General features: G+C 40.9%; 2 protein-coding genes across 6 annotated transcripts in view; one reads left to right on the top strand and one right to left on the bottom strand.

The window, feature by feature from the left end:
• The window catches only part of SHH (sonic hedgehog signaling molecule), a 14,511-nt gene extending 7,384 nt beyond the window's left edge, over nt 1-7,127 (top strand). The window contains exon 3 of the mRNA XM_033068966.1: nt 1,570-7,127. Coding sequence (XP_032924857.1) covers nt 1,570-2,270 — 701 coding nt within the window. The 3' untranslated portion in view covers nt 2,271-7,127. The remainder of the gene's footprint in view (nt 1-1,569) is intronic.
• A 19,156-nt stretch (nt 7,128-26,283) lies between these two features.
• On the bottom strand, nt 26,284-127,426 carry RBM33 (RNA binding motif protein 33). 5 transcript variants are annotated; one of them, XM_033068502.2, is made up of 19 exons: nt 127,349-127,426; nt 116,327-116,405; nt 111,925-111,973; nt 109,135-109,211; nt 106,408-106,708; nt 105,218-105,328; nt 98,487-98,658; nt 93,521-93,729; nt 91,389-91,695; nt 86,191-86,249; nt 70,510-70,669; nt 69,303-69,634; nt 68,446-68,688; nt 67,371-67,658; nt 59,429-60,067; nt 46,037-46,237; nt 44,456-44,644; nt 33,185-33,273; nt 26,284-33,003 (listed from the first exon to the last, which is right to left on the bottom strand). In XM_033068502.2, the coding sequence occupies exons 1-19, from the start codon at nt 127,374-127,376 to the stop codon at nt 32,955-32,957; spliced, it is 3,582 nt and encodes a 1,193-aa protein (XP_032924393.1). In that variant the 5' UTR covers nt 127,377-127,426; the 3' UTR covers nt 26,284-32,954. The 5 variants fall into 5 exon arrangements, with proteins under 5 accessions (XP_032924393.1, XP_032924480.1, XP_032924570.1 ...); XM_033068589.2 differs by having other exon boundaries at nt 46,037-46,234; XM_033068679.2 differs by having other exon boundaries at nt 91,389-91,545.
• Between the last annotated feature and the right edge of the window lie 16,753 nt (nt 127,427-144,179).

The following is a 144,179-nucleotide window of genomic DNA, read 5'->3' as shown; positions in this document are numbered from 1 at the left end:
CACTGGCATGTTTGTAGAGCTGCTACACTACTACATCTATTCATCAAGTCCCTGAATATGCAAACAAAGCTCTGGCCAGACCTTTACCGCCAGCTTGTAGGAAGGTGTAGTTTGCTAGCAGAGGCCTCCACATAAAGCACATAGCTTGTTTGTTGCCATGTCCTCCCTGAAGAGGCAGGCCTTGGAGATCTTGCTGCTTCGTTTCTGAAGGAGGAGCGATAAAGTCATTAGCAAATCAATAACGGTCTAATTTTCACCCTTCCTTTCCTTCCTGAGAAAGTCATTAGGAGACACTCCTAGGATTTGTTTAAATCATTTCAGTAACAGCCACAGAGGCAAAATATAAAATCTGGCCATCTTTAGGAGCTAAATCATCAGGTCTCTTAAATAGTACATGGAGTAACTGGGAAGAAGCAGGGAAATGCAAGGGAGGGAGGAGGAATCCCAACAGCTGTAGCAAAGACACTTGCTACCATGACATACTACAGGTATTACCCAATATTAAAAAACCAAAGTGGTCAGGAACACTGCAGGCCTCTCTGTTAAGACAGAGATCATCCTGGAACACAGCAGACTTGTTTTCCCACTGCCCCACTGGCTGAGCATCCAAAAAGTGATTTGCAAGAGAGACAGAGTTTCATTGCTACTTTTTCTTTCTTGAAGTCTGAGATTGTTTCTCTCAGTAGCACTAGAAAGCAGCAACCGCTGATCTAAACTTTGAGTAACTCCCAAGAGCTGGAGGAGGAGGCATTTGCTTGGGCTTGGCACAGGTGTTGGGCTGCTCTCACGCTCTGAGACAGGGAAGAGCATCCTTTTTCTAGGAGGGAGAGACAGGTTGCGTTCTTTTTTTGAAAGAGGATTGAAGCAGAGTGCTGGAGATGCCAGGCAGGGGTGCTGTGAGGATGGATGTGCCCCAGTAGCCACCAGGCTGAGCAGGAAGGCTGGAGGCAGCATGGGGGCATGTGCAGCACGACGGGGGGATTTGGGAAACTTGGGTTGTTGCTTTGCAGGGGCAAAATTTGAGTGCACCTTGGGGCAAAGTTTCCTCCTGTTCTCTGCTGTTTGCTGCCCTAGATGTGCTCGAGTAAGAGCTGAGTGGGGACCCCAAGCACTGAGAGCACAGGCACTTGCTTAGAGAAGAAACTTTATGCCAGCAAAACCACTCAGCTTTGAAAGCCTGCAAATTATCTGGCATCAGGTGTCTGTGTAGGGTAAACAGTGGTCAAATGGGAAGTTCTTCCAGAAGAGATTTTGTTCTGGAACAGTTTTCTCAGTGGAAATGTTTTGGCTCATTTCCTTTATCAGACAAATCACTTTTGTAACTCCTAACCCAGAAGAGATTTTGCAGTGGCTCAAATTTGGCAGGAAGGGATTCTCACTTGACCCATGGAGTGCAAATGGGGTGTGTTCATAGACGAGGGTGGGGGAATTTCAGAAGGGAGTCTGGCTGTGTCCTGTACTTTCTTGGTGGGTTGGGGTGGCTGGGGAAGCGATAAGTTCCTGCATGCCCCCATACCCCAGCCTGCCACACACCTCCTCTAACCCTGCTGTGCCTCTCTCCTTGCGCAGAAAACTCAGTGGCGGCCAAATCTGGGGGTTGCTTCCCTGGCTCGGCCACGGTGCACCTGGAGCAAGGCGGGACCAAGCTGGTGAAGGACCTGAGGCCTGGCGACAGGGTGCTGGTGGCCGACACGGAAGGCCGTCTGCTCTACAGCGACTTCCTCACCTTCCTGGACCGCGAGGACGGCTCGCACAAGCTCTTCTACGTCATCGAGACTCGGCAGCCCCGCGCCCGGCTGCTGCTGACGGCCGCCCACCTGCTCTTCGTGGCCCCCCAGCAGAACCAGAACCAGTCGCAGGCGGGCACGGCCAGCAGCCGGGCGCTGTTCGCCAGCCGCGTGCGGCCGGGCCAGCGGATCTTCGTGCTGGGCGAGGGCGGGCGGCAGCTGCTGCCGGCGGCCGTGCACCGCGTGTCGCTGCGGGAGGAGGCGTCGGGCGCCTACGCCCCGCTGACGGCGCAGGGCACCATCCTCATCGACCGCGTGCTGGCCTCGTGCTACGCCGTCATCGAGGAGCACAGCTGGGCGCACTGGGCCTTCGCTCCCTTCCGCCTGCTCCAGGGCGTGCTGGCCGCCCTCTGCCCCTCGCCCGGGGCAGAGCCCGCGGCCCCCGGCATCCACTGGTACTCTCGGCTCCTCTACCGCATCGGCAGCTGGGTGCTGGATAGTGACTCTCTGCACCCGCTGGGCATGGTGGTGTCGTCCAGCTGAGGGATCCGCCCGCCGACAGACAGACAGACGCACGGAGGCAGAGAGAGAGAGAGAGAGAGAAAGGAGAGAAAAAAAATAGGAAAAAAAGAAAAAGAAAAGAAAAACCATAAAGAAAAAAAAAAAAGAAAAAATTACATATTTTTAAAAGAGAGCACGGATTAAGACTTAAAAATAATAATAATAAAATAATAATAATTAAGTAGGACAGTCCAAAGTAGACTTAAAGGGAAACAAAGACCCCTGGAAGTTCTGTTCTGTTTAGTTTATAAATATATATATATTTTTATTTGTTCTTTTGTTTTGTTTGTTGTTTGTTTTTTGTTTTATTTTTTTTTCTTCCTCTCCTGGATATTTATTTCTTTGGTATTTTGAATAGATGTTTTAAATGATATGAACCGGACCTTCAAGAGCCTTAAATAGTTTCTTTGATAATTTATTATCATGTGAACTGTACTCACAGGGGAAAAAATTATTTTGTGAGGCCAAGCAAAACTGCGCAGAGTCTATTTTTCTACATGTCACGTGTGTCCTGACTTTCAGAAAGCAAAATTCTGTACTTTCCCATCTCTCCATTACATTGCTCCTTCATTTCAGCAAGTCTAAAAAACAAGCAAACAAACAAACACACACAAAAAAGACAAACTTCATGGGGGTCCGTAAATTATATTTTTATACACAGAATTGTAAATTAGATTTTTTTGAGAGATCAATACTTAACTGAATCACATTTCGTTTTTTGAAATAGTGTAAAATATGAGAATATATTATTTTAATTTAAATAGTTTCAAATGTAACATCATTTCCTGTATTGTTTTCCATGTTTTGCTTTGTAAAAACATCATTTGGCCACGTTCATGGAAGTCAAGACTGTTACACAAACTTTTTATTTGCAAAAATCGTAAGAAACTTTGTTATTTTTAACTTCAGAAAAAGTTTATTAGAAAATAATATTTTTTAAAAAGCGCACATGGCGGCAATTCTGTGACGATGGAGATGGTAGTTTGTACAGAGGGGGGAAAAGGATGTTTTGCATTAATAAATTGAGAAATAACTGCTGTAAATTTACTAAAATGTATTTTTGAATATTTTGTAATAGTTTTAATAGTTTTATAGAAATAAAATGTGCCATGCACAGTTTGGTTAGTATATAATAACTAAGAGTTCCTGGTGCATCCCATTTTTTTTTTCCTTTTTGCTTATTGGTTTAGGAAACATGATGCCGAAATGAATGCCCATTATTTTATTTAGATGTGTTGCTTATAACATTTAATTTTGGTACTTTAATTGAGGAAACGAATCCATCACATCTGTGCATAACCTGGAATCTCTTGTACTGTCAGTAGAACCTCACTTATTGGCACGAGTGACTGGCAGACGGGTTTCCCCTTGCCAGAGCCCTGGCTCCCCATCCCTGCTCAGGCGATGCTCCTCTCTTCCAGCTCCAGCCCCGAATCCGTGTCCACTTCCCACTCTGGTCTAGAGACTGTGGATGGCTCTTAAAATTGATTTCTGAGGATGCCAAATCAAGTTTTCCCTTTGAAGGCATTAACCTTGTGGCAACACTGGGATTTCAGTGGGCTTCAATCTGGGAGAAGATGGAAATCTGAGGGAGAGACATTGGCTTTGGTGAGTCAGAGGCATTCATGTGGCTGGTGCTGGAAGAAGGAGATGGCCACCAGATTTCACTGGCCACTCTGAGTAACAGCACAGAGAACAGAGTAAAACACCCTTTGCTAAACAAACAAAAGGATAAAGATTTGTTCCTTTATCCTGAGAGACATTCCTAAGCTGTAATGCAGGAGTCTGTCCCGAGCCACCCACGGGTGAATGTGCTGGAGATGTTTTAGGAGCTGAGTGTGGGGCCAGCACTGAGTCCCCTGCCTGGCCCCAGCCCCAGCCCTGAGGGATCATCCTTGACAGGTGCTGATCAGTGAGGTTCTGCTGCACCACGTGCTCCTCCACGGAGGGTTTCCAGGACCCCTTTAAAAATGTTGCAAAACATTGTGTGTGCATGTGTGTGCGCGTCTGCGACGGGACCGTGCCGGCAGGGAGCTTGCCTTGAATGTCTTCTCACCTGTTCTTTGGTTTCCATTACTCGCCAGTCTAGGGTGTTGATCCACCAGGCCTTTTGCTCCAGAGACACAGCCAAGTTCTCTGCTGGGATGGATGGCAGCTCCACAGCCTCCCAGAATGTCCCTGCCTGGGCCATCTCCAGAGTGCAGACCATGCTGTTCCACGCTGAAATCCTGGGAGCTTCTGGAGCGCTGTCAGAGCTGGTGGCATGAGCACTGCTGTGTGAAGCCCCAACAGATGGATGTGGTCTCTCCTTCCTCTCAACCTCTAGTCCAGCCCCACTTCCAACCTCCAAAGCTCAGACATGGCCGGGGTGATGAGACTTTGGAGTGACCACCAGGAGAGGAACCAAGGCACCCTCCAGCCTACCCAACGAGAGGCATCACAGGGGCTGTGGACTGCCTGGTGGGTGTGAGGACCTGCTGCCCGCCCCAGCTTGGACTCTGCCACCTCCCTGTCTTTGGGGTGTGCTGAGGGCTGCAAACCCAGATGATTTTGGGGCATGTGAGAATGTGATCGTGGAACAAATGGGTCTCTGCTGTAAGAGTCTGGCCTTAGTATGGCACTGCCTGGGTGTCTGAGCTCTCTTACCCTGTCTCTGAGAGGTGGTTGGCATTTTTAAGGCCTCCACACTCAAATAAATGACCGTGTTGGAAGGTGCCTTCTCCAGAGGTCGGGTGGTGGAGCTGTTTAGGGTGTCAGTGATCAAACTCAAGGCCACTGTCTGGAAGGCTTCAATCTGAATCACAACTGAGATGTTAAAGACCCATGAGACCAGAGCCCACACTTGTGCCAGGACAGGGCACGTGGCTGGATGGGACCACACCAGACATTGCCTCCTTTAATCGTCACCCAAAGGCCGAGACAAGTTCAGAGCTTTGTGGTGTGAGAGAAGCTGAGAGGCTCTTACACCAGATCAGCCTGTTTCACTGAGCAGAGAAACGCTGTGCCACCTTCTCCATCACTCCTATCCAAGCAGCTTTGTCTTCCTCTCACCGTGTCTGAGTCCCACCTCTCCCTCCGGCGCCTCCCACCAGGATCACCCCTCCGTGGTGTGCTAGAAGTGCTTCCTTAGATGGGCCAGCCCAACCCACAGCTACAGCTCTTGTATGAAGGATGTACTGTCATAACCTTGTGCAAAACATCTAGGAGATGTCACTGTCCATTTTCAGGGTCCGAGTATGGCAATAGTTTGTATAAAATGTACACATAGTGGTGGCTACAGAATAGTTTATGACTAAATACATATCTATTACTGTCAAAATAATGTATAAGAATGTACTTGAAGCTATTATCCTTGTGCTCTGTTGTCTGAATAATTAAAGAAATTACAGAGACTTCCTGAAATGTCTGATATGTGATGGCATTCCTATTGCACACTCTCTGAGGATTTTACCCTGATTTTACTGAAATGCAGAGTGGGGATCCTGTGGGATTTGGTGTTGGACTCTTCAAACTCACCAGGAATTGTGCCTGTGTGGCTTCATGTGATGGTCACAACCTCCTTCTCCTCCCACCTACAGCCACACAGACAGTCTGTCATTTACCTGTGAAATATTGTGTGTCTCTGCCAAGCCAACTCATTTGGAAGGGTTCTGTGGGGAGGCAGAGGTGCCCTGAAGGGCAGCCCACCAGCAGCTGCCTGTCCCCTCCACCTCCCCCACCTGAGCCAACGTGAGAAATGACCCTAATGAGACTGGGATTGGTTTGTGTTCGCTTGACCAATGGTTCAAGCAGTGCCCTGGTGCTCAGACACCAGTTAAACCCTCCAAAGGGAAGCTTGGATGTGCCAGTAAAAGAGGATCACGTCCACAGTGCAACTAAAATCCAAGGCAAGCACTGGGGTAAACCAGGTGTTTCCCAGCCAGGTGCCTGTGCTGTGCCTCAGCCAGCAGCTCCTTGTGCCCTTGTGTGGGAAAGTTTGCCTGGCTGGATCTTTGCAGATACATGCACATGTATGTGTACATATGTAATATTATTATCCTGATATTAGGAGCTCAGCACGTCCCACCAGGATATAAATATGTTTACACTGGCCCTCCTGAGCATTTCACACCATGCTGAGGCTGAGCAGGAGATGTAAATCAGCCTGGTTGGGTGATAATTGGGCAGCAGTTTTGCAGCCCCAGTACAGCATCTATTTCAATTACAGGGGGAAGGAAACCAGAAAGAGCATTTATCTTACTCATTACTGCAAGCCATAAGGGACCACTAGATTTTTAAAGCTTTTGAAATTCTCTCTTCAGCAGTTTCTGCCTTAAAACTAGTTCAAACTTAACTGAAAAAAAGGTCAATTTTCCATGTACAGAGCTCTTCAGAGCTTTCAAAGGAGCAGTGTTAATATGATCCTTGGCCTACGCAGACTGAAAGGGAAAAAAAAATCATCTTTAAAAATGCATCTTTACAAGCAACAAGACTGTCTCAGATCTGATAGGAGCCCCACAGCCACTGTTTGTGCCAAGATTGTTAAATATAATTTTTAATGCTTTGCATTTGGGGTGTTTAGGCTTATGTATTTAAATAATTTTGGTTTTCAGGGCTGAAAAGAAGAGAACAAATCCAGGAAATAGGAGTTTAATGATCTTGTCCTGGTTCCAGTGAAATCAAGAGTGGTATCCAGAGGTGATTTGGGTGCACAGGCAATTGTGCACCTTAAAGCAGAGTGCAGGACCCTTTTCCTTTCATTTTTAACTTCTTTTCCTTTCATTTTTAACTGAGAGCAAGACATCTCTTCAGACAAATATTACTGCAAATCAGGACTGAAACCACAAGGCCAGGAAATCTGTTTGGCGTAAAAATATTTGTTTTGATGTCCTGTGACCTAAATGTGAAATAAATATTAGATTTGCTCAGTTTGGTGTGAACAGATGTCCGTTTGTATTCCTGAGGAGGAGAGCTGATGAGGGAGGGATGCTCTGTGTGGCCATGGAGGGATCCTTGGCCACCAAACTCACAATGTGGCTGCTGCCCAAGGGGTTGGGCATGGACAGGGGAGCAGGGATGCTCTGAGAACACCGTGTGCTCCACACTGCTCTGCCCAGCTCTCTGGACTCTGGGAATGGCACAGAGATCCCTTCTTCCTCAGCCCATCTCTGGGGCAGAGCTCGCCTGGACCAGACCTCTGGGACACCAGGATGTGTCCCTTGGAAAGGGGATGTGCTCACAGGGAGACCATACTTGGGAATGCTGTATCATTCCAAGTTTTGAGACTTTTGATGGAATTCTCTGTGAGGGAGTGGATGATCCATCTGTGTGCAATTACAGCAGCTTCCTCTTGGTCTGATGACAGACAGACACTGTGTCACAGACCTGTCCCAGCCTTTCACTGCATGGAGGAAGCTGATTTACGAGCAGGATACAGATCAGGCTTTGGCTAGTTTGGAGCATTAAAGCATTTAATGGGGTTTTGTTTTTTGTGAGCAGTTTAGGCTGTAAGCAGCCTCTGGTGGTCCCAGGTCTCATCTCAGCCCATGCTGGGTCCACTTAGAACGAGCTGCTGGAGGCCACCCTCTGTCAGGTCCCACACATCTGCAAGGATGGAGGGGCTCCATCCCTCTGAGCAACTGTTAAATAAGCCAACAGTTTTCCTAAATGCAGCACCTTGCTTCCCATCTATCAAGAATCTTCCTTGGTTTTCTCCTTGCATTTATTCCGAGAGGAAGGAGACCAGAGAGTTAAAACAAGATTAGTTTTAAGAAATCCCAGGCTCAGAATCTGGGACATTCAGAGCTCTGCCAAGCTCTGCTGCTGCTCCTGCAGCCTGCCCTGAGCAGAGAGCTGAAACCTCACTCACCCAGCTCACCTCTTCCTTGTTAGTCACCCCATTCTGTTTTCTACAGCTGTAAGAACTGGTTTTAATTATTAGACAGTGATGAATGCAAATAAATATTAGTCTCAGGATTGCTCATGAACAATTCTCTTGGAATAGTCACTGGTTTGGTGAAAGCTTTGTTGGCTTTTCCAAATGATGCCCTTTCTACTCAGCAAAGCTTTTCTGGAATCAGGAGTGTAATAAATGTACAGTATCAAACAAGTCTGTTCTGGCACAGTATTTGTGTGAATAACCATTTTGTGCTAACACCAGTGGAAGCTGAGGGGTTCACAGGCATCAGAAAGTCCAACTGCCATTCAAATATTTGCAAATAATGAATATGTGATCCCACAAATAACAACAAACCAACCTGGTTTCTTTCATTGAGGAAAATTATTATGAATCACTGTGTACTGTGGGCTCAATCCAGCAACCACCAGCGTCAGAAGAAGCTTTTCCACAACTTCAAACAGGCAGGGAGCTGAGCTGTGTTTGCTCAGCTTTACCTGGTGTATCCATTGCTCTCATATTGCACCATGAAATAATAGAATTTATCAGGCAAGGCAGAATTTCCTAGAGCAGCCAAGAGTGGGCACATGTCACCTCCTGACTGCAGATGTGCAGCTCCCACTGATGTCAGCAGGGTTATGTATGGGCAAAATGAGGTCAGACTGTGTTGTCCTACTTTACGTGCCCTGTGGTATTACACTCAATTAAGTTTTGTCTCCCAGGACACAGCCTCTCTCCCACTTAAGTCACCAGGAACTTTGTCACTGCACAACAGTGCAGGAGGAGAAATATCAGTCTTTGATCCAGAGTGCAGTAAGTTTTAACCCATGTATTGAGGAACTTTCAGCTGCACCTTGAAAAGGGGGGGTTGAATTCAGCAAAAAATAAATATATCCATGAAAATTCAACATGGGGCATCTTCAGAAGGCAACAGCTTTGCAAACTCACCCAGAGCCTTGCAGAGTGTAGCAGACTCAGCAAGAGCTTCTTCCCCAGGCAGCAGGGCATCTTTCTTGCCCTCTGCCAACAGCTCCCCACTGATCCTTGCAGAGAGATCCTGAACATCAGGGGCAACACTTCTTCCCCAGCACAGCAGGATCAGTCACATCTTCTGTGTGGGCGACCACATGCTTGACCACTTTGAAAATACTAACCACTGGTTATGAACTGAAACTATAAATAGATGTAGGAAGGAGAAAACAGTAAAAACATTCCTTATTGCAGACAAACAAATTGCCAGAAAAATGCTGGGCTTTGAGTGAACCAGGTTTGTTCCTTGCCCCTTTAATGGGGTTTCTTCTGATTTTGAGCAAGTGGCTTTTTGTCTCCTTGGCTTTACCAGAGATGGGCAGAAAAACATCTCTGAGGGTGCTTTTCCACTCTATGGAGTCAACAGGATGAGAAACATGGTGGATCAGATATCATCTCATGTGTCCCTCTGAGGGATCTTCTCTGCAGGCACATGGTGAAATGCAGGGACTATCCAAAACCTCTGCTGACAAATAGACTTAATTTATACATTGGTGAAAAATCCATTTTTAGATGTCTCACAGCTGCCAGTATTAGGCATCCTTATACATAACATAAGCATCCTGCTGGATTTTTAAGTCCATTCTAAATATCTTTGGAAAAGAGGACAGGTGGTCTTTTAGCATGATGTTAAACTCCGCATTATACACATAAGGGAGGGTCCACAAGGCTTTAGCCAGATCAAGGCTGAGAAATTGTTTTGGTTTCTGCTTGTGTCTGCATGTTCCTCCATGGAGAGGAGATCCCTGCTGGCTGGAGGAGTCTGGCTGGACAAGATTTCTATGGACTAATGAGTGAGCTGAGACACCAAGAGCTCACAGAGACAAACATGTCAATGTAGGTGTCCCGACTTTACTTCTGAATCCTGCCTAAAATGTCATGTCAGCTTTCTGCAGAGACTCCCCATGAGGTCCCAGGCTACATTTGGAGCATCTTTGTCTCATCCAGTGGTCCTGGTGTGGGGTGCACACAGCCTTTCCTTAGCTCTGCAGAGTGACCAAGCTCAGACATTCACCCCTCTCTCTGTTCTGTGCTGGGTAATCCCAGTGCAGTCCAAACCCAGAGCTTTCTCTGGAGCTGGCTCTCCACTGTGGGATTAGGACTTCAGAGAGGCCACAAACCCCAGTGCCTCTCTTTCCAAGAGCAAGGCACACTTGTTCAGCCTTGCCTGTGTAGGTATAAACACTGTGCACATACAGTGTAGTTAATTAAAACTATTCCCACTCAATTTTCCCCTGGGGGAAGGAAGGGAGAAAATAGATGTTCATGGGAGGGGTGCTCACCACATTGCTTAATGTGATCTAGAGTGGGACAGGCAGTGCTGTGGGGATAAAAAGCTGTGGGGGGCAGAGGGAGCACCATGGAGAAGCTGTCCCTGGAAAGAAATTTCCCTTAATGTGTGCAGTGTGAAGGGAAGATAACAGGAGACCAAGACCATCTGGTCCCCAGGGCAAGGAGGCATGGATGGAGGCTTGCCCCAACATTCACCCAGTGTAGGCTTCCTGCCTTTTGGGGATCTTGGAATCTCCCATCTTCCAAAGCTCAGATTTTGAGCAGCTCATGGGAAGGACAGGAGCAGTCCCCAGTGCCTGGGTACGACACAGCTGAGTCTGTGCACTGAGTGACTCAGCACTGACACCAGGAGCTGTCCTGGGCATCAGACACAGAACAGCCACAGCTCTCCCACCCTCTGCTAACAAGTCACTCATGGACACTCCAGGGAGTCACTCATGGACACTCTGGGGAGTCACTCATGGACACTCCAGGGAGTCACTCATGGACACTCCAGGGAGTCACTCATGGACACTCTGGGGAGTCACTCATGGACACTCCAGGGAGTCACTCATGGGCACTCCAGGGAATCACTCATGGACATTTCAGGGAGTCACTCATGGACACTCTGGGGAGTCACTCATGGGCACACCAGGGAGTCACTCATGGACATTTCAGGGAGTCACTCATGGACACACCAGGGAGTCACTCATGGACACACCAGGGAGTCACTCATGGACACTCTGGGGAGTCACTCATGGACACCAGGGAATCACTCAGGCCTGCCTTTGCTGTGTGTGGATGTGAAAGGGTTTTTTCACAGGGAGCAGGTGCCCTGGACTCTGCAAGCAGCACAGTGACAAGGCAGCACCAAGGGTGCTGTCCTTGGCTCCTCTGCACTGAGCACAGGACAAGCCCTTCTGAAACATTTTCATTTCAAGCCAGCTCTGGTGTCTTTGTCAGTGCTGAGCTGGTGGTGCCACATGTAAGGGATGCAGCTGGTACCCCCAGTGCATGGGTGATGCAGATGCCTCATGTGCTCTGATGCCTTCCAGCAGGGGCTGAACAACACCAGGTGCAGAAGAAAAGGTGAAGCTTTGTGTGATCTGCTGATTGCAGCCAAAGCTATGTGCAGCTAGAAGGACCTAAACATCACCAAGGTTCTGGGCATGCCAAGTGTTTATGCCTTTCCCAAAACAGGATTAAACCAACTGCATTTGGAAACAGGCAGGATGCTGCCACTCCTCAGGGCTGGGGGTATCTCTGTGCCCCATCAGGGACTCAGCACAGATACCTGTTCAGCAGTGATGCCATTCCTGAGGGAGATGTGCCGTGGGGTCCTCCCTGGGGCTCAGGCACTTGTGAACCTGTGACAAAAGAAGCTTGTAGGGTAGGACCAAAGTGTCCCAAAAGTCCAAAATGAAACAAAGGTCAGATTTCATCCTATAGATCCCCAAGGTGGGACCGAATTGTCACTTTACAAATGTAAAAAAATATCCAGGTTTGGACTCCCCTTGGAGCTGCTCTTTGCACTAGGGAAGTGGTTTTATTTCACAAGGTGTTCCTTTTCAGGGGTGTTTTTTTCTCTTAACAAAGAAATGTCTGTACTTTGTTTATCCACTGAAGTAAGGAATGAAATACACCTAAATGTTACTTCTCCTTTAGGTGTAACTGAATATGCAGAAAAAATGGAATATCTTCTAGTAGATTATACACTGGAGTTATTTTTTTCTTATTTTTAATATGGATCCTGACAGGACAGAACTATTTATTGAGAGTTAAATAATGACATCTGCTATCAGGAATATCAAATCCAGTAGAAGATGTTTCATATTAAAATAGAAACTCATGGCCAAATTTCCTCTTGATGAACATAGACACAGCTTTATAAACTTCTTCAAAGTTTCACTCTTTACACCAGAATAAAATTCAGCCCAAGGAGCTTCTATTAACAAGTCTTATCCACATGTGCAAAAAGAGTCTGCTTTTAAAAAGTGGCTCACAACAACAACAAAAAAGGCAGAAGCAAACCCCCAGACCTTTCAGGCTTAGTTGCATTAGGTGGAATCAAAGTGACCTCTAGTGATTCCCTGTTAACCGTGCAGCTCAGCCTGCACCGAGCTCAGGGGTGAGAGGGGATGTGTGCTGCTCTCTCAGCTGGTAAAAATGCAATCAATACCTGATTAATGCAAAATTACAGCAAGGAGCAGCCTTTACAATAGCAATTAATATAATTCAAGTGTAGAATATTTTCCCAAACTCGACCATTTTTTTTCAGGCAAGCTGTGCACTGTTAAAAGGAGTGTTTTTATCAGTCTGTTAAAAATCAGCAACACAATGAATTTATTAGTAACTTATCATCCATGTGTCTTCTGGCATTGCTGACGTGCTGTTCTTTGGGAATGACAGGATAGGAAGTGCACTAGATTTGTGATTTAACTCATTTGTTCCTATTTTTTGGAACAGTCACAGGCTGATCACAAAATTATTACCACTTGTGTAGGGAGTGTGGAGTGTTGCTGTGGGGCTAAGTCTTACCCATCCCCAGGTTCAACCAGAGAGAGATTATCACCTCTACAAGGTCATCTTTCCTCTCCCAGACTATTAAGTTTTTTTTTAAAAAAGAGCATAGAGAGAGAGAGGATGTTACAATTCATCAGCGGTGGGGGAAATGAAAATTGTGTATCAGCCAAATTATGTCGGTTTACCATGAAAATCAATACCAAAGGGGGTTAGAAATGGGATGTCATCATTCAGAGGCAATGCAGGAGAAGATCTGTCAGCAGCAAGATGGCTGTGTGCTCTCTCCCAGTATTCCCCAGGGATATTTCAGGGATGGGGAAGGCAGAAAAAAATCATTGATCCCTCTGGCACAGGAGATTGGGATGGGCACGAAGGAGATGCTCAGGAGATCCTGAGGTCTGCTGAGACTCAGAATGTAGATATTTGAAAAACAAGTCCTTCACAGGTTAGATGTGTCAGTTTGTGAATCAGAGCTGGGTGAAAATCAGGACCTTATTTAAACCAGAAGAAAACCCAGCTGCTTTGGTTTCATTCATGTTTTGAAGAATTAATCTCTGACCTCTGATTCTTTCCTGCCCTATCTCTACGTCCATTAAAGAGGTTTGACATCTGCAGGAAGAAGGACAAGAACATGGCTTCTGTCTTGCTCTCTTTCCCTGCTGTCCACAATGCCCACGCTGAGAGCAAATTGCTCCTTGAATCATTTCCAGGGCTGATTTTGCATTCCCTGCAATTTTCACAGAGGCTGTAATGGAACGAGCTCCCTTGTTGTGGTCAGTGCCAGGCTGATCACCCACTTGCAATAAAGATCCTTTTTTTCCCCCTGGATTTGTCAGCACCTTCCACTCCCACCAGCCAGTACTGTTGGGCACATTCCTAGGACACACTTCAGAAGGATTTCACGTGGAAGGGAGCAGTTCTGCAGTGGGTGTTGCCCCTCTCACTGTCTCAGCCTGACCTTCTGCCTGCCCCACCAGCCCTGCCAGGGACCCTCCTGCCTCTCTGGGGTGTGAAACCGGGCTGTATTCCTAAGGACCTCTGCTCTCTACCCCCAAAATGCCCAGGAGGGACCTGAGTGTTGGGCTGTAGTAGTCAGTGTGTGATTTCACCTGCCACTGCTCAGGAGCATCTTTTGAGTTCAGCCTCCTCCATCCCGAGGCATGAAGAAACTTGAAGAAGTAAAATGATGCATGTGCTTGTCCAGGGCTAGAAATCAGCCAGAGAAAACCTATTTGTCTGCCAGTAATGAATCCAGCCACCAGAGAGCCCCAGCCCAGGCTCTGCTCTGCCTGGGTAAACCTTCTACAGAGCTGTGACTGGGGCCAAGCAACAGGTCCCATCCACACTTCTGTGTGAAGGCAAACGTGACTCAATCTCTGTTTGCTTTTAAGGCTTAGAGACTGAAGGGAAACATTTTTATTTGTTGTGAGCAGCAAAACCAATAAAAGCAGGTGGGTAAGAAAAGCAGGGGGCTCAGCACTGGATGATCTGGTGCTAAATGTGAATTATCTTTTAGGCTGAGGTGTCTTTATTGGTGTTAAACCAAACCAGAATCCTTCTGTGCTTCAGTTGATTTCTTTCACAAAGACACATGAACATTTTATTAAGCTCCTTATAAATTTCATTTTCATTTTGGATTAAATGATATCATTTTAATGAAAGGCAGCAGCTAGAAAAATGCATTTTGTCCTGAAGGAATCACTTTCTGGTAAAGAACCATTTCCTATTTTTAAAGCCAAGACTGTGATAATCCAAATCCAAATCCATAGCCTTTGGTTACCAACACTGAAATCTGTAAAAATATAATTTATTTTACTCATGCATGCTGTGGGTTTATTTTTCCAGCAAAGGAATGAGAGAATACAGAAGCTAGTTTCACTTCTGTGGTCTAATAGGTCAGTGCAGATTTACCATTTTAAACATGTGCAGCCATAAATACAAAACAAAACAAATTGTTGCTGCTGCTGTGATCCAAACCTCAAATTAAAAACAAATACAAATTAGAAATCCCCTTTAGAAATCTCATCTGTCTAAAGCTGCTGAAATATTGTCTTGATGACAGAACTTCTCACATAACAACACTGCATAATAGGTTGACCATTTAGAGTATTTTCACTAAACTTTTGTTTGTTTTGAATGTCCTCAGAGGCATTTTTAAATTTGACTCTGTGAGCATGTGTTTGCATGTCAATTCCAGATTGTGTAAAGTCTGCATAGTTGAAATTGGGATCAGGAGTTGATTCAAAAGTAGCAGAGTGGAACACAGAAATTCTTTGATGCTGGCAACTCTAGAAGAGTGTAAACCAGCCAGGTGGGTACCCACAAGTGTGTCACCCACCCCAGTCCTACATGGGCACTTGCTTGAAGGTGAAAGAGAGAGGTGTTGAATATTTTATAAAAGGTTCACTGCTGTCTGAATGAAAGTTTTCCTAAGGGAAGGAGCTGGACAATCTGTTCTTGTAATTTCACAATTACAAGCCGCACCTGATTATAAGCCACACGTTACAATACAGAGTGTGATAAAAGGTATCTATTCTATCACCATCTGTTGAGGGTGGGGCAGTGATCCTTATCTCTGTGGGAGATATTCTGCTAATGGCCCATCCATTGGAACCAGGCAGGGCAGTGTTCTTTATCTTTTCACAACCCATCCTTCCTCCAGCCAGTCATTTTCTGCTAATGGCCATTGAGTCCCACTGTGGGACTGATAAAATTACTGCATCCCACTGGGAGTTGCTCCAGCCAGGGGGAAGAGCCCAACATTTCTTACCAAGATAAAAACAGAGGTTTTGGGACACTAAGGGAGCCCCTTTCTCCACTGGACTCCAGAGGAAAACCGGATTTCTCCACATCACCACTGGAGCTCCGGAGGAAAACTGCACCTTGTACAGGAGCACTGCTCCAGCTGAGCCACATCTGTCACTGCAGGAGGATGCAGCCACCATGGAATGGGACTGCTGCCAACACCCTGCCTGACAGGGTGTCAGGTTGTACTCTGACTTTGTCAGGGTTTGGGGTTTGTTTCTTTGTATTTTAATTTCCCTAGAAAAGAACTGATATTCCTAATTTCCATATCTCTGCCTGAGAGCCCCTTGATTTCAAAATTATAATAATTTGGAGGGAGGAGGTTTACATTCTCCATTTCAAAGAGAAGTTCCTGCCTTTCTCAGCAGACACCTGTCCTCCTAAAACAGCAACTTTTCGTTCTTTGTCCATATACAAGCCGCACCTGATTATAAGCCGCACTTCGGGTTCGGACCAAAATTTTAGTCAAAATGGTGCGGCTTATAATCATGAAATTGCTGTACCTTGCTGAATTCCTGGGGACTGGAAGCAGTGGTGGGGTGCAGGAACAGAGACTGCCCAAAGAGCCTGGAGAAATCAGTGCTGCACAACGTGCTCCTGGAGATTCCTCACAACCATCTGTGGGCATCTGGGGTTCCTGCCTTGGTATCCAAGAGTGGATTTAGAAATGTCAAAGGAAGAAGCAAGAGAGGAAGGGCAAACACTGGGGCTGAGGAGTCCCTCCAGAGGGGAGTGAGTAAAAAAAATTATAGTAACTCAAGGTTCCCTGATCCTGGTGGGGCTGCACAAGCTGCCAGCTGCCAGGCACATCTTGGGTCCAAAAGCAAAAAAAAAAAAATGTGTTTACCAACAAAAGCTAACACTAATGGAAAGGACAGTTCATGAAAGCACAGTGAAGCCTTTTGAAGGTGTTGAGATGAATGGTTCTTCTCCCTGTGTCTTCCTAGACTGTGTCTGTGGCTCAGCCAATTTTGTGATAGCCAAAAAGTGTTGAAAATTCATTTCCAGTCCTCTTCAGGCACCCTTGCACAAGGCAGAACCAGACACATAACTGCAGGCAGACCTCACTCCTGGAGACCAGCTGGCAAACCTCTGAGCAGCCAAAAGTCAATATTTTTGGAGGTTCATGAGGAAAATTCCTATAAACCATATTTTGTAGCTCAGGTTTTGCATAGGAATAACCTAAAGGTTGTTGGAGTGTCCAGGTAAAGATGAAGGGACAGCAGGGAGAGCTTCATTCACCCTGCAGAGAGAAGAAAAAGATAACTGAAGCACAGCTTGAAAAGCACCTTGCTGTGGTTTCCAGGACAATGCTGGTACTGGACATGGGAGGAAGAGAGAAATGGCTCATGGATACATATGGAAAATTACTGGATCCACCATAGAAATTCAATTTGTCCCTGCAAGCCTTAACCAAGAAGCCTTGCTGCTCTCCACCCAGGAGCAGACAGGAGCCAGGCTCTGAGATGACACATCCAGAGGATGATGCTGCACAGGTCCATCAAATCAGCTCTGTTGGCAGGGCAGCTGTGACAGCAGAAACTCTAATTTGTGGTAGGGAGGAGAGTGCCTGAGCAAGCACAAGCCAAATGTCTTGACCCCAGTACTGCACAAAAAACAGAGCAGATTTTAGATGAAAAAAGGATCAAAGATTGAGTCAAACAGAGAATGGGATTTATAGTACCAGACTGGGTCAGTTAATGTAGAATGGTTCTTTGATAAAGTCAGCGATTTTATTTTATTTTTAGAGAGAACAATTGATCTAAGGTGAATTTGCAATGGTGTTACATTAGTAGGTGCTACCTCAGCCCCAGAGGGTGGAATGGAAACAAGCAGGGCTGATGTGCAAGCTGAAGGCTTGGCAATGAGGGGCTGCGAGGAGCTCACTGTGAAAATGGAAGGAAGACACAAATGGATTTCCTCACACATTGATTGTTTCACTTATCTAATGCCCTGGCAGAAATTTAGGATTTAGTGTAATGGTGGGTGACAAGAGGAAAGCTGACACAGCCAATAAATGTGACCAAAATACTCGCCAGGAAGCAGGAGACAACCTTGACCAAATAACAGAAATTACAAGAAAATTATAAGCAGAGGTTCTCCTTGGGAATAAAAACAGTTATTCCTGTTAGAAATGGGAGGCAAGAAAGGAGCACAGAGTCCTACAGGCATTAACCACATCCACATAATCATCAGCTTGCCTGTGCAAAAATCCAACATGATGCTAAGAGGTCTCATGTGAGGCATTTCCACCAGAGTTTGGGGGAAAGCTTTGGGAAGAAGCACTTAGGAACAGGAAAAGAGAGCTTTTGAAGATGAATTTTTTTGCTTTGAGTCTGATGATGGTGGAGATATAGGAAGAAGTCAGGGGGTTGTGTACCCTGAAAGAGGGAGGGTTAGAGATGGGCTCTCTGCTGCTCATCCTTTATGTACATTTACTCTGCTCAGTCACACCACCCATGGAATAACAAACATTCAGCAACACACCACGCCTCTTTTGCCTGACCAAACCCTGAAGCCCACCCTGCCACTCAGATTTTCCCTTGTCCAGTTTGGTGCTCAATTTCTCACAGTAAGTTTCCTTTGGTTCAAGAATCTGCTCTTTAATATATCCATAGTTATTACTGAACTAAAACCTTCCCTTTTCCAGCTTCATTCCAGGTAAAGAAACTGACAATTAACCTGATTTGGTTGTGAGTTAATTCATTTAATCTCCAGGTGCCCTTAATCTCGAAATTAATACCCCTAAAACATGGCTAAGTAGCATTCAACTCTCTTCCTTTAATTACGTGTATAATGAAGCTCATTTAGAAATCAGTCAGCAGTATGGAGACCACACTGCAGGTGTTGCCCCTCTTTTCCCTCTGATCCAAATCCCCTTTTCCAGGTTAGTATGACAGTCAGGAATTCATTCAGCACCAACTGACAACATTGCTCCTAAAATGTCTCACATGGCACAAGGGTCTGGTAATTCTTGGCTCTGTGAAATACAAAGAAACAACCTGAGTGGACCCAGCTTGTGGTGTGTTGTGGTTTTTTCCTGCCCTCTGCCAGCAGGTAGAGAAGTTTCAGTGGCAGCAGTCACCTCTCATTCCTCCCACCTCTCCCTGCATTAATCTGCTCTGCCCCACAGGACCCAGGCTCTGGCATCCCTCAAACACTGCAAGTGAGAAAAAACTCGAGTTAAACTATTGTCTTCTGCCTGATCTCCTGAATCTGGAGGAAGGGAGGCTCAGGACAGACCTTATCACTCTCTACACCCACCTGAAGGGGGGTCACAGCCAGGTGGGGTCAGGCTCTTCTCTCAAGGAACAAGTGGCAGGACAAGGGGAAGCAGCCTCCAGTTCCACCAGGGGAGTTTCTGTTGGATTTAAGAAGGAATTGCTTCACAGAGAGGGTTGTCAAGCACTGGCACAGGCTGCCCATGGCAGGGGTGGAGTCCCCATCCCTGGAGGTATTTATGAGACATTTAGATGTGGCACTCAGGGACACGGTTTGGTGATGGGATTGGCAGTGCTGGGTTAACACCTGGACTTGCCATCTTAGGGGTCTTTTCCAACCTAAGCCATTCTGTGGCACTTTGATTTGCCACCAGGAGGAAGGCTGGCATGGAATGTGAGCGTGGCAGGAGTTGTGTCCTGCAAGGATTGCCCTTCCCAGCACCCCAGAGTGCAGCAGGCTGCATTTCCAGAGCTGCCTGCTCCCTGCCTGCTCATTATGCTTCTGTCTAAAGACTGTTGGGGATGCCAGGAGGAAAAAAATAAAAAACCCTTACCAAAACACTGGTAATTAGTTCCTGTAAATGGGTTTCAGTCTGGTTACGTCTCTGGCTCAGTCTGATGTAAGATTTTTTTCACGCCCTTCCCAAAATCACATGTTAAAACTGGTTCTCTGAGAATATTCTGGGACATTTGGTGTAAACAATTCTGATGTAAAACTACAACAAGGGTGTTGGGTTTTTTTTGTTTCTCTAGGGTGTTTCAAATCATGGCAGCAGAACCATATTCCTGTGGGAAACACATCCTGCTCTCCCTACCCAGGTTTGTCAGTGCCCAGCTCAGCTCATCCACCCTCTGCACCCCTCCTGGCACTTCTGGGCTTGGCATGAGCAGGCAAAACTCCAGCACAGCCAACAGTGGCTCCCATCACTCCTCCCTTTGTGCCCACCCCATCACTCCATGCACGTCCACATCCCTCCAGCATCAAATCTCCTGCAGACAGAGGAGGAAGGGAAGGTAAGCACTGCAAATGGATCTCTAACCCATAAAAAGGGATCAGAGATGGGCACAGGCCCTTCCTGGGATGGGGGGATCCCTCTGAGGTGGGACAAGGCTCCCCCATCCCAGTGGCTGTGCCAGAAGAGGCAGCACAGATCGGGTAAAGGGTTTGGGAGGGGAGTGAGGGGGCCTGGGGGAGGAATTTCTCAGGGAATTTCATCATGGATTGCTGGCCTGGGGATGGGCAAAGGTGTGGCTGAAGCATGTATACCAGGTTTATTTAATTTTATGAGGCTGAGAAAGAAGAAAAGCCCTTGTACCTTCATGCCCAGCATGAGTTCTTGCAACCAGGGCCAAAAATATCACAGAGCTGGCAAAAGTCATTCACTGTGTCTCACACTGGCACATCCTCCTCAACAGTCACTCACCAACATAAGAAAAACCTAAAAAATCTGAGTACTTCTGTGACACTTGGCTTTCATGTATCTTGTCATGGGTAGCTTCACACCTCCACTCAGGAAGCAACCCCAAATATCTCATAAATAAACATCCCCTTCATGGAGAAGGTGCCCATCCATCGTGTTGCCCACTCTGCACTTTTAAATAAATCCCAGGAGATTTGAGTAGAATGTGCTGGCATTTTTTTCATTTGCTTTGATGTTTTTGATGTTTCAAAAGCGTTTGCCTTCAACACCTTGACTCCATGACCTCCTCACCTTCTCTCCTCCTGATCTTTGGGGTGAGCATCACCTTCACCAAGGCCTCCCTCACCCCCTCCCAGCCCCTGTGGGTGGAGATTTGGGGTCTGCTTTGGCTGCTCCATGGAAAAGGACCAGCCACAGAAACTGAATGCTCCCAACTCCATGGGACCTGGTGGGATGCATCCTGAAGGAGATGTTATGGCAGGTCCCCTCTCCTACCAACAGTCCTGGCAGTCTGGGGAAGGTTCCTCCTGATGGGAGCTACTCAGTACAAAAAACTGTGAGGGAAGACCAGGGAACTACACACTCTTAGTACAACGTCAGTTCCTGGGAAAATTACAGTGATTATACTGAGTACTACTGAAAGGCATTTTAGGAATGATGCAATCATCAGGCACCATCTCTGTGGGTTCAAAGGGGAAAGTCCTGTCCTGTGCTCATGTTTCAGAAGACTCATGAAGCTGGGAGAGCTGCTGGGCCACACTGTGACCAGGAGCTTGAGGAACTGATGGTGGTGGGAAGACAGAGGCTTTCCTGGCTGGTTTCATTTGATGGCTTGGCTGCTTTTGTCTGTGGGATTTTTGGGTTCTTTTAGGGTACTTTTAGGCTTTTGGGGGTATTTATTGACACTGTTTTGATAATACAAGTACTTCTGTGCTCAGTAATTCACCTGCTTCATTTAAGTGCCATGAGAGGAGGGGGGAAGTGAGGATGGAGCAGCTGCCAGGTGGGGGATGCTCAGAGGATGCTCAGAGGATGCCTAGAAGATGCTCAGAGGATGCCCAGAGGATGCCTAGAAGATGCTCAGAGGATTTTCAGAGGATGCTCAGAGGATGCCTAGAAGATGCTCAGAGGATGCTCAGAGGATGCCTAGAAGATGCTCAGAGGATTTTCAGAGGATGCTCAGAGGATGCTGCCTCTGGGGCTCAGCTATCTCCCACATGCTGCCTTGAGTGCCCGCCCCATCTCCTTCCCAGGCCAGACCAAGGGACAGAACTCAAGAAGCCAGCAGCTCTCGGCAGGAGGAGGCCAAACTGGTGACACTGCATTAACCAGCCTGTTACACCCCACAGGACACTTCACAGGTAAAATTCTCTTCTGCAAATGCAGAGTCTCAGCAGAAACAGCCACATAAAAGAGGAGCAATGAAACAGAGACTGATGCAGAGCCTGGCTGAGCTGTTCCCTCCCTGCTGGCACCTCGGTGGCTCACGGCAGCCATCTGGTGACCACAGCCATCACCTTCTACAGAAACAGGTGAGAGATGGCAGTGACAGAGCTGCCAAGCTGCCAACAGAGCCTCCTCCCACCCCCTGAGCTGCCCTGAGATGGTTTTCCCTTGGGCAGCACACAGCATGAGGCTGGATGGGCTCTTGCACAGTAATAATTAATTAGACATCAGATACATAATTTTCAATGTATCCAAAGTGTTTGCACTGCCATCAAATCACTGACAGAGCTAATAAAGCCAGGGAAACACAGACACATTCAAGTCATTGCCATCATGCTTTTGTGTTTGACTTCATGTTTCTTGCATACTCAAAATATTTAGGGCTTGATTTACGTGGGTTTTGTTTTGAAAGGCTCGAGCATGATCTGTGAGGATGCAGGTTTAAGGCTGAAATGCCTCAAATTTCCTTTCCTTTTTCCTTCTTCCTTTCCTTTCCCTTCCCTTCCCTTCCTTTTCCCTCTTTGTATTTGCTCCCTGCAATTGATTGGACAAGAAGAAAAAAAGCCAGGTGCTTTTAGATCCTAATGCACATCTTTGCAATAGGCAACACGAGGGCTCTTGCTTTGAAATAAAACAGGCTAGGAGACACTTGCCATTTGAAATCAATAATGCAGGGAGTGTCTTGGCTCTGGGCTCATCCCAGAGATGTTGTGTCAGGGTTTGGAAGCTCCCTGGGAGCAGAAGGGCAGCAGGGCTGTGCTGAGTCACTGAAGGACATCACCCCTGCAGGAAAACCTCGGTGCAGGATGTTGGCAGGGGGTTCAAGCTGCCAAGATGTGGCATAAAAAGTGTCGGGAAGGATCCTGCCTGCTCCAGGACAGCCCCTTCATCAGCAGCATTCACAGTGTGAGGACCCATTTCACCTCCCTGAGAGGGGTAATTATTTCTTGTCACTTAGACTCAATCACTGAACTCCACACAGCTGGTGGCACAGAACCATTTAGCCTCATTTACCACCCTGATAGCCTTTTAGCTCTTCCACATTTCACACGGTCTCTGCCATTTCGCCCATAAATTCTTCTTAGGAAAAAAAAAAATCATAAAAATTTATGAGGGGGGGTGGAAAAAAGGCATAAAATGGAGGCTGCTAGAAAAGGTACTAAAATTTTCAAATGAAGATGAGGTTATGTACCCCCAGCTGTTTCAAGTGCAGTGATTGAGGGTCTTGCTGATGAGGGATGATTGCATTCCTGCTGCCCCTCACCCCATTAAAAGCAGTGTGCATCCTCCCTCTGGATAGGGCTGATTAACAGCAGCACAGGGAACACTTGGAAACAACCTCATCTTCCCCGTCTGGATGCAATCCTTGAATTTTCCTGACTCAAGTAGATGAATGCAAGCCCTGTGCAGTAAGCCAGCACTTTTAAACAGTCTGAAAGGTTTAAAGCAGTAGGAACTGTGGGCATCACTTTGCAGAGAGACCCTTTTGTGGCAGTATTTAAGATGGAGAATATACAGAGCAATTATTTTCTCATCAGTTAACTGGGATTTGGCTTCCAGCACTGTTTTTGCCACACAGAAGTCCAGGCTAGAAACAGAAAAGGACATATTTACAATGCCAGGGTTCTCAAACTGTTTCCAGTCCCTGTGACTCAGATTTTGCATCCAGCTACTGTCTGCCAATTTCAGTAATAAGGTTAATAATGATAGCAATAACTATTTTTTTTTAAATAAGCAAATTTTAAAAAGTGATGAAGAATTGACTGAGGGCTGTAAGAGCAGCCAGCCATCCCAAACCCCTGAATACTTTTTGAGTTTTATCAAAACAAACCAAAGAGCTGCCTTACACTTTTTTTCTTTGAAGCTTTTAGCTATTTCCCCATTTCTCAAGTCCTGCTGTGGGGTCCAGGTTAATCAAGGCTCTGTAAGGCACTCACTGCATAGAAATGTAGGAAAAAGTCTCCCAAACCCCTCTCCCTCTGCTCTTACTGGCCTTGCTGCAAGTAAAGACTCTGCTGCTCTACAGGAACATCACAGTTTCAGAAGGCACAACCTAATTTATTTGAGATCCAGGAAACAGGACTGGAAAAAGCTGTGGGGTTACTCAGTCCATCCTCATGCTGCCTTAAAATCCTTCTTATGAAAGGAGAATCCTCTCATCAGTAATTTAATGAAGAAGTTGTTAATTAGGTAACAATCAGTGGCATACAGGACTGGAAGAAGCAGAAACACTGAACTCCCAATTCTCCCCACAGCATCCCCAATGCCAACAGCATCTCCACAGAACAATTTTCCTGGTCAGCATCTTTAATTTTTCACCAGTTGAAGGCACACATTCCCCTGGGATCTTTTCAGAACAGCACAGATGGGTGAAAACATTTAATGTATATTCAGCAGTTACCAGAACTGACATCTGAAACCAAGGAGCAGTGGCACTGTGTGAGCAGTCAATTCTCATTGAACCCAACTAAAGATGTTTTCTCTAGCTTAAGCCCTGGTCTTTGAAAGGCTGAATGTGTAGAGTAAAAGTAGAGGAAATCTTTGATAGATGAACCATTCAAAAAAGCTTCCCAAAATAAATATTCACAGGGTATTTCTACTTAGGGCAGTAGGGAGGTGGTTGATTGGGTTGCAATTTTTGAAGTCCAGCACTAAATCTTTGTACCACACATCCACATGCTAATAACTCAATTCAGGAAGTGCCTGATGCATCCAGCCTCAAAAGGCAGTGCTCTTTTTCCTCACAGATCACCCCATTGATAGATCAGGTATCTGCAATTAATTCACTGCTCTTCCTCTTTTCCCAGTGACTCTTACAGCAAAAATCCTTATTTATTAATACCAGAGTGCATAGCCTTACACTTTGCAAGATTAAATTTAATCTCACCTCTTATTATTCTAACTCTCTAGTTCATCCAATTCCTCCGATCCTCCTCCTCATCTGAGCTCTCATCTGTCTCCCAACACGCTTGATGAGCACACTAACTCTTCCTGCCCAAATCATTACAAATTAATTAAGGTCAATCAAGACCAATTTTCAAAGCACACCACTAGGCATCTCAAGATTTAATTTTAAACGTTTGTTTGCCCCTCCCTTGGTCACTCCCTTTCCATCCCCTCAGTAACCATTTTCCAGGCACACTGATTCCATCCCTCTCTGGTTGTCAGCCTTCCAGTTCTCACAGCACATCCCCACATGAATCCTGCCATCTTACAAAATTACAAATTCATCAGCAGAACATTTTAACTTCTGAAGACCAACAGACTTTTATGCCCAATCCTCACCTGCCCTCTTGAAAAGGGAGCTCGTTCGTCCCTTGTGCTGTGATCAATCCATCCAGTTTATGGCAGGAGTGGAAGGGAGCTCATGCTCAGTGGTGCCTCAACTTCACTAAAACACAAAATCCTGCCCCATGACTACAGACTGACAGGGGCAGGGAAAGGTGATACAAGGAAGCAAGGAAATAGGACTCATTAAGTTCAGGTTCTGAGGGATTTTGGTGGAGTTTGCTTTGGTTTGGAGCCCTCTCTGGAGGATGAGATGTGCAAGATGTGATGCTGCAGTCAGGTATTCACAGTGTGCTCCTACTATTAACACATGACAAAATCACAGGTTGAAAACAAAGCTGGAACTTGGATCACCAAGATGGCTTATGCCAAGATTCTTATGTGGTTCCCTATTTAAACAACTGAATGAGAGGCAGTTTTTACACTCTGATGAGCGTTCTAAGGTCACTGTGCTGCTGGTTGCTGTGTGTCCATCAGGCAGAACAACCAACCTGGGTGTCATTAGTCTGCCCCACTAACAATGTTCTCTTGAGATCTACCCCAGTGATTGTGTGACAATGCTTCCCTGGAAATGGATACCCTGGATAACAGGTGCCAGGATTTTTACATTTAACTTTGTGAATAATGTTAACAAACTACTAAAAAACCCTATGAAGTGTGAGACAGCTCATTCTGACTTCTTTTCTCAATCTACAACAGGCCAGTGGAATTAGCCTCCATTTATGCTGATATAATTGTGTTCAGGAAATAACTGAGCTTGCCAAGAGCCCCTCTTTATGTCATGAATTAAGAAAAGCAGTATTTGAAAGTAGAGATCTGTTATTAGGCATGTCAGTATAGCTAAAAAGCCTTAACACTCAGAAGCTTTCCTCCTGTATGTGTGTTATCTCCTTTTTTATCTTCCAGACCCTTTGAATCAGCACAAGTTCCTTCCACCCTCAGTCACTTTTGTTTCCGTCTGGGACACCTTTGCACAGCTGGGAAAGAACCCTGTGCTATACTGCTGATGTAAAAGTAAGCCCAGAGATGATACCATAATAAAAATGGTAAAATAATCTGGTGTGTGAAGTTTTTTTTTGACATGTTTGAAGTACATCAAACAACAACGCAGGAAATTATAAAGATCAGGTTTTATTGACATATTTTAGGTACAATAAATATATTTACATGTTCACATTTCAAACATGGAATTACATGTAAAAAAACTTGTACATGAGATCATCTTTGTGTTTCCACTTTTACAGTCACTTAAATAGGTACGACAAAAATCTCTTATGCACGTGGAGGGTTTGGTATAGTCCAGAATTACACTCAAGCAATCAGCAGTGCACACCCTGTGCAGATGATGCTGTAGAAAACATGAGGCAGATGCACTCCCAGTGCAGTCAGTATGATACAGTCGGCTGCTGAATTTATATCCTGAACTGCTAATGAACAAACTCTGCAATCCAGATTAGAGCAGTACATTTGAAATGATTCTCAAAACACCCAAATATAGATATATGTATATATAGATATACACACTGCTTAGGACTTTACAGGTTAGGAAGGATCACATTCAGTAATAGTAATAGGAGGTAGAATCGTGTCGACAGTGTTGGTATTTCTAGGTGGCAATAACAAAAAGTGCTATTACTATCACTGAATTCAAGAACAGAGCTCCTGAAAAAGTGAAAAGGATAAAATAGTTGTTAATCCTGTTTAGCCTGGCTAAATGCTCAAGCATGTAAAGGAAATGTCTACATTCCCAGCATGGGTCAAACTGCAAAGCAAAAGTGTTAAAAGTGATGCTTCTCCAGTGCTGTGGGACTCAGCATCGCCCAAGGGGTGATACCTGCACCAAAGCAACCTCAGCTTCAGGCACCAGAGTCTGCAAAGAGAAGTACAGCATGGTGGGGTTCAGGGCAGGACATCTAGGGTTCAAGCACCCTCAAAAGAGTTGGAAGAACAGAAAACAGAGGAAAAGATTGAATGCAATGCATTCAGAAAAAAAAAAAAAAAACCAGAGAAATTAACAGGGAGTGAAAAGGGCAGGAATATAACAAGGATACAAATATCCTTGTGGAAATGGAAAAATGGGGGCAAATGAGGTGGGGATGAGAAAAAGCATAGCAGAGAGGCAAGGGGTTACCACAGGAAAAAGAAAGCTGACTTAATCCAAGGGCTCCTTTATAAATAAAATTATATGCAACGGTACAGAAGATCAGCTGCAAAAAAAAAATAAGTGTTAGTGTCTGGTCTCTGCTGGATCTGTAAGTGAAAATGTCTATTAATTAGAAGTTAAAACGCTAAAAGAAGTTTCATCATCTGAAAAAGAAAACCTGCAAACAAATGGTTTAGTTATTCTGAAAATAGAAACAAAACTGTAAGGTTCCAAACTCAGCCTGACAGACACTAGGAAAAAAATACCATGCATATTAAAATCCATTAGATGCACACAAAGAAAATCCTGAACAAACACAACATCAATACAGCAGTGTTTGATCTTCCAAGTGACTACACACAACAATGCAATACAGCTACATTTAACTGTACACAGGTTCTTTTACAAAAGCATTGGTAATCTGCAATACTGTTTAAAGTTTAGATGGTAAAAACCACTGAACACAAGTGCTGTTACATAAAATAAAAGCAGTGTAACCTGTTGAAAAGATGTATCTATAAAGCCCATTTCCAGTTAGTTAGAAAAATCAGTGCATCCAACCAAGAAAGCAGAGAGCAACACAGGCACCTGAAAGACTCCAAGATTAACTTTCTGCTTGAGGTTTTCTTTAATGCAATAAGGACCACACTTTCCATCAAAATAAGCAGAGAAGTAGAAAAGGGAGTTTGTTTGTTTGTTTGAAATTAAAAAAAACCCAACCCTGCCAAAAGCAGCGTTATAAAGAACAAAATGATCCTTCCCAACCATATTGTACCAGAAGTTGGCATACCAAGGATCCAATATGAATCTGGTTTTGTACACAAGCCCCTGTGCTCATGTGGACAGTAAGTTATCTCCATGATTAAAAACCAGGTTACAAAAAAACCTTACAGAAAATCCTTAGGATTTGATACTGATTTAAGATAAAATACTTTCAAGTATTATGTTTATGAATTAATTAGAGGGCAAGGCATCATTTAAGGCAACATTGAAAAAAAAGCTCTATGTCACCCTAAATGACTTTTGTAATACAGCTAACTTTCTGCAATCTGTTCAGGATTTGTTTCCTTTACATTTAATTTCTCATCTACCATGATGCTAAAAAAATAAACAAAAACAAAAGCACAAAAAATGCATTAAATAAAGGTTTATGTCTCTCTGAACAAAAAAATGCCTTTTTGACAGTGATCAGGTGAAGCCAGGTTTCTACCTTCAAGTACCACGACTTGCACCACAGACACAGTACTACACAAAGGACACAACATCACAATACTATGCCAGAGGAGAAATCCAGGGTAATCCCCAAGCAGACAAAAAAAAAAAAAACAAACCCAACAAAAAAAACCCAAAAACCAAAAAAAAAACCAGGCCAAAAAAACCCTCAAAAGAAGAAACCCAGAGCCTCCCACCCCCCTGTCACCCCAGCTACAAGGGTGACACACCCACACACACATACAGACACGCAGCTACTGAGTGCAAACAGCAGGAAGTGCCTGCAGCAGCTTCCAGGGAAACTGCATCATTTCAACTACACAGATAAAAGACACTATGTTTAAAAAAAAAACAAACAAAAAAGCAGCACCAAGTAAAAGGTATTGTCTTAATTTTCTTATCCCCAGTAGCTGACATCAAAAAAAAAAACCTATGAGGACCTCCAAGGTTATTCTGAAATAACCTTCAGTTTTACTCTGATCTGTATCCTTGCAGTGGAACCTAGCATTAGTGAATCAAAATGTTCAGTCTGCTTGGCATTTTAAAGGCTGGAAGGACTTCTTGACAGAAATTTGGAAACCTGAAGTGAATCTTCAGATTGAAACTGGGGGGATAGACTAGAAATCCAAGGATACTGCACAGGGGGTGCTGGTATCCACTCCTCCTTCCCAAAGTCCCACTGGGGATATGTGTGGGCTGAGGACAGCATCCCTCTGCCTGTGGAAATGCTACAGACCTGTCCTGGTCCCCCTGCCTGCAGCAGGGACCTGAGTGTGCCCAGCACAGCACCACAGGGCTGGGGTGGCACTGCCAACACTGCCGTGCACCAACGTGCCACCAACCTGTCCTATGTGTGAAACCAAAACTGTGAAACCAAAACAGCCCCAACTTTTGAGGACAGTATTACACCACAGACCTGATTTGTACCTGCAAACAGCACAATGGAACAAACCCAGAGAGACCCCATGCCTTGGTCTGACAGTGTACTGTATTTCCCCTCAGAAGTTAAAGGACAGAGTTGTTTTAGAGGTTTTTTTAATAAAAAAAGAAAAAAAAAAGAAAAAGAACATTCTACTAAAATACCACAGATCATATGGGTAATTCAATATTTTAGTCAAGGCAAAATATGAATAGTTATAAAGTGAATTTTCCAGTGGTACAAGATGGAAATGAAGTAATTTGGAAAAAAAAAAGCTCACTTCATATAAACCACCTACTGGAGTTGCCTATTTAAATAATTATAAAAGTATGCTAATAAAAACTGAACAAATAATACACAGATCAGGATATATGTATTGACTTACTAGCATCTTTATAAAAATTTGAAGATATACACAAAAACACATCAACATTTATGGAACCATATCCATTTAAATTTAGATAAGACAACACAAAAAACTAACAAATAGCTAAGATGTGGTTGACTGTAAGCACTTTGAGTAGCATTTTAATTTTAAAAGTTCAATATTTACATACTACATTAAATGCCTTCTCTTTTTTTTTCCGTTTTGCATCGTATTGTGAATTCACTACAAAGAAAGAACAAGATAATGGTTGCAACAGATCTTCCAAGAAAGTTAAACTTAAAATGCTCAGATTTAACTCTGTGCTGGAAGAGAACACATCAAGAACACGTCTGTCTAGCTTTACCTCTACTTCCTTTGGGTTTTTTGGGAGGAGACAACAAATGGATCTAAAGGAGCTGTATCATCCAAACGGATCAATGCCAAGAGATCCACTTTTAAATTAGGATTGGAGAAGTAAGGGAACACAAACATTTTAAAAAATGACTCACCTAACTGCTACTTTTGCTACTGAGTTTTTTAGGATATTAGAGTTACAGTGATAACACAGGGTGTGGGTATGTATGTATGTGTATAATAAAACAAGTATAGACATACATACATATGGTATGTTGACATGAAGGAAGGTACCCAGGTACTGCAGAAAGCAGCTGAATTAACCCCCATAAATCCACCCATACCCTGTCTAAGCAATAATCTGCAACTGCTGTTAAAAAGGATGCATCTACTCATTAAACAGACATTGCTCACGTCACTCCTTCATTTAAATAGATATGAGGCCATTTCGTATCTTTACTCCAAAGCCACACATTTGTCTCAAAAAAAAAAAAAAAAAATTAAAAACCCCAACTGAATAAAAATTTTTAAAACTTAAGTTGGCTGAACCTCAGGCTCTTTGGGATGGATTCAAAACCCAAAGCAGGAGCATTTCTACAAACTTCTTTGACTTTTGAATCAAACCCATATTCTTAGGCTCCAAGAAACCCTCTAACCCCAATAATGTTTGCTTCTGACAGGACAGCTGATCAACTGCAGATGTTCCTACTGCTGAACTCAGCTGCTGGCCTGTCTGGTGTGTGCATCTATCCCAGATTTCCAGACACGCACTATCGTAACTCCACTCCGAGATGTCTCCTTGTCCTGCTTGCTGCAACTGCTCAATGCCTTGTTTAAAGTAAAGCAGTTATTTCTTAAGAATAAAAGTGACATAACCTGAGGAGGCAGTGTAAGGTTCCCAGGGCTGATGGTGAGAGAAGCAAACAGCCTGGGGCTGATCAATCTGCAGATCTTTGGGGTTGGTCCCACTGGGCACTTCCTACCTGCAGCTCATGCTCTGTCCTGGGCTTGGCTCTAACAGCACTGACAGAACTTCATGTACAGCAATTGTGGCTGTCATTAAACATTATGCATGAATTATACAGGAGGGTGTAAACCTCGCTTCCGTGAAAAGATTCTCATTCTGTTACTGTGTCTTGTCACTAAGTTTTAAATGGACTTAAAGAGTATTTCCTAAGCACCAAGTTATTCCATATTGCTTCAATGAATAGAGAGCAGGTCTACCTAGAAGACTTTTGACAGTACTTATTCCCTCATTATTTTTGGTAACTTTAACTTAATTGAAAATCTGGACAAAATGGAAGAAAGCCAATTAGGTATCTGTGCCATTAGATCATCATTATAAAAAAAAAAAAAACCCTATTAAAAAAAAGTACTCTAAATTCTATAAATTTGCTTAGCTCATCCCTTCCAGCTTGGCATGCCTTTTGGACCCCATCTGCAGTTCTTTTCCTTCATACCCATAGTGTTTTTCTGCAGTCACTCAGATAACAAACCTACATTTCTGTAAGTCCCCCCTTTCAAAAAGTAGGTGGAGTGCTTAAGAGTATTCTTAAAATAAAGCATGAAGCAAAACATCATAGTCTAAAACCTAAGGAAGTGTTCATAAAAACTGGAATCCAATATAAAGATGACATTTTAATAAGTTTATTCAGAAGTAAGTGAAAAAAGTTGTTCCTTTGGCAACCCCGTCTGGACGGTTCTAACCAAAAGGAAACATTACGAATTTTACTTTGAATAAAATATAAGTTCCTTAATGTTTGCATGGCATTTTTGGGAACTGACAGAGAGATTCACAATGTCCTTATAGTCCTTTATGTATCAGGAACACCACATCAAAACAAGTCCTTTCAGTTATGGGTTTCTTATGGTTCAGTCACAAAATAAATCTCAAAAAAAAAAAAATCCTGATCAAAATAAAGCATGAGGCAACCATGAAACATAGCCCAAAAGAACTATCAGGAATGCACCACTCTTCCTGCATAACATTTTTGAAGTGACCCACCAAATATTTCTTTTTCCTTGCAACTGGCAGAATTATTTAAAACGACCTAATTACAACTCGGAGTTCACTACCCCACAATGCTACTGAAGGACGAAGATCCTTGTTCTTAAAAACCAAGGGAAAATACAGCAGTGTTATTCCTCCTACACAGGGTTTTATGCAATAAGTGGAGTTGGAAAGAGAAGATGGAAGTCTGTGTTGGAACAGAAAAATGCAAAGACAGACTTATTTACAAAGGTCAAAACTACAGTTTTCCAGTGTCACCTCCAAAGCTTCTCAGCAAACTGCTATTCAGCAAAGCAGACCATGTTCAAATCTATGCAAGAATACCTTCTGTGCTCTCAGGTATACAATGCAACTAATTTGTTTAGAAAAATGAGTTTTCATTCAAATACCTTGTACTGAAGATAAGAGCAACCATTATCAAATATTCTTTGCTATGGAGAAAGTTTTTTAAATCTTTCGCTGTAATCGCTCTCTCTCAAGTCACTGTGGTCACACAGTAGGATCTTGAAGAACAGTGTCTACATGCATCAAAAGCATTTTGAAAAAAAAATTCTATAATTCCATGTGGTTACAACAGAATGTGAAGAAACCAAACCGAATTTCCACCTTTGCAGATCCTCTGGAATTCACCTCTCCTGGAGGTCACCTTGGTGCTTTCTGTAGTTCAACAGAGCAGTTACAGACTGAGCTGACAGGGCTCCCAGCCTGATGGACTCTCCACTGTGAGTCTGTAGCTCCACAGTACACTGAGGCAGGTGCAGGGGCTTCTCTCAGCAGACATCACTCCACAATCAGTGCCACGTTGATGTGGGACAGATCTATCATGTGCCTGTTAAAAGTTAAAAGAAAGTTAAATGTGGTGCTCAGACTGATTCTGGCATGGAGCTTCTATGAAGGTCACTAATCAACAGATGCTTGATTGGATTAAAGAAACACTGAGCCAGAGGAGACTGATTTTATCTTCTGAAAGGAGGGAAGGAACCAGGCGGCAGCAATGCTTAATTATTTACCTGTGGAATTTCTGTTGAAATGCTAAAGCATGTGCTGGCTCCTTGAATTTTGCTATGGCTTTCCGTTGCTGAGGGAGCATCTGTAAACTCTGCAGAGACAAAAAGCCAAAACATATTTTTAATATTCACTTCAAGATCCACTTCACAATAGCCCCTTATTTTGCATGAAACCGACTGAAATGTTGCTGTATTTCTTTATTCAGAAACATATTTCAATATAAATAAAAGAATAGACTGGAGACTTCTGAGACTGCAGTCAGGGTCCCAGAAGAGAACAGACTGGAAAGAGACTTCTGAGACTGCAGTTAGGGTATCACAAGAGAACAAACTGGAAAGAGACTTCTGAGACTGCAGTCAGGGTCCCAGATGCTGGTGTTTGAGCTGGTGCATTAAGTAACTGTACCACCTGAAAACCCAGACCAGCACTTGTTAAGCAAAGGTGACAACTCTTCAATTCAGTCCACACAGATGAGCCAAACTCCACAGCCAAACTCCTACCCAGAAAAAGCATTCAACTGGTCAGAGCTCAACTGCCCACACAAGCACCTGGAGTCATTTACTTGATGTACATTAAGGGATCAGGGTTTTCTTCAGGTTAAACAGGGCAGAAACAGAAAAAAGTGGTAAGTTCCCTCAACTGCATATCTTCACACTGTTTTTATAAAACAAGAGGCCAGCTTTTGACAGACACCACCACAAAATCCCACTGAGATGGATCAGGTCACCACATCCAAGTCCTCCCTACAACACACATCTCCTCAGACAAGTCCATCTGAGCTGTGCCTCCCATACCATGAGAGCAGCAGCTGACAATGTTTTAACTGTGGCCAATGCCCTACACATGGCACTGAGCTCTCCAGAACTACAGCACACCTCAGCCAGGGCTCTGGAGAACTCATGTCCTTATTCCCTGCTGCAGCAGGAAGTCCAGGTCAGGCTGATCCCAGAGAGCAGTCCTGTGGCCTTGGTAAAGAGGTTTTATCACACTTAGGAAGATTAAAGTTGATGCTTTGAGTTAGTCCTTCAGTTAGAACAGAATATTTTTCCAAAAGACACTTCAGAAATTCAAGAAGATGAAGCTTTGCACATTAAATAGCTACACATCCAACAATGAGTGAGAACATCCAGCAAATATTCAGCATCACAGAATACTAAGGAAGGAAATATGATCCTGAAATCCTGCTGCCTGTGAACACACGCCAGAGATTTCAGGGTAATGAAGTTAAAACAGATCTGAAAGCTTCAATCAAAATTTCACAGCACCACAGTGATTCCAACATCTCACAGCAAGTTCTGGATGTTTAATAGCCTATGCTGCATTAAAGACAGAGTTGCTCTGATTCAGCTTCCAGTTGTTCTTATGGCTTTGGATGCAGAATAAAGAATTATTAATATTCTACTTTTCTCTGAGTTCCTACATAAAGGCAATACAGTTTAATATTGATATTTAGATATACATACACACACACATATATATGGACACCTTAAAATTCTCCTAGATTATGACCTCCTGATAGGTAAGTATGAACATAATTCTTTATTTCTGCATTTTGCCTCGATTTCAGCTGCATCCCCCACACTTGGATGATTCCAGCCCTCTGATGGTCTTTAGGATTTTAAATATTACCTTCAAAAATTCTATACCATCATCTAGACTGTTAAAAAAGTACCACAGATCTTTAGAGTAAGCAACAATTCCTTGGGGAACAACATACAATCCCACTCAATACATTTTAAGGGCAACATACTTCGGTATCTCTTAGTGAAAGAATTTTTAATCTCACTAATCTGTTCCCTGTTCATTCCATCTAATGCAGCACTTTAAGCAAGATGTCAAATACCTAGATGAAATTTGTTATTAAAATTGTCTACTTCTATCTATTTTGAACACTTAAGACTCTTGGTAAGATGTGTATTTAACAAGAGCCATGGCTCCTGCTAAGTCACATTTCTTTGTATCTGAGCCTGCCAATTCAGCTTTGCCACTTTCTGTAACTCACCTATATGTGATTTTGAAGCAATTAATTTTTCAACTTCCTGTAACTGACAGGGAACTTTCCTCTCTTCAGGAAAATCACAGATGTTTAGTATTTCAAAGTGAAAGTAATGCATGTGATTGCAAAGTGAAAGCTGAGTAAAAGTTAAAGGATTCAGCAAATCTGATAAGCATCAGCAGGTTAATTTGCATTTTATAGTTTTTTGGAAAGCTGCTATTATGAAAAGGTGTAGCTAAATCACTGCAACTTCTCCATTTCTGAGCTGGTAGAAATAGGATTTAGCTTTTAAAAAAACCACTCAGCAGATGATTTTTATTTCTTTTTAAATCATAATGCTCTTGACACAGTTAAGCACATTTTGCCAACAGGAATGCAGTCACACTGCAGAAAGCAGCAGTGAAAGACCTGGATAGAGCTCACTGCACCTGCAGATTTATCTGCAGGAATAACTGACAGATGCTGAAGTCTGTGTTCTCCTCCCTTACTGATCTCACTTTTTTATGATTTACAGAACTAGATCTTAACACACATTTTCTTGACACCACTTTTCTTGCTTAGAAAGAATCCTGAACTAAGTAAATCCTGTCACTGAGGACTATGCTTTGAAGACTAAAAATTACACACAGCCCTTAAATAAGATTTCGAAAGAACAAACTTTAAGAGTTGACAACAAAGGTATCTCTGAATTACAACTAAAAAAACCCAACCAAACAAAAAATCTGTTCCTTTCAAAGAAGTCAACACTTTTAGTAAGAGAAAAATCTGTTTGAATCACCAAAAGGATGAATATTTCAGTGAACAGTTCAACAAGAGGAACTGTACAAGAACTCAGGGATGAATCCTTCCAGCTGCACCCTGCATGTCCTGCTGTCAGCTGCTTCCCTCCCCTCTCCAGATCCACCTCCAGCTCTCCTGCTGCCAGCTGATCCTCCCCACAGTGTCAGGGCTCACTCAACCACCACAGCAGATTCTCCCAATGCTCCATGCTCCAGACCCCTGTTGTGATCAACTGAAGAAGAGAAGCTTCTGTGTTTGGTGACTTTTCCCACAAGAACTGAGCTATTATTGTATTAATATTCTTGAGAGGCACAAAAGCAAAATTTGATTTTGCAGTTTATACAAGCATGATGATGAATTATTAACAAGTTTCTCAGTAATTAGCATGTAAAAAATTCACGAAAGGAAGACATTCTGGTGTCATGCTGACTTATTAACAAAATTAGGCAAAGCATCTAAATATTATTATAGATAACTTATTTATACTTTCTTATGAATTAATAAGCCTATTGACTGACTAGTTTGGGTACTGTGTTCTTACACTGTATTACTGCTTTATTTTCCAAAGCAAAAAAAAAAAAAAAGGGCAGTCAAAACACAAAACACTGCATTTTAATATTCAACTGCTTTGGCAACAAGGCATCAGTTCTTGGGTAAGTTTACTGAAAAGCATCTTTATCAGATTTAATTTCACCAGTCAATACATCTATGGAAAAAAAAACCAACCCATCTGATCCTTCACTGAACAGCTGAACATAACCCATCCCCCAGCCTGGGGTCAGGCAGCATTTCTCAACTGCTGCAGTTACACATCCACAGATTTAAGATTTAAGAATTAAGGACTGCAAAACAAAGGATAAACTAATGCTACACAAACAATATTGCTCCAGTTGGAAACTGTCTGGGAAAAAAATTTAAATGTATTTAATTCAAATTCTCAGCCTCTGCTGTGCTCAGATATGTCAGCAAAAATTATGCATAATCACTTCATATTTGTTAAGGTATATGAGGTATATACACCTACTTTGAGTATAGATAAAAAAAAAACCTTCTGGTTTTGTTTTAACAAGAGACAATTACTAAACAATTACTAAGATTTGACCAGGGCCTGAAATGCCACCATCTTTGCCATGTCTTCAAACAAATCCTCATCTATCATGACTTGCAAGTGTGAACATTATGCATCCAGCTGACAAAGATTTATTTATGTTCTGATTCTGGGACAATACCTTCTTACTCACTTAATTACTTAAGCTCTGAGTTTTATGTTTTAAGAATATTGACTATAAGGCACACAACACATTTACCATAGGTGTAGGTCCTGAGCAGACAGGCTATTGGCTGGGCATAGAAATTAAGAGTTCCACTTCAGCAGAAACCTGAAGTAAAATTACTGCATACTCATCCTACTGCATTATTTCTGTCTTTTCAAATTTGGGGTAATTTGCAATTTAGAGCTGATCCTACATTTAGATGATGTTAACAGCTACAGTCAGAAAAAAACCCAAATCCATTCCTTGTGTACCCTGTGGTATTTTATAAGCTCAAATATTCAAGGCATTTTCTCAAAGACTTAGTGCATCAGCTTCTGCTTTTTTTTGATTCCAAATGTACAAGCCAAGAAAATACATCCAAAAATTCATTCATTTTGCAACTCTTCACCATATTACCTTGCTAGTTTAGCTTGATTTTTTTTCATCCTTTCTGAATAATTTGGCAGCTGTTTTTTTCAGTGATACCATTCAATAGCCCCTCTCCCCCTTCTGAAAACACATTATCCCAGAGTTACAACCACCCTGCTGATGGGGTCAGCCTAGGCCAGTGGTGGGTCCATCCTGCAGTCAGCTGGCACAGACACAGGGGAACCTTCAGGCAGCTTCTGACAGAAGCCACCCCTGCAGACCCCCAGTACAAAAATGTGGTCATGCAATCCAATACACATTTCTCAAAAGTAATTCAGTGTGTTGGTTTTAGACCTGAGGCAGCACCATAAAGCAGCTATGAGCACCACACAGGACTAACAACAGCTGCTCTCTCAATTTCAAAGAAAAATACTCCTACAGCAATCCTTGGTAGTATGATCTTCATTGCAACAACAAAATGGTTCTATGTTTCCCAAAGCCTGATAGCTCACTTTGATCTGAGTTTGGTTTTATTCTGTGACCTACAGATGTTGGAAGGCCAGGGCAGGATGCAGCACTGCCTCTGGACACCGGCTGCTTCTAGCAAGCATCACTCATTTCATGGGAGGACCCTCACTCTGCCCCCACAGGAGACTTCCCTGCTGCCACACTGTGCAACACCACAATCTCCTATCATGAGCCCCTAAACTGAAATACCACAATCCTCCCAAACGTCACAGCTCTGAGAAAACAACTTCATTCACATCTTCTCTTTAAGTTGACTTAGTCAGATGTTCACCAGCGGATGAAAACCTCTTCTGGGATCCACTCAGGTGGAAAGGATTGACAATACATACAATAGCTTCCAAGGGATTTCAAATGACTGGTTACTTCACAGATTTGGCTGTACAGATCTACCATGCAGCACTTCCTGATAGCAGCCTGAGGTCACAGGTATTCTGAGCATGTTCCTGTCTGACTCTGGAGAACAGAGATTATATTCTGACATATTTCTAGCATTAAAAATAAAAAGCCAGTTTAGAGTGAAGAAGAGTATTTCACATGGAAGGGGTTTAGAAAGCTCATACTGATCTTGACTGTCTATTTTTTCTGCTTAGGAACTGCCATGGGAAGATGCAGATCTTAGACTGAATGGAAAATTAAAGAAATCCAGTATTTCATAATCACACTTTTGATTGAGAGCTTGCTTACAAGTTGTTTTAAAACATATTACTTAACAACTTAAAAAATAATCAGCAACTCTGGCTTTTTCTGCAACTGAACTATTACCAACCAGTGGCTAAAGCGTGAATATCATAAAAGGACCATTCCCTCTGAATGTATTTCCTTAAGCATGAAGATCTGCACTGCTCTCAAATTTCTCCTCTATCCAAGCCCTGCAATTAAATTTGCACTAACTTGTACCACCTCCAAATAGCTGGTATGATCATCACAGCACACTAATCTCTAGTAAAGCTTCACTGCAAAACCAAGGGCCTTGAGACAAACAGCAGGGCATCCTCAAGTGCAAAGGAAGAGACTGTTTGCAGAATGCAAACACCTTTGATACCAAAACTCTCAGAGGTTACACAGAGAGTATGAAGTTAAAAGGGAGATAACAGAGCACTGGGAGATGGAAACCAAGCAGGCAGGAATGAGACTGCAGCAAGCACTTGTTTCAACTATAGCAGACACATGGGAAGAGAGAGTTTCCTCCTTTATTTAATTTCTCTCACTGAAGTAAATGGACTGCCCTGCAGACCATATGTTCAGTTTATCAGTAGGTTTGGGATTAGGAGTGGTAGCTCATATAAAGCTGCTAAAAACCAGGTCTATGCAAAAAGAAAGTAAACTTCCCCAACCAACATCACCTCTAGTGTGTGACCCAAGCTGCTCTGCAACAAGTCAAACAGCAGCACAGCAGGCACCTTCTGAACAGAAAGATCACATTCTATTTTTTCTTCCCTCCCATCAATAAATGCAGACATGTTTTTATTGTCCTCACAGTCTCCTGACACCTGAAGCATCTTTCCTGGCAGTGACACTTCCCAGTCACTACCAGCAGGCAGGCAGGCTGGGACAGAATGTATTTATTTCACCCTTAGCTGTTGCAATTGATCTCTCCACCTTCTGTTCCTCCTTCCTGCTTTTCTGCCACCTTTGACTTCCTACTATCTGCCCTTAAAAGTATTCAGCTTCCTATTTCCATTTGCAAGGTGTTGTAAGAGAAAAGCTGTTCTGTCTCTGAGCTGGGCATCTGTCACTCACACACAGCTCTAAAGCAAGGCTGAACTGGACAGGCTCACGATGGAGCTGCTCCTCTTTTCCCCAAGGATGGAGCAGCAGGACTGGCCATATCTTCTCCCATAGCTTCTGCAACAGCTGAAAATGTTTTCACAAGTAGAAAGACCAAAGTGTTCCCCACATCAGCCTGAGCACCTTGTGCCAGAGGAGAATCCCCCTGCTGACCTGCAAGGTCACCAATGTTCTGGGTGTGTGCATCCATTTCCACTGATGCCTCTGTGAGCTGAGATAAACCCAGCACTTTGGAATGCACAGTCAGGGCAGGGGGCTGGCTGTAGCTGCCTTTACACCAGCTGAGCACTAGGTAGCACTGTCACTCCAAGAAAGCAAAGCCAGGCACATCAGTGTTGGAATTGCTTTTCCTTTCCCAGAGCAGAAATGACAGCGTTAGCAGAGTAAAACCCTTATCTACAGAACTATTCAAAGTACACCTACGATCCCAACATTTCCATTACCGCTGATATACAACAGTGTATCTCTCCTTTCTTCTCTTTTTTCAAGCAACAGAATTTATGATCTTAATCGTCACAAACACTGAGATTTTGCACTGATGTTTTATTTTTGCATCTCTCTGATGTAAGAAAACATGATTAAAGATTATGATGAAATCCCTCCATAGAAAAATACCCTCAGTACTCAAATTATCTGGAGATCCAGAAAATGGTCTACTCCACCTAGCTGAACACAACTCTCTTTAGACAGTACAATCATTAAACCTGGATTCAAGAGCACAAAACAAAACAAAAAAAAATACAAGTGCTGTTTCTCATGACCTTTGCAACTTATTAGTAATCTACTTTATCAAGTGGTTCCAGATGGATGTGCATTGAATGTCACTGCTCCAGCACCATCCTCAGGAGGCTTTAGCTTAGTGATGTGCTCAGAAATCTTCTGTACTTTCCAGCACTTTGGAATACATAATTTTATTTCTAACACATAATTATTTTAGAATCAGCAATGAGATTTTACTACAGGTACATTATTTGCTTCTGAAAGCTTATCCTCTCCAGAAAGATTATGACAGCAAAGTGTTACACTGGAAGGAAGCACTTCTGCTAATTTCATCATGTTTGAGTTGTAAAAGGCAGCTATAACAAAGGGGATGCTCCTGGAGCCCCAAAGATTTTCTTATATTCAATGTCTTGAGAATCTAATGGTATTAACTTTTCCTGTGTTAATAAGAGAGCACCTTTGCTGAAGCAGGGATGAGAATTAAAGAGTTTTCAGTGATTAGGCAAAGGTATTTCAAAGGTTATACATGGGAAAAGATAATTTTCTCTATTTCTAGGGTATGGGAAGGGGAAAAATGCCAATTTTCAACTTCAAGTTTCTCCCCATCCTGTCTCAGACATGCCCAGTTATTCCCAAGCTGTGACTCACAGAATACCTCAATGAAAGCTGATGGCAATGCTTGGAGCATTGAACATTATAAACTGGGAGAAGTTTTCAAGGTTTGTGCAAGGTACTTGTGCCCTGAGAATGATACTGACAAGAAAAAGCTAAAAATAAAACCCCAAGTCTTTTGGACTGGAAAAGCAAAGTAATCTCTTCCTCCTGTTAACTCCACTGATAGATTACAGACTTTTTCCACAACTTAAAACTGTTATGCCAGTGAAGATTCACTTTTGAGGAAAGACACACAGGATGACCCCACTGTAACAAATTCAGGATATTTGGAAACAAGAGCTGGTGGGGGATCAGCTGCTTTACAGATGCTCCAGCATGGAAGGTGAAGACTAAGCAGAGGTTCTCTACCAGGTGGGAAAAGTGCTCATGGTCTATTCTTCTTGTCAAAGAGCAAAGAGATCCTTGGAAGTATTTCTTCCTACTCTCTGGGAGCTGTCAGTGCAGCAACTCCCACATTCCCATCCTGACTGTAGCTGAAATTGATACATGAGATACTTGGATGTCTGAGTTGTATTTGCACCTTGCTTTGAAGCGAAGTGCTTGTTTAACATCAGAGATGTAAGTCCCAAAGTTTGTGAATCCTTACCTTTAACCAGGGATTTGGGGGTTGGATATGTGTCATTTCAAGACACTATCCAGATATGAAGAAAACTCCTGAATTTTTGATTTAATTTCCTTTACAGTTGCAAAAAAATGTAAGCATGAGTTCAACACACTTATTTCCCCTGGAGATAAATAAAATGAAAAATCTTGATCTCAAAAGAGTTCAGTTCCTTAAGGAAAATTTTGGTGGATGTAGTCAACAGCTGAAGACAGGATATTCTACATCTTGGACTGAGTCAGACAGAACTGACTAACCTTTCCCTCCTCTTACTATTTCTTCAACTCCATCAGACACTAGCTAAAAACAAGGGCACTTTGCCTAATTTCAACAAAAGCAGCTAGAATTTCACACCTTGCTATTTTCTCACAACTGCCACCTCCCTAAATCCCTCCTATTTGTCTATCAAGATACAACATTTCACCTTAGAGGACCAGAGCTCTGCACTACCCAAGATGTGCTTGCTCTGGTCCCTGCCTCTCATACACACTGTCCTCACACAGGAACCCCCAAAGCCTGCATGGAAAGAGCCCTTTCAGCCACTTCTGGGCTCTCTGCAGCAGCTCACTTCAGCACTCCTCCCTGCAAAATGCCTTACATGAAACACTTATTAAAGGAAGAATGAGGAAATAATTGAGTATCCCATTGCTATCAGAGCTTCCCAACCCTCCCAGCTGCAGGGGATTTTGTACAGCACTGAGCAAAAGCAACAGTTAAAACATTAATTTACAGCCAGGAGAAAATCCACTTGTGTACTTCAAGGATACAAAAAATCTTTGCAAATCTAGCACCACCTGTATAAAATTAATTGCTGTAGATAGCAACAATGCAGATTTTCAGACATGTTTTCTATTCTTGTCCTCCAAGCCTCTTAAAATTGTTGCTGTATCTTCCTTATTTGGTGCATTAACACTTCTGTGGTGCCACTTATGGTACCATTAAAAACCAAAATGAAAAAGCTAAGTATTACAGATGGTGGAACCAGTCTCATATTCTTCCTACAAAAATATCACTTTTTTCCTGTATATCTCACCATTCATACTTGTAAAATTTAGTCTCAGCTTTCTACAAATCAGACTTGAAATTCAAGTGCAGAATTAGCACAAGAGCATACTGCATCATTAGCTAAATTCAAGCATCTTGTTCAAGTACTACTTCTAGATTTCTTGTAAGGTGAAAATGGATGATGATTCAGAAAGTATTCTTTCCAAAGGTACAGTTGATGCTGCTGCAAGAATACAAGTTCTGGAGGGCATAGATATGCATCAAATCCCACTAGAAAATTAGTCATTGTTTTTTCTCCTGTAAGTACATCCTTCTAAATTGGCCTGTGACATTGAATTGAGAGACTGGGGTTTGGAGTCTGCTATGAAACAGCAAGTACTGAATAAATTTTTTAGCACATTCTCAATAACTTCTCTCAATTGTGAGATTTCCTTGTTGGGTTTCTATTAATCTCCTTCTAATATTCTCATGCAAGATTTAGCAAGTAAACACTGAATAAATGTGCTTTGGAACTGTATGAATAATTTCCAAGAGTACTAGAGAACACGAAGGTACAAAGTATTTTGCAAGGGTAGTTTTGCTTTCCCAAACAAATTAAACCTCTCTGAATTGATGACGTAAATAATTCAGCATTATTCCATTTACTAAATTAGGAACAAGTGAGGCAGAGTGTTCATCTTTAGGAGACCAGTGTGCTTTGCAACAGAGAGAGGATCCCAGTAATAAAGAAGTCTCACAGAACATCTCCAATTCATGCATTGCATTTGTCTGAAAATGTTGTTCCTGTCAAAAGGAAAAAATATTTCTCACCTGTATTTTTCATTATTCATTGACTGATACTTTTAAACGCAGTAACAGTAAGTCAGACAGGGCCTCCTAAGCCTTTCACTGCTTTGAAAACCTCCTGCTTTCCTCAAGTCATTTAACTGACACATTGGTTCCAGGAGGCAGTTTGTGAACAGAAGCTGCACAGCAGATACAACAGTGTGTGCATGTCATAACCTTGCTCACAGGTCCCTATGAAGAGACCCTTCTAAAAAATTAAGGATCAATAAAATCCTCCATAGAAGACTGTGTTTTCACCTGAAAAAGTAGAGGATGCTACATGGTATAAAATGTCCCTGGGTCATTAGGTGTTTGTACCTCAGGAGTGCAGTGACAGGAAAAGGTAAATGTCAAAAAGGACAGTAGGTGCAAGTCGACAATAAACAAGGACAGCACCCAAAATACATTTGGCTTTGATATGACCATCTGCCTTTAACAGCCTCACAGAAAGGACAGGCTTGTATTGCCTAAGAAAATAACACAGCACAGGAACTCCAAAATGAAGGAGAATTTTGCAGCAGGAATGTGATGGTTAGCAAAATCCTACCGTGCCTCCTGTGCTGCAGTATCATCACGTGCTTGTCTTTGCTACCAGGTGTAGCTTGTGTGGGTGGGGGTGCCTTCAAACATAAATTCCCAATAAACACGCATTGTATTTAGTGTCAGGGAATTAATTGAGCTTTCCGGAATGAAAGCCTTTTGGCACAAAAATGATAAACCAAGGTTGACCTACCTGAATGGGTCCCACTGACATCAGCAGGTTTTTCAGTTGGACATCAGTAGTTGATGAAGAAAGCCCTTCAACTGACACAATACAGGGCTGAGGTTTGCACTCCACCACTCGCAGGTTCTGTTTATTTGGCATCAAGCGTCCTCGGCCCATCTGGCCTGCTACTCCTCTGCCTCTGCCGTGCATAATGACCTGCCAACAACAAAAGTAACAGTATTTTGATTTACTTACCCACTGACTCTGCTTGCTGCACTTGACAGAGGATATAAAAGTTGGCTATTTACTTGAAGACTTGATTAAAGTACACATTGATTTAAAAGAGTTTGTTGCTGTTTGCCGATTTGAAAGGCCACTTATTAAGATTCATCCACTGCTCATACAAACCTCTTTTAGCAGGGTAACAAGTTATATACTGATTTATATATACTGCACTCATCCTAGAATCCTCAGTTCTAGCACAAATTGATCAATCAAGTAGTGGAGGACCTCAGACAAAAATATATAGCCTGGTTTTCAACACTGATCACATTAGCAGCATGTGTTCAGCTCCCACATTTTGAGTCTGGACAAAAAAACCCAGTAGGTGATCCCTCTCCTTTATCTGTTCTTAACCCACAGTTAAATTTAATGTACTCACAAGACCAGCAAAGTGCTTCAAGCACCTTCAATCCCCACTGCTACCAACTCTTGGTGAGTTACCAGAATGGAGTTTTATTTGTGTAAGGCTAAATAACTTCAAAATAACTTTTTGCCTTCCACTCCCCTGTACTCTGGAGCAGGAAATGCATGGATTTAATTCTTTAAAATTAAATGCTGAACAATCAGAGAGTGGAAAAATAACAATGAAACAGAGTAACAAACATTAAACAGAGTTAACACTTAACATTGAGTGAACATTCAACAGAATTTCTTGATTCTTACTTGGAAAGCCTATGATGGATAATAAATTTTCATACCCTTAAACATAAGCAACAAAACTTTATCCTTACATGAAGCAGGAAGATTATGGCCAACAGTTCAAAACCAAGAACTAACTTAAAAGCCAAAATACCAGCTACTTTCAAGGAGTGTGCCAGCCTGCAAATGCTGAGAAGGCACACATCACTGCCACCCTGACCCTTCCCTGCCTCCTACAGTGCATGATCAGAGTAAAAATCAAGTTACAACATCACCAGCTGTTTTGAGTGATACCAACTTTGGGGACCCAGCAAAGAGCATCCTGAAACAGTTGCTGTGTGCTCCTACCTATGTAGGAAACAGCTAAAATAAAATCTTAAACACAACTTCAAAAAACCATTTGGCTTTAAAGCACATTGGTTACCATCCTCTCCAGTAGCTGTCTCGGGACACATGCACTTCCCCAGGGAGTGCTGAGCTGGCCAGAACGTCAGCAGATGAAGCAACCTGCAGGCATTGCCAGTCTGTGCTGGGTACAAACAAGTCTCTCTAGATTAAAAGCTTTATATGCAATTATGCATCTCCTGGGTCATGCAGCCCTGCGCTGACAAACAGAATGCTGGTTATTAATAGAGTAACACAGCTAGACAGTGAAACTTCTAGCAGCAATATGCATCTAAAAATCACCTTTTTAGCTTGATGGATTCCCTGGATGTTTTTGACTCCTTGAGGAGCTGGTGAATGGATCTGTGCCTGCTGCTGCTGGTGCTGCTGCACTCCCTTTGTCAATGTGACCTTCCGCACTGGCTGCTGTTTCGGCTCCGGGGGTTGCTGAGGCCGCTGGGGTTGGCCCTCTGGGTGAAAAAAGCCAGCATCCTCTCCCCCCTGCTGAGATCAACAACACAACAGCGGCTCAGTGTCCAGGCACTGCACACCCTCGCCCTGAGCACACTCCTGCCACGTTCCAGCTCGTTCACAGAGTGTCCAGGGCTTTGCCTGCTGAAGCAAGCTGGTGGCTGCGGCAGGTGCGTGCAAAGGCTCAGCCTGCAAATTGCACTTCAGCCCAAAAGAAATCCGTGCTAGCTGAAGAACAGTGTACTTTGTTCAGGCTTTATTATAATTACAATGCTCAATTATGTCTCTTCATATACAAAGGAACAAGATGTTTTAACTCCTCTTTCCAAATCATTCTTCCTTCCAGGTTACATGTAAACTATGGTGTGTGTTATTGTTTTATTATTTTTCTGTTTTTTTTTTTTTTTAAATACAAAGAGAGACATACACATTGCAGAAGGAGGAGTAAAGAAATATGGAGGCTGGAACAATCAGGCAAATGCTCTGTTCATCTTTAAACCTCCAACCTCCCTTTAGTTAAAAACTGGTATTTATTTTGAAGTGCATACTCATTCTGCCAACTTCTATACCAGCAGCTTTTTAAGCAGTCCCCTTCCTCAGACAGTGTACTTGGAACAGTTCCTCAAGGTTTTTTGTTTGCCTTACAAAGTTCTTATTATATGTGTTTGTAACCATAAACAGTAAAACACCATCTCAGTGTCTCTCTCTCTCCAAGACAACTCTTGCCATTACATCTCTTGTGCAATCAGGCACAGTAAAACCTTGAGCTTAAAGCACTGAGAGAAATTACTCCCTTCCACTTCCTCTACCCAAACAGTTTGGGTTTTCTTTTTCTACAAACAGGTGATTCTTGAATTTGTGTCTGCCTGTCCAGATTAGATCAACCACTGAAAATTCCATGGAGTAAGAGCCAGCAGAGTCTGACAAATATCAGGTACTTTTGCATCTATGATGTGCATTGTATTATTGCATGGTTTCAGCAGCAGCATCTATACCTTGACAGGACTTCAACTTAAGACCTCAAATACTACAGAACATTTTATCTGCAGGGGGAAGGCTTTGACTAACTCCCTAACCAACCTTTGGTAACCCCACAAAAGCTCTCAAATAGAAGGCATGTCTAAGGGAAAAAAGTAAAATATTATGAAAGCATCTTTATTTACACAGGGTTTTCTTTTCCCTTTCCCTTAAATATTCACAAGCCAAAACTCCTTTTGCATCTGTAACACATCACAAACCAGAGGGTTTCATGCTAACTGGCACATTTCTTATGGATAAGGAAACAAAACACAAGGGTGCAGAAGGAACAGACTTATGGTCTAATAGCAAGATTATTTTCATTGCGAATACAAATTAGTACCTTAAAGAAAAGCAAAAGAAACACCTAGTGAGGACTGGTTACTAAGCCTCAGCTAAGATTTGATAAGAAATAGTCTGTGGTAAGTAGGCCAGTCTCATGTTTGCAAGTTTCAGTAGTTCACAATTTACACCTCAAAATCAAGGCCTCTGCATTATAAAGTATATGCAGACCACAACTTCTCAAGAACTCAAGTACATAAATCTCATGATAAATGAGCTTCGAACCTCCTTTCACTACAACTCAAAAGCACAATCTGTCATAGGGAAAATCCTGAAGCTCATCATGGCATTTGCCCAGTGTCCAAAACGAGATTGCAACAGAAATCTGCATCTGTCTTTTCCACCTCTAATTACAAACAGCTTTTTTTCTCTAGTGAACTGAATGGCACCAAGTCTTCCCTGAAAGTTTTGTATATAAACCTTTGAGAGCAGCAATTAGTGAGAAATTATAAAGTTTTCCCTTCAGTTTTCTTCTATTTGTGTTCAGAAATGCAAAAGCACTCCTGAAAAACCCAAACATATGCACAAAATCTTAACAACATTAAATCCTCCTCATTTTAGTATTAATTCTGATATCAGCATCACCATAAGCTCTATGCCTTGATCAGATAATTTCTTCTATTCAACCCTACAGCAGCTGGAAGATGATGAAACTAAAAGGAACAAAAAAATTCTAGGAGGAATTTAAATGCAATAACTGGGAGTTAAAATCTAATCTCTGCTAAATGCCTGCTGTGAGAACCATAAATGTTTGCAACCATTTCTTTCCAAACCAGAAAACGATCCCAGCACATCGGAAGAGCATCTGAGAGCAAAGCCCTCAGGTACAAAACACATCCAACAGGCTCATTACTGAAACTTCAAAAGCAAATAATCATTTCACATAAAAGTCTGGGACGGCCAACAACCACCCAATATTTAACTACCAAGCTCAATTATCACCAAATAAAACTGTATAAACTGAACAGAGAACTGTAACAGAGTCAAAGGCATTAGCACACAACACTGGTTTGCACTGATGGAAAATCTGATGGGGTTTGTTCCCTGCTGTGGTCTCAAATGCCACCATTGGTCTTTGCTGCTACCAAGATGCTTCTGCCAGAGTCTGAAAAGGTGGAAGGCTCTGAACATTTTAATGAGTTGATCCATTTCAGAAACAAGAAAACCTACAGAAAACAATAAAGAAAGGGTATGGAACAAGCTTTGCTTGCTCCTGCAAAAAGAAGAAAAGGAAAGGAACAGGAACTGGATCAACCCCTTTTTTTACATTACTGCTCTGAACACTTCCTGGTTTTGAGACACCTCGAACAGTGGAGGCAGAGACAAAACTGCAGCACTCAAGAGAGGTCTGTGAGTCAGTGACACTGTGCTCTAGGCCTAACAGAGCTGAGCAAGTCAGCAAGAACATTAGTTCCTGTTCCTGGCAGCCTGGCTTCAACTGAAGATAAAATCTGGTGGTTTTCTTAAGAAATAAAAACCAAATGTGACCGCTAAGTGACACGTGCCAACAAGCAAAATGACACAGAAGAAGCATTTCAGCAGCAATTCCTTTTTCACTGGTTGAAGACATGACAGTGCAAGGACAAACACTGCTCCAGCCAAAATGAACAGCCTATGTAGTACCATGTAGTGGCAAATTACTCTCACCACCACCATCATTCCTTAAACTTCTACACAAGACAACAAGAAGTGGCTACAACAATTAAGAACCAAGTCAAGTAAAACACCTGAAAAGAGCTTTTTAACTTCTGGACTTCAAGCTCCAAAACCTCAGAAATTACTGACAGGTCACATGCTCAAGGAGAACTCTGACACTTTGGAGGGAAGGACATACAGTTGTAAAGATGACTCTACATTTGCTGACTCCTGATTTTCCCTCATGAGCTGTACAATGAACTGGCACCAAAAGAGCAAATTACAGGCAAGCAGGTAAGTGCACTGAAGCTGTACTGCAGTAGCTACCCCAAATGACATCTAAATCACAGAAGCTGAAGTGCTAACATCTCTTCTACTTAAAATGTCTCAGCTCTAGCTCATCTTAAATCAACTTTTGCTTTTCCTAAAGACAATTTCTGTATTGTTATTTTTCATCAGCTTACATCACTGCCCTCCCCAGATTTACATATGCAGCAACAGAGGGAGGTATTAAAATGTCAAAATACATTTTCTTTCCCAGAGTATTTTACAATGAACAGGGCTGCACTAAATTTTTCAGAGATACATCTATTCATCACCATGGCCTGTCTAACATAATTTGATGTACAAAATGCTGACCCTGGGCAGAACACCTTAGTCAAACACAGAGACCTGGGACTGACTGATACAAGCTCTGATTTTATACTTCAAATTTCCTATAAAGTCCTGTGCAGAAAATGAATGTTCATTCTTTGTCTGCAAATCAATGATGGAAGAATATTTTCCTCTTATTGTCCACTCCTTAATTTCTAAATTACAAATCATCCAGAGTTTCAAGCTCCAAATTTCCAAGTTCTACAAAGGTTTGCATGCTTAAGATCTGGCCAGGAAAGAGCTCTCCAAAAAGAAACTTTTCTATTACTCAATTAAAGCTGGAATAATGAAAATGCCTTTTTTTAAGTTGCAGGAGTTCTGTTCAGGGGAAGGTATAAAAAGTATCTTTCAAATTTCAAGTACTGAAAGATGTGAGCAGTACCAAAACAGGTTAATTTCAAATACTGTGTATATATAAAGAAAGCTCAAAAGATTGAGGTAACAGGATTTGATTTGCATGGGTAAATGTTTTTCAAACCTCTGCTCTGGAAGAATCTGCAGTTTGACCTGAAACTAGACTAACAAAAAGAACTGATGCCATTCAATGGCCGTGGCTTTTAGAACCAATTCACTGATACCTATCAAGGCTGTTTTTCATCAGCCTTTCACTATACAGATCTATATATAGTCAGTGTTGTGTTTTGAGCAACATAGAAAGAACTCTGTCAAATATGAGAACACAAATCTTCTAAAAGCAGAATTTTATGAAGGACTGCTTGAATTCAGCAAGCTGGAGCCCTCTGTCATAATCATTATGACAGTTTTATGATGAAGATGAAGTTTATTTGCCCCCAACATTAGCAGGACAAATTTATTTATAACAAATGCTTTAAAATGTACTGATAAAAATGCCTATTGATACTGTCAGAGCTGCTTGCAATTTGACAGATCAAATCTTATTTTCATTCTTAAACCCCATGAAGGAATGGTATCACCAACTTGCATTCTGTAGTGAGCAAATTGATTAATCCCCTTCTATAGAAATCTCAACTCTTGATTACACCTATCAGACGTTAAGCAGCATTATTCTAGAGTGACAACACTTGACAAATTCCCAAACCATTTTTCTCAGCCTTTGTGGCCCTGCTAGCTTGTATTAACCCTGATGAAAAATTAATTTTCCTTATCTTCTGCTAAACCCCAAAATCCAAATCCGCCAAACTGGCAACTCTTTCTGTAAAGGTATTATGAAAACCTCTAAAAGATTAATTGCATGTCTTCAGGTGACATTAAATTAATTTCTGTACTCGTGACAGACATTTGATACTCCGTACTGAGAGGACAGATAACATTGTCAGGATACACAGAAGGACAGTGGTGCGGTGTCCCAGGGCAGCCTCTTATGAATTCTCCTTTCGATAAGGCCATACTTCACTGTCATTGGCACTGTTAGTGATCTTGCAGCCCACAGACCTCACTGCACAGGTTTCTATTAACTACCACAATGCTGTGTCTATCCATGTAATCTTTGTAAAGCTAATTCAAAATCGTCCAATAGCAAAGGGATGTGCATGCCGGATAAGGGAATAAATAAACTCCGGTTGATTTGTGTAAAAATAACACAGAGAAGCAAAATGTTGTCAGCTTTTCTGAGATGCATTGCAACTCAAATTCTCTCTAGCACGATGAAGACTTAAATCTTGTAGGGAAATCTCAGTCCAAAACTGTATGGGGGTTGATTTCTTGTAAGAAAGGAGAAACCCCTCATCTGTTACCAGTTTAAGTCAATATTTTTAGAAATTAGTACCTTTAAAGTATCACAGTAGTTGGGAGAGGAAAACATCCTTTCAGTTATTAAATTCATACAAGAGAAATGACTACTCATGAGCTATACAGGTTTTCATAGGTACACTTGTATTTACTGATACTGCAACTGACTGTAGCAGAACAGATACCTACAAAGACAGCTGTGATCCCCACAGAACAAAGAGAAAGGAATGCAAAGCAAAAACCACACAGAACAACTGTGACTTTCACCCCATATACACCAGTATTTTCTCACTACAATTATCAGGAACACGTATTAAAAGCAAACCCCTAATAATGAGCTATTTCTCTTTGACTGGTGCTCCAAATGCTTTACCACTTTGCTACAGCTGGCTGACAGACTGGGGCCCTGGGAATAGGAAGCCTAATCACTTGCCAAATATCCCACAGCCGAGTGACATGACCAAGCACTGTTTCTGAACAGTTGACGATCTGTTTTCAATCTGTCAAATGCCAATGAGAAACACCTGGAGACCTTTTTTATTTTTTCCAGGCCTTCTAGGACCTTTAAAAGGTTCTTCTGGGTTTTTTTTCTTAGGAATTGCAGTAGTTAAGAAAACTGCTCTCCCATCAGGCTAAAAAATGCCACTCTATCAATAGACAGCTCATCATTAACAACTGGTTTAAGACATATTAATGGGCTAGTTTGGACTCAAAGTACACAAGGCAATAAGCTACATCAGACTACAAAAGTGATGAAAGAGCCAAATCATTCCCAGTTCACCCCAGAGAAAAAAAGACTTCTGATGCTGGTCAGTGATTTAGGGGTTATTTTTCCCAGCCTAAAATTTTTGTATAGGCCAAACTTAACCCAAGCAAGAGTACCCAGACTAAGCAATAAATAAATAAAATGCAGAAATAGTTCCCTTCCTGTGATAAGAAGACACTGCTCCAGTGAGCCATGATGTAATGAGTATCTTCTGTGCCTAATGGTGTATGAAAAGTCAGAACAGCAAGAAGAAAACGTCTTGCAGAAAAAGCCCCTAATTCCATTTAATCCCATGTACTAACACAATTCTTAACTGAAGTATCTCCTCATCTGCCATAAAGGAGAACTAAGGCATGGAAAAGGATGACCAAAGAGAGTCCCAGCCATACCCATGCTGCATGAAGTTTCACTGAGAGTGACAAAAGCACAGCTTGAATCGTGTTGAATCAGAACTACAAGGTTTTTAGTTAAACTACCCACCCACTCACTATGAAAAAAATAATAAAAACTGTATGTCAAACCTACAGCAAAATCAAGGTTTTGGAATAGGCATATCTAATACTCCCAGAAATACCTTCATTTTTGTGTTGTGTTGCAAGATATATAATGTAGATAAACAATATTTTAAGCAAAGTTTCCTGGTTCACTTTTCAGCTGCCAGTCTGAGAGATTTCTGTATAGGGAATTTTAACAAAGCCTGGACATGCAGAGAAAGACCAAGAGAAAAAGCTCCTGTTGGAAAATATCAGCAATACAAAACTTGTGATGGCCCAGAGCTCCTGGAGGAGCATTTCCCAGCTGTTCCCAGCCATAACACCAGTTATGGCAGAGAAAGCCAGTACTGGATATCAGAAACCTGCACAACTAGAACTTTCCTTCTCATACCGTGTCTGGCCTTTCTAGTTCATGTTCCTTGAAGTTTAAAACTACTGGCAAGTCAAATCCCTCTTGAGTCCTGCCTGAAGCTCCTGGACAGTCTTAGTAAAGACAACCCCCACTCCCTCCCACAGGTCCAACTTTTCAACACAGGGATGTGACTTCTCAAAATATTCAACTGTACAGCTCTGCAAGCTTGCCTCCCAAGTAAAGAGACTGCATTTTCATATGAAATCTGACTCTCCCTTTGTAAAGCACTTTAGTGGTGTCACAGCTGTCTTTATCAGAAAACTGGGCTTCAAAATACTCTGTAACACCAACATCCTACAGATATGAATTCTGCACTGTAACATTTATGATGGCAGAGAAACTCTCCTTTGAGACTTAACAAGAGTGACAAGCAACAAACGCTGCGCTTTCTGGGTGTTCAGGAGCAAGCTGCACTCTTCTTCAACATACAATTTCAAAGTCTCCTGAGGAAAAGGAGAAACCTGTTCTGCAGTCTGCAACAGAAAATACTTTACTGCACTTTAGAACCAAGTTATTCATAGCAAAGTCAGATTCAATTTTGGTACATATCTCTTTCCCCTTTCACACATTTTATGAGAAGTCTATGAAATGTATTATCTGTGTCTGGTTTGGCTATCACCTTAATTTTCCCTTGCTAAGTGTGCCCACACATGCCCCTTTATCTCCTTTTCCCAGTAATCAAATATGCCCTAAAGAGTACAGCACAGCCCACCTCCTGACCCCAGCCCATGAAATAGTCTGTCTCTATAGGAACCATCCTCACTGGAGGTCTGGGAGGACAGTTTATTTCTCATTTTCAAATATTCCTGCCATGGGTAGGGACACCTTCCACTAGTCCAGGTTGCTCAAAGCCCCATCTAATCTGGCATCCACAGCTTCTCTGGGCAACCTGCTCCAGCTCCTCATCATGCTCACAGGAAAAAATTTCTTCCTAATATCCAATGTAAATACACCCTTTTTCAGTGTGAAGCCATTCCCCTTGTCCTATCACTCCATGCCCCGGTAAAAAGTCCCTCTTCAGCTCTCTTGGAGTCCCTTTAGAAAGGTTCTATAAGGTCTCCTTGGATTGGAGCCTTCTCTTCTCCAGGAAGTACAGCCCCAACTTTCTCAGCCTGTCTTTTGAGGGGAGGTGCTCCAGTCCCCCTTACCAACTTTGTGGCCTCCCCTGGACACATTCCAACAGTTTCTCACAATTATGAAATTAATATCAGTTTGTGAAATATTTCCAGAGTGAAATCTTGCAGGTTGTGGCACGCAGAGTCCTTCTTCAACAGCACTGACACGAATGCTGCTTCAGAGGTCTTGCCCACTTTGCCCTGGGGATTCAGATAAGGCTCCTGCAGCTCCTCAGCCACTCCCAATGGGCACTGTCCATGTTCAAACCGTGGGACACAAACACCAAAGCCATTCTCCCATTTCTTAAAAACTTATAGGACCCTACAGGGCAAGAGTTCCTTTGTAAAGGATTGGGGACAGAGCTCCCACATGAATTTCCCATACAAATGCCACAGTTCATAGTGTTTCCAATTCCTGACATATTGAGATGAAAGGCGCTAAAGAGCTTTCAAGTCAAATATTTTAATTAATCTTGAACACATACATGCAAGTAGAAACATGTACAAACATAAAGCAAAGTTGGTTGATAAGGTTACATTATCAAACAACAATCATCTCAATCATTATCTTTTTTCCATACTTAGAACTCCATTTCATCTCACACTTCCCAGTTGCTTGAAATAAGATTGAAGTTGTCCATCTTCCATTTTCATTTTGTTTTTGCAATCCAAGGACCTTTTTTTGTGACAGGTTTTTCAAACAGAAGAACTTGCCACCTCTTTTTCCAAGCTTTCCATATGAAGTATTTCAGGTTTTCAGGAATTAGGATTCACTTATAAGATACTGCTTGTAGTGCAACAGGGAACACCAAGGTTTTTATGTATTTTTATCAATATAAGTATTTATGAAAAAAACCCTCATTGTGCAGCCTTCCACAGAGATAAAGATTGGTGTGTTCTTGGTGCAGCATAAGAATCAGCATTTTCAGGCCTTTGGGACAGACACACAGCTCTCTGAGCATGGCAGGACATTTTCTGGCTAAGAGAGAAATCATTCAACAACAACATAAGATGACAATGATACAGAGATTTTAAGATATTGTAATTTACCACAGAACCTCCAACTAAATAGAAAACATGTTCAGCACACATTTTATATGATCTTAAGATCTCTAAGGTTATTGCTGGTACAAACCTGTTCTTCCAGGACTAGAACAACTCTCAATATATTGACTTAAGGAATTCAATTGCATTTGGTACTAGAACTCTTAACAAACAGATTGATGCCAGAGAGCCAAAAGAGCACCACAAAGAGCCAAGGTGTTAGAAAACATGACTCATCAAGAGAGAATGAAAGATATTAGAGCTCAGTTAAGATATCTTTAAAAAGAGAAGCATGAAGAGAGAAATTCTTCCCCATCTCCCTTCAAGTGTAATACAAATAGTCAGAAATGCAAAATTACAGCAAGAAAATGTGATTTGGTCACTAAGAAAATTCTCCTAAATATACACATTTGATTCTGGAATAGATGACCTGGGAAATCTGCAATAATGAGATCTCAGAAAAAGGCTGGACAAATCTGTCAGGAGTACTAGAGTTCATCCCCCCACTTCAAGACAAATTAGTTCAATACTCATTTTCTGTAATTTTATGATCACATTTTGAAGTGATTTATTAGGGTGTTTCTTTCCTACACTCTCACTGACTTTATACTTACAACTAACTTTAGGAGTGACTCCTCAGCAAGTTTGGCAAGTCTGAGATGCTTTATTAGTAAAATTTACAAGTATGAATCCTCAGTGAATACACTCAGCTCTTGTATCTGAAAAGGGCAACTCTGATGAAATGCCTTAAAAACAAGCACACTGGATCCAGTGAAAGATATCTGGGCCTCCTTGGAAAAACTCAGAACAAAAACCAAAAACAAAGCAACAAAAACCCCTCCCAAAATCCCCAAAAACCACCCCCTTCCTCCAGAAAACCCAATCCAAAAGCAAACCAGTAACAAAAAATTCCAAGTCCATGTGCTAAACCCTGCCTAATTTTCCAGGAACATAACATTTAAAGGAGTAATTACAACGGAAAACTATTCACTTTACTGGTATTCCTGTATATATTATATTAGAAAGGGATGGGCAAATCAGTATTGAGGGGGGAGGTGAAGGGTGGGATTTATTTAAAAAATTTTAAAAAGCATCAACAGACAAAATCATTACTGACAGTACCTAATGTGTCACCTTGATACACAGACTTAGTCTGACATACTGGAAATGCTGAATCATTTTCTACTTTCATTTTCCTGAAGAACTAGAAGTCATAAATTAAGGCATCTTATGCATCAGGAAAACTGAACAAGTTAAAACATTCTTGGAATTTACACAGTAAGTCTTAAAATTCCAAAAGTAAAATCTTCTCACAAAAGAATATTGTGCAAACAGATGAAAGACCATTTTACCTTCCTAAGGACCCAAGGGATATTTCCACCTGCAGGTCAGAGATCTTTGGTAGCACTGCTGTGCCCAACAACACCAACAGACAAAAGCCCAGCCTGGTAAAGACACTGCCCTCAAGAAAAGAAGCCATTCTCTTCTGACAGTATCTGTGCTCCACAGCTCTCACCAACACACCACACTGCTCAACTGTTACACAAAATGCATCAGCAGCAATGCCAAACCACTGAATCCTGGTTCTACAGATGACCCTACTGAATTAATAACAGTCCTTGTCAGCAGTTTCTGGTTTAGGCCAGCTTGGTCTGGAGAGCTAGTACAGCTCTGGACTTGAGCAGCTGAGAGCTCCCCAATGGTGCTGTGCACAGCTCCAACAGGAGAGACTTGCAGGTCTCCACCTGAACCCAGTGAGCTTCAAAGGGAACCTGCATTCTGTCTAATTGTGAGCCATCTCACTTGTACAAATGTATTCAAAACATCTCTGCACCAAAGAGCCCAAGAAAGGAAAAGAGTACAAGGAATTACACAGAGAGCAAGGGCAGGGATGCTGAGCTGCAGGATTCAGCCAGTGCACACAGATAAGAGCTATCAGCAACCCTTTGGCCAAAGGGAAGGAATACAAGGAAGCACCATTACATGCTAAGGAGAATGGCTAGGGAAAATGACATTTGGCTTTTGCTTTACATTTAGTGCTCAGGTAAAAGTTATGAAAAAAAGCAAAGCATATGGCAGGACTAAAGCAGTGGAAACTAAGTGTGATCTCCAATCGTGACAGTATTTGGAGTCCAAGCACCTTTTAATTCTTCTTTTAAATCCTGTTGAAAATGGACTAGAAGATTGTCTGCCCTGCTGCTCAATTTGTAATTCTTTCCTTCTGTGGTCAAAGAAATACAGTCACAGATTCAGCTTGTCACTAACTAACTAAAAATAAATCAACTATCTTGATCAATGTTAACAGCTAATTGCAATGCTCCCTTTCACTCTCCCACAACTGGAAGGAAACTTAAGAAGCCCATGCCAACATGACAACAGTGACAAAGGCTACAGGTAAAGAACCTGTTTCACCTTGCTGAAACCTCAGTATCTGGAAGTTAAAGAGGACAGAGCAAATCTGCTTCTGTACACAATTAAAGAGGAGTTACACATGCATTTAATTAAGCTAATTGCTCTTGCTTACCATGAGAGTTATCTGAAACAAATCATTCATGGTCTTCTGAAATAGAGCACTGTGATAAAAACTATTTCATTGTGAATGCTACTGTGGGCACTGATACCTGTTTGTTACGAGGAGCTGTAAGTTGTGATTGGCATTGTTTTGTTTCACCACATAATAAAGTGTATGACTGCTTTATTCAATTATGCACGAATCACAAACCTGTCATACCTCTTGCAGGCCACTGGGATTCCTGCAGACATACTTATATATAAATATTTTTAGCTCATCAGAATTAATTTCTTTCAGCTTCCTGTACTTTATTCTCTGTACTTAAGTCACCATGTCTGAGGAACTAGAACTGACAACAACCTGACCAGCAGGATATCTACATACTCAATAATGCCCTGTTTGTTACTATTCTGAAAGACCATACAGTCATTATGCAATTCACAGTTCTGAGTGCAATTAAGTTTTATGTACTGTAGAAAAACATTAATAAAAAGTTAAGACTTTGGCATTTCAACTTCTTCCATATTTCTTCTGAGTAAAGCCTAGTCTCCAAAGCCTTGTCCAGTCTCTGTTACACACTATTTTGTTTTCCCTATAAAATTCTCAACATAATTTTGAAGCATTCTCCCAGAAAAACACCTTTGATGTGCTGCTACATCTCATCATTCTTTCCTCCTCACCATAAACCCAAGGACAGACTTCAAACACTGACAACATGATCTCTATGTCCCTCATCTTAAGTTTCTTTAGAGCCCTAACAAATTAACTTGTCTTTTCATTAAGACAGAAGAATTTTGGTCAAGACACTTTCTCACCAAAACCCCAGATTTTAAATAGGCACACTGTCCTCAAGACAATCGTGAGTCCTCCACAACAGTGCTCAAGGGACACACTGCAGATAAAAGACTCCTTATCAAGAGATAAGGAAATCTCATTTAGATGCAGAAGTCAAATGTTAATGCTTTAAAACCCAGCCTCTAACAGAAAACACCCCCCTCCAACACACTGCTTAAATTAGTTTCATAACATGCTTCCCAAGAAAGTAAAAACCATCTTACCCTGAGTAGAAACCATATTAATACCAACATCTGCACACAACTAAATTAGACAACCTCACTTACCAAATCAGCAGGTCCTTTTTAACCAAACCTTAATTAAATACAGTCACCTAAATTCTTTTCTCTCTGAGCAATTATCAGACCTATCAACCTTAAGCAAAAGGAGCTCAATTGAGCAGTCTTTCAGATTTCAGACTCCAAGTTACAACTTAAAAGAAAGGAGTATTTCAATATGACTTCATTGGTAACTGCCTGGCAGTAAAGCATTACAGGAAACACTAACTGTTTAATAACTGCTAATAAATTACAGTTCTGAAAACATAATATATAAACTATCAGGTAGGCTAAAACTCTTACTTCCCTCACCAGCTCAGGCCCATTTTTTATTTTGGGATTACACAGAGTCAAACACACAGAAACAAACCACGAGGAGACACATAGATGAGATGAGCCTTGTAAACTTACCCCTCCTGACAACTTAATCACCCTGACTTTGCTGCCGACATGGGGCCCATCACTAGCACTGTTTGTCCGCTGCATGACAGTCCTTTTCACCCCCGGCTTCTGCTCCTGGGGCCTCGCGGGGACGGAGGCCACTCGAGCCGCGGCCGGCGTGGGCAGCGCCGCTGCAGCAGGTTTGCTCTGTAACACTTTCTGTGCTGCCTGAGGCTGACTCGCAGGAACTGTTCTAGTTTGCCTCAGCTGCTTCACTGGTTTCATCTGCTGTCCTTGGTACTGCCCGTCCCCTGCGCCCTGGGGGAAATCTGTGGGTTTGGGGTGGATGTTCGCAACTACCGCGTCTTGCTTTCTAACAAGGAGTCTGTTTTTCACGTTGTGCCTGGTCTGGAGGCCGGAGTGGGGTATGTAGGGGCTGCCGTTGGTGGGGAACTCCGAGGAGTCCTCCTCGTGCTGCATGTAGGACTGCTGGGAGCAAGGCTGCTGCTGCTGCTGCTGCTGTGCAAGTCTCTCCAGCAACTCTCTCTTCCTGGCCCCAGCCTGCTGCTGCCGTCTCAGCTCCTTCTGCTTCAGGATCTCCTCTCTCAGGCGCTTCTGCTCTTCTATCTTCAAACGATACAACCGGGTCTCTTCATCTTCGTCTGGATACTACAAAGGAAAAAACAAATGAATTTACAAAATTCTAAACAGATGTCCAGCTTGGTCAAAAACACCATGAAATTGTTTCAGATGTTGTAAAGCTGTAACTCTGAAGAGCTTTTTGAATTTTCCCTGATACCAAAGCAAGGCTATTAGTGGAATGTATGTGTTGCTATGTTTTATTTCCTATTCATTACAGACAAACAGCTCAAATCTGGTTTAGCATTTAGATATACCACTTCCTTGACAGAAAAGATTTAATACCACTTGAGAAATCTGATCAGAATACTAAAAAAATAAATAATAAAAAAAGTTTCACAAATTGGAACTAATTTAAGTTTCCAAAACCAATTAAACTATTAATATAATTCAAGATATCAAAATATGTTTCAAATAGAAGGTAACAATACAGAGGCAACCCACTGTCACACAGGTTTTATCTTGCTCTTTTCTGACAAAGTAACAAAAGGTAGGGTGGTAAATGACCTGAAAGGCCCTGATTAGAACTATTGATTTTTCTCACAGAATTTTAAGCCTGATCTCAAACTCATTTGTCACACAATAATTGGTTATAATGAACAGCACAAGTCAATCTCTCTGACCTTGAACTCGTGCACTCTCTTCAGAATCAAAATGTTGCCAAACGCAGTGTTGGAATATTAATGGTATATAGAGAATGCCTTTAATATTCCAGCCCTGGGCCCCTCTGAAAGTACTACACACCATCAAATAACCTTTCTAAAGATTCTTCAACTCTGGCAGAACAGGTTCTTATGAAAAGCTGTATAAAAATGGACAAGAGTCAGGGAAATGCAGATTCTCATCATCCTGGAAAAGAAATCAAATGGCTCTTGCAATAAAATCACATATATTTTTCAAAATTAGGAAGTATACTTTTCCATTATATTATTTCTCTCTTCTTAACCATTTGAAATACTAAGTGAGACTTATGGAGAATGCTTACAAATGGTAATGAGTACAACATTCCACTCAAGATGTATTAATCATTGCTAACAACAGCCTCTCCAAGTAATGATACCTTTGCATGCTGGTAAATTAAAGTATAAAGAGCGTTAAAATATTTCTCAAAAACTGGGAATCTGTGATTAAACTTTATGTATCTTGCAGTAAGTGGGTGCAAACTGTTTTTGACACAACTGCCATATTTTTAACATGTGACCCAAATGTGGAACTTGAAGGTTTGTTTTTTTAACATTAAAACCAGAATCCCCCCCAACCCAAGAAAACATCCAGCAGAACAGATTCAGCCATAATGTTGGTTCATGGATGTGAAAACCAAGCAGAGTCAGATTTGCACTCACAGCACCCAGATGCACAAATCCTGGATGCTTGTTTCCTTCAGCTGTAGTTGCTTCTTCCCTGAGCAGGGATTATTCTCACAGTTACCAAAACCCAGCTCATTGTCTCAAATTAGAAGTCCAATTACAAGCATCTAATTAGCAGTCTAATCAGAAACGTAAACAAAGGCTAAATAAGACTAACCAAATTGCATTTTTACAATTTGTATTTATTTTTTAAGTATGGGTTGTAGTTTATGGATGAGTTCTTTGCATGAGAATGCTACATCTACCCAGAAGTTCTTATCTTTATCTATACTTTGTGGAACATGATGGTGGTGATTAATAATCACTGTGACAACTAAATTAGAGCTCTGTGTTGATAGATGGCACAGAAACATACTTTTAACAGGAGGAAGCCCAAATATTTCATCTTGTATCGACAACTGGAGATGCTGGATTGTAGCAAAAAAAAAATAAAATATGACCCATATGAAATACAGAAAAATATTAAGACACTTAAGAATAGTTTGCAAAAGATGAGAAAACATGTAAGCTCCAGCTAGCAGGAGGATGTGCTGTTATGCAGATCCTGATGCAATTAATAAAGTTTTCAGTCATTTTCACAGACACTGAGTATCACAATTACCACAATTGTTCAGAGGGAAAACTTCTTTCATTTAATGTATTAGTTTATTCACCTGCTTTGCCTTAGATCATAATATTCTACAATTTATCTAAACAAGCCTGATGGATGTCATGAGCCAATACCAAGCTGACTTTTGGAAGCAGGCCTGTAATTTTTTTTTCCCTTTTTATGTTCAGAACACTGCAGCCTGAGTCTTCAGGAGACCATCACTTCTAGCAGTGCCCTTCACTATGAGGGATTTGCCTGCTCATTGTTTTCACCTAACAAGTTCTGAAGGGCTTGAGAGATGCAGATCACGATGTGGTAGGCTCAGAACACCAACTCAAAGGTTACACATAGCAGCACAGAGACGTGTGCTTTGCAGCACACTCAAATGAGTCCTGCCAGCAGACAAGGAATGAACATCCCGAGGGACTCTGACTAATGCATCCCTGCAACAGCCCTTGGACAGATACACTGATTCCAAACTATGCCAGAATTACACACAGAAAGGTGACTGACAAACTTTATTACCAACACACATGAAGTTTAAAGAATGCTTAGTAGAGTATTCAGGCAACTTTATCTCAAACAATCTGAAACGTTCCTTTCCTTTCTGGAACTTAACTCAGGAAATTAGTAATGATCCTAGGAAGTCAATCTCTTCTTAAAGGTTAAGATCAAGCATCAAGCTGCTTATATGGCAACTGCAGACCAGTCTGTTAACAGGCTAGAGGTAGACCTAAATCCTTCAAAAGCAAGTTACTACTACAGCTAAATTCTAAACAAAATACCCTTGCAGCTAGAGGAAGGGAATATCAAGGTGTGTGATGATTAACAAAATATCTCCATTAGAAGTCACGTTTAACTTTAGTTGTACAATGGTCCAACAGTACAGACTGAGGACAGCAAACTCCTTATCATGATGCAAATGGGCAGTTAAACCCCTTTCTGCTCAGCTTTAAGAGCACCTTATATACACCATCCTAGAGAGTGGGGGTATATATGTGATGTACAGCACATATAAATGACCTATAGTGTGTCATAAGGACATTCAGCATATGGAACAGGCAAGACAGGGTCAAGATGAACACAGGACACAATGCCTACTGCTGATGATTTCCATCCCATTAGTTTAGTAAGCCCAGTATAGATTTCTCCAACAAATAATAGCACTGTCAAGGAAAAAGGGAAAAAGGCAAGGCAAGCAAGCACTTTGCCTACAAAATCAACTGGGAGAAAGTACACATCCTTCAAAGTTCAAACCAGTATTATTTTCACATCCTGTGTCTGGAAGAAACATTGTCTGTAGGTGAAAAAGCAGAAAAACATGGAGCAGCCTTTTCCCTAGATAAACTATTAAGCTTCACATGTTTTGGGTAGAAAACTCCCCAACATGAAGAAATGGTACATTGTACATGTACATGGCTTCTCCTTTTACAGGAGGCTGCAGAGTACAAAAGGCCAGACATGCACTTGGTTTTGTGAAGGGGCTTTTTTCTGCTTTTTTGTTTTCTTTTCCCTTTTTGTCTTTTTTAAAGTGGAAATTCTCATCCATCTTTGAACAGTTTTAACACAATGCATTTCACTAAGGTTTGAAGGAAGAGCCTTAGCTGTAGGTTCTTCTTCTGCCTTAAGGTCCAAGGCAGTTTTGATGGAAAGCATCAAAAGAAAATGTTACAGGTGCTTTCCTGAAGCTAGCTGAAAAGCACCAACAAGAGAACCAGCAGTCCCACATCCTTCTTCTGGGGAACCTAGAACAGCACTGTTGACCTTAGGAAAAGACAGCAAGGACACTCGAAATCAAAGGATTAAACTTCCTACTGAAATTTAAGTCCTAGTACCAGTAACTTGCTTTTTATGTGATGAATTAAAAAGAAACAAAGAAACCTATGCCTTTTCAGAGGTCTGCAGGATTAACTGCCAATTAACAGAACTAAATGCTGAGTCATAAGAACCAGACACCATGAGTGTTCTGGTTGGCTCCCAAGGAACAAAAAAGGAATCATGCAACCAGGATGACTTAATGTGTCTCAGTAAAATGGGTGCAAGAACAGAACAATCAAATTTGATCTGTGGCATAAACACAAATCTATTCAGCAGATTTGTCTTTATTTTTTTAAGCTGTAACATTAAAAACGTAAGAGGTTAGAATAAATTGTCTAAAAATTCACGCCAATTCTTTGCAAAAGGTGCAGCCAGATTCAAATTGGATCATTTGGCTGTTTGTGTTCAAAGACACAAAATATGTGAATTAAAGGGTACCTACATATACACACTTCACATTTCACACTGCTGATAGTATCAGCCCCTGAACCTGAGGAAGGTATGAGACGTTGTACAACTTGGACAAAAAGGGAGAGAGTAAAGATTACTCCAAGAAGCACAATGCCCTCTCGTAATTTCCAACTGCAAACAAAAACTGTGATAAGACTCTTCTAAGCACAAGACAGGAGACATTATTACAAAAATTTGGAAGACAAGTTATTTAAACTGGAGAAAATTCTAGTTTAGACATCTACAATTTTTCACATAGTTCATTTCCAAAAAGAAGAAAATATTCAGATACATTTGATCCAGTAATTTAATGCAATAACTCTTTTCCATATTGCAAGCATTGTTAGAAAAGACAGCAACAAAATCCAACAACTTAAATTCACAATTTACTGGATTTGGACGAATGGTTTTCTTTCAGTACATCAAGGACATTATCCCCAATATAAGTACTAACATCAGTACACCAATGACTATGCAGTGCTCTACTAATTTCCCTCTTGCTCTGAGCTCAATATTCATTTCTCCTACAGACACATCATCTTTCTCCATTCTCCCTCTTCTTTAAACTCAAAAATGCTTAATACTGCCTTAATTCCTCTTATCCTAAGCTGACTTCAACAGGAACAGAATTAGGCCCACATCATCCAGCCTTTCCTATTTCAATGACAAAATGATGTTTCAGACTGAGGATATACAGTTTAAATCCTGAGGAGTAAAAGCTATTCTGAATAGGCATTTAAGGTCAGTATTTTGCAGCCTCACAGGAGCACAAGAATTCCATTAATATACAGTTTTTAATCATCTAGTCACTCACATTGCAAACCTTTCAAATATCTATATTTAGGGTGAGAAAAACCTCTGACAACCAATATTGCTATTTTTTTGGTGCTTCCTGAATGATAGGCCACTCATAAATACAGCCACTGACTCTTTAGGAAGAAAGATGCAAAGAAAAGTCTTAATTTTCCAGTTGAAGACACTTGCAAAATAACCTGCCCAATTCAGTTATATCCCATACAGCTAGAAAAGGTGACAGAACTTAACTCTTTCTCATTGTCATTAAAAGCAAAAGAACAGGATAAAGTCAGCTAATTACAAGAAAAACACACAAAAAAGACTGCAAAACATTACAAAATGCCTAAGGAGAGATATGTAATAACCCACAATACAAAAACAGTGAACAGTATTATTTAATGCTTGTAAATGAACATTTTTAGTGCAGTAGTCCCATCTGTAAGAGTGAATAAGCAGTAGCAGTGAGTAAGATCACTGCAGTGGCACAGCAGAAATGGGATAACTGCTACTACACTGTTTGCAGCACCAGGCTCTGTTCCAGGTGTGTTTTGGAAGGAGAAGGTTCTGTGTGCACACAGTCACACTCTCTAAATGCTTGCCAAATTTATCTACAAGGGCTTTACTAGGAGACTTCATTTTTTCCAAGGCAACCTTGGGTTTTTATCCTGTTTTGCAAAAACTTGCATAAAACAGGTATCTGATTTTTTTTCAATCAGCTTTGACTGACAAATAAAGTTTTATTTGTAATACACCAAGAATTCACATAGGTAAGATTAGTTGGTTTGATAACCACAGGCTAGAGTATGTTTAAAATGTAAAATGGAGACAAGATGACTGCTTTGGGGTTGTTTGCTTAGTTTACTAATTTAATTTTTTAAATACTTAAAATATTATTTTATTTTTCTAAATACTGCCAGAGATATTCAGAACTAATGCCTTAATTATCATATGACTACACTACAGAATAACTTTAAGACATTTTAGGTGGGAGGCCTGTGGCTGGTTTTTCAAGACTTACCTTACTAATTGCCTGAAAGACAAGGCTTCTCTATGAGAAACTGCATTTTCTGGGACTGAGATTATTCCAAGAGACTGAATTGAGGGGAAAAAGATTACTTAAATATTTTTTCCAAAAAGTGAAAATTGAAAGCTAAAAAAAAGGATTTTTTTTCATTTCCATTAAAAAGCAAGTGCAAGAGGTCAAACACTGATATCTTTGGGTTTCTTTTGTGCCTCATTTGTGGAAATTAGCTATGACCATCCCTAATTCAAGAACAAGATGAAAAGCTAATCATGAGCAGCTTAAAAGGTTGACAGCATTGTCACAATTAAAGCTTTCAGTGGCTGTTGAAGAAAACCTGGTCCTTGAGACAAGATTCATGGTTAACTGTAACTATAAAGCTTTACAGTTCTTCACAGAATAGCCTGATAAAGCACACAGGGTGCATTTAGCCATCATGCTCAGGATAAAGAGCACCATCAGTCCAATCCTACCCAATCTCTCAGAGTAACAGAGCTCATGGAGAGTCTTCTCTAGCTTCCAGGAGATCTGTGCAGGGAAATGGTCATCAGTTCACATGACATGATCCAGTGGAGCTGAAAACACTGGCATTTGATTTTTTCAACTGTGCAGCATACCAGCAGAGCAAACAGCATCACTTTCTCCAAAATGGAAAACTTAAAAGCATCTCCTCTTTTCCCTTACATAAAAAGCTTTCATAAAAAAGAGATTTTCTTTTTCAAGAGCAAGAAACACCACGGACAGCACAGTTATGATCTCCTGCATGAATGCTCCAGGCCTAGTAGAGACTGAACAGCCTAAAGGAAAACAGCATGAGGAAGACAGTTCTCCAAATAGCCTTCATTTTTCCTTTGAGCCATACAGCATCATATAAAATGACAAAGAAGAGGCTTTCAGACTTCGAAGAATATGATCACCTGAAAATAAATTATAATTCCCAAAGATAAAAATAAGGAAAATGAGCATTTCAGAGACTTGTATCACTAATCACCTTTACTCAAATTCTACCTTCTCTCCTAGCAGAAATGACTCCTCTTCCTGCAAAACAAATTCACCACAGCCTTGCCAACCTTCCAGACCTTTTATGTCAAGGAAGATTATTTCTGCTGTTGCAATAAACAAGCGCAATTCAGAAGGGAGGCCTCTAGTGGCACCAAAAAATATCTGGTGGATAATACATTAGGCATGCTTTCAGTTCATAAATTAAACTAGAAAAGTTTTTTAAAGGCAGGAGCTTTGTTTCTTGTTTGGTTTTTGGTCTTTTGTTTAAGGAAAAAAAAATAATTCCCTTACCTCTGGTTCAGATTTTCCTTCTGACTTGGTCTGGCCCACTGGAGTGATTGCTTTAGCTTTCATCTCAGGCCTTCCCTGGGAGTTGCCACCACCAGGGACAGACTTGGTGGCAGACACGGTGCTGGTAATGGGTTTGACCTGAGCGGCTGGGGTGGAGTTGCGCCGGTTGTTGCTCATCTCCATGGCGTGGGACGGGGCTATCGGCAACTCGCGCAAGTTGCTGTTCCTGGGAGCGCTCGACTGGAGCTGCTGATTCGAACGCTTGACAATATTCTGGGATGGGGTACTCTGGAAAGCAGAAAGGAAATAAACTGCTGACTTCCACCGCAAATTAGGCTGACTTAGTTTTGGTTTCACGTTTTCCTGATTTAGTTCAGTTTGGTGAAACAAGCTTTGTGAAGAGGCGAAGTATTTTTAATGTTGAGAAAAAATACAGAAATGAGAACATTTTAATAACCTTTTTTTCTAATTAAAAGCAAAATTTAATTTCACTTGTTTAACACCATTCTTAGAAACTGGATTCACTGTGTGTTTCCTTTCTTAATCAAAGCAATTATGCTAAACCATAGTTATACTTTCTTGAGCACTGCTTCAGGCTGTTGTGCTACCCAACCTACCAAGTAGCAGAATATGTTGCACTAGAGGAAACTCACAAGACAGGAGAGGCATTATCTGAACCAAAAATCTGATCAGCAGTGGTACACATAGGCCTTCAAATCAAAAGACTGTCACAGAACTGGGGTCCCACACAATCAGAGACTACTAACAGTTGTAAAGCCTTATAAAGCAAACCTATCTTTCATAACCCCTTCACTGCTACTCCTTGGGAAACTGCAACATCTCCTATTGGACCCAAATCAAAAAGAACACTGAAGACTGGAGGAGAAAAGAAAGATAGATATGGTAATTTTCAATGCAGATTATAAGATTGAGGCAGAAAATGAGCAAGAAATGGTAAAAATAGGGGAAAGAGCAGGAAGGAATAAATAGAACTGAAAACCCACACTGGTGAGTTTTGAAACCTGTGCTTACATGCCTGCTACTCATGCAGGACACTGAGGTACGTGGTACTTACATGCCTTGGCTTCATTGGACCCTGTCGTGGCTGACACTGCATCCTGTTGTTATTTGGCTGCTGCTGTGTGGCTTGCATGTGAGGCCTGAACTGTGGTTGGTTCATGGGCATCAGGGGCTGTGGGGGCCCTTGGAGATGGTGATGCTGCTGCTGCTGCTGGTGATGATGCTGCTGAGGCTGCTGGTGATGGTGCTGCTGAGGCTGAGGTTGTGGCTGAGGCTGTAATGGAGGATGCATGGGACCCTTCACATGAAAAAAAAATACTTTAGCTTCAAGGTAATAAACTCCTGAAAAGTAGCTCCAGCCTCCCAAGACCTTAGAACTGTAAGTAGCTATGAACCAGGTTAAACTAAAACCATACAGAGCAATACACAGACCAACAGAAGCAGTGTTGCTCCACACTTAAACCTGTATAAGACAACAGCTGAAGTAAAAACAAGACGAGTTTAAGGGTTCCTAGTGACGTTTATCCCAGCTCTCCGCACATCCCCAAAGCGCCCGGGCGGAGGCGCTGCCGGCCCGCGCTGCCCCGGCCCCGAGCGCCACTGCAGCGGCTCCATCCATCCGTGCCAGCACAGCGGCACCACGGGACATCCCGCTCGGCACTCAGCGCTAGCACAGCACATCCCGCTCGGCACTCACAGCGCTACCACAGCACATCCCGCTCGGCACTCACAGTGCCATTACAGGACATCCCGCTCGGCACTCACAGCACTACCACAGCACATCCTGCTCGGCACTCACAGTGCCATTACAGGACATCCCGCTCGGCACTCACAGCACTACCACAGCACATCCCGCTCGGCACTCACAGCACTACCACAGCACATCCCGCTCGGCTCCTGCCCGGCCCGTACCTGCATGCTGGGCTGCGTGTGCGGGGACAGGAAGGGCTGTCCCGGCGCCTGCAGGAACTGCTGCCGCGGGGGGATGAAGGGCCGCGGGGTGGCAGAGCCCGGCTGGTTGAAGTGCAGGATCCCCACCGGGCCCTGGGGCTGCATGCTGGGCCGCACCGGCCGGTCCCGGGGGTACACCGGCTGCTGGCCCTGCTGGCTGAAGGCGGGCCCGGGCGGGCTGAACGGCATGGGGCTCTGTGCGGGAACGGGGTGGGCGCTGTTCAGGAGCGGGGGCGGCGGTGGCGGCGGGGGGCTGCGCTGCTCGAACAGGGGATGACCTGGGAACCTCGGATCTGTGGGAATGAGAGAACTGATCAAATGACAATCTCCCCGGGACACAAACGCATTTTGGAAATAAAGCTCTAGTCTGTTTTGGAAAGTAACCTGAAATTTGCAGAATGCAAAACTGTATAGGATGTTTTAATTATAAGAGCTACCCTCAAGGTTACGTTTCTCTTGCTTCTGTCACTTGTGTATAGAAGGAATTGATCCTTCCTTGAAAGACCAGCACAACTGGTACTGTGCTGGAATCAGCAATACCTTTTGGAAAATCTACTTTAATAAAATCAATGAAGGATTCCAGTGATTATAGTTTAAACCACAGAAGACTCATAACGCATTGACACCATTTGCTGACCAGGTATTCAGCACATTTTTACATATTGTACACGTGTAAAATATTTGCAAAATATCATATATATATACATGGCATCTATATGGTATAAATATAAATATGCACTTAATCTCTCTTTTGTTTGCTAGGCTGTATCATTTCATCTAACTTCAACAAATTTCTTACACACAGTCCTGGCAGTTTAAAGAGTTACAAGACGAAACCCAACTGTATGGAGAGTACTTGTTATCCAAAATAACAACTTCACCACAACAATCACTTAGATATTAATTATTTTTGTGTCTACCTAAATATCTGGATTCATGGCAGTTACAGAAGACATAAAAAAGAAGGTAAGTATCCATATCAAAAGAAGTAAAAAATACACTACTAGACGACCAGAACCTTCTGGCATGTACCAGCCTGGCTACATCAAATGGGATCTCCCAGCCGTCAGGTTCTTCTGAAAACTTTCACGTTGGGGGATACACAGTTACAGTGCAGAGTCACTTTACAAAGCTGGATGTTAACTGCTAATAGCATTGAAATGCTCACCTGCCAAGAAGAAAGGATCCCTGTCCTGAGGAGGTGGAGGAGGGAGGGGTGGAGGTGGTGGGGGTGGCCCTCTCCACTGGTCCTGGATTGGCAGCCTCGGGGCTTGGGAGAAGTTGGTAGGAACTGGTCCGGGCGCATGCTGCTGGAAGTCTGGAGGGCCCTATTTCATAAGACAAAATTAAAATTAAGGCTACCATACAGAAACTTAAGTACTGTCTGCTATAACTTTTTTCCCTTAAAAATACAATTACTGTATGAATTATCTCCTATCACCTGTACAAAGTGACAGCCCTTACTGAGTCATTCCTTCACAATGGAAGATATATTAAAGCCCAGTACAGTATCTTGAAATGAATTCACAATGTTTAATAATCACTAGCACCACAGGAATGCCATTTCTTCTCAAGCTTATTGAAATCCATGCAATTATTGACCTTTTTTCCCATTAATCCAAAAAAATCTGAATGTCTACTTTAGAAGACATTCTGACATTTATCTTCATAAACCGTACTATTCTTCATCAATTTAGCACATTGTAAGCTACGGAAAGGAGCAGTTTTACCAAAAAAAAAAAAAAAAAAAAAAAAAAAAAAAAAGGGGGGAGGACAGAAAGACAGACAATTTATGGCATCCAGAAAATTAAAGAAATCATCTTTCTAAAAGAATTAAGAGGAGAGTAGCATTTCTGTCTATTCACAGTTTAGCATCTGAAGCATTACAAGAGTACAAAATTTTCTTTCCTGCAGTACGGCATTGGATTTTTTTCTTTTTTTAATGCCTTTGCATATTGCAGAAAGCAGTATGTTAATTCAAAAGCAGAACTCTGCAGAAGACACATCTAATTGAGTAATTCACACTAGAATTTTTCTTTTTAATATCAGAAGTTGAAAACACATTGGCAACCTCTGATATACAGAGTAAGCTTTGCTTTGCATAAATGATATTCTCAACCATTTCATTATTGAGTAAATCAAGTAATGAAAATAATCTGTGAACATCCTTGCTTTCCTCTTTATAAAGATTGTGAAATCAGTGGCAGGATCTGTTCTGTCTACATGTGATGCTCACCTTGAAGGTTAAAACTTGCATTGCTGAAGACAAGCTTTTCAAGACAGACTCCAGACCAAATCTCCCTGCTAGACTGAAGTATCACCATCAGGAAAGGGCCAAACAACTAAGCTGCAGTAGCTTATCTTTTATCTCTGGAGATGCCCTCATCAAGGGTATGCACAGTCTCATCCTATCATATTTGTAATACATGAAGACTGGAATTTTAGGATAAGAATTTCTCACACAGCAACAACAGCCCTGGTGCATACTCACTACCAAGGCAGCACAAGACAGAGTTGCTTTACAGCTTTCTACCAGCACAATACAACTGAGACTGGCAAGGCCCAAGTAAGTAAATGAGAGGCACCAAGGATCAGATCCATTATTAAATCTGTGGCCTTCCTCAAACACCTGAATGGGGATGTGTGAGATACTAAGACTTGCTATTTGGGACCAAGACTGTGACTGCTTATTTTATGTCATTATACAGCCATCAACTGTAAATACATTATCACTCCTAGAGATTAAAGGGTCTATATCCCTTGCCAATGCTTCCAGTCAGTCTCCTGTCATTGAGTGAAAAGACATTATATCACACCCAAGCATGATAGTCCTCATAACATACAGTGTTTATAGGAGGAGCTCTACACTTCTACAAATGAACAGTTGAAACACATTATTCCTGCCATCTTGGAACTGACTACTGCCTTTGAATTTCACAGTCTGTCTGCAAACAACAGCAGTTGGAGCAATAGAGAGTTGTTTGAGATGGAAGAAGTGAAATTTATTTGTTCCATAAAGACCTTTTCAGGTTTAGCTGAACAAGGATGTTCAACGGCATTGCCCTTCCCTCATGTTGAGCAGGACAGCACCGGCTGCCTGCCAAAAGATCAACTGAACACAAACCTTGAGGGTCCTGACCCTTCACTCCCAAACACATCTCCAGCATCACTGCACACAGGAGCTGCCAGAGCTACTTGAACTAAGGTTAGATGTACTCCCTCATTTCAGAAGTCTTGGTGATAAAAGCCTATTTCTCAAAGTATTGCTCTTACAGCAATCCCAGAGAATACAGCCCTTCCACATGCTACACATCCTTGAGGAAGGCACCCAGCAAACTCATTTTTAGCTATTTAGCCATTAGTTTACCAGTGGATAATGCATAAGGTCATTGCAACAGGAGCATGGGAGAACTCAGTTCAACAGGGCAGTTGCATACAAGATGGTTTTAATATTGCATCTGATTTACAGCACGTAGTCACACGCTCATCTTGCATCTTGGGTCTCAACAACCTTTTCTTCCCCATTTTCAGAGAGCTTAACTCTGAAGCTCTCAAATTCCTCATATTTTTCCCTAGACATACGCCTACACTTATCTTAGTCATTTGTAAAATAGCCAGCAAAAAACAAATTACGTGGAAACTTACTGAAACCTGGACTAATAAATCTTAAGTGTCATGTATCTGCCACCCGAGCTGAAGAACTGGCAGCAGCAATGATCTGTCTGGGCTTGGTTCCAAGCACCAAATGGCAGTGCAGTGATCACAGTCTCCTCTACCTGCTTCTTCCAAACTCCATGTATTCTGCCCTGCTCAGATCCTTACCAGTCTCTCCCCTCACTCCCAATCTTCAGTTTTAATGCTGGAATAAAAGGCAACAGGCTTAGGCTACAAAATAAGCAGTCATCTCTGCTTTTCAACCACATTTGTAACCTGGTCTCATGCATCTTCCTCAGTATTAATTTCCTGCCCAATTTGCCTTTTTGTTCTCCTGGTCCTGGAGTGGTCTTTCACTCCTTCAGACACATTCTCTCACTCCCATCATGTCTTTCCCTCTATCCACTCACTGGTTCCTAATCCCAGCATGGATCCAGCTTCCAGACTCCAAGCTGGTGGTCTTCTGTTGTGGCAGCTGGTCAAGAGCTCCTACTTGCCCCACTCTGCCCCTGTTTTCCTTGCCTGTACACTTACACTCAGGTCACCTCCCCTCCTCTTCCTGCCAGGGAAGCAGCAGGCACAGGTTGAAAAAAATCCAGTATGTTTGCTTTAAATAAACAATTCTTTGTACCAGCCTTCCCTCTCCTGCCAACCTGTACCCTCATTATTATGCCCAGATTTATCTCCTCCTAAGGCAGCCCTGAATTGCAAATGCATGGAAAGTCCTGTTGAATTTCACACAGCCCTTACATACTGAAACATCCTCAGTTGCAGCCAAACTCAATTTTCTTCCTTGGAAACTGAGCAATAATAAAACATTTCTAAATAACTCACTTGGGCACAAGAGTATTTTTCCACTGCTTCAGTCTTGCAATGAAAGTATTTGGAAAATTTCAACCAAAAGGATTCAAAATGAGGCCACCACAACATCTTGGTTTAGAACACTGAAGTCTATTAGTATTACACACACTGAGAGCAGCTGTATGCTCCCCATCATAAAGAAATAAATCTTATGAAATAAGCTTTAGGTAAGTTTTAGAACTGAGTAATACAAGGTCAGTTTAGGTCTAAAAAACCTCACACTTTCAAAAAAACTGATATTATAGTTTATTTACCCGCCCCCCCCCCCCCCAAAAAAAAATACACGAAGCAATAACTAGCAAGACATTTTCCTGTTAAAAATAGTAGCAGTGTTGATTTCAAACTCCCTGTGATCTTCTGTACCAAAGGTGTCCATCCATCTTAAGAAGTAAAACATTTGGTGTGCTCTAAATATCTGCATGGGTTTAACACAAAGTAACAGGTATCCAACTGTTATCCAAAAGTTGGTGTCAAAAAATTCCAACAAATGCTCACTAAGATACATTAAAGAATTTTTTTTCTTTAGTTAGTAGTATATGTCATATAAGTACATGCTGCTACACAAGTTTGGGTAAGAATAACTCTTAGAACAGTCCAAGAAAGAGCAAGAAGGTGATATCTGAAGTTTGGAACTCTTCCTATTGGTCTCTCTTTTTTCCATCCCTAGTAGTTAAGAACTCTGGGGTTTTTTTCCACTTTTTAAAATTCCAGATTCACTAACAAATACCTACTTATTTGATTGCTGAGCAGATTTTAACTCTATGTATATGACATTTTGAAAAACTACTAAATTATGACTGATCACATTTCTTGGCTGATAACCAAAGGCCAATCATGCAAAATTAATTGCAAAGACATTTGTTATTTGCTGAAAAACGAATTATCAATGTTTGCTTCTAAAAAAGAAAAATGAGCTTGATTCTTCTCTTTTTTGCAGTCATGACAGACTGACCTCCACTTCCTTCTTAAACCAGTTTTGCTTCTATATCCCTAAAGATAAAAAACTTCTACCCTAAATAACAGTAAAACAGGGAGGGGGAAGCTTGTATTTTCATATCTTACATTGCTGAGATTTTTCTTCTGCAAAAGCTTCCAGGATAATTCCAATAGGAATTCAGTTGTGTGATTAATTCACATCACACACTATATGTGAAACTAAAACTTCAATGTTCAACTTCTTCCAGACACACATGAACTTCTTTTAAAAAAGAAGATACATAAACTGTAATGGGAATTTTTCTAAATTGTGAGGACTTTGTCTATTATTCTCAAATGACATTACTTTTTTCCTAACTCAGTTTAAATACAACCATACTACCACTTCAACCTTTACTTATGTCAACTTCTAATTGCCTTAAAACCAGTACAAAGTAATATAACAGCTCTCCATTGCCTAAAGTTTTTGAGGGTGGGCTTGTTTTTTTCTGATGGGGGTTTTTATTTTTCACTTAACAGTAGTCAAACTACAATTTCAGTAGAGGATTATTTTACCACAAACGTCAAACTCTACATTCAGCAAGTATTTGTTGTTAATAACCCCCAAGTGCCCTTTGGTATTTGGTAGAAAAGACCACTCAGAGCTATTTAACTTCAAAAATTAATGAAGAGCAGGTGCAAAAGCCAGGTTTCATAATGGTCTGGTTTTGATAAAATGAGCATACTGTAACATAGATGCATAATAAATCTTTATATGCACAGTAGTTACTCCCATTTTTCATGGTTTTGCTATCCGGACAGTTTTAAATTACACCCAACTATTCAGTACACACATCAGCTAAGAGTCCCTGCAAAAAACATTTTAACTGTTACTTCACCATCATTAAATCTTTCAGGAAACTTCCTTCCTCAGTGTTCAGAACACCTATTTTTAAGCTAACAGGTTCCAATCTAACAAAAGAAAATTGCAAATTCACACTATGAGCCACAGCTCCCAGGTTTTACATCTCACTCCAACATTGGGGTCAACTCTAACAGTAAGGGAAAGGACAAAAATTTATGTGCCTTCCCAGTGAGATTCCACAAGGCTGGTTCACATCCATACAGAAATGGTTACCATGACAGCTGCCAAATGTCCATAAGAACGACCCAGTAGATGTCTGTATCTTTTCCTGTTTTGAAGGAAAGGTCTGAACTCCATAATTTAATCTATCCTCATGAAATTTTATTTTGAAAACTCAAGAAGAAAAAAAGGTGGTGTGTAAGAATACAACACCTGAGGTGTAGAGGGAAATTACATTGGAAATTTGATTCTGTGTTGATCTCTTAAGAGAACACAATCACAGACATTTGAGAAGTACTTCAAAGGAGAAGGTAACACCACAGTGAAGTGCTACTGACAGGCATTCTGTTTTAAACCTTTGATTTTGTGATGTTTACTCTTACAAAAAGATGTACCCACTCTTCCTCCCACACACACCATAATTTACTGCACTTCAGACTGACATATTTATACAACTCTGAATAACTGCAGGTTGTACAATTTCCCCTTTCACTAATTTCAATTATTCGGTATAGCTAAGGCATAACCTCCACCTTATCAATCACTTTTGGAAAAAAAAAAAAGCCATGCAAACTTGTGTCTACAATTCATTAGAGTTGTGAATAGCTCATTGAACATGACTTTCACACACTCATGCAATCCCACCTTCTGAAAGAACACGCGATAAGGTTACTTTAATCCTTTCAAAGAACTGCACTATTCTGCCTTCCTTTTATCCCTTTAAATATCCTTCCTAGTTAAGAAATTAACATTTTCTCTCATACAATTCTTACACAAATTGTACTTTTACTTTTCTGCATCTCTTGTTAATTACATGATGTTATCTCCAATAATCTATTCATGAAGCACAGATAACTTTGGTTACCAATAAAAGGGAAAACTTAGCATAAATTGCTTAGCACAAAGTTAATCTTATAAAGCAAGGAATAAAGAGGATCTAACAGCTATTATATGATTTATCAGCTTCTCTAAAAGGGTCACTCCACTTTTTTCATGAGACTAATTAAATACCTTAACAATGTCATTGAAACTTCATGAATCTTTCAATAAAATACACCCTGCCTGTACAACATGTTTTCATTTATTAATCTCACTTAAAATGCAAAGAGCTAGGAGAACCCCATCGACAGTTAAGCAGGGCCACTCAGTTAATTCTTCTTATATGGTTTAAATGCAAAGAATAATGACCACTATAACCTATGACAATTAAAACTATAGCCATCTGTCACAAGATGTTAATCCTCTTATTTCAGCAGCCCCCAGACTTTTCAAAAAGCTTTCCTAAACTACCTATCTTCTGTGCAAGGAACTGACTTTTCATCCTCTAGTGTAGGAAACCCAGCTCATATATGTTGGATATGGTTCAAAAATTTACAACTAGAAATATGCATAGTATCTTGCACAAAACATGGGTCTTCAAGTTTCACTGTATATTCTTTTTGTTTGCACAGCATATAAAAAAAGGAATGCCTAACGGAAATTTTTTATTTTAAAATTAATTATGATATTTTAAAACACAGTGTCAATGATTCACTCTTGTTCCTCTGATGTCTATGACAATCACTTAAGTCCATCAAGGTGAACTAAACCTAGCAAGCACCATGGTTTTCTCAAAAGATTTAGGATAAGCTCACCTAATATAAAAGACACCTTGCATTCGTGTTAATCATGGACAGAAAAGTTGAGTGCCCAGTGCCCACAGAAGTCCCGACAACAGTTTTATGTTATGCACAGATGAGTCTTTTTAAAGTTTCTAGAATATAATTTCTGAGGGGAAGATTGCATAGAGATAGCCAAAACTGGTTCAAGTCCCTGGGCTGCACAGATCCTGGCACTACAGGCAGACAGAGAGAATGGGTTGGTATTTTCAACTGAGCTGAAAGTAATTTTTAATATTAAAATGTACCACACAATTTGGACAAGCTCCTCTTTGACACTGCATAACTACAAGAGATAAGAAAGAGTGTTGGGAGGCTTAGGCAGAAGCCCAGGTCATCTGTAAGAGAAATCACCAATGCCCTAATTCACTGTTTAGGGTCACAAAAGAGAATTCAGCCCGCACAATAAACCAGTATAAGCAAGGAAAGAAAGGCACAGAATCCCCTGTTATTTCAGACAACTCATGATCAAACAGCTAAAATAAGTAACACAGGCAATACAGAGAGATGGGTATTCCCAGCAGACTAACAATCCCTAACAGTTCAGGAGAGTACAGCTAAAAATTAGAACTATTGTATACTAAAAGTGTCCCTTTTCAGCAAGTTTCAGGACATCTCCACAATCCAGCAGGAAAAGATTCATATTGTAAATGTTTCTAAGAGAAGCAACAAAGCAGACAGGCCTGTAAACAACCACGTCTCCACAGGAGAACTTCTGTTTCAGAGAGTCCTTAATGAAATAGAGACACAGAAAATGAACTCTAGATTTATTAAATTCCTAATGTAAAGTGCTGAATTGCAAAAAACCCACACTCCCATCCATTTATTTTGTATGGCTGAAGGAAGAGTGCCCCCAGCAGAGACAGACCATACTGAAAATCAGTGTGACAGACAAGTTGCTGCAACTTGCACAGACTGAAGGAAGAGTAAACCCAAACCTCTCAAATCACAAACCTGAGAAATATCTAACACTAAATTCTTCAACTTATTCATCTAAGAGATTCAGTTTCATTTAAGTTTGCAATCCTCTGCAGGAGTGGGGTGTAGAAGAGCACCCATTTGCATAGTGCCCTCTAACTTTTCAGATTAAGTACAATACAAACAAACTGGGGAGAAGACATTAATGTCATTTAGAACAATTAACTCTCCCTTGAAAGATGAGGATTTCATAAGCATTTAGTAAAAGACAGTCAAATCCTTCTGTATAGCTTTTGTGCTGAAAGCTAACAGTTTTATGGATGTGTAAAAAATTAGGAGCCCCTCCTGTTGTCAGGACTAGTAAGATCTTTCCCTTGAACTTTGCAGAAACTACTTCACAGAAATACTATCATGGTGTTTACATATATCATGGTGGTCTGCAAGTCATTAAAAATTCTTGAGGTTACAACTAAACCAGGTCATGAATATCAAATTCAAGATTTCTACATTACACTCCAAGTTCGAAGTTGCAGTTACAATTTAAAAACAATCTGAGAACTTCAATGTGTCCTGGGGATGATACTTCTCCCTTTAACAGAAAATGGTCAGGTTGCTAGAAAAAAAAGTCAAGAAGCAGTTAGCTTTAGAGGAAACAAAAAATAATTGCTGCTAACCTGGACTTTGAAAAGTACCTGATTATTTAGTAATGAAATTGCTGGATTGATGATTTTTTGTTCCATTAGGTAATCTCATTTTTGATGTGTTCTGCACATCTCTGGCTTTACAAACACATTGATGTCAGAAATTTATAAACTCAAGAGTGCCCAGTATGCCTGCAGGTACTATTTATGCATTAGGTAAGAAAGCCAGAACATTTAATTCAGTTTTGGGTATCCTATGGTCAACCCAAAATAACTCTCTGATTTGCCTTATTTTATTCTAACAGTAGTGACTTACTGGTTTATAATAAAATGGAGCATTTTCACTTTCATGTTCTAAAGAATTAGCAGGAACTGAAGGCACAGAAGGTGAATAAACACCAGTTTATAGATTTACTCTTTTTCATACTGTGATGACACAAATGTACTGAGATATTTTAAAAGAACATTTTCTCATCTCAGTGAAATACCTTAAGATAACTATACTATCATCTAATACTCTCTAGTATTATAATAGATACATTTTAGTTCTCTATTTAGTATTTAAGCTCTAGATTACTCTTACAGTATTGTACTCAGCAGACTGCATATTTAAATTGGATTTCTTTACAAGTCTTGATTTCTGCAAAGTAACTCTTGAACAGTGCTTAATTAATGGCAGAATAGCATATGCATAATACTTCTCCCCTCTGCATTGATAAAAATTTGTGCTTTGCTTACAGTGGTTTTTAAAAGCTTCACATTTCATTCATAGAAATACAGAAACACCAAAGTACAACCTACGTAGAAACTTTTTTTACTGTGAGGGTGCCTGAGCACTTGCACCATCCATGGAAATATTTAAGAGCCATCCACACGTGGTCCTGGGCAACTGGCTTCAGGTGGTGCTGCTAGAGCAGAGGGATGGACCAGGTGACCTCCAGAGGTCCCTGTCAACCTCAGCCATTCTGTGATTCTGTGTTTAGCAGGTACAAATCCTGAGATTGAGGGAAATCTACCATCATTAACATAGGTAAAAAAATCTACAATACTGGTTTTCTTTGGCTGTGCTAAACAGAAAGATAAATGTCAGTAAGTATAAAATATAAATAATTGCACAAGTTTTCTGCTCCATTTTACTGTCTGCAGAGCACATGCACACTGGAGCCAACATGACAAGTTAAAGGGTTACTGCATTTTGATACCAGCCATTTCTCTCTTATTTAATAGCTGTTACCATCATGTTTAGCTGCTGCTGCTCCTCCTGCAGATGGGAATTCATTGATATGATTAAATTTGATGGTATGATAATGTAGGGTAATCGTGATTAATCAGAAGCCCAGTAGCAAATGGAGGATGTTGGGTATTATGTCACCTGCATTTTAAACTGCATTCCCTCTATGGCAGCCTGACAATACTTGACAGCTGGAGAGATCTCATGCTGCATTTGCTTGCTACTACTTATAGATCTGATAAGAGAAAGTGCCCATCATTCCTTCACTACCTTAAGTGCTGTAATTACAGAGCTTTGCAGTCAAGTTGTGAAAACAGTACCTGTTAAAAACCAAAGCCTTTTGCTAGCTGCTGAACAAGCTCTGTCTCACATCTGCAAGGGCTATAATCTGAAAGAAATGTAATTTGATGCAGCAGACTCATTCAAACATGATTTGCATGAAATGCTGTGTAAAGCAGTATCCAAGAAATGTCAATCAACACCACCTGATACCATGTATTCTGTTAAATGAAAACAAAATGCTTTCTACACTACCTGTGATCTGCCACTACTACACAGCGATAGAGGAAAAATTTCATTTACTGTTACTCATTACAGTGAAGCCATAGCTAAAGCAAAATAATTGTGAGGAACTAAGAGAATCATTTTCACAACTGACTTTTTATTTCCATTAACAGTTTGTCTCCTACATACAGTTGCAAACATGTACAGGTTACTCAATATCAGTTTAAAATTACAATCTGTGGTCAGATGCAGGACTGTTTATAATTTGTCCTTACTATGAGTACTGCAGAATATGAGCCCACATTAATAAGAATTGCTAAAAATCCCTTACTCACATGTAGCAACTCATAATCGAATTTGAAACAATGGAGGGAAATTTCCTCCCTATTTGCATTTCCCACAACACAGAGCAAACACTTTTGCAAGGAGTTTTGTTTTCAAAAGCACTGCAAATTCCTGCCTCTGCATCGTGTAAGAGGTGCTGCAGCCACAGACCTGGGCTCACTGCAAAACCATTAAGCCAACCCATGTTTGATGAAATGATGGTGGGTGATCCATATCAGTCCAAGGATCACCTGGGAAAAAATAAGTAAGCTGTATTCTAATGTACCTTTTATAATTAATTCATATAGCACTAATACATTGGTTTCTTAAAATCAATGTTTCAAGCAACTGACCATGAAGGACAGCAACTTCTATTCTGAGCAATGGCTGGTCACTTGTTTAAAAACCTCTCACAGATTAAATTGTAAAGCAGTGTTTAAAAACAGTGTCTGGAACACAAACAACACTTAAAAGCTCAGAAACCAAACTACTGTTTCCAGAAATGGTGTAAAAAATGAATCAAAATTTATCAACTGCCTTTTGCAGCATCCATTTGAGACACCACCATCTGATGTGATGGAGATCAAGTGGAAGCATGTTGAATGAGAACATGAAAAGTTTACTAAGGTATTTGCTGTTTAAGGAAAAAAAATATTAAATAATCTTTATCTCAAATACTAGTTGCAGAAGTTCCAAAAAAAATAATGTCAAAACCTCTGGGAATAAAAAAAGACATACAACATAGGCTGTTCACAGGGGCCTGAGGATAAGTCACTCTAACAAAGTCTTAAAATTGCTGGACACCTGCCCAGCTCACACCACACCCAAAGTGACAGCTTAAGGACAACAGCTAAATGAGAATTCATCCAAGGTTCCTGAAAGTTTTCCTGGCCAAAGGCATACAGCTCCACCAGCAGGCTCTGCTCTCCCCGCAGCAGCTTCAGGGATCCAGGCCATGGACAGAGGGAAATGACCTCAGACCTGAGGAATCCCTCCCTGCTGCCTTTAGCAGTGGGAAGCAGGTTCTCTGCAGCTTCCTCTTCTCTCCAAATGCCCCACACTCCAGCCACAAATCTAGATGCCAGGGATACCTCAGTTCCTGACTGAAGAACACTGACACTTTGTCTCTGCCATGTTCCATCCCAAAGTGGGCATGACAACACTTCTTTCCCTTTTGTACGTCCATAAAATACTGCACATGTGTCATGTAGTATTATTATTTCAGTGTTCATTAAGTTAAATAAATGATGTTTGAAGCTAAAAGTTTCTATAAATTTTTCTTCAGGTAAATACTGAAGTCTTTCAGACATGGAATGTGCAGGTGGACTCAGGTAAGCTGATGGTCCAGATTTTTTCATCCCTTCCAGCTTCATACTCACTAATGCTCTGGCCACTGTAACACATAATCAGCTAGCAGCAGCCTTTATATAATAAAGTGTTATGTATTATATTACATTAAGGTGTATAAGTGCTATATAACATTATATATTATAATTAAAGTGTTTAGAAATACTACTTCCATTTTCTATTTAATTTCCTCTTTCCTTGTTTTACCCCATCTTTCTTCACAGAACACAGGAACTGAAAGAAATTAGCCCAAATAACAAACACTGGATGAAGGACAGGAATCACAGTGGTCCCTCTTGTGTAATATAAAACCCTCCAGCTCCTTTCCCTGCACTGAAGCATCCACAAGATTTAATAAATTGGTCAGAAAACACATGAAAAGTTCCAAAGACCCATAAGAGCAGTCTGTGAATAAAGTCTTGTCTGACCTTCCTTCAAATGGCTCAGTCCCCAGAGCAGACCATTGTTTGTGAAATACCAACTGTGACACTGGGCCAGGAGCTCTGGAAAAGGCCTTTTAACCACCTTAAAGCAAAGGCAGATGATAAAGCCAGACCTTCAGAAGGACTCTGCCAAAGAGGTTATTTAATCTATTCTTTAAACTGTTTAAAGAAAACATGCACTTGGCACTTGCACAGGTCCAGGTTAATTCAAACTGTGCTTGAACACTGGATTACTATGAACTACAGCCAGGAGCACTGTGCAGTTCAGACAGAATTCACATCCTTAGCTGCCAGACCCCACAAATTCACCTTGCTTCTCAGTTGTGACACACTTCAGATCCACCATTTATTCAGTCCTTATCCATTGCATATACCTATTAAACACCAAGTCACCTCAAATGCTTACAGAGTAACAGATAAGACAACTTGAACCAAGCAATCAAGATTGCTGTAAGTGCTAAAGTGACTCTGTAGGCAACACAGATTCATTCCCTTGCATCCTTTCCAGTAATTCCTCTCTAAACATTCCAGGAGTTAAGTTTTAAGGAAGAAATAATTGAACCATGAGCTCTACCCTGAAATACTAAAACTGAGATTCAAGGTTAAGGGGATTTAATCAGCCCCCACTCTAAGCAGGTTCAGTCCTGATCAACACTAGCCTGACATAGCACTACATTATTTCCTATAATTTAGGTCTCACACCATATGTTAACACGCTCATTACAACTTTGTTCAAGCCTTCAATTACATCCTTCTGCAGAAGGTTGTAAGAATTAACCATTACATGGTTACAAGTCATTTCATCAGCCCTAAATTAACAACACCTGGTTTCCAATAGATTTATGACTGGCAATTGATTAGCTCTGATTGAAGCTTTTTCTGTATTTGGAGCACACAGGCTCTCTGCACTGAGAGGTTTCTCTCCTACATTAGGCAGAAACTCAGACAAATTTTTCCTTCAGTTATGGCATTGCCCACATCCAGTCTCTTCTCGCAAGAATTTAATCACTTTTCATTTTTCCACCTCTGACACATTCAATCAAAAGAAACCATCCAGTTCAAAGTTCAAGGGGAAAGCAGACTGCAAATATTTAATTCTAACCCCACTATCTTTTAGAAGCAAAACAATCAGAAAAATCAGTTAACTATTATCCTTTGATTATGCAATCCTAAAAACAAGAGCAAATTCGAGTTATTACATATCCAGAGATTCTTTACACAATGAAGAAAAGGCTGAATGAACTACAGGTAGTCTGGAGTAAGTCTTTGATCTTTTTCAAATGGCTTGTCAAAATTGTCTAACCATTGCTGCATTGCTTTAAGTCAACATTTATACATAAACAAGTGAATTATAATAGCACAAAGGAATCTGACATGCAACAGCAAAAAAGGTAGTTCTGCAAGATAAAACGTTAGTCAGAAAGTAAATTTGTCTTCAGCTCAAGAGCTAACATACTACATTTAATAAAACAAACATGAGATATGTACACAGTGACACTTAATTCCTAATCCTAATATGACTGATAACCTATGCAAAATTTATAAAGTACTTCATAAGGGAAGTCCACTTCATAACTCAGTGAGCCATGGAAAGATGAAGCAACTTTCTCAGGGTCATGCAGCACATTACTGCTGAAGTAGAAAAAAAACAGCCAGGGCAACCAAATGACAGTGCCAGATCCTCCTAGTTAAGTCAGCCCTCCTCCTCCTCCTCCTCATGAAAATTTAATTACACTGACTCTTATCTGGTGCACTGCTTATATAAATAAAAAGGCAGCAAGCAGTCAAGTTTTTCCTGCAGGCTAAAGGAGCAAGAGTCCTCCCAAAAAATGTTCCATTTATTTTATTCCCTCTTAAAAACTGCTGCATATAGATTAGTTAGGTTTGCAATACTTCTCAACTTGCAGCCCTAAAAGTGAACAGAACTCAAATCAATTTCGCACTCAATTTAAAGAAAAAATTAATTTCCAATTTTTCTACACTGATGTAAACACACTTCAAAGATGCCAATTGCAACACCTTTACAGATATTCCTTACCCTCCAACTTCTTTTCCATTCCAAATTGTGTTTATTGGCAAAACAAATGCAAGACACTTGTTTTCATAAAAAATAACAATTAAAATTATTTTCAAAATGTAAATAAAGTACTAAAGACTGAAGAAAACTATTTCCTCTGAAAACCACAATATTTTTAATTTTAAAAAGCTCAAAAATATTTTACTGAAGATAAAATATAGCATGAATTTATTTAAACTGTGGGTTTACAGCATAGTTTTTCAAGATGCCACAGAAGAAATGCAGCAATGTAAAAGACTGTTTCTCTGCAAAATCCAGACATCACAATTCCTCAGTTATGTGTCCTGTATGCAAAATATTCTGCATTAAAAACCAGGTCCATACTGGGCAATCAAAAGTCACAGCAGGTTTCTGAAATGTACTTCTTTCCAGCACATCTGATCTCCATGCCAGTAATTTACTCTGTGATACTACACAGAAGTTCAGACATCTATTTTCCTCCTTCAACACTGGACACATCAACAAAGGATATTTTTGGGGAAGCATAATATACAGGTTTTTACTTGAAAATACTTCAGGTAATATTGCAGCCTAGGTCTTTTGCTTATTTGGATACTCTGCTAAGCATTTCACTAGAAATTCAGGATAACAAAATTGAGAAAAGTTCTAGAAGCATGCACTCATTCCATTCACAGAGTTAAAATTATGAAGTGAAATTAGCCTAGTGAAGCAGCTAAGTGTCCTGTTTGTTTTCAAAATTAGAAACATAAAAGAAAGCAAGGTCATGCAATGCCAGTTCTATTTTTTATATAAAAAACATAAGGCTATTGAAATACCTTTAGTAATGATAAAAATGATTGCTGCATTTTACAATAATACATATTACTGCTTTTTAAGCTTAGGGATTATTTCAAACAGCCTTTTATTATATCAAATAAAATAAGGATTCTATTTATACAGAAAGAGTGGAGTAATAAAATGAAGCCCATATTCCTTAAGACAAGATGCATTCATGCCTTTCCCACTGGAGAGACTGGTTCAACAATTTTACAGTTAAACAGAATTAATTCTACTCTCAAAAATCCATTGACCTTAAGCTTTTAACAAACATTTTCAACTGCAGAGTGTATTGTCAATATTTACAAATCCTTAAAATTATATTTCACTAGAACAGCTTTTATTTGCTATATTAATATTTCCTTGCAAATGTATGCTTATCCATATCAGAGAAGAAGAAACAGCTGCTACTCACAGGAAATCTCTGGGGTCCTACAGCAGGTCTTGGCTGGGCGGGAACTGGCAGCAAGGGCACTGAAACAAGAAACACCTTTTAACACCGTTTGTTTCACCCAACAGTTGTTGTAGTTATTTCCAAAAGGACTTGCAATAAAAAACCACTATTCAAATCTGCTACTTTTACCCTCACATGTCACAGTTCCTACAATTAACTTTGAGCAACCGTTCCCTCCCCTGCAACATGCAACAGGGCAATTAGGCTTCTCCTAGTTCATTTACATAATTTAGTTCTGCATTTTCCAGAATTAAATTGCTCCTTGTTGCAGGAAGGCAAACTAGAACAGTTATTCAGCCAAAGACATCTCTTAGACAAAGCTGACAGAGACACTAACAATAATTTCATGTTTCAAATAGAAGGGTACATGATTAATTTGCCTTCTCAACTTCACGCCACTCAACATTTCCCAGGCATCTCCCAGTCTCACCACCAAGCTACCACTAGAAGCATGGACATGAGACACTAACTGGTATAAAAATCACTGCTCCTCAGGGTAAAATGAGGCAGGCAGCTGCAATTAACAGCACACAAAAACTACTTAGTCTGGCCTGGCCACCACAGTGGTGTGGGCAACTGATCACAGATGATTGTGATTGCATAGAGACACCAAGAAGAATTAGGAGACCTTTCCTGAAAAATAACCTCTAAAACTAGTACTTAAGGGGGATTAACATTGATGATTTGTCCTTACAAATCCTGCACTTTGAAAGGTTAGTCACAAAAAGCTATTTCCCAAAACACTCACTTAATGTTATGGCAAAAATGCATAACACCTTGGGAACTGAACCTGTATTCAAATCTTGAATACGTGTAATGACAGCTTTCCCATTTTTCAGTGCACTTATTTCCTATCAGAGTTGTCTAAGTGGTTAAAAAACATTTCCCTGCTGAACAAAAGGCCCCGAGAAGTTAAATAAAGCATTTCAAAGCACACAACATGTTTACTCATTTACTAAAAGCTTTTAGTAAGATTCCTCTCCAGTTTGTTTTTAGCACTTCTGAAAGTGTAAGGACACATTCTCCAGGCAGGGTTAAACACTGACTTTGCAGACAGCTACTGTGTTACACTTCAGAGCAGGAAAGACATTAAGAAATGCTGCTAGTTTGAGAGAGAAGTTGGGGGCAATTTCCAACACAGAAGTTTGCTAAGATGCCTCAAAAATCCCTTTTCCCTTGGTAACCAAGGCACAAGAACTAATGCATTAGTGGGATTTTTTCAGTTCATGTCCATATCTAGCTTCCATCCACTTTTGTTAAGTACTTGTGGTTTGCTGGTTCAGAGACTGATGGGGTAAACTAATTGCAGCAGTCTTTCAGCAGGGGAGGACTGTGTGCAAGCTTTGTATCACATTACAGGGGAAAATTACTGGAATAGTTTCATCCTGGCTTCTAATGAACATCTGTCGGTATCAAACAGCCATGGCTACATGGAAAGAAAAATTGATAGGATGCTCTTGACAGACCTAGTCCTAAAATAGTTCAGGTACCACAGGTCAAAGAGGCACTGAAAAAATAGTGTAAGGTGGGAAATATAGAGAAAAGTCAACTGAACAGAGCCCTAGAGCCTATTTCAGTATCCTGCCTCCAGCAGTAGCATATAAATTCATATATTTATATATTTTAAACAAATTAATTTAATACTCATGAAAGATGGTAGTTCAAACTCTGTGCCCTTTCAATCCTTGGACACTTTCTTAAGCAGCAAAGAAGTCTCAAGCCCTCATTTTCTTGATGTCAAATACTCCATAGGTGTGAAAAGCATGTTTCAAAAATAATACACAGCATGGTGTAAGACACTATTTTAAGAAAATTAAATTGCTTCTTGCTATAAATTCCAATGCTATACTTGAAAAGATGAAGAAGCAATTCCCACACTGATTATTCAGGAGAATTACAATGTGATTTTTCCCAAGACACCAAACAGTTTTCAAAAGGTAAATGGCATACTGAGCTGCCATAAACTGCTCATTAGTTCATGTCAATTTTGGCAGCACCACAGTATCCCTGAAATAGTTACTTGTGGTATAAACACTTAAGGGGAAAAATGCAACAGCTATTATCACAGGTTAAATCAGTATTTCAAAGTACATCTGTACAGTCCTCCAGCACTAATAAATTGATCACACTCAACTTTGGACACACATTCAGCAAAAATTACTGCCTACAACTCAAAACTGATTTGTGGAACAGGACACAAAGAAAAGATTAAATTATGAGAAAAGCTGAAAGATATAGGGTTCAAATGCCACAGGAGGCACAGCTGAACACTGACTGCACAGTACCTGCAGTAGGTATCCACAGAGGCTCATCTTTTAGGGGTTTTATAGACCAAGTCCTTAATCATTTATGAAGCTTCAAAGACTAAAAATAGCACCAAATCATTTGAAACAAAACAGACTTGAAAGTAACTATTTTTCCGAATCAGAATTCAAGGCTGGGCAGGGAGATGGTGGCTACTGTGAAGAGATTTGCCTTTGAAACATCAAAGGAATAAGCCAATGATAGGATTCTTCAACAATGTTTCTACTCCTTTTCAGGCTGAAGTAGCTCTCAACTAGAGCTCCTACACGTGGTATTTTATTCACGTGAAAATTTCGTAACAATTTACGGGAGGTTTGAGTCTATTTTAGAAAATATTGATGCAGTCGATGCATTTCAAGACTAACTCAAACCAAAAAGATGTTTAAAAAGTGTATTTCTATGATCTGCACTTAGGAAAAGTGTCCCTGGTGCTGACAATTAGAAGTGTGTGAGCTTTATCCTGCCATAAAATTAGAGAGGAAAAAATGCCAGTCTGCACTAAAACATGACAGCACACCATTAAAATTACCAGAACCTAAGTGTGCATATCATGCACTTCCAGACATGGCATTTTTAGCTTCCAGGCATCACATTTTCAACAACAGAATCCCAATAAACTTTGCACCTATCTGACTGTATTCTCCAATGCGTAAAGCCCCTCATGTATCTGGAAATATGTTCAGCCAAGAAGGGGCAGGATATCATCAAGAACATGAAGTCAATCTGATCCTTCATCCTTCCCATTACCCTGAAAGAAATGATGCTGCAAGTGAAACACATCCTTTTGTTGTCAAACACCAGTCTCTGCCTACTGGGGTTTCAAGTAGATGGGTTAAAGGAAGACTTTTTAAGAGGAATTTTGGAACAGCACTCCCTACACTGGAATTTTTATCTACTATTTGCCTGCAGTGACTGCTTTAAAATTCACCTTAATGTGCAAATACCATTGAAGATTTTAGAATTATGCTTATTTATCTACAGAAAATTCCTGATTTCCAACACATTTTCCTTAAGTGTGGAAGTGATTACTTTCATGCAACATAACTGTACTGCTACAGATTAAGACTGAGATGGCCACTACTCTCAGTCACAACAGGAGACTCAGCTTCTCTAATGCTCTCTAATCAAGAAGATTAAATTTCTGCAGTGACTTAAAACTTTGTGTTTAATAGTATGCTGCACACCTATTAGCAGAAAAATTCAGGAGCCTTGCCAAGGACTCTTTCAGTAAAATGAATGGCACAAAGGGATTTCATATGAAGCAGCTGCCATCAATACCCAGAGCAAAGAATGTCCTTGCTGAATGCAGGTTTTAACACCATTCAACAATCGATCACTCATTCTCCAGCGCTGCTCAGTCTAAGAGAACACCTGGACTTTTACAAGTCAAGAAATGAATGTGCACATAAAATCAGCAGATGTAAGATCTAAAAAAACCCAAGAACCGCCCTCCCCCTTACAAATCCAATACTGAAGCTCCCCTAACCTGCAGGAGATACACAACTTTCTGGAAATGAGGAAGTGCATGAAGACTGAAAAACAGAATATGAACAAGATCAAGCAAGAGACCTCCAACAGCTACAGTGCCACAGACAGTGGTAAAGCTGAGTAGAGCCTGAAGCTGCCCTGTAATGTGAAAAAAACCTCCTCAAACAGAGGAAAGAAAATACATCAGGATACTTTTGACATTAGGCAAAAGCACAAACCCTCAGTAGCCATTCCCAGGATTACAATCACATTTGCTTACCCAGATAGAAAAGATCTGTACTGTTTCACAGGGACAGAGAAAAGGCACCTACAATCACTAAAAGCAATTTCTGCATCTCATTAAACAGTAACTTACTTTGGTAGTGCTAGAAAAATGCACAGAAGGTACAAATCCACAAGCAAAGGATCTTTTGGAGTGTTTCCAGATAATCTGTCCTGATGCATAATTTGGTGGGGAGCACCACAGGGAAAAGCAAAATAAGCTCTCTGACACAGCTACTACCAAGCCATCTGTGAAAAGCACAACAGACCTCCATATACTGACAATATTCTACCCTGCCAAATCCCTGCTTTTCATTGGTCAAATCAATGAAACAAAGATAGCACTGGCTAAGAGCTCTGCGGATGTGAAAGGGGAAAAATACAGAAAACCTAATGGTAAATATGTATAAATATTTATTTATTTAGTCTATCTTGTCCCAACATAATCAGAAATCAGAGCTATGCAGGTGTCTCTTTTTCTAACCCTCTTTGGGATTAAACACTTCCTAAATAAGCAGTAACATGAACAGCTTTGCTGAGAGCTACCCCCAGAAGTGTAGCCCAAATGTTTGTGTTAACTTAGAGAAAACATAAATTTGCATATTTGCAAATCAAAACAATTACAGAAGTGATTCTGTGAAAGGAGAATTGAGGGCATGTATCCTGTCAAATAAGGACAGCAACTGATATTTTTCACAGAGCAATTACATTGCAAGGAGTACCTCAGTACACCCTCTCACCAAAACAGGTGGATGCTCCTGGGAACTTCACAAATTGTAGTACTTTCCTAGTTCTGAAAACTGACATTTGTTGTTTTTTGAAAAATGACATTCTCTTTTCAGTTTCCACTTTTACTGCTCTTCTCAGGCTTTACATTAGAATGGCAAACATGATAAAAGATGAAAAGGCTTTGCTTGTTCAGTTGGTCACAGTCCAACAACATTATGTCTTACTTCAGGCAAAACATTTGTTTCAAGCTTCAAGAAAAAAAACCAGCAGCCTGAAGCACATTTCCATGAAGTGATAAACAAACAAATTGTTCCATCTCTGGCAAAGAATGAGATGAGTCACGCTTGCATGACTGGGAAGGAGCTCAGAAAGCTCACCTTGTACAGGCGTCACTACCGTCCCCTTGAAATGCGGATTTATGTGAATGTTCTTCGGTTGCTGAGGTGTCACTGGAGGAGGAGTCATCATTATTCGAGGTGTTTCTAGCTGAGGGGGCATATGTAGCCCTGGAGGAGGAGAAGAATGATGCTGATGCTGTAAAGGAAGCAGAGATTGTAACTGTTGCTGCTGCTGCTGTTGTTGCTGCTGCTGTTGCTGTTGTTGTTGTTGCTGCTGCTGCTGTTGCTGCTGGAACAGACTCATAACAGGTTGCTGGTGTGTTGGAATTAACCTCTGTGAGTGAGTCTAAAGTCAGACAAAAGAACAGAGTCACTAGGCTTTAAAGTTAAAATATCCTGACATAAATGAGCACAAAACCAAGACATCTCTGGAGAACAATTAAGGCCAATTATGAACAGAGAAACTTCTTTTCCCTATAAATCAATTGGAACCACTAAAAACTATCAGCACAGGAAAGCAAAGGAGCAATCAAAAACATTCATATGAAGAAGGGGACAGCAAAGAGCAAAGAAGCACAGGGAATGCACACACATCCACTCATTTTTAACAGTGAAACTGTCTAGATTCATATGTCAGGGTTTTGCATATGTCAGTCTCATTAACTACACTAAGGTTTATGTGAAGATCTCTAGAAATCTGAGTCCTAATATCAAAACAAATCCACTACCTTTTCTCTCACGTATAGAACAGCCTCTGAGATAACAGACCTAGCACGAGCAACTAAAGTCAAAACACAAATTCAGATATCAGTGCAGCACAAATTCAAATACTCTTCAGTATCAGTGCAGCACACCTATCCATACTGCCTGAGGAAAAAACTCTTTTGAAAATACCTTTCAAACATATCTTTACAAACATAGAAGAAAGTCTCTTGCTGCTCAATTCTCAAAAACAAATGGCCAAAATCAGTGCTAATAAAAAAATATTGTGTTGCTTTTCAGAGACATTCTTCTGCCTCTCAAATCATTGTTACTAGATCTCAGTCCAGTCCACTACCTTCCAAATGGAAGAGCAAGAAGAGACCCAAACAGGTAACCTTTTAGCAATGAAGGTGTGAAATTGTTTCTTTCAGCAGCAGCACATATAAAGCAAAGCATCTACATAGTATGCACAAGATACTGTGATGAGCATAAAAATATTTACATTTAAAATCAAAATAGCTTGCAAGGACTGCAGCAAAACAGAAAAAAAAATATTCAACCTCCACTGCTTAAAAAGCATGAAATACACTACTGCAGGGCTCTCAAGAACTGAGACACCCACTGACTCCTGCTGGTGACCAGCACCTACTTACTGCTGTTGGAAAAAATCATCTCTGTTTAACACAGATGACCTTGTCCTGTGAAGACATACACAGACTTTGTTCTACAATCTCAGCTCCCAGTATATTTTATGACAGTGAACAAAAATAAGCATTAACCTCTTGATCACTTGCTGCTTGGTTTTGGCTTTTGTAAGGTTGTTTTGATGGAAAAAGTAAAGTCTTTCATATTGTGATACAAAGCACAGCAGAGAAAAAGAAAGTAGCAACAAAACTAAATTTCACTTGATATCCCAAAATAATAACTTATCTAGTAGTGAAGTGTTGATTACTGTCCTAGGGTTTTATTTACCTCCATAGTAGCATAGCTTATATGCAACTAGGTTTTTTTAAAGAAGTATCAGTAAAAAAATTACCTTGACAGAACCCAAGAAGTACTTTACAGAATTGCATTTTTTAAACTACATTTTTTAAACTACATTTAAAACTACATTTATTATGAATAATGTGGGACTGAACATGTTTCAATGTTGCATACAGACTTCTTAGAGGAACTCAAGTTTTTCCTCCATCCTCATGCAAACCAGCCGGTAAGTCTGGCTGTGATTCAGTCAAAATGCACTTTTCATTTGGAGGTCTTGAGACTGCTCAAGGTGAAGCCAGTAACAGGACTAAGCACATACTTTACAATCATCATACCACACAAAACCCATACTGCCTAACAATGCCCTGAAAGAGCAGAAGGTCTACACAGGAATAAATAATCTTTGCAAAGATTCATGATTTAAAATGCGTTTCTCCACAATTTCCTGCAAGGATGCTCAAAGAATACTAAGGATTAAAAGGTACCATTGCTGATGGCTGGTTTGGCAGCAGTGCAGGCCTGTGATCCTTCATTCTTCCCCTATCATTATTGTCCCTCCTTTGTTCTCCCATTCCATGGCACATCACTGAGCCTCCTCTTCTCCCTCCTCTCCTGGAGCCGTATCGGCCCTGCTTAAGCTGCCTCTCCCTCTCTTCAAATTCACGTAATGCTGCTTGGGCTTCTGCAGAAAGCTCTGTTGAGAGAGAAAGGGGGAAAATATTTTAGCTTTGTGCTGAAAAGGTGGAAAACACAATGACAAATAAAACACTGCCAGAACTGCAGAAGAATCCCTGCAACTAACATAACATTTGCAGGCACTTTGATCTCCTTTAGGTGGCATGTTAACATTTCATTAAAGACATCTTTAAAAGGAAAAAGCACAGATACTTGGGCCTTTTGCACAGGCAACAAGTAGCAGATAAATGAAACAAACATGAACAAAAAGGTTTGGTTGTTTTCTTTTTGAAGATGGTCCAAGAGACTGTGGCTCCTCTCAAAGTTCTGTTATCTTTAGCATCTCCTTACTTGCAGATGTCAGGCAAGACAATGAATTTGCAGCAAACATTTCAGTAAAGGGTCTATTGAGTCTTCCATACAAACAGATTTTATGCATCAGACTCTTCTGCACATTGACCTGTTCCAAAGAAGGACAATCTGCTTGCTGAAGTGTTTCTAGTATCTAACTACTTAAATTTTTGTTTTGTTCTATGTTTTTTAAGAACCAGCTGCATTTCACAAGTGGTAATTCCACTGAAGAGAGCACATATTATATAACCTGTGCTCAGCTCAAGTCAAACACATGGCTGCTGATAACATCCAACCAACTCACATCACAGGTAAACACCAGGGAACACATGGTACTCAGTGAAGTTGACAAATCTGCTTCAAACCTTGGACAATGCTGACAATAACTAAGCAAGAAATGATGCAGTAATAGACCCAGGTAATGCAATCACTTGAACATACAGAAAAGGTCTATAAAAGACTTTAGGAAACACACCATGGAAGCATAAGTAGAACCACTCACCAGGTTTCAATCACTTACAAGGGGTAATAAACATTAACTCAAACACACAGCTGAATCTCTTGCCATGTGCTAGTCAGATCCTCTGTTACCCCTAATGGTGATTTCTGCCTCTAACAAGGCAATATTACACTACTAAAACCAAACATGCTCCTGACAAACAAAAGCATGTTTTGAATTGTGATGATATTTACTTGTCAATACTACACACAGTGGTCATAATATCTGAATATCAGAATTAAAGTAATCAGTATCTGGTAGAAGACATTACTATGTCTCCACACTACTAGATATCCTCTCCCAAGAATACATAACTAAATCAATTAGAAAACTCTTACAATTTCTTGTGAGTCTAAAGGCCAAAGCTACTTAAACCACCATCTTAAACATCTTCATAAGTAATCTCTATTAGTCTTTGAAGTCAAGAATTGACAGAAGGGCAGAAAAGGGTGAGCACTGAGCATTCCCTCTGCGGCAGTTGTTCTTACTCGGCTACAAAAACTACCTGCACGACTGGACTGCAAATTTGCATGTCCCAGTTTTCAGAAGTATTCAGCTCCTCCATAAAGCAGGAGCTTTTCAAATTTTTAAAAGTTCTGAACTTGCTGGTAGCCTGTAAGAACACAGCACACAACAGACTCCGAAAAGCCCAGGATCTGCCAGAGTTTCCTATTCCATTTTTGCACGTTGGTGATGAGACAAGTTTCTCTACCTCCTTTTCTCTCCACTCTGACACCACAACTGAATGGCACAAAGCCTTAAATACTGATGAAATGCTACCTTTGTCCTCAAGGTACCTGCACAGCAGAGCCTAAGACAATCAGGCTTTATCAGGAAAATCTTACAGAATGCTTAGAATGGGGGAAGAAACCACAGTCCCTCAAGTCTTAGGTATCAAATTTGCATTTCTGACAAAAATTAAGGGAAATGTACTCTTGCCCAAAGCAATCAAAAGCATTAGATGCAAGTAAAACAACCACCACAGGCAACTTTGGCTGACAGGGATCAAAAAAGGTGGTTAGATGGGAAAACTGAGCTCTGATTGCAAGTCTCCTTCTCTCCACACCTGCAGCAAGTTGTGTTTCTTCAGAAACCCCCAAACATGGAAGGGCCAACGTGGGCTTTGACCTGACCTGCCTGAAAGGCAGATGGCCACTTCCCATATATCCACAGGGGGAAATAGTGCCACTGTATCGCAAAAGAGTAACTCTTTCCTTTATCCAGAAAGGATCCAAGTCCTGCAGGGCATCCTGGGTGTGTTGCTTCTTGGACAGTTGATTTGTTTTCCCAGAAATAGGACAGGCAGGGCCAATTTCTCTGCCATCTTTCACACTACAACCCTCAACTCAGCAAACTCTAGCCTGAAAATAAAGTTAAGTCATTGCAACAAGTACCTACCCCTGATGGTCAAGCAAGATAAGAACCAAGTTCCTATTAAACAGCTTAGAAACCACACCTGAGGAAAGCAATTTTTAATGAACCTGGGAAGAGACCTAGGCTTCCTAAAAAGCAAGACTATGGCCAAGTCTCTCAGCCTCTTGAGCAATCACTGAAGGACACTGAATAGAAACAACTCTGGAAGAAAGAATGGGCTGCTCCAAACAAAATTACTTCAGAGCACTGTGCTGATTGAGCTTGGGGAAGGGATGACAGCATCCATACAAACTCAAGTCTGTCTGTTGAATTCCTCTCCTTAAAATACAGAAATTATTTTCCTCCCCACTTTACACAAAATTTCTCAAACTTTTAAGGTCATGTCCTTAAAGACACAGTCCACATGCTCAGTTTTTCAGCCAGAGTAGGGAACACATGTAACATCAACCTTGGGAAAAAAAATACCAAACAAAACCACACACTAATTCACATTCACACTACATCTGTGACCACAGAAGTACAATCTAACCACTGGATTTTAAAAATAAAAAGGTTACATCAACATCAAGCATACTTCCCCCACAACATGCCACTGAGGGCAACTGTCCTACTGTGAAGAATTTTGCTTAGATATTTAAGTGCAGGTTCAGAACCTTCTTCCAGAAGTTAAGACTCATGCCATGAGCACCTCAAGTGCTGCATGCAGCTACACATCATCACACAGCACAATAGAATCAGCTCTATTATGAGAGGGGCTGCACATTGAATCTGAGAGCTTTGTGTCCCACACAATGCAAAGGAGACAGCATGGGAGACGGTTTTGCAAGGAGGGAAGCAACAAAAACAGTCCCTGCTTCCCTGGAAGCAAGCTCAGACAAGAAAAGAGATGATGAGCATTGGAAGAAGAGATTCTCTTTCCCTCCCTGGGCTCTTCCAAAGCACAGCCAGGAATTCACATGAATACAGGTTCTCCCTGGCTAAGAACTCATGCACAACTACAAATACATATTTATTTACATATACATGCAGTATGAGGTCATTTTTCTCCTCATCATCCCAATCTCCAAACTGATTATACGCTGTGCTTCTGGACACAGAGCAACTGGACAAATTTAAAACACTCACTTTAATTTCCTAGCCCAGCCTGAAATCTCAGCCACAAGGCATCACAGTGAACATAAGCCAACGAAGCAGGGCATAACAAGAAGGACTGCCACATCCAACTGACCTATGTTAGCACCTGGCAATTTGAAGTCTGAGGGTTTGGGCTGTGTATTTTTTATTAGATACAGAGGGAATACTTTAGTTTGGTAATACCAAAAATATTTTTCCTCTCGACATTCCTTAACAGGTAACTACAGAATGAGAATAATGACAATTCCCACTCTGAGAAGACTTCACCTACAGGCACTAAAAGAAGATACGCATTTCTTATCAAAGGTGACAAACTTGGCATTGCTAGAAATCAATTGCATAGCTGTCCTACAATATCCCTCTTCTGAACTTTGCAAAACCATTTTTTAACTTATCTAGGATAAAAACATGTTTAGGAAATATCTTAGCTATGTTACTGAGAATACTGCATTTTTTACCATCTTTTTTTTGTATCTTTCTACCTTTTTTATACTTGGTCTCATCTTGACTGCACGGTTCTCACACACACAGTTAATGCAGTGAATCAGCAATTATTTTTCTAGTGTCTCTAAGTGTCAAGATTAATTTCACTATTGCTGGTAATAAAATGGTTTCAAATGACATCTTTAATCAGTAAGTAAGAATGCACTCCTCCAATAGAGACAAGCTGTCACAAAAGGTCACCAAAATGTGACAGGATGGAAATTACGTTTGTAACTTCAACTGAAATATTAATTCCTCTTTAAGTGTTTTCTGAACTATGTTCATATTTTAGAGTAAGGAGATGTAGGTCTGCAATGAAATTTCATTTTTAAACCATAGCAGGTGTAAAAAATTGCTCTACAATCTTAAAAGGAAGCAAATATTTATATGCAAACAGATTTTTTTGTGGTTTAACCTTCTACCACATGGTCAGTTATCTGGTTTCTATCAACAAATTATTAAGAAAAACTAGTATGAACAGAAACCATTTCACAACACTATTATGTTTTTGCCAAACATTTGTTTCAAAGAGTTACATCCCAGACCACTTGGAATTACACTAACAAGGGTTAATTTTAAGTGTTGAAGTGTTCTTTTAACAGTCAAGCTCCACTACAAGTTTTCTCCTTATTGGCTGGTCTTGTTTTTACATTAAATTAAGGAATAAATCCACAGATACATGAGAACAAATGCAATTGTCATTCACCTTGCAATTATCTGCAGAAATTTATTTATTCCAGTGCACTCTTGTTTTTAAAATATTCTGTTTAGTAAAACACCTTTTATATAAACAAGATAGAGTCTCCATGTGATTTGCAGACATCTGGTCTTATGGTTGCAAACACATTTGGAATGCACCTCAGCTAAAACACCCTTTGCTCTTTACTATCATTCATTACAGCTCTGCAGAACAATCCATTGCCACAAAACCTCACCCAAAGTTTCTGGAATGTTTCTCCTTTCTCTTGTCACATCTGAGAGCCTGATGATAGTTCCTTCTTTCCGTTCGGTTTTGAAACGCAATCGTCCAGACTCTTCATCATCATCCTCCTCTTCATCAGATTCTTCTTTTGTTTCTTCTTGAAGTTCCAGAGATCCAATAGCTGCCTAAATCACAAAAACCAGAGGACATGCAGCCTCAAAAAACCAAGTCTCTTGTAAACAGTATCAATAGCAAATCTTTCTTTAAAAGCCCCTCTCTATAAATTTTGCTGGCATTATACATTATGCTCTTAAGAGTTTGATGGTTTTGGGTTTTTTTTTAAATAAAAATATATATACTACATAATAAATAATAAAGTAAAATCTATTTAGAAAATAAATTTGCTGTAATATTTAAGAGACTATTGAAACCCCAGTTAGAACATCCATTATCAGTAGGTACTTCTGCACATAGATTGACATTTTATCATTGAATTGACTATGATGCAAACCTTGGTTACTGCCACATTCAAATAACAGCAACAGTAAAATCCTAATTTATTTTCACCTTTAAACAACTGTCAGTACCATGCTCTTAAAAAAACCAAACTAACAAAGATAACCTTGTATCTCAATCCCATTCCTCTAGGAATGTATGCCTTTGCTCCTAAAATACTTTCAAGTTTCAATTCAGTAATTAATAGGGAGAATGAGAACAGGATTGGATAAACTTGAAAATACTGAATTTGTATTCTGGATGCTACTGGACTGCTTCTTGAATTTACTTTTCAGTTCTCTCTAGAAAAGAACATTTATTTAAATAAAACAATGTTCAAAATTAAAATGGACTCCTCTCCTTCAAATTAACAGAAACTTTAAAAAAAAAATCATTTTCCTATGCAGGTCTGATGAGGCCAGAGTGTTACACAAGTTATATTGGATTTCTACAGCTGAAAATTAGAAGTGTTCTAGTATAATGTGATTCTTCATAAAAATTTTTGGTTACTGTATATTTCATTTTTTCTTGTACAAACCTACCTATTCAGTTCTTAGAACCTGCACATGCATTTTAATTCTATGCAAAGCCACTAAATACATCAAATTTTATACTGCTAGAGGACAGTTAAAAATGAGCCAAATCTAACATGCAAAAATGGTTTAATCTTCTAATTAACCAGATCAGTGGAGAAATTTATATGAGAAAGGCACAGCAAGTATGACAGGTGGACAGATATTAAATCACAAATCAAGAAAGAATTAATGGCATAATTGTGCAAGAGATTGCAAATTTCCCTATCCAGTAGCCAACTTATCCATAACCAAAAAGAAATGTGGCAAGCAAGACCAGAGACTGTGACCTGGCAAGACAGTTTCTGCTTTAAAAGTCCACAAACCTTATGAACTCAGGCTCAAAGTTACTCCTGCTTTGGTCTGGTGAATAAATGATCTGTATACTTAGTTAAAGAGCTTTGATGTAAGGTGTGTTTCATCCATTCCAGACAAACCTTTAAGCACATTTCCTGACCTCACAAAACTGCCTGAAGACACAGCTAAGAGAACAGTCAATTTGTACAAAAGGCTTTAAGGCCTTCATGTTACAAATGTATTTATTTTGGTGTAATAACTTCATCAATTTTTTAAAAAAGCAGGTAAAAACAGCAGGCAAAGCAGGAGAAAAAAAAAACCTTCAAGACTGAAAGAAATCCAAACCTCAAAAGCAAACCCAAACTGAGCACCACTGGCCTAATTAACATATCCACATATAATCAAAATACCTTTGAGGGCAAGCAGTTGATACTTGTGGAACAGAGGAGGGATGTTAGAAAGGAAAGAGATGCTAACATGGTTTAATGAAAACAAACAACACAGACAAGGTTGGCATTTTACTTTGAAAAGAGGAACTCCCAAAAGAGCAAGGAGTAGCAATATCTCTATCAAATCTGTGTTTTTTATAAATATCACAAACTCCATAATTTTACTGTCTCACTCCTTTTTAGAAACTTTCCCTTCAGGAGGAGGATTTGGGAGTCAGAACTGGAGCAGCTGTTAGGCAAGGCATGCTTACACTACACTGAGGCTCCTGCTTTACTCTAAAGCACAAACCCCACACACAACCACTCTCTACAGCCACAGCCCTTAAAATCTACACTGGAATTCTGGTTTTGATTAATCAAAGACTGGTCTCACTTACATAATCTCATCTGTGAGTGTTAAACTTAATCATGCAAGGCTCTCTGTGTAGCTCAAACTTCAGAATCAGGACTAGAAAGGGTAATGAAGTCTACATTGTTCTGAAAACTTCTGCTATGTTTTAATGAAATGCTATTACAAAAACCCTGTAGAAACCCTATTGCATTTTGACAATTATTCATTCTGGAAAAAAAAAATCTATTTCAAAAAGAAATCATCCCATGTTCTGACAGACTATCAGACAGCTACTTATCCACAGAACAATAAAAAAAATCTCAAACTTTTCTAGACTAGTACTATTCTACTCTTTACCCACTCAGACCAATTCTGAAGTCTTGGTCTGACTCATTTTATTCATAAGTGTAATGCTCATGCCACCCATTAACAAGCATTAAATATCAAAGACCAAAAAAAAAAACTAACAAAAAAAACAAAAACAAAGGAGCCAATGAAAAAGCAGGCATGAAGGCAAGGCAGTGCCAGAGAATGGTAAGTGACCCATGTCCAAGTCTGACTACAACTACTGCTGAAGGATTTATGCAATGGAGACACAAACATGTCTCACAGCCACCCATACGCTCTCTCCACACAGCTCCAGGACAGGCTGGCTGAGCAGGGTAGGAGCACAGACCCTTCCCCTGCAGTTTGTTCTGCAGCTGTAAAATGCAACATTCCTGCATGACCTTTTCCAGCTTCCAGTGGAACAGAAGGAGCTGTTTTGCCAAGATTACAGCATGAATGGATTCTATGTTTCAAAAAGACAACTGCAAACACAGAATTAAGATATATTATTACTTACAGGATGGCTTTCATACTTGCTAACAGTGAATATCTCTCCATATGTACAAACAGTCCTTGAATGGTCACCTGAGGTCACTGGACTGGACTCAGCAGCCCAGGCTTCTCAGCAGCTCTCCTCAAAAGCAGCTTTACACTTCCCACTATGACACCTTCCACAAAGCTACCACAGAGCTTTGCTGACCCTCACATAGAAACAGAATGACCTTTCTTCTGCCACGAGGTCAGGGGTTCCTGCCATCCTCATTAAATAACTATTCCCTAAATCCCAGGCTCTGAGCAGAGCTCCTCATGCTGGGTCATGATCTGCTGTGGAGAAGGAGGGAGTGCTCCTGCCCTGAACAGCTCACAGGCAGCTGCAGGAATGGCAACAGACACAGCTCAAGGGAAGCTGCAGAAACACTGACAGCATGATTCTCCCAAACATGGGATCCTCCCAGTGTTCAGGAGAGCTTTGTGCCAGAGATTCCTAAGATGTGCAAAACCAACTAAATTAAAGGTGAAACAAAGAACTTTTACAAACAAGCCATAATAAAGGAAGTGGAGGCATCTACTACAGGTTAACACTGAAGAAGCAGCTACTGTTCAATCCCAAAGATCAGGATATAACAGGGCAGGTAAGAAGATATCATACCTATTTCAAGGGCACCTAGATTCCACAGATGAAAAATTGAACCAAAAAAATTAATCTAAGTGCCTTAAAATATGTTTAAAAATTGTTGTTTTGATTTGCACTCTTTTCACCACTTTCCTCCACGCTGGCAGGTAGTGTTTTCAAACTTGAAAACAGAACTAAAGTGCAGAAGTTTTGGCTGAACACAGATGGGACAATTCAGACAGACACATTGGCTTTTTTTCCAAGCCCATATCCTATCAAAAGGAAAGCAATATGCAGCACTTCATGAAATGCTTTCTTAAGAAATAAAAAGTACTTTAATCATCAGCATAACCCCAGACATGGTTTAAATTATGCAATGATAAATCCCCTATCATTGACTTCACAGATTACTTTCAATATAAAACAAAGACATTATGAATTTTATTTTCATGAGGTTTAATTTTTATGAACATTTCACAGACGTAATTAGTGATATTTTTCCTCTAAAATATTTAGGACATGATACTCATGTGGTTGTTCTACCACACCTATTTGCTGCTGAAATTTCTGAGTGCTGGGTTTTGCTTTATACCTTGGGAAGGCAAGAATATTTTCTGAAGCACTGTTACATTTTTCAAGGAAGCCACACAGCGTGTTGTTTATTTAAAATCCAAGTTCTGCAATTTTAAATACTGTTTCAAAAACAAATTTTACCTGCCTATTCCTCACTTCTCCCACCTGAGACACTTGTAACAATTGTCTTATTCCCTTGTCTCCCCCCATCATGTTCCAATTCCCCAGCCAGTCAGTTTTTCTCTAGGTTTACAAAACTATTTCTTCATCAATATAAGAGGTTTTAGGTGGTTTACATGTGGTAACCACTTAAAATAAAACACCACCCAGCACCCCTCTCTGTTAGCCAGAGGACAAATTTCAACCACAAGATAATAATGCTCTTTCTTTGTACCACATCCATTACAGCTCCACTCTTGTGTTGCAGGAGAAAACCAGCCCTTACCCCTGTTTACAAGCACTGAATGTTATGAGATTTAAGGAAAAGTGCTGTTATGTAACACTTGAATAAAGAACAAAACACTTCAGAGCTGGAGGCAGGCACCTAACCATGCAATGAAAAAAGTGAATACTTTACAAAGGTTCTCTGATATGCTGATATACTTCCTTGGAGAGTGCAACTGTGAGCCTACTGCCAAATCCATACAAAGTAATAAAGGAACAAAAAGATGGAACTATGTCAGGAAAAAGAAACCTGTGACAATCTACAAACCACCAGAATAAAGCCAAAATGTAGAGTTAACTGAAGGTATGGTCAAAACATTCACCTTATATGATGAACAAATTCTATAAAAGTTCTATTTACAAAATCAGTTAAAAACTTGCATTGATGGCACCATTTGAATGAAACAAATTTAATTCTGAATGGGACAAATTTAGACTATGTGATTATTAGAGAATTCTCACTCTACAGATCACAATCCCAAAATGAAGCTGTGCTTTTTTTACACCAGTAAGTTTGGCAGTGAATCCCAGCTATGCATCTAACTTCACTTGATGTGTGTCCATCTCAGACTGTGGTTGCAAACACCACAAATGCATCAGTTCACCTCCAAAACACCAAAATAAAAATGTGCATCACTAATTCAGTGAAGGAATAAGAAGTCTTCAAGGATTTCAGTTCTTTTGAAGGGTAGATTTAACACCTGGAAAGTAGGAAATTAACTGTGTGTACTGGTGCAAGATGTCACACTTGCAACAGTGATGCAGGTGGTCCCCTGCAATGCAAAAATCTCCACCTACCAAAAAATGTTGTTTTACCAAGATAGGTTTGATACAACTGGAGCATCACAGCACACCCAGTTGTCAGAACTTCATACAGTAATGCTGCTGTGTCTTTGAGGAATTAATTTCCTGATGAGTTAAAGCTCCGAAGAGGAAATACACTCTGACTACACTTCTCAGCAGGTAATCCATTCAATCCTATTTAATTAAGAACTGGAATAAAAGTAATATTAAAGCAGATTCCTGGTGGGGAAAGGAAAAAAAAATCTTACATCAAAAACTTGTTGCAAATTAAAAATGGTTGTGATACTCTTGCCTAATAACAAAAGGAAAAGCCTTGCAACAAAGTTAAAGTGGCAAGACAAAAAAGCAATTCTTTTATGAAAGCTTGCAGGTACACAAAATACAGCATTGCACATGCATGGTACAGGATTTCTATGATTTTTGCAAGGTTAATTAGTTAGTCTATCTAGCCAGTACATCCAATAGGAAACCAGTTATCCCAGTAACCCAGCTCTGGGCCAGCTGGTCCAGGGGTTTTCTTTGCCCTATTTTCTTATTATATCTCTTAGATTCTGGTAGAACATAAGATGTCCTTGTCAGGAATTCTCTTCTTAAGAATAAGACCAAACAGAATTTCGAGAATGTAGAGTAAAGGTTTGTTAAACTGTGAGAGAGGGCAGGAAAAATACTACAAGTGTTAAAAATCTACAAGGCTATAAATACATGAAAAATACATAAGCTAAAAAACCTTTAGGCATCACTGCCAGGCTATAATTAGTGAATGCATACTTGGCAGACTTTGGCATAAGGTTTCTTATTGCAAACGAAGGAATTCATCCATTTTCCTCATCAAAGGAGATAAAGCTCACAGGAATTACAGTCTCAACAAAACTTGCAAAACACCACTCTCACCTTTGCCTGTCTAAAATACCAAACCATCCAAGCTTACTTTCCTCCTCAAAGGGATATACCAAAGACACTCAAGAACTGTATTTACATCCCAACAGCACCAGTGATCCACCTGGTAAAGTGAAGCACCACAGCTCTTGGAGATTTAACAGACTCTGCAGTACTACAGTCACTTCCTACCAAACGGGCCCCTGAAGTTTCTAATGTTGAAGCCAAGACTAAGTATGCACATTTTGGGCTCTCCCTTATGATTTTAATCCCAAGGGGGAGAAGAAATTTCATGTATCTGACAATACAGATGTTATCACAATTCATTTTATACATAGAATTCTACCACCAATAATTCAACACTGGCAAAGTTCCACCAATTCTTATCCAGCAGTATGTACAATTTTACAAAATCAAATTGTAGCAGAACTAGTTAAAGTTTCCATTAAATTCATGGCATACCTCTTCTGATTCATTAGCCATTGTCTGTGATTCTTCCAGCTCCTCATCAGCTGCATACTCTTCTTGTTCTTCCATTGCTTGCTCATTGTAAGATTGCATATAATCTTCATCCTAAAGCAGCAAACAGGAAGGTGAAAAGACACAAGGTCAGTTGAACAGGTGGAGTCTGACTGCATTGCTACACTTCCAGAGAAGTACTGCACCTCTCAGTCAACTATAAGTGATATGGCACACATACAGCATAATTACCAGGGCTTTGAACTGGTAAGAATTTCAATATTATCCAAACCAAAACAGTCTCCATTCATATCCCAGCAATGTCATCATAAAGATCCCATTTAATACTGTTTGCCTTAACCACTTCTATACATCTGCATCCACTGATTACAAATTCATGAAGCAAACACCACAGGACTTTCTATCTATAGCACATACACATTAACATCAGATTTTACCCCATCAAATATAAATGCTCTTAAAGCATTCTGCAAGTGCTTACATGTGAGTGGCTTCAACTCTGAAAAATTATGAGCACAAAACAAAAAGTAAAATCTTGCTTAAGTTTGCTTGTTTTTTCAAACAACTCACTGATCACATACAGTTTTAATTAAGATTAAATCACTTCATTAGCAATTAAAGCCAGTGCATGTTCTTAATGCACTTATGCTGCTTAAATTATATCGAATTATGCAGGTGACATTTTCTGAACTAACCTCCAATCTCTTTATTCAGGTTTAGACAGCTCTCAGTTACAAAAAGGATGAACAAGCAGGACATCAATCACTTTGGGATATTAGCACCTTAAAGATGTCTTTAGCAGGTCAATAATCTTTTCACCTTCGAAGGACTTTATCAGATCTTGTCTAAAGCCTGGATAAAAGCTTTTGCATTAAGTACTTCTAACAATTGGCAGTGTATCTCCACCACACAAAGCTGTTTTCTTCCTTAAGGATACAATCCTCAAGGTCATGATTCTCAACTGCTTTCCAGCATGACAAAGGAGCATTACCTACCGCCAAACAAGCTGTCAACACAAACTTTGTCACAGCCTAGATAAAGAAACTGGCAGACAGTGATAATAGGTCTAATTTCCCCTCCTCCCTAGGGAGGTAAACAGATTTTAAATCAGTCTAAAACCCTATGCACGTGAAGCAGTGTTATCTTTGAAGATACAATAGAAGGAAACTCACAGGAAATTCATCTAGGGGTTCATTGATTTCAAGGTCTAGCACTTCATCTTCTTCTCCAGGCTCTTCCCCATATTCTATTTGGTCTTCTGTCAGTTCAGGATCATTGCCTTCATAATGTCCTTCCTCTGCATACTCAGAGGCATATTCTTCAGGTGCTTCAGATTTGTCATAACCAATTTCATCTTCCCCTTGGTCGTACTCAGACTCATGTTCCAGTGAGGGATCATTGATGGACTCGGAGAGCTCGTAGGATGTCAGGATGCCAGATGTGGCATTGAGGCTCACTGTGACACCTGGAGAGCTGAGGGACAGGGGGAAAATTCAGAGGCTGAAGTCTAACTGGCAACTACCCACAAAGATTTAGCAAAACAAAGCCAACAAACAAAATCTCCAAGTTGGTGGATAGAATTATACCCCATACACTACTTGACTCCATGCCATGTTCTCATAATGCAGCTTATCACCAGCTGCAGGCTATTTGACCAGGGGAATCAAACCAACCAGATGGTTTAGCAGGTCAAGCTGGCAAAAATCCTGCTTGGTAACCAAAGCAGACCAGATTCAAGTTTAATTCCAAGACTAACAAAAAAAAATACACAAAATTACTATAACTGCATCTGTTTTCCCAATCTTTCAGAATGCACTAGTAAAATACTTCTTAATGCATTAACATTGTTCATTCTTCATTATCTTGAATTCAAACTTGCATTTTTATGATAGATTTAATGTTCTACTTAATACCAAATAAATAGTCAAGAACTGCAATTTAAATGATTAAGACATTCTTAACTAGCACAGACAACAACAAAAAAAAAAACCACCAAAAACTGGCAAGTTTATAACCTGTAGTCAGGCAAAGCAAAGGTTAGAGTTTACTGTTTACAAAAACCAGTGCCATCAACACAAAAAAGCAACTAACCAGCAGCACACTAGTCCTTGATTTGAGAGCTCCAAGTATATGGAACAAAAAGAATTTTTTTAATATATAACATTCCTATTATTCTCCATTTTCCTAAGTTTAGGGGAACAAGATCCAGGCAGCTTTGAGATATTTGCATCTCTGAGAAGGAGAAGATTTAACACAAAAGTGAAGACATTATGCAGGATTATCATTATCCTCCCAACTACAGAAGCATGAGGTTGACTGGAAACATAAGGGGAAGGGAAAGGCTTCTCTGGCAATAAAACTAAATATGTAAAACTTGTCTACAGAAACCTGCTTCCACTGAGCAATATTATCACATTTGAGATATTTATCACTGCTGTGTTTGGTCATACAGGCAATCCCTGCTACCCACAGGTCTCAAGGAGGACATGCAGCAATAAAACAGCCAAGAATTGTAACTGGAACAGTCCAAGCCTCACTCCTGCAAGGAGGAAAATGGCAGGCAATGAAGAGACTGATGCTGGTGCATTTTATCACATCCTCATCAGCCACACATGTCCTTATCCTAATTACAGCTAAGACAGGAGATACCAGAGCTGGAGATACACCTATGCATGTTATGCATGTACGTACATTCACAGCCCTTCAGATGACATGCCCTGCACAGCATGCAATAAGGGAAAGCTGCAAAACCAGGCCATTAAAAGCAGCAATAGCACTGCATCACTTTGGCATCACAAGCATCTTCTCTCCTACTTCAGTCCAGCTTGAAAAGTAAAAACAAGGCACTCATTTTGACTTGTAATGCCCATAATTCAGCTGAGCAGCTGTATTACCACAGGGTATTCACAAGGCAGGATCCTCAGTAAATTCCCATGGAAAGATTTACTCCAGCCTATTAAGTCTGTTCAAAATTTTCTGCTATATAATTGTACACAAATATTTACGTCACAAATACACCTCCTCAGAGTCTTAGGAAGTAAGAAAAATTTTCAAAAGACAGATGGCAGAAAAGGACTATATAGGAGTAATGCCTTTCCCTTGGTCCTAAAAATTAAGAGCCAGACACAGCTAAGGGTTAAAGGGTTTTTACCTGCGTATTTCATAAGGATCCTTATGGTGCACCACTTCACCAAGGTGCAATGTGCCAAAATGCACACACACAATAAACTGCATGTACAATTTTATAGACTTTACAAATCTGCACATCTAACACAGATGCCCAATGAGAGGCTTGAATGAATAGCATGACATCCTCCACCCCAAGGAATTCCCCCCTGGATGGGCCAAATCTCTAATTGACACGATGGATTCTAGAGAGGACCTTGGTGTCTCAGGATAGTGTGGGGTTGTCCAGCCTCTGACTACAAGGCCTTTAGGATGTTTGGTCTCCTGGTCTAACAGAATGCTGGGATTATGCTAAATGATGAGACTTAAGGAATTACAAGTATGCATATAAGTGATACAAATGGTATACAAAAGAAAAGGCAAAAAATCATCTTGGCATCAGAAGAAGGAAGTTTATGACAATAAGCAACACTGAGGCAGTAAAGAAAACTCTCTAAGTGCTTATAATTAATTCTATGTGCACAGCAGATGACACGGTTTCTTCTTAGATATTTGAATAAATTTGTTAGATCTAAATAAAAAATAATTTTACTGAAATGTTAACAGTGTTACTGATACATTATTATATATACACCATTAAGTAGCTGCCTAGGTAAAAAGCAAAACTATTTTAAGTATATACCAATAACTTTAGTTTAGTAGTTATTAGTTATCAGTTGTAGGAGTCATTCATAGCTTTGCGTTATCCAAAATGAGATTCAGAAAAGAAATACCGAAATTCCTGTTCCTCTTCGTTGTCACTTTGCAGAAGATCATCATTGAGTTCTTCATCTGACAAGTCTGATTGATTCTAGGTTTCAAAAAAAGTCAATCATGAACACAAAAGGTACAAACTTTTAACTACAGTAATTTCACGATTATAAGCCGCACTTCTGGGTTTCAGCAACTTTTTGGTTTTTTGTCCATATATAAGCCGCACCTGATTATAAGCCGCACGTTACAATACAGAGTGTGATAAAAGGTATCTATTCTATCACCATCTGTTGAGGGTGGGGACAGTGATCCTTATCTCAATGGCAGATAATCTGCTAATGGGCCATCCATTGAAACCAGGCAGGGCATTGTTCTTTATCTTTTCACAACCCATCCTTCTTCCAGGGAGTCATTGTCTGCTAATGGCCCATTGAGTCCCACTGTGTGACTGATAAAAATACTGCATCCCATTGGAAGTTGCTCCAGCCAGGGGGAAGAGCCCAACATTTCTTACCAAGATAAAAACAGAGGTTTTGGGACACTAAGGGAGCCCCTTTCTCCACTGGACTCCAGAGGAAAACCGGATTTCTCCACGTCACCACTGGACCTCTGGAGGGAAACTGCACCTTGTACAGGAGCACTGCTCCAACTGAGCCACATCTGTCACTGCAGGAGGATGCAGCCACCATGGAATGGGACTGCTGCCAACACCCTGCCTGGTGGGATGTCAGGTTGTACTCTGACTTTGTCAGGGTTTGGAGTTTGTTTCTTTGTAGTACTGTATTTCTATTTTGATTTCCCTAGAAAAGAACTGTTATTCCTAATTTCCATATTTTTGCCTGAAAGCCCCTTGATTTCAAAATTATAATAATTTGGAGAGAGGGGGTTTACATTCTCCATTTCAAAGAGAAGTTCCTGCCTTTCTCAGCAGACACCTGTCCTCCAAACTAAAACAGCAACTTTTTGTTCTTTGTCCATATATAAGCCGCACCTGATTATAAGCCGCACTGCCGGGTTTGGACCAAAATTTTAGTCAAAATGGTGCGGCTTATAATCGTGAAATTACTGTAAGTACTTAACACTAAAAATTTTTCATGTAGAATATATCCCACACTAAGACCATATCTTCAAAGAAATTACCTAATTTCATGAGAAAAAACACAGAACACAAGATCACAAATCTTAAAATACATCTTTGACAATCCTATGGAAATTTGAACTCAAATTTGTCTATTAACACTTCTTTACCACTGATTCATTCTCAAATACAGCCAAAGATAAGTCACTTAAGACAGACCAGGAAGGAAGGAAGGTCAGCTCTTGTACACAGCCTTGTGACCCTGATGCATTAGGCAAGTCAAGAAAATGCAAGAGTTGCAACTTCTAGAGAGAAGAGATAGAAGACTGGAGGAAACAATATGATAAAGAATACTGAAAAAATCATTATTAGTTTGTAAGTGAAGAAAAAAAAAACCCAGAAAAATACTGTGTCATCTCCTAATTTGTCAAATTAAACAACTTTCAGTTGTTTCTTTTTATTTTAGTAATTACTCCCTAGGGAGAGAACTGCAATTCTGAGCAACATTTCCAACCCCTAAAGTAATAGGGCTAGAAAGGTTACACAATGATAGATTTATCTCCAAGTACTGGATAAGATTAAGTAGAAGAAAGATTAGCCTAAATAACTCAGGGAAAACTTTCTGAGAAATCCATTATTACCCGAGCACATGAGTCCATACCCACAGACACTGCCCTGGAACATGACAAACCAAAAAAAAATAATAGAAAAAGCACAAAAAAACCCCATAATACACTGGAGAATCAAGGGCTGGTTAGTATTCACATATATAATTTTTAAAGATAAGGAAGTAGCTTTACACTTCCATTCAATGTCAATTGATTCTGGTTTTGGTAACTGTGTAACAAACATCTGCACTCATTACACTCCTGGAATTTTATTCTCTTCAAACCAGCACATGAGAATAAGGAACTTCCTATCTTTAATAAGAAATGCTTACAGAAGCTATAATAATTTCAAGAAGCTAACTTCCAACATACAGAGGATGGTTATAAAAAAACTACAACAAATAAAACTCAATTCTTAATAGAGCTGGGTTTCTTAACCTGCTCATCTCCAACCAAAACTTCAAAAACTACTTTCAAAATAAGTTCATTTAGAAGATAAAATACAGAAAGGTGACCAGTAAATTTGGTTTCTCAAACAGAAGTCTTCTCCTACTGATATCTGGCAAATCCTGGAAATAGGAACCAGCAGGAAGAGTCTATAGCAGACATGGGGAAAACTTTTTTATGTTCCCCAGTTTTAGCTGCTCCCTTATTTTCCCCCTCATTTCAAAAGGGGAAATCCTCTGCCTGCTCATCAGACAGTGAAGTAGCAGATCATGCACACTGAGTGTGAATTTTCACACACAACACTGACTGCTTTTTTACTTCCTCTCTGGTAAATACAGCTGGTATTTTGACAAGTGATTTTTAATAGAAAGGAAACTGGCACTTGGATTAAATTCTCCATCATGCTAATTAGCATTCAGGAGATCTAACTGGGTTGAACAAAAAATTCTCTAAGTTTTATTTTAAAAGCCACACTTGGAGGTATTTCACAAAAAGAAGCAGAGGTCTGGGTGCAGAATACTCTGGCAGTAAGGTAGACCTCAGGTACCTGTGGCTGCCAGGCTTTGGGGAGGTGACTGTAAAATACATGAGGTCAAACCAAACACCAGAACTGGCTAAGCTGAACAACATTCACATTTTCATATCTGCAACAATTCACTTTAATGCACATCTCTTACCTTTTTTCCAGTCAGCAAATCCTCTCCAAGCAAGTCATCATCAAGTTCACTGTAAAACAGTAATAGATATAAGAAGCTGACCTTTACAAAACAAAACCAAAAACCTAACAGGGCATATGCCTTAAAAAACTGCCTCAAGGAGAATTGCTTTCCAGCCAGCACAAAGCCTGTTTTAGCAAAGCTTTCAGGGAATAAAAGGTATGCATTTTCAGTGAAACAACAAACCACACATTAAATAATGTCACACAGTCATTTAATTTAATAATGCACAGTCATTTAATTTCTATATCCTCTCCTTTCCATATCCCCTCAACTAAACACAGCAGAGAAACCTAGCCAAGCACAGAACACAGCCATTCTAGATCACTCCAAGGCCATTTGGACACATTGTCCAAACCCATCTTGTCCAAATTGTTCATTTCCAGCTCCCCAGGGAGGACATGAGACCTGAATGTCCTGTGGGCAGGACTCAGTCCACAGGTCCCCATGTGGTCTGAGCTGCACCTCAGCAAGCTGGGAGGTTGGGAAGCCTGGACCCTTCCTAAAGGCCAGGCTTAGGTCCTGATCTTTCATCAATACTTTGTTCCCTCCTCCTCAGGCTGAGGGTGAGGTTAAACACACATTTGCAGGGTGACAGAAATCAAATGCATGCTTCATCAGTTTTATATTTGTGCTCAAGAATTAAGGAAGCACAGAAATATTGGCTTACAACACTCCTGCCATTACAGTGCAACTGCCCCATAAATATAATTCCATACAAGGAACTACATTCCAGGTGAGTTAAACTTCAGAAAAACTGCTTAATTTCATTCTTCCTTCAGTGAAAGAATTACCTAGTGAGAGGGACAACAAGATTCCCCTTCTATAATAAGCACTTAGTGACAAAAGCAGTATTAGAATATGTGTATCAATACTAAAATGAGATGCCAGTGATTTGAAACATGAGCTGTACTTTGAGACTATTTCTACCTGCACACCTTAAAAAAACAAAGAAAAAGAAAACACCATGCCTTAGGTAGTACATAAAAATCAAACCATTCCAAGTGAGACTGGCCTACAGAGTTCCTTAGGACTACATGGCAAATACTTGAAAATGGGGAGGCAATCCCAAAACGAATCAGTTGGTTTTGTAGATGGATCAATTTCTTTCAGAGCCAATTTCTGTACAGATAATATAGAAGGGAAAGGGGAGTGAAGGTTTTAAAATCCTGTGGGCTAGGAACGAACAAATGATACACCAAATAACATCAGTATACAGAATTTATACACTGTTACTGATCACACATAGTTCCAGGAATGACTGAACATTAACAAATAACAGTTGTTTTGTGCCCAATGTAATATCAAACAAAAACTGGGAGATAAGACATATCACACATTCCAAAGAGCAAACTGACTAGAATTTCAGCCTTTTCTTTCAGACAGGAAATTCTGTAACAGAAATTGTTGCAGAAGAATTTCCTACTTCAATTCTGTCTCAAAAAAAAAAAAAAATCACTAATCTTTTCAACTGCCAGTAATCTGACAAATGCACCAAAATGTTTGAAAATATTTCCCAGCACTATGGTCACCACTGACAGCTTTTAATAAAACTGCACTAGAAAAACTCTAAGAGATGGCAAGAGCATATGTTACAGCAGCATTCAAAGACAAAAAACAAGTTTGGGTAGCAAGAAAATCAGATTAAGAAAAGGAATGCAAAAGAAAGTGAAAGATTAAATTAATTATCTGAACATATCTAGGCCTATTTACAACATTTATTTTAAAAAATTAACACTTTATCTCTAGAATTAACTGCAAACATATTTTCAGAAACTCTGGCCTATCACTTGAAAGTCAAAAAAATTAACACTAGGATATAAATGAAATTTGTATCAGAAGCAAAACGTAGTTCACAGGGTGCCCTTCCAAACCTATTAAAATATTCAATGTCATTCATATTTTCATTGGTAAATTAGAAGAAAAATGACCATGACTAACTTTTTGAATAAACGAAGTAACAGTGAAAAGCCTGCACAGTAAAGTGGAATTATCTCCTACCTCCCCTTCCTCAACTCCCAATACCCAACACTTTTCTCACTGAATAAATTTAGCTTTCTCAAATAAGAAAAAAAAAATAGCAATAAATAGACATTAAAAAGCGGAATGTTTTCAGCCAGCATAGAGAAATCAGTAATCTCAAGGAAGGGTCTGAAAAAATGAGTATCAACAAAAATCAGCTACTAAAGATGCCCTGTCATCTTGAAGGAGAGCACCAAAAATGAAGTCTTTTCCCAAACCCATGCTTTGGAATACTTAATGAGATAAATGTACAAATTAATGTGATAGAGACATCAGACTGGCCCTTTTAAGTCTCCAATTTTATAAGCATGCTTCATTAAACACAAACAGCAGCAAGGACACAAATGTTTCAGGAAAAGAATTTGTAAAAAAATGGGAAGAATTCTCCAAGAACAATGTTACACTTGTACTCCCAAATAACTGGGGCTTTCTAACTCTCAGTTAACACCCTCCAGGGTTTGAGAAAGGACAGAGATCTGAAAATTCAAAATTATTTAAGTGACATGGGGATGGGACTCAGACTTGCAGAACTCCATCTCTCCCCCCACCAACGATGCTTCTGTTGAAAACAAAGCATGAAAGATGAAAACACTGAAACTACTGTGTTCACCCAGCCTTTTTTCCACCTCCAAGAAACTGTCCTATACTGAATTAGGCCAGTAGGTAAAATTCTCAAGCAATTACATTAGGCAACATACCCATGTGCAGCATTTGTAATTGTCAAGACACCCACAGAACTCAACACTCACAGTTTTGCAATTTGAAGAGAATAGTATTAACCAAAAAAATTTTCTATCACATGCCAAGAGCAGTTTATTAGATACAGTTGTAAAATAAAATTTCTGAAATAATCAGCAAGATGAAACTCTAGAATCCTCTGCTCGGCACCTGAAACCACTTCTCTCACAATTTCACTATTGAATTTTTGATCCTCTCTCTTTAATTAAATATAGTTAATAAAAACCACACGCATCAAAATTTTTTCTAAAACTAAGTCCTTGTATACTTCAAAGTCTCAGCTTGGTGAAAAAACTACTAAAACTATGTCAAGCCCTATTAAAACCAGCTTTCAACAAGGAGTTTGCCACTGGGTAAAAGCTTCCAACTTGTGATACAACAGCTGCTTGTCTCTTCCAAATTTTCTCAAGTGATGAGTAGGGCAGTTAAACCCAAATGTAACCAGTCAGCAGCTAAGAGCCACCATTCATGCAACAAAGGCTAAAAGTTCAGAACATATTCTAATACAAAACATTCTGCCTGTAATACTGATTTTAAGGTTTCTGAATAGCCAGTCCTGGGGATGGGAGGCAGCACAGGAGTGACCCAGCCTGGGCAAGTTATTCTATTTACACTCTCAAAGCCCAGAGCAGCTCCTTGGTGCACTTCAGCATCCAACCCTCAAACAGCTCTACTGGCCTGACAGAGAGCAGACACTGCTCACCAGCACACAGCAGAACACCCTGGATATACCAGAGCTACTGTCCAAATTCCTCCGTCACATACTTGCCTCCTGAAGCAATGAAAGCTGAACTTAAATTAGCAGAAAGTCAAGGAAGAGGAAACTAATGCCTCTGGAATGACAATAAATGCAGAGCAGTTGATATATTCCAAGGGCTCAGCTCAGTGGAAAACTACCTACAGTAAAATCTGTTTACTACAATCACTTGAGTGATTATCAGAGAAGACAGAAATCTCCCTTTTAGAGTGAAAACCACTGGCCAAGTCTGAACAAGTCCATTACTAAAAAGGAATCATAGAAAAATAACAGAAATAAGAGAAAAGTTTTCTCCCAGAAAGAGCAGACCAGTGTAGCTTGATTCCTGTCTCATAAAAGAACACACATTCTCCCCCAAAATAAACCAGCACACACTTCTGAATCTTTAAAACAGTCATACTGTTGGAGAAGCCCGTACCTAAGCTCTTCTCCTCTTCCCCAATTTAAAACCGAAGCAGAACTTTGAGGATAAGAATTTAAACATCAAGTTAAAGAAGGTTTTAAAAAATAAGTTGGGCAAATTCAAGTACTAGCAAATTCTATTTAAACCACCCAGGTCTACTAAATATTTAAAAGCAAAACCAAAACATTAATTGCAAAATTACACACTGCAAATAGTTTGTATTTATCCAATTTTAAATGGCATCTCTTCACAATGCTTTATATTCCTCAAGGCAAGTATGTTTGGCACAATCTAGCATTGGTTGACACATGCAAAACAACCAACATCTTCATTAGAATCTAAATGTGCACTGCTCTAAATGTTAGAGTACAAAATGCCAGAATGGGAAAACAGAACGATGCAATTCAGCATACACAAACTGAACATGAAAATATTCTACCTACCTGTCCCAGTCTTCATCTCCAGCCCTTCTTCTCCAAGACCTTTCTGCACCAGGCTTATCAAACTGATCAAAGTCATCATCTGTAAAAAAAAGGTGACTACATTAAATAATTCTTACTGAAATGAAAGGTTGCCAAAGCAACCACGCAGATAGGATTTTCTGGGTGGGTGTGGGGATGTGCATGCTGCTCAGGAGATGTAAAAATATCTTCCCCTACTTTTCAACTAACATGAAGAAAACAGATGAATACCAGCATATAATTACAGAATCATTAAGGTTGGAAATGACCTGTAAGACTGCCAAATTCAACCATGAGCCCAGCTCCAACACCACATTCACCATTAACCCATGTCCTCAAGTGCCATATCCACTTATTTCGAACCTTTCCAGGGATGATGACTCCACTTCCCTAGGAAGCCTGCTCCAAAGCTTTACAATCCTTTCAAACATCCAATCTAAACCTCCCTTGGCACAACTTGAGGTCATTTCCTCTCATCCTGTGCCTGACTCACCTGGCTGCAGCCTTCTCTTGAATCATTAAAACCGCTATGTTCACGGACAAAGACTAACTAGTTAAACTTAGAGAGTTTATTAAGACATGGGCAGGTTGCACAGGAGTCCCCTAGAGACAAGGTTCCTTGCCCTCTATTTATTTCCCAAAGTCTTACATTCTATACATGTGCATAACCCCAAGCACTTCCCATCTCTGCTCTGTACTAAAATGAGGCCAATAGTCCTTCACGCGTGTGCAATCCTTCTCTTGAATTGGGTCGGTGGTCTCGAATTGGGTCAGTGGTCATGAAGGATGAAGCAAGGAATGTCTTCATCAGGTCCCTGTGACCCTCTGGCACAATCCAAGGTCCCCTGCTGCTTTGTGATTGATTGGTATAAAGTCCAGGTGCTAGTCATTGTTCTACTGGTTTCAATCTGTTCTTATAACAGTTCACTTACTCCATCCCTTTCTATAAACAAAACGGAAACAAGCTCATAATGGCAAACAATACCTCTATTATGTCTAGCTTAAGCATCTAATAACCATTAACCTATTGTTTGCTTATCTAACTTAGACCCTCATCAATACAGCTAAAATCTTAACTTTAAAATCACGATTCACACTCAGGTGGGTGTAGAGAGCAGTAAGGTCATTTTCTCCAGGCTGACCGCCCTAGTTCCCTCAGCTGCTCCTTGACAGACTTGTGTTCCAGACCCTGCACTTCTCTGGACACACTCCAGCACCTCAGGGACTTTCTTGTAGTGAGAGGCTCAAAACTGAAGACAGGATTTGAGACGTGGCTCATCAGTACTGAGTAAAAAGGGGTGACCACAGCCTTTGCCCTGCTGGGCACACACACAAACCAAGATCGCCTTCTTGGCCACCTGAGTACACTTCTGGCTCATGGTCAGCCACCATTAACTGACATCTCCATGCTTCAACAATAAAAAAACTACACAGAATGTACTCCTCTTCACACTGTTCTGATAAGGATCAGCAGAGCATGAGCTAAATCACTGGCAAATTCTGCCAATGAAGGTTATTCCAGAAACAGCAGCTCCCCAGAAATGCATGAAACTGGGGTTCCATGGAGGTGAAGGTAACATCATCTGCCAAATCTCTGCTTAACTTGGAGGCCATAAATTCATTCACTAACACTGAGTCTGCAAAGGCACTTTGAAAACATGAATAAAAGCCAGGTCAGTACAGGGCAGGTCAGCACCAGCAACACGACAGAGAACAGAGAAGTCAGGTGGAAGGACCATCAGTCATCTCAACTGGGGCAGTAAAACCACCCGAAGTCACTGAAGCAGATTACACTCTGTACCTAATCATGCATTTGCCTTCCAAGAAACAACTGCTGCTCCATATTTCTCTCAACAAACACCCCAATTTAGCCCACCACTTCCTCTTGCACAGCTTAGTTTGCAAATGACAATTTTGCCACTTAAAAATGTAAAAGCTCCCATTTCTCTGTAAGAATATGCAAAGGTCATTTGCTCTGTTCAGCCAACATGCCTTGTCACCTGGAAAGTGGGAGCACATACCCTCACACACACTCAACCTCCACTCTCCCCTTCTCTGACTATAGCCCAACTGAGAATGCACACCTGGATTCACTCTCCTCTCACACTTTTTAACAACTTCGGTAAGAATCAAACAAGTTGAGTTATGCTCAACAGAGAAACCTGCTGCAGTTTAATGGTCTGCAAAATACAGGAGGTCAAGCAATCCAGTCCTTGCAGTCTGGCACTCTGAACTGGGATCACTATGATACCATAAATCCACTCATCTTCCTGAGTCTATTTGCATTCAGCTCTTTGACCACACTGCCAAGGACTGTTTTATTCAACTGGGTTTTTTTGTTTAGTTGATTTCTTTAATAAACCTCCAAAACCAAATCTGTCTTCAGCTCTTTAAACTCAGCTCAGTATCCTTAAGTGATTATTTCCCATGTCAAATGACAAACCTATTCATTTCTCACTTTCTTATCAAAATATCAGTATTAGTGACTGATGGAAGTTTAAAAGAAGGTAAAAAAATTAAAAAGAGAAAATCCAGATCTTGCAACATCACTATATTGAGAACATTCAAACCAGAAATTTCAATCATAAACAGCTATGAAAGAAAGAATGTTCAATATGAATTACAATGCAACATGAGACAAGTGTGGCAACTCTTTTATTTTGAAACAGTAGATAGAAATAATTCTCCTTGATCAGGTTCTCCCCTTTACTATCAATACATATGTCTATTTTTATTAATTTTATATTTTAACTAATTTACACGAGCCAAAACCATTGAAAACAAAGTTGTTTTACATTTCTCTGCTCAAACATCTATACATTGCAACCTCCTCTTCCAATTCCTATTTCACTCACAGAGGAAAGCCAAAGAAATACACAAGTATTTCCTCTTGAACACCAAATTAACTAATTCTGTGGTCTCTGAGGGGAAAAAAAGTCCACATTGCTCTCTTTATGGTCATTCAAAACCTTGCTGCAGTGGCTGTCACAGTGCACATTTTAAGGGCACAAATATCCTGCACTGACACTGTTCTTACAGCTGGATTACAGTAATCCACTGACTTGATGTAACCACCTCCAAAGATTATTTTTAAGGTAAAGCAACTGGTTTGGCAGCAACCCAAATAACAAGTGTTTACATATTGCCTAACACAGCTCGTGACAATGACCACAGCAGGAAGACGCTAAATTCTTTTTAAGAATTTTGCAAGATATATTTTTTTCATACCAGGCACCCCTTTAGCACTTAAGCTGATTTATAAATCATGAGCACTTGAAGATCTGAGCTCTTAGCACACAATCTTTCCAGAGACAGACCTTCACATCAGCCAGGTTTAAATCTAGACAACACAAAATTACACACCAAACCCTTCTTCTCTCCACATGACAGTGAAAACACTTCCTGTTTCACAGCCATAAAAATGTTTCAACCTACTATTGCTACTAGTGAAGGAACTATAGCAAAGGATGTACCTGAATTCCCAATACTCAGCCAACATCATGAACCTCCATCCTCCAGCTCCTCCAACCCCTCCAAATTTCTCACATCCTACTGCTTACTTATGAGCAACTTCTATCAAAATTCAAAGCTGAATTACATCCAGCAAAGCTCTTTTCCTCCACTGCCCTCTAGCAGGACACACACAAAATTATCAAAAATTATTGGTCCATTTGCCTGTAGCGACCACAGTTTGTAAGACGTGCTCCACATTCACCTCCCTGTTCCCATCTCTTCTCTCCCTGTCTCAACACACAGGACACAAAGATCTTTGGGACAGAAGGAGACAGCTTTTCTTTTTTTATGCTTATTTGTTCTGTGACAGCTGACATTGAAAATGAGCATTACAAATTATGCCATTTTGACATTAAGGGCTGTCAGAGCCCACCAGAGCAGGTTGTATCTTTGCTTTAGAAAAGGAGGTCACAACAGTCACGCATCTACAAACAGCACTCTGTGCCAGCTTTGTGAGACAGCAGCTCTGAAATGGACTCAGTCTTGCACCTGCAATGAGATGTGACACCTAACAGACCTCATGAGGCATCATTTTCTCTCCATTTCTGAAACCACACAGATTTTTCTTTGACCTGTCTAGGAATAACACTGTAAAACACCAGTAAATAACAATCAATGTAACATTTATAGCTGCTTCTCCTTGAGAAACTTGTAAGTCAATGTTTGTGTCATGGGTGGTTAAATGCCTGTAAAACATTAACTTGTAGAGAAATAAAATCACTCAGCACTAGCAGAGTACACAACTACTGACAGCAACAGCCAAAGTTTAAGTTTTTTTTTAAATAATTCTCAACATTACTGTGTGGAAGATAGTAGGGAAAATGAATGGTGGGAATCCATGAACATAAGCAGAAGTTCTGTATCTCTCCCAGCAGTCTCACTGCACCCGTACACAGAAACTGTTGCTAAGACACCAGAGGCGCTGGCCACGGCTCTTCCTGGAAATTCCAGGTACCCAAGGCAAACCTCACCAAGATGATGTTCGTGCATCAGCTGGAAGATGCTGATAGGCAATCTCAAACACACTAAGCCCCTTCTAATTCCCAAGCAAAACTAGTAACTAAAACAAAAAACCCCACAGCAAACCAAAGCAGACCTACTGAACACCAAAAAAGCATTAACTGAATAAGGAAGAGGAACAGGCCACTTATAGAGGGAAAAGGCAAACCAAGTCACCACTTGGCTCTTCCTACTGCACTTCTAACGAAACCACTGTGGTCACAGTGGCAAGGAAGTTTCAGGATGCTGCAGAGGAGGATTAACACTGGCTGATTTGTTAGAGCAGCCTGCCATGTAAGGCTCTGAAGTAAAGCAGAATAAACACAAATACACTTGGGCCCACCACTAAAAGATTTCTATTTTATTTATATTTACTCTGGTGTGGCACCAACAGTGATGCAAGTTGTTCCATACAGTTTACAATCTGGTTTATGATAAATGGTCAAAACTGGTATCTCTTTTCCTGTTCAATGAGAACAAATCATGCACACCAGAAATCCACAAAATGCAAGCCTCATTTCTTCTCTGGCTGTGCTGATGGCAGTTTCTAACTCTGTGAACACTCCTTCAATAAAATCCTCACTAATTTTTCTGTGTAAAATGGAAGTCTTAAGCTGCACAGTCAAGTCTCACAAGCGTAGGAGGTGAATCAGCAGAACACTGCAGAGTTCTTAACATCTTAAAATGGTACTAACAGCCTGAAAAGGTAGTCACACATAGCAACTGTTGCTACGATGGAATATTTCACTGCAGTGAGATGGCCAAGACTTCTGGAGTAAAGAAAACATTTGACAACTGCATTTTCAGTCCTCCCAGACCCACACCTGAAAGCTTTGTGGAACACTAACCAGGTGCTGTCTCACAAACCTGAACACTTCAAAACTCTGTGTTCTGGTTTGCTTCAGCATTACACTTTAATGAGCGCAAAGCTTATTCTTGTATTTTTGGACACTGAAATGGCACTGAAGACATCTCCTTATCCAAAACAAGATGGAGGTGCCACAATGATTCTATAGTTCACTGGCTAAAAAAGTCCTACCCAACACATCTTTCAATGAAGTAACTAAAACTCGCTGCTTTGAGGCAAAACTAAAATAAACCAAATAGGATTCTATGATAGGTAAGGGAGCCAGTAAAAAAAAAAAAAAAAAAAAAAAAAAAAAAGAAAATTAGAGGCGAAAAAGCCATTTACCACATGAAAAAACACGTTTTCTCCACTGTTCAAATAATACTGAATATAACAAGCCCATCTTGCCCTATCCCATTCAAAACACTAAACATGACAACTTGGCAGCATTTCAAGAGCAAGACTCCAGATTAAAAACATTTTACCAGATTGTCTTTATGTAATTGCTTATTTCTACAAAATATTTTTCTTCACAATTCACTGCTAAAGGTTACTCAACACACAGGAATTGTAAAAACTTGATTTTCACCTGAGTACACCATGTAAAATCAGCTAAACAGTGAATTTTGGCATCTCTTGCTATACAAACAGGTTTCATGAGGGATGTCTGTGCCTGCAGCACAGGCTGTACTATTAACACCAGCTAAACAAAAACTTCTGGTAACAGATCCTGACAGCATCTGGCAGGGAAAAACCCACAAAGTCAACAGGAATTTCTGAATCTAAGACTGCCACAAACCAAACCCTTCATGAAGGCAAATACAAATCCAGTCCCACTTATTACCAAAAATACCCAACTTTTCTACACCATCACAAAAAACACGTTCAGTTTTACTACCACATTACACACAAATACACCACACACAAACAATTTAGTTTATCTGTTCAGGAACAGACACCAGCCAGCCTTGATATTGGTAAACAATTACTCATAGAACCCCTTAAGTACTTGGTGACTAAGTACAACCACCTAACAATTGCATAACACATTCCTCAATTAGCGTATTTCATGTTTTGTTTCCAAATTATTACTATAGACAAAGTTTAGCTTCCTCAAAGAAATCAAGGGGGGAAAAAAAGTTCTACTGGAGAGAGATTATTTTTATCTTCTTAAAACCAACTCTTTTTTTTAAGAGTTTGTATGCAAAGCAAGTCACTAGCAATATGCAAGATCAGAGCTAATTATGATACACTGTCTGAAATTTTCTAATCAATGCTTGAAAGAAATAGGGCCTCCTCTTCCTTTCCTAAACACAAAACCACCAAGTCACAAAAAAAAATTAAAAATTACTTCCAAATAAAAAATAATTACTTTCAAAGTCCTATTGAACCAGAAAATATATTTGCTTTGGAATTCAAAAGTGCTACAGTCCATGTTCTATGAATGCTGCAGAGCAAAGGAAGGCCAAGAGTTTAAATGAAATCCACTTGAGTTTGGTTCCCAAATGGATTTGGATGCTGATGAGAAACTGCAACTCTCCAGAAACTCTCCAGCATCTCTCACAGCAACCAAAAATTATAGCTAAAACTGAGGCTACAATACTGCACAACATAACACAGGATGAATCACATCACTTACTTGGAGTTTTTTTGGTCAAGCCTGTGACAGCCATCATCTTAAATTATTCTGGACAACAATCCTATGTGACCTAAAATCTGAGGTTTAATATTTGATACAAAAAAGTTTGGCCTGGTTTTTGCAAAAACAACCGATACTAAGGCATGTTTATTCCAGATGACCTGAAAAGAGAAAACATTCAGAAGACTGAAACCTTGTCAAAAAAGCAGAGAGATTAAAAATTGCTGTGTTTAAAGGACATCTCCCTGCCTCAAGCACATTGAAGTAGCATTGTTCTTTGGCACTAGCTCTTAGTCCAATACTAAGTACAACACAAGGGCACTAGTTCTTGGTACACCCCTGAGCATATTATTTAATGAATTGTAAACTCTATAGGCCTTTAAGAATTGGAGTTTTAGTGTGTGCACCTCATAGGCACAATGCAGAATCTATTTCCAGTCCCTGGATGGCCCAGAGCACAACAAGTTCAACTAAATTTGTCACACTGGACAATTTCTACATCCTTGGACACTGACCCACAACACACAGAACGTACCACACGTGCTATGCTAGCACTGTCAGTTTTCCTCCACTTCTTATCAACTGCTTCACAAGAGGATTTTAAAGCCCTGACACTGCTGAGAGTGCAACAGCAAACCTCATACATGCTCAAATGAAACGAAGCTGATGACAGCCTCAGAGGTAAAGCAACACCCATTCTGCTGCTCTCAGCACAGGACTTCCAGCAGGAAGGGACATGTATCAATGGTACCCTTCCCAACTCCTCCTCCACCCCATCCCATGTCATGACTCACAACCCAAGGACATCCCCACCCAAAGCCTTCTAGGCTACTGTCATTGATCAGAAGTAAACTAATCTGAAAGGAAGAAAAATCACAGTAGTTTTCCCTTACTGCAGTATGGCAGACAATGAAAAGGTGCTCCTTGCTTAGAACATAGTTTGTTATTTAACCTGTAACCATCTCTCCCTAAATGAGACTAAAATCTAGCTGCACACTGACTGCAGGGACAAAAAAAATAAATCAGCTTCTATACAAAATGGTTGTTATCTTCTATGAGCATTAAATCCTATAAGAGTCCAGGTTTGAAGGGACCCTCCAACACCACCTGGTTTCCCATGAAAAAGGGAGCCTAGATGAGATAATTTACCTAGCACCCTGTCCTCAAAGCCTCCAGTAAGAGAGGTTCCATCACACCCCTGAGGAAGTTTTTCCAGGGACTGATTATTCTCCCTGTTAAAAGTCTTTCTTGCAGCAAGTGAAGCCTCTCCTGGTGCAATCTGTAGCTGCTGACCCTTGTCTTCTCTGTGTGGCTCCTTGTGAAGAGAATGCCTCCATCCTCCCTGAACTCACCCTTTAAGATTATGTTACTCAGTATTCAGTGTTTCCTCTGGTTCTGTTTTTGTATGTAAAATTGGAACAATGTTTGGGAACCACTGCCTTATCAATGAGCCCTCAAGGTCCCTCATCTCTAGCACAGCCTCCTCTACTTCTCATGTTTCAACATGCAGCCATTCTGGAATCAGAAGCAGGTTGATTCAGGCTGATTAGTTAAAGAATTTGCCAACTATTATGCAACTGTGAATTACTCCCAGATCACTTCAAAACTTTCTAGTTTGTGAAACCTAACACCAAAAGAGCCTTAACCTTCATCCTTAGAAAGCTTTGCTGCATCAACACATCTGGTCACAGAAGTACTTGTGAATGTTTTATTCTTAAGAAGCACACCAGTATTTCCCAAAAGCTTTAAAGAGTATAAATGACCAATGACTCCATACATGCAGTCCAACAGACAAATCTCCTTCCTTCATCAAATACATTTAAATGTTCAGCCAACACAGACATTTCACATTTCATTCTCAGTAACACACCCTTACAGAGGGCTCTAAATCTGCATCCTCAAAGCCAAAACTATCTAATTTTTCAGCTGTTATGTGATAATGTCATCAAATTCACACTAATTTGTATTTCTAATAACTACCTATTTTGTGCTATTTTACCAATCATTAGCCTATTTCTTTAAGAAAACAGAGCAGTGCTGTTATGTCCATATTTCAAAATCTTTCCCTCACCCCAAAAATTGAAAAACTAAATCCCAAAATTAGTTCCTACAGCTAAAACTTTAAATGACCAAAGCCACTGAGTTCAGAGCTTCTTTCTCATGCTACCACTACTGACTTCAGGTAGCGGTCCCTTTCCAAAAACAGTAGCATATTCCATTTCTGTAAGTTGTAGGCTTTCTTGACTGGGCTTTAAAAGTGTATTTAACAACCTCAACCAGGAATTTTCCCTGAATAGTCACAGTTTGTGACCTGTGGGTTCCTCCATTCAGCAGTGATCACCAAGACTAAGCAAACACTATCTACATGGGGCAGGGATCATCTTTAAGTGGCCACCATTTACTGGTGAGCACACTATGAACCGTGAACAAACAACTGCTTGTGCCCTTTTAGAACAAAGGGATCCCAATTCAGCCTTGGACATAAATGGAACTCCACAACAACAACAAATATCAGCCTTGAAATTGCAGTTTCACCACTCTGTTGAAGGCTGACTGCTGCAGCACACAACCGTGTACATGAAAGCACGTTCACTCAACTTGAAGCAGTTTCAAACACAAGAACCAAAATGCTTCAAAAGTGACAATTTCTTTAAATTACTCTATCCTTAAAATACCACAAAACTTCCACCTAGTATGAATGGTAACCTTACTTCCACCTCACAAGTGGAACCACAGATCTGAACCACAGAAATTAGCACTAAGGTTTTTGAAAAGTAACTCCAATATTGTATATAATACTGTTATAACAATGCTCAAATTAAACTATTAAACTATTAACTATTAAACTACTTTGCTATCCTTCTTAACCTTCTTCCCAAACTCAACTCCTAAATTTGGGAATTTCTTTGAAAAATTTACCTTTATGTATGGCAAGTCTTACCATAAAAATGTATCATTATGTTTTGCCTTGTTACCCATCAAACCAACCATGGAGCACAGTCAGACCCCTCAGCTGAATGAGCACTGAACTCCTCTCCTTGACAACAGCTCATAGAGACTGAATCACCAAAAACTCTTGTACAGACCAGGACAAGTGGGTCAATTGACCACTCTTATCAGTCTTTACCAAAAACTGCTACTCCAAATGAAAGAAGCACAGAAAACACAGATATCCTCTCAACTGTATCTCTCCTGAACACTCCGGAGAGACCCCTGAAAGACTCTCTTTTAATCACCCAACTAAATATCCTCACTTTAAAGTTTGCTTAATCAGAACCACAGAGGATTTTAAGCTGTCTATTAAAATGCCGTAGTCATGCAGAAGCACAGTGGAATGAACACCTGAGTGTCTTGGAGTCAGGCACTGACTTCATTTTACACTTTTCAAGTGAGAGTTTCTACTTCTGGACAGTCTGTGAAACAAATTCTACACCTCAGATCAGAGACGTGTTACTCAAGCCATGTACCTGTAAAAACTACATGAAAAAATACCCACCATCCCTAAAGGAAAGGCTGAACGTGGCACTTAGTACCATGGTTTAGTTGATATGGTGATGATCGGTCAGAGGTTGGACTGGATGGTCTCAGAGATGTTTTCCAATCTAACTGATCCTGCGATTCTGGAATGTCTTTCAATAAAACACACCCACGTCCCCCGAAGGCCCCACACCCGCGGCGAGGCCGCTGTCCCTGGGGGCCCTGCCCCGGCCGAGCGGCCACAGCACCTCCCATCGCCGCACGACACCGACTGCCAGGACCCGGAGCACGACACCGATGCCAGGACCCGGAGCGGCGCTTCCGGGAGGCCGCGGTGCCAGGGCAGCTCCTGCTCCCCCCAACCGCGTCCCCCCAGCCCCGACCACGCCGGACGCGCCGCCCCCAGCCAGGCCCGCGGCACCGGTGGCGCCTCCGCCCCGGGTAGGCCCAGCAGAGCCCGCGGCTCCCCGCACGCCGGTACCACCCCGACCCGGCCCCACCGCCCCGGGCGCGGCCCCCGAGCACCCACCTGCGCCTCCTCCCAGCGCGGCAGCCATGGCTCTGCGCCCGGCGCAGGCGGCAGCCGTGGGACGCGGCAGCGCCGCGGTGCCGCCCACCGGAGCGGCGAGTGCCGGTGCCGCGGCGAAGGACGCGGGCAACGGGCCGGGAAGGGCTCGGATTCAGCGCCCGGCGGGCCCCGCTCCCGCCGCCCGAGAACAACAAACTAGCACAACATGGCGGCCGCCACCGCTGTCGCCGCCGCGTTGCATCCTGGGACGGCGGCGGACCTCGCTCCCTCCTCCGCGGCGGGGGCGGGCCTGCGGCGCGCGCCGCTGGTTGGCCAGGCCGGCGCCCCCCGCGCGTGCGCAGAGCGGGAGGGCGGCGCGCGTGCGCGGCCGCGGGGCGGGCGGGGCGCGTGCGCGGGGGCGCTGTGAGGGCGGAATGGCGGCCGGGGCGGGGCACGGGGCACGGGCTGGGTTCGCTGTCCCGGCTCCAGAGGGGCGGCTGGGCTGGGGCTGGTTCCGCTGGCCTGGACAAGCAGCGGAAATAGGAGGGAGAGACTCCCTTATAGGGGTCTGTACATGTGTCCTGCGGACGTGAGCGACTCCTCGTACCGCCTCTGAAATGCGCGGCTCACGCTGAATCACGGAATCGGTGAGGTTGGGAAAGACTCTGAGATCATCGAGTCCAGCCCATGGCGGAACAGCAGCATACCAGTTACACCACAGCACTGAGTGCCACGTCCAGTCCTGCCTTAAACGCTTCCAGGAGCGGTGACTCCTCCACCACCCCGGGCAGCCCATTCCAATCTCCAATCTCGCTTTTTGCCAAACGTAAACTTCCCCTGGTGCAACTTAAGACTATTTCGTATTGTCATATCGCAGATTGCTTTAGAAATGAGATCGAGTCTGGGCTGGCTACACCCTCCTTTCAGTGGATGTGGAGAGGATGAGGTCCTGCCTGAGTCTCCTTTTCCCAGGCTGGACACCCCCAGCTCCCGCAGCTGCTCTGGTCAGACCTGGGCTCCATCCAGATCCTTCCTGATCCTTCCTGGCCTTTCTGTGGGGCCGCTCCAGCAGCTCCAGTGTCCTTCCTGCATGGAGGGTCCCAGAACTGGACACGCTGGGCTGTATTGAGGCTTCAGGAGTCCAGCTTGAACCACCGAGTGCTGGCTCCTGCGTGACAAAAAGCCTCATGAGTTAATGAATTAAATACACCATGAAAGGGTTAGGTCAGGATGTGTTAGGGAGATCTGTGGTCTCCCATCTTTCAAGGCTTGAGCGTGCAGGGAAGTTAACCCATGTATTAATTGAACAGAAGTTCAGATCATGTGGTTCTTGCTTCCCCACTCAAACCTCACCCGAGTTCTCTCCTTACAGGTCAGTGTTACAGCATGCTCAGTTTAGCTCACTGCAAGCTTTGAATCCATTCCAAGCGCTGCCCTCCTGGCTGCTTGGCTACTTGCTCCCCTCTCCTTTTCAAAGGACCCAGTGTGGCTGCTGAGTATATCAGTTTGGATCACTGATCAGAAAAGTAATTACCAAAAAGTTTTCCTTTCAACTTTCCTTCCTGACTTCTCCAGATTTTAACCAGAGAATCCAGACTTCTGCACAGGACAGGTTAAAGGCAGTATAAAATTATGCCATGATATAAAACCAACTTCTAGGTTACACTACTTGTAAGGAAACCAAATCTGACCTAAAACAGTTTAATGGAGCCTACTATAACAAGACTAGTTCAAGTAAACGGCAAAACTTTCCCAGGTGGACAAGTCCTCATGGAAATAATTAACAATGTTAGTATTTAAATTATCAGCGTTATCTGATTAAACCCTCGCTATGAGAATAGGGAAGTTCTCATGTCACTTTGTTCTGTGCTCCCTGCAGACTTGTCTCTACATTGCATTTGATCTCATTTTTCAGGTTTTCTTCACAACCATACAGCTAGAGGTTTATTCTTTATGTATTCCTTCAAACTCAGCCAAATTCTGTCTGTAATTTGGGAAACAGGCCGTTGGCAGGTGATGCATGCTGATAATTTAATGTGTAGCCCATCAGTCCAGCTCTGATTGCCTGAGTAGAGTGAAGACAGCAACTACCAGTGGTAAAAACCCACGATGATTTCCATGGGGGGCCAGGAGTTCACCAATTGCTTCTTGGTATTGATCTGTTTTTCCTGAAGCTGGTTTGCAATGCAAAAGGGTTTCCCTGCAAGGAAAGGGGTTTACTAAACCCTTTAAAGGTTTTGTGGGACAAGACTCAGCCAGGCTCAGCTGCAGCCTGTTACAATTCACAAGCTCTCTTGTCAAAATTCTCCGTATCCCTTTTGTTGGGTGCTGGGAAATTGTTAAACATTAACAATGTTCACAATGGGTAGCTTTGTGGATTTCAGATATGTAGAAGAGTGCATTTTATGGATATTTTATGCTCTATATTTTTGCTCATTTTAATAGCAAATATTTTTTGACTGACAGTCTAAACAGAAACCAATTTACCATTTTCTTAACAGGCCAGTCCAATATTAAAGAGGAATAACGGGACACTTAGCCATTATTTTGTTAATATACAAACACTTTAGCCACTTGGCACAGCTCTGGTACAAAAAAGTGGTCATTCCCAGGTGTCTGAACTTCAGCAGATGTGGAACAGGGACCTAAATGATAATGACAGAGACAGGTGTGGTGATTGAACTCACCTTCACTCAGAACTTTCCATGAATTTTCAAATTCCAGGAACTATACTTGCTCTGGATTCTGTATAAAAAACTCCAACTTTTTCTCTGTACTACCTACACCATGCTATAAAATGCAAATGTGCTCATGTCTTTTTGGTAAGTTAACATAAAGTTTCTGGAAGCCAAGAATTAAAATTACTTTATGTGAACTAATTCATCGTCAGTTTGAAAAATACTTTTGGAAGTTCTGCATAAATAACATATTTGCCTGTGTGTCTTCCAAGCAAACCCTGTTGCATTCAGGAATGCAACAGATTGTCTTACAAGGGGATTAAGTAAATGACAAGAGGGAACTCAAGATCCAGTAATCTTGGTTTTGCACTCACTGCATTACTGGAGCAGGTTGCTTTGCATTTCCTGCCTCAGATTTATTCTTTTAAACCTTTCAGTAAAAATTGTTGTGTCCTAACTTCTCTACATTAACCTATTTCCACAGTAACAGTCAATATCAGTTTTATTTACAATGGGTTTGGATGTTAACATTTTCTTTTCAAAATAATTTGTGACTTATTTCTGGAGCAGACATAATCTTTTCAAAAATAATTTTTATATTTAAATAATTATTTATTTTTGCACTTTAGAATGGTTAAAAATGAATCAGAAATCCAGTACAGCAACCTCCCAAATGAAACACTTGGAATAACTATGAAGTGTTTAGAACAGTGTTATCAATAGCAAATGGTTCCTAATTCCATAGACAAAATATTCTTTTGACTAACTTTTGAACCAGAGTTACTGCATGTGAGCTTGCTTTCTAGTCTGGCAAAACCAGACTTGAGTTTTCACAGCATGGCAGGCTGGCCCAGGTGGGTGATCCAGTCATGGGTTAGGTTCATAACCTCCTTGTGCTGAACCTTTCTGTGACACTCGCTCCAAGGAACCATATTCCATCCAAAGTTAAACCTGCCTTTGGGTCAAGTCCCAACCAGGAACTAAACACTTCTTGGGTTATTTCAGTGACATCTTGTGATGCAGCAAATGTTCTGTCACACCTGACAGGAAATTCTGGATTTAAAGCATACAAATGAGGGTTACAAAAGCAAATTTTCTGTCTTGTAGGTGTCACTGGGCCTGATGTATGACCTGTTGGCAGTGCCAGCAGTCACAGGAGGCAGCAGTACCCCTTGGAAGAGGGACACAGGTGAAAGGTGCTTTTCCTTTGGGGCAATCCCCTGGAAGGGCAGAGGCAGATTAGGAAATTGCACAGACTTAAAAACTAATACATGTCGTACTTAAGGGAAGAGAGCAGTATGAGGATTAAAACAAAGTATATGAAAAACACTGGTGATAAACTTTGAACAGAAATTTCTGAGTGTATTACAGCCCCATGACTAACTGTGGTTTCAGAGCTGTGAGCAGTGTTCATGTGTATCCAATTTTGGTTTCACTGTAATTTTTCTGTTTCCTCCTGCATTGTTGTTACATATTTATCCCCTTGTTGCAGTTTATCTTCCTTATAGTCTGCAATCCACTTGTAATTTCTTCAGAGCAATGTGACCCTGGGATCCCTTAAGCAATTGCAAGGGTGGAGAACAGGAGAGCTTGTGAGCTGAGAAATGGCCTGAACAGCCAACGTGTCAAGTATATTACTGATGTGTCACGTGTGGAGTCCCTAGAAAGCTGGTCAACCACCAAAGATCAAAATCTCAACAGAACACATACCTTGTTGTAGTGTAAAATATATAAATTTTTACCAGCTCCTACTGGCTGCAGGGAGGTTTGGGCTGTACTTTGGATTCTGACCAGAAAGCAGCACTCAGAAGCCTGCGTAGTGCTCTGGACCTCAGTGTTTGCAATCTATTTTAGGAATCTAGTGAAAAGAAATCAAGGAACACCAAGGAAATCCAAGTGTTAAATGCTTGACAGTGGTTTATTTCTAGGGGTTTTTTTCAGTCTGCATGCTGGAAATCTTGCTAAGCTTTGTTTCTTTTCACCACAATCCCATCTGGTGTCAGGGACAGCACATGAATCAGGGCAAAGTTGACAAATGTAAGGCAAGACTCAATGTAGTGGATAATGTCTAAGATCTTCCATTCTTAGGTGAAGGGAGTGGCACACCTTGATAAACATATCAGAATAAATAAAGGTTAGGAGTGTTTCCCAAGCCTTCCTGACAAGGAGCCAATGTACAGCATTGTTGGTCTTGCCCAAATGCTGAGCTTTGGGAAGAGCTTGCTTTCTCTGGACACAGGCCAGGCTGTAAAAAAGCAGAAGGGCGTGTGATGGCTCTGGGCAAACCTCAGAGCATCACAAGGAGCTCCTGTGGCTCAGGTTCCTGTGACCCACACCTGTGAGCAAAGCATTCCTGTGAGGTGCTCTGTGGAGCCCCTCTGAACACTATGCACAGGAACCAAATGTCAGCAGTCCTGTACGAACTTCCACATACGAGCTCACGTTCCTCAGAACTCCTCGTGCCAGAAGGCTATAATCCCGTTAAAAGCCTCTGGGAACCACTGCAATGCAAATAATAGTAGCAATAATTAGCTCTGCTTTAATTGATACTGTGTATTCCTCAAATGTCAGTGAAAATTTGCTTTGCTAAGCCAACAACTTCTCCCCTGGAACTCTGCTGTCTTTACCAGAATTACACGAGGGGTGAGTTTGGATCATTGTAGGTTCCTGGCATAAATTATCAGCTGTTGATTCCTTGCCCTTTAAAACTTGGCAAGCATACAAGAAGAGTTTGCCAGACATGCAAGAACTAGGTCTATGCATTTATGGGTAAATCCTCTGGGACTATGCACAGAAAGGAGTACAATTTGCTAGAAGTAGCCAGCTGTGAAATCCAGGAACTCCTGCACACAGCTCGAGCAACTTAGAGCATATTTAGCCTGGCATCAATACCAGCAGTTCCTGGAAGCAGTTTTTGCACCCTCAGCTTTATTAAAGCAGAATATGATAGCAATAAACCCTTTAAATGCATGGAGATGCTAAATTTACAGAATAATCCTAATGGGGGTGATTTGGAATGGAATAATCTAGAGTCAATTTATGGTTTATCCCAGTGCTAGGAATTGTCTCTGATTAACATTGAGAGTGCAGGTCTGAGCACATCATTGGCAGAAATTAGTAAAGATAACACACTCCAAAGCTTTCAGAACCTTCAGCATGAACCACATCCTCATCTGGACCTTTTGTCTTACTGAGCACCTGAGAATTTTTATGTTCCGTCTTTCACGGACAGACATCTTGCTTTGTAGCCCTGGTACAACTCCATGCTCAGATGCACCTCAGGGCTTCTTTCTAGGGGGAGGATAAATGTTCTCCTCCTCTGGTTGTGTAAAGGTCAGAGCTAAGCTCGTTGTGTAACCTCTTTCACTCAGTTACGTTAGATGAGCTGAATGGTGGCTTTTAGCTGTGGGAGACATCTCTTGGTCAAAGTGAAGGGAAATAAATCCCAGCCATAGAGTCTCTGTTTTTATAATACTGAGCAAGATTAGTGCTGCTAGCAGATCTCAAGTCCAACATTTTCCACATTTGCCAGGGAAAGACTCCTGGCTTGGAGAGCTTCAGTGCATTTTTACAGAACCAAGCCATTTCTGTGATTGCTGGTCTGATGGGTAATGGGTTTAGGCTACAGTGGGGTCCTTCAAAGACTCAGAGATACAATGCACCTGATTTTATGAGTTTTCCATATGTACAAAAGTGTTAATGCCAAACAGACTCAAGAACAGATCACCCTAGCACATTACTAATTAACCAATTAGTGAAATGAAGCATTGCAAGTATTAGACTGCTTTATGCAAATATGTTTGTGTAGAAAACAGAATCATTTGAACTGGGTTTACATTCAGGAAAACCTTTCCAGTTGATATGTGGTGATAGTTGCTAAAGCTGTTATTGATCAATTCTCTTGTCATCCTGATATGTGTAGATGTAAATGCAATTAGTGATGTGAACCTTGATGAACACAAGGAGGGCCAGGATTTAGACATTATCATGTGTTTTTTTCAGTAGCTACATTTAGTCCACAGATTTTGCAACACCTTCTAACATTAACTTTGGTTATACTATTTTCCAATACAGTCATTGACAGAACTAGTACAGTAATTTCACGATTACATAAATCACACTTCCAGGTGCCAGCAACTTTTCATTCTTTGTCCATACATAAGCTGCACCTGATTATAAGCCGCATGTTACAATACAGAGTGTGATAAAAGGTATCTATTCTATCACCATCTGTTGAGGGTGGGGGCAGTGATCCTTATCTCCGTGGGAGATATTCTGCTAATGGGCCATCCATTGAAACCAGTCAGGGCATTGTTCTTTATCTTTTCACACCCCATCCTTCCTCCGGCCAGTCATTTTCTGCTCATGGCCATTGAGTCCCACTGTGGGACTGATAAAATTACTGCATCCCATTGGGAGTTGCTCCAGCCAGGGGGAAGAGCCCAGCATTTCTTACCAAGATAAAAACAGAGGTTTTGGGACACTAAGGGAGCCCCTTTCTCCACTGGACTCCAGAGGAAAACCGGATTTCTCCACATCACCACTGGAGCTCCAGAGGGAAACTGCACCTTGTACAGGAGCACTGCTCCAACTGAGCCACATCTGTCACTGCAGGAGGATGCAGCCACCATGGAATGGGACTGCTGCCAACACCCTGCCTGACGGGGTGTCAGGTTGTACTCTGACTTTGTCAGGGTTTGGAGTTTGTTTCTTTGTAGTATTGTATTTCTATTTTAATTTCCCTAGTAAAGAACTGTTATTCCTAATTCCCATATCTTTGCCTGAAAGCCCCTTGATTTCAAAATTATAATAATTTGGAGGGAGGGGGTTTACATTCTCCATTTCAGAGAGAAGCTTTTGCCTTTCTCAGCAGACACTTGTCCTCCAAACTAAAACAGCAACTTTTTGTTCTTTGTCCATATATAAGCCACACCTGATTATAAGCCACACTTCGGGTTCGGACCAAAATTTTAGTCAAAATGGTGCGGCTTATAATCATCAATCACTGTATTTTATTTGGTCCAAAATCCACAAATTTTTTGCATTCAGCTACATTACTCACGAGGAAGAATAATAGAATTAGGACTTATGCATCAAATCAGTATGATTTGGGGACTTGAATTTGTCTAGTTGATCCCACAGATTTATTTATCACAGCCTGTCCACATTAAGCTGGGTACCTTTTTGTAATGAATTCCTGGCAGGCCAGAAGCAGGTTATGGAACATGACCCATTACAGTGGGCTGAGGTACAGGGAACAGATAGAGATGCATTATCCAATGCACAGGTTGAAGTGCTATCTTGTATAACAAATTATTGACTTCATTGTACATAGTACTGGGATTTAATTAAGCGATAAGGCCCGTCATAGTGGCCCTTTATCTAGCAGATAAGGATTTACCAAGCTTACCCAAGAGGTCTTTATCTGAAAGATAAGAAAAAGGTATATAAGGTGCCTTCTGCTTTAAAATCTTTAATTGAAAAGACCTTATTTTTGAAGTTCTAGGTTGTTTTTTCTTCATGACCTAGTATTAAAGATTCAGATGGATTTTTGTAAGGGAGGTTGTAATAGGGAGGGATGTTACCAGTGGCCTTCACTGTGTGAAATTAGTAGGATTTATGTCATTTTTATTCACAATGTACCAGCTCTCAGACGAAGTAGAAATGCAAGCTGTGATTTCCAGGAGATTTTCCAGTGACTTCATGATCCCATGGCATAAAAATGATTAATTCATTGACTATTTCGGAGAGTTGTAATTGTGATTATATTGTGAAGTTTAGAAAAAATTGTGATTGCAAATAGACAAAAATGAGGGAAAAGTATTTTCTAGACAGTTCTTTTAATAACTTTGTTGTCAGCTAAGCTAAATGATGTGTAATTGTCTAGTCCTTTACCTATGTGATGTAAAGACATGTAAGCAGAAAACATATAAAGAATTATGGGTAATGAAAAGAATGAATAACATTAACACACTGGAAAACACAAAATAATTCTACTGCTAATGCTCAATAGAGGAAAAACACAGAGGAAATACCACAGAAAGGAGAGAGGAGCATATGTTTTTTTATGAGAAAGGCACACATAAGTGCCACTGCATGGTTGAAAACAGGACAGGATCTTTGGATTTAGCTGATTTAATCCCTAATGTTACAGACACTTTTTTAATAGAATGGTTTCATAAAGGCTCAAGCTCTTTTTAGGAGTAGCTGGGCTGTTGCCTCCCCCTCCCCTAGAGGAAGGCTGTTGTGCAACATCTGTACACTCAGAATTATCTGCCATCTTCCAGTTTACAGTATGACTGCATCCCTGGCCAGTCCATACTTGTTTTTATTTCCAAGCTGATAGTATCTTTTAGCATAGTGACATGTCTTCCTTCCCAGTGTTTTTCATTCCCATCCCCATGCAAGCCCAGTCAGCCTTTACCACAGTACATGAACAGAGCCCCCCTTGGACCACTCTGTCCTTGCCAGTCCAAAAGTGACAACCACCAATTGACTCTGTGCCTCTTCTGGGACCATGGACATATCAGGCTCACTGTTTGTTCCACCTCAAGTTGCTTTGTGTATGCTCTGTGAAATTCTCCTGAATTTCCAGGCATCCAAGAACCTAAGCTGCCACATACTGGAAATCCAGTAGGTTACTGCCCAAAGCAGTTGTCTACCACATAAATTGATAGCGTTGGCAGCTCTGCTTGTGAAAGACCCCCTGTTCCCCAGATTGTTAATCATCCTGCTCTGCACCTGTTCCAGCTTGAATTCTTCATGCTTGAACAAGGGCAGTAAAGCAGAGTCTGAAGGGATCAGATTGTATTAGAAGAGCTTGGAGCAATTCAAGCCAGGACTGAGTAGCAATTATAATGAGAGATACCCTCTAGGTTACATGAGAGGCAAATTGCCTCAGCAGCGAGCAGAAGTTTGTAGTGCTGCTTTGAGTCTGTTTGTTCAGGAACCAGGGGATTTCATTCCCATTGTTGACAATATGACACCTTTTATGGGCAATTGATTTCCATTCTTAAAAACTGTCTGGGACAGAGGCAATAAGTGAGTGGAAAGGTGTGAATTTAAATATGTACATGTACACGGCTAAAGATGATCACTCAGGTTTTGCTTAGATCTGAAATTCCAGTTGCAAAGCTGGTATTTTTCTCATTTGCTCCAACTACCCTCCAGTAACTGCCCCATGAGCAATTCTGCTGTGTCTTTTTACTTATTTATTTGCAACTTTGAAAACTGATTGAGTTTTCTGCCTCTGAGAAAGCTATAAGCAGGGTCCTTTCACTTTAATATACCCCACGTGGAGTTCACATTGGTGTAGCCTCTCATGCCTGCAAGTCTTTGGAATGGGTCTCTGCTGCCCCATACTCCAGAGAAGCCAATGAAGCTGCATCCACTGGCTTCAGCAGAATAACTTTCCCACCACACACTTCATGTTTATTTCACTCAGAAAAAGATTTTGTCTGAGTGTTGCTCACAGGCACTTCTGCTGTCCTCTTCTTCCCTGACAACCTGGGAAAAAATTCAACACCCTTTCACTTACATGTATTTCAACATGAAATTATTTTGCTTAGTACATTTGAGTGGTATCTTATAGAAGGGATTTTTCTTCCTTGACATCACACTCCAGCAGGAGCTGCCCCGATCAGCAATGTGTGCTCCCTCGCTCTCTCTCCCTGAAGTTGTTCCATTGAAGAAGTGTGAAAGCTGCAACTGTGTGTCCACTGTCATTCTGTGTTAGGAGTCAGGGATAAGGTAATGAAAGGCAAGGTTGATCTTTCTGTGATACTTTCCTTGGAAGTACAGTTCTGCCGTTTCTGCTGTCAGTCTGTATTTAGAGTGCAGAGAGTGCTGCATGACTTGAAAGCAGCAGTAGGCAATTCCCAGATTAAGCCTTAGATATTTACATATTTATGCTCACTGCACTGGAGTAAATATGCTATGAATAAATCCTATTATGTTTGAAACTGTACTTACAGTATAATAAAATCACAGTAGTGTGATGCAATCTCAGGTTTTATTTTGGTGTCAATATGGGCATAAATTCATTAAATTATATATTGTTAACATTACATTCATGATCCAACAGCAATTAGGATACCTTGTATAATGTGAGAAAATGATGAAGAAAAATTCCTTTACTCTTTAAACAAGAATTGAAAGAAAACCACTGCCTGCAGGTAAAACAGTTCTGGTGGAAATGGCCAGTCCATTGGGGGGACTCTACAGCTACTACCTTTGTTATTTCTGTTTGTTAAGTTGTGTGCATCTGAGTGTGCCATCTAATGCAAGAGATTTTTTTCAAAGGACATTGCCAGGTATTGCTGATACAATGCCATGTTGTTGCACATGCTGGTGCTGAGTTCTGGGGAAGTGATCATTTGATACCTGCCAGAATTCCTCAGAGTTTATGTTCTGGAAAAGGTGGCTGGCTGCTGCTTCCATTTGCAGGATCCCTGCAGCAGCTATTGCAGCATTATGTGAAGATGAGGGATCCCTATGAGAAAAGAAGCTTTTATTGTAACCAAAACCTCAGCCAGAACATCTACTTTGTGTTCTGAGTCTTACTATCAGCCTTTTCCATGACCTTCTTCGAGACATGACACCTTCCTCTGCTTTTATTTCCTTCCCATCCTCCCATGTGCATGTTGTGTACTCTTCATAATATTACCATCCAAAGGAATTTTAAATGCTTTTGTTATTTCAAAGCACTGATTGTGTGTGTGTGTGTGTGTGTGTGTGTGTGTGTGTACAAATCTTTAGCACCAACATCTCATCTGGAAGACTCCAACAAGCTGCTCACTGCAGGAAGCTCTGTAGTAGGCTCCACATGGTTGCTTTGCTTTGACAGCTTGACCCCAAATTCACTGAAGTAGAAGAGTTTCACGTTACCTCAGCACAGAAAATCTGATAATGTTTGCCAAGAGCCTTGTGGTAAATTCAAAGATCAAGCCTTGCTCCATCTGCTAGATGGTGTATGAAGACTATCCATCTTAATTGGAACAGTCATAGGATTTTCCATGGAGTATTTGACAGAATCAATCTAGGCTAAAGCTTTCACATTCAGAGACGACCTGTATTGCAGAGGGAACTTCCAGGCTCAGGAGCAGACCCAGAGAAGCTGAAAGTGTGACACTTTTGTTTATGTGCTCCTGGTGCAGGGCATGAGAAGTCTCTTACAGAGAACCTGAATGAAGGAAAAGGAGTTGAAGGAGTTGTGGAGAGTTGAAAAATAAAAAAAGGTGAGGAACTATAAAAGCTGTAAAAAGAAGAAAATGTATCTCCAGTTAAGCACGTCAGAATTTAAGCCATAGATAGTCATGTCAGGTTGCTGATGGTAATTCAGGCTTTGCTGGACACAGGGATTTGGGCTGAATCCAGCAATGTCTATTTGTCAGAGAAAAGATAAGAATGTCAATTAACCCTTTTGAAATTTGCCATTGAGACTGAAATGCTCTTCTTAACTTCGAGGGAAGAATGAAAAAATGAAAAAACCCGCCTCCCAAAGGCATTCGGTGTTTTTTCCAGACGAAGTATTAACTCTGAAAATTCCAGGTGGAACACCTTTTAAGAAATGCCAGTTTTAATAGGAGTTGCTAAAAGCAGCTCATGCCAGTGCAGTCTGCAGCCTTGGACTGTGCATGGAGTGTGTGAGGGGTACAAGAGTTGCCGTGCTTATCTCAGAGCACCTTCTGCTTATCTCAGAGCACCGTCGTGCAATGCTCAAGTGGCTGTGCCTGCTGTAGGACATTAACCATGCAACTTGCTTTCTGGGAGCTGGTGTGCTGTGACAGTGGCCATTCCACTTCTCACAGTTGCCCCTCTGTTCCTTTATGATCCCCATTACTGTGTTTCCAATATATTGTTTTTATTGTTTTGTATGTTTAGTCTGTGTGTTCTTTGAGGTAGGAACACTCACAAAAGCTAGGAGAAGGAAGATCCTAATCTCAATAGGAGAAAGAAACACAAAGATCTCATAAGAACATCACTTTGGTCAGAACTTGAGGAAGATTAGGAATCAGTATGCAATTCTACTTTGAGCAGCTACTGGCAAAATTAGCTCAAGAAACATAAGAAATATCTTGTGTACTGCCTTTAATTGAAGTCTGGACCAAATTTGTTTATATTTCTTTGCAGTTTGGTTTAGGGAAAATACAGATTTCCTTCTGTTAGACATCAGTACTGTGTTATTGTGATGTATTCACAGGCCATTTATTCAGTCAGCACAATCTCAGGTCACACTACTCACCACAGGACCATTATTTAAAAAGCAAATGAGTCCTTCTGTGAAGAGAATAGCTACACCTGTGTCAGTAAAGAGAAGACATCAGAGGTCACCCTTTGGTCCTCAGGATGAGTGGTCCAGCTCACTGCACTCTTGTTACCCCCAGAAGAGGGTGGCCAGGCTCTCCTCACCACTCACCACTATCATTACCATTTTAAAATTAAGAATAAAATGTTCAGGAGAATTAAGGGCCTGTAGAGACATATGAGCTTCCTCAGCAATTGCTGAAGCGTAATGTCACAGGAATCAAAGCTCTTTCTTAACTTTTCAGGCCTGTGCCCACAGATACTCCCAGGTTACAATGCAGATCAGTGTAGGGATCCCATGGCTCGTTTGGACCTGGCTCAGGACCCAGGAGCAGACCCAGAAGTGCCATGGAGCTCCAGACACACCAATTCATCACAGTCACGCTGCTTCCCAGGCAGGGCAGCATGGACCTTCACCAGGATGCTGTCCAAGATCACACAAGAAGTTTGATGTTATGGCAAAATGGAATTCCTCTCCCCTAATTCTCAGCCCCATGCAGGACTATTGGGTCATTGTTCCCCTCTTGGGGGGTTAGATTTCATTTCTGTGGCGAATCAAACACAAATCTCCAGAAGATTGTTGTTGCACAGAACACAGACTGCTGGCAGTTGTTCCCAGACTCGAAGGCCCATAAAACAAATTATGGGGTTATTTACTGAGAGAACAGAAAGACACTTTTAAATTGTAGCAAATATATCTCTAAATTGAGTCTATTAAGATTGTGGTGGGTAGGATTTTTGACATTGCTTTCAGTGGATAGAGCCCTGAGAAATCTGAAAGCATGAAGACCTCGAGTTGTTTTTTATTTTAGAAAATATGAGAAATGGTATGTGGAGAAAACTTCTGTACAAACCACAATAACTTGACAGATCTTCTGCTGAGGATAGAGTGCACCAGAGCAAACCAGTATGTCTTAATTAATCACCCTGTCTACTCAGTACAACTGCAGTAATACTAATCATTTCCCAAGTAGTCTTGGCTGAATACAAAGGCTTTTTAGACTTCTGTTTGATTTGTTTTTTTCTGTAGTGTTTTGAAGATAAATAAAAAACTGCTAATGAATATGTATATGTTTCCTGATGCAGAGTATCTCAGTGAATATTCTAGGACAGTTCTGTAGTTTGCAATGAACATGTTCCTTTGAAGTTTCTACTGATCTAAAAATGAAGTCATTATGTTTGGGTCACACAGTAATTTACTGATCTAGTTAGACAAAGAAACTAAGCTTAGACAAAATATTTCAAGACAGGAACACTTTTCAACCTCAAACCACAAAATACCATGGAAATTCTTCTCAGTGGCTCCCAGACAATTAAAAATCAGCTTGACAATATGGAACAAGCTTTAGTTTCACCTCTTAGGAAAAACCCAATAAACCCCATAATTTTTTCATTGCTTTAAACAGGAAAAGTGAACGAATTGAGAGGCACTGGAGGATGAGAGATGTCCATATGAAGATGTATGGATATAGTACTGTGAAGCACCTGCTGTACAGACTGAGGACTTCATGTCCTGCTGTCCAGAGAGAACAGTGGCAGCTGGGTTTTGGGAGGCAAGTGTCCCAGTCCCACACCCAGGGACAATCCCAGGAACAAGAGCAGAACTGGCTGCCTGGCTCTTTGCTTGTTGACTGTTTACATGGTCTGATTTCAGAGTGACAGCTGTGGGAGTGTCCTTTCATTTGGCTTCGATGGGAAACTAAGATGGGTGAGATGAAGTCGTCATCTCCAGTCTTTCCAAAACAGGGGTGAAAAAATGAAATTTCCATTTCAATTTTCAAGTGTTTTCAACCTTCCAGTGTCAATCAAAAGACTGAAGCATGAACATTGTTCTGTTGCATAAGGTACTGCAAAAGCTCCAGGCACTCCAGCCACATTCAACCTGCTACATTTAAGGTTATTTTGGAAGGATCAATCACCTTTGCCATGGGATGAGGGGAGTATGCTTATTATAGGAGCATTTATAATGATTATAGGAATTTATAAGAGAGTTGAGCATATCTGAGATTAACTCCCTTGGTTAGAGCATGGCTCTAGCAAGGTCACAGACTTGATCCCTGTATGGCCATTCACTTAAGAGTGGGACTTGATCATGCTTCTGGGTCCTTTCCAACTCAGACTGTTCTGTGACTCTGTGACTGCAGCAACCAATGCTGAAGGCATCACAAGCTGCCACCCAAATCTCTTCATAGCTCCAAAATCCTTGCTCCAGATCACCCTGGAGAGGACACTGCTCTGTGTGTGTGTGTAACACTCCTGTGACACAGTCAACTGGGAATTATTGAAATCCTACTTTTACTGATGACAAAGCAGGATTCAAATTTCCTCAAGGGGAGGGGACAGATCCTGCAACCATCATGCTCATGTCCTGTAAGACAATTAGCATTACAGTCAGCTTTACTGCATCATCCAGAAATGCTGTACTCAGTCTCCACTGAGGTCATTTCATGCCAGGTGCTTTGCCATGAGAACTCCAATTCCAGCCTCACCATGATGTTACCTGGTCAGAGCTCCATGGCAGGCATGCCAGGGGACTCTGCTGCTGAGGTTCCTGGTTCTCCTGGCTGCTGTTGTCACCTCCCAGGGTGGTGGCAGTAGAAGAGAGCCCTTGGACAGACCTGTGACATACCAGCAAAGTGCTGTCTTCAGCATAGGTGCCAGATGGCAGATGTCAGTGGAAGGAAGGACATTTATCATCAGCCTTGGGCTCTGAATGAGTTCAGCCTGAACTCCAGTGGGGCTGCCTGCTCCCAGATGGAGATGGTGGGTTTGGGGAAGGTTTCAAATCCAGCTGTTTAAGCTGACAGGTGTCAGGCTGCAGCTGCACAGCAAAGTCTGATGACTTTGTTAATCTGGGGAGATCTGTGGCCAAGTGCTCTCTGTGGGCAGAACTTTGCAGGGGAAAATGCAGCATCTTTCACCTGCTTTATGTTTTGGCTACATCAGGTTTGGCAGCCACTTAAAAACAGGATTGATTTTATTGTGGTTTTTTTGTTGACAAGTATTTTGTGTTTACTTAGCCAGAAGCCAGGGACTGATGGTTGCATTCCTCTTTCCAGCAGGAGCTGTGCTGAAATGCACATTTGCTGCCTGTCATGGGCCACTGCTGCCTGCTCTGGTACCAACAGTGCTGACTTTGCATTGTCCCTCCCAGAACCTGCTCACCTTTATATTTGCACTGACAATACAAATCAGCTCAAGAGCAAATGTCAGTGATGGCACAAGTACCAGCTCGTGCTGTACCCTTAAGTGTGCACAGCACCTTATTATCCAGAAAGTGCTTTTGCACCATGCCAGGCATCCTGCAAAGAGAATAGTCAACAATGCTATTTATTGTCTAAATTTAGCAAAAGGGACCTTCTGCAGCAAGCTAAGGGAGTGCTGCTATCAAACTTTTCCGAGTTTAAAAACCAGACTTTGTTGGCTTAAACATCCTGCCTACCAGTTTGGTCTTGCTCCAGCAATTTTTCCAAGAGCTGGTGTGCATGTGGAGTTTGTTGTGGTCCTGACTGCAAGAAGAGCTCTCTGACACTCAGTTCTATGAGTGCATATGGGCTGGATGTGTCTGGGCTTAGAAGCTCTGGCTGACAGAGATCAAGAAGGACGTCAGTGCCAGGTTTTGTCTCGTGCCTCCCAGGAGGCTCAACACAAGACAAGGGAGGAAAACAACTTCATGATGTCTTTGCATTTCTGGGCTTGAGGGCTGATCCAAGGGCTGGCACAGCTGCCAGCCATCACCCCAAGCGTTGCTATAGCTCATGGATGCTGCCCACAGTTGCCCACCAGCTGCTATGCAACCCAAAATAGGCTCAGCACAAAGCACTCCAGGAAGCTCCCTCTTCTTTTGCCTCTGTGTCCCCTTCATCCGG

Source organism: Catharus ustulatus, chromosome 1 (genome assembly GCF_009819885.2).
Source record: "Catharus ustulatus isolate bCatUst1 chromosome 1, bCatUst1.pri.v2, whole genome shotgun sequence".
Classification (NCBI taxonomy): Eukaryota; Metazoa; Chordata; class Aves; order Passeriformes; family Turdidae; genus Catharus; species Catharus ustulatus.
This window is presented reverse-complemented; position numbering and strand designations above follow the sequence as displayed.

Bases quoted from the DNA above. Each gene is read 5' to 3' on its own strand.
- RBM33 (XM_033068502.2), bottom strand. From the start codon at position 127,376: ATGGCTGCCGCGCTGGGAGGAGGCGCAG. The intron at 93,730-98,486 runs GTGAGGTTTTGT...CTCTCTCAACAG, and splicing joins AAACATTCCAGAAACTTTGG to AGCTTTCTGCAGAAGCCCAA. The intron at 33,274-44,455 runs GTAGGTCAACCT...TTGTCTCTGCAG, and splicing joins TGTCAGTGGGACCCATTCAG to AGTTTACAGATGCTCCCTCA.